The sequence below is a fragment of the Heteronotia binoei genome, chromosome 21 (genome assembly GCF_032191835.1).
Source record: "Heteronotia binoei isolate CCM8104 ecotype False Entrance Well chromosome 21, APGP_CSIRO_Hbin_v1, whole genome shotgun sequence".
In the NCBI taxonomy this organism is placed as follows: domain Eukaryota; kingdom Metazoa; phylum Chordata; class Lepidosauria; order Squamata; family Gekkonidae; genus Heteronotia; species Heteronotia binoei.
The window spans coordinates 196,905,219-197,049,397 of NC_083243.1; positions in this window are offsets into that span (position 1 = coordinate 196,905,219).

Consider the following 144,179-nt stretch of genomic DNA (forward strand, 5'->3'; position numbering starts at 1 on the left):
CAGTTGAGCTATTCAAAGTCCTAAAAGATGATGCTGTTAAAGTGATGCACACATTATGTCAACAAATTTGGAAAACACAACAGTAGCCACAGGACTGGAAAAGATCAGTTTATTTTCCAATCCCAAAGAAGGGTAATGCTAAGGAATGTTCAAACTATCGCACCATTGCACTCATTTCACATGCCAGCAAGGTCATGTTAAAGATTCTACAAGCTAGACTTAGCAGTATGTAGATCAGGAACAACCAGAAGTTCAAGCTAGGTTTCAGAGAGGTAGAGGAACTAGAGATCAAATTGCAAACTTTGATGGATTATGGAGAAAGCATGGAAGTATCAGAAAAACGTCTATTTCTGCTTCATTGACCTTGCTAAAGCCTTTGATTGTGTGGATCACAACGAAGTGCGGCAAGTCCTTAAAGAGATGGGAGGACCAGACCACCTAATATGTCTCTTGAGAAACCTATATAAGGGTCAAGAAGCAACTGTCAGAAGGGATGTGGAACAACTGATTGATTTAGAATAAGAAAAGGAGTTTGACAAGAATGTATATTGTCACCCTGCTTATTTAATTTATATGCAGAGTACATCATGCGGAATACTGACCTGGATGAAGCACAAACCAGAATTAAGATTGCCAGGAAAAACATCAACAACCTCAGATATGCAGATGACACTACTCTAATGGCAGAAAGTGAGGAGGACCTAAAGAACCTCTTGTTGAGGGTGAAAGAGGAGAGCACAAAAGAAGGCTTGAAACTCAACATCAGAAAAACTAATATCATGGCATCTGGCCCCAGCACTCCTTGGCAAATAGAAGGGGAAGACATGGAAATGGTGACAGACTTCACATTTCTGGGATCCAAGATCACTGCAGATGGTGACTATAACCATGAAATTAAAAGACGTTTGCTCCTTGAGAGGACAGCTATGGCGAACCTGGGCAGTATAATAAAAAGTAGAGACATCACCCTGCCAACAAAAGTCCATATAGTCAAAGTGATGTATTCCCAGTAGTAATGTATGGCTGTGAGTGCTGGACCATAAGGAAGGACGAGCGCAGAAGAATAGATGGTTTTGAGCTGTGGTGCTGGAGAAGACTCTTGAGAGTCCCTTGGATTGCAAGAAGATCAAATCAGTCAGTTCTATGGGAAATCAATCCACTGTTCACTGGAAGGTCACATGCTGAAGCTGAAGTTCAAATACTTTGCCCACCAAATGAGAAGGGAGCACTCCCTGGAGAAGATCCTGATGCTAGGAAAGACAGAAGGCAAAAGAAGAAAGGGACGGCAAAAGATTAAATGGCTGGACAGCATTACTGATGTAACAAACACTAATTTGAGCAGACTTCGGAGAATGGTGGAAGACAGGAAGGCCTGACATGACTTTGTCCATAAGGTCGCAAAGAGTTGGACTCGACTGTGCGACTGAACAACAACAATAATCATAGCAAGGGACAGCTTTTGAGCTGTTTTTCCATCTGTACAAAGACTTTCAAAGAGCTGCGTGACAGTATCTAGTGAAAATAATTTCATGTAAGGAATTCATTTCATTTCCTCAGTATTTTGGGTAGTCATCAGTTTCTTCATATATTTGCGGTGCTCTTTTTTCTCTTGTGAATATGTATATCTCCTAAAGCAATATCCTTCAGAAATGTGATTGCATATTTAAACAAGAGCCAGTAATTGCTACATCTCAATGTATTGAACCCCACCCTACCCCCCTTTACCTATCTAGATATGTGGTGTATATTCAGATGCAGGAATGACTCTGACGCCTGCAAAGCTACTCCATTCATTTCAGCAGAAAAAGTTTGCAAGCAAACAAATGTACTCAGGACTTATGTACATTGCTGACTATGTATTATACTAGCCCAGTCCAGTGGATGATCCAGCCCAGTATTATCTCTAATTTTTCTTGGCTCTCCAAGATTTTATGCAAAGGTCTTTCCCAACAGTCTGAGATTCTTTCATATCATGCAAGCTATGATAAAGAATGCATTCTGTCACTGAGTTATGGGATAATCTACTAAAATGGAGGGGGGAAGATTGGGTAGTCTGCTAAAATGGGGAGGAAAAGATACAAAGCAAAAGCAAATAAAGATGAATACTGTCATGGTTGTTTTTGTTTTTCCTTCCTTTGAATGAAAAGCAATTTCTAACATGTTCTCTCAGATTGGAGGCAGGGGGAGCCACATGCTGCGCTGGTTGCTTGTATAGTGGAGGGGGGAAAGCCTAAACCCAACATAGACTCAAACATGTCCACACCCACACATATGAATACTGTGCTGGGCTTATACATTCTAATGTGTTTCTGCCATTTGGTATCTAATCTAACCCAGTTCCCACTGAAGAACTGTTGTGCTTGCTTCACACAGTAAAATGTGGATTGGGAAGATGTATATATCAGTTCCCCTAGGACTACTTTTAGAAGAGGAGGGTGATTTGATGCTTCTAATATTTTGCTGTTCCATAAAAACTTAAAGAGCTGTTCCATAAAAACTTAAAGAGCCCTGGATCAGACACAGTGGTCCACCTAGTCCAGCATCCTGTCTCACGCAGCAGCCAACCAGTTCCTCTTCAGGGCACAGAGGCCAAGGCCTTCCCCTCATGTTGTCTCCCAGTTATGGAAGTCAGAGGTTTAGTGCCTTTGAATGTAAAGGTTCCCATTAATCACCACCATGGCTAGTAGCCATTGATAGGCCTATCCTTCATAAATCTATCTAATCTCGTTTTAAAGCTGTTTATTCCTGTGGCCATCATTATATACTCTGGCAGCAATGTCTACATTTTAATCACTGTCTGTGTAAAGAAGTTTTTGTCAGAACTTGTAACTTTCCTATATGCTGTTAGCCTATGTGACTCCATATTGTAACCAGGCACTAACCCATGCAACCTTGCTTCAGCAACTAACAAACATTTCTGTGCATTTCAAACAAACTGTGATCACTGAAGGGTGACAGATAGCCTCTGGTCAACATCTGCAGGTGGCTCTTTGAAGCCGAGCCGGTCAGGCTCTCTCAGCAGGACTCCATCCTCCCTTACTGATAACAGACCCTGGGAAACAGACAGTTGTCTCTGGCTATGTAAAAGATCGTTTTATTGTTGTCACTACAACCGCATCTAATGTAACCAATGCTAACTTTCGATATTAGTGTTATCCTGTACCTTCAGCTCTGTAGTTCTCAATAAACGCCTATACTTTTGCAACAAAGTCTTGGGCCTCGTTTGAAGTTCTTCCAGTTCTGACATTATAACACTAATCCCTTTATTCTGGGACTTATCCGAACTGGCAACCTGGCTGAATGGCAGCAAAGGCTCCAGACAATGGAGAGCCCAGCACACCGCCGGAGGACAGACCGTTAGAGTCTGGGGTGACGGCCGTGAGGCGCAAAGTCAAAGACCCGGCACATTTCTCCACGGATGTCTTCCCCTTGCAGGGCTGGAGCCCACGGAAGTCCACCACACTCATGGACGCGGTGGACGAAAGATACCGGGCGCTCACCACCGGCACGGGCGGAGACGACTGGGACGGAGACAGAGAAGAGGGCCGGATCCCCGGGAACGGAGATCCCGCGCACACCCTCCACAATGAACTGTTCCAGTGGGTGAGAGAGCTACACGACCAGGTCCACGAGACCCGGGTCCAGATCGCGGAAGAAATGCAGCTGCAGCTGGGCGCGATCTGCGATCAAATCAGCAACCTGCAGGCTGCTGCGCCGGCGGGGCCAGCCGGGCCCCCCGGGGGGGCCGCCCCCCCCAGTGCCGCCTATTGGGGGGCCCCGGCTGCTCCTGTTGATGGGGCGCCGGGGCAACCCGCCGCCCCGGCGGCACTGGCGGCCCCGGCCGCGCCAGCGGCTCCAGTGGCACCGGCAGCACCGGCCGTGCCGGCAGGACCAGTGGCCCCCCTCCCCCACCACCGGCGCCTCCCACGGCCCCAGGGGGGGAGCACGGCGGGAGACCCCCCGAGCTGCAAATCACGTTCGACGGGGACGAAGTGGAATACTTCACCATCCAGTGCAACAACTTTTTTACGCACTGGGGAGCAGGCTACCCGACGGAGGCCAGCCGGGTAGACCACGTCGCGTCCAGATTGAAGGGGGCCGCGAGGAAATGCTACGTGGGATTGTACACAGGGCAGAAGCCCGAACTGGCCACGGTGGCGGAATTCCTCCAGGCAATGCTGCGGATATACGGGGACCCGTTAAGAGAGGAGAAAGCCATCGAAGCCCTCCAGCGAATCGAGCAAGGGAACCGCACCACCCACGAGTACGCCACCGAATTCATGGCCCACTGCGCGGCGGTGCGTGGTTGGAGCGAGTTGATGAAGTACACCGCGTTCAAGAATGAGCTGAATGCGAATATCCTAGATTGGTGTTACCACCAAGGGAGACCTGATACCCTGGTGGGGTGGATCCAGCTGGCAGACAAGGTCGAAACGAACCTGCAGCATGTCAGAATGCGCCGACAGCAACAACTGGGTAAGAGAGGGGGGAAAGCAACCCCCGCAGCGCCGAAACCAGAGGGGAAGAAACCGTCGGCAACCTCTACCCCGATCGGGACTGGCCAGAGGTGCTTCAGGTGCGGAGATCCGGGGCACCTCGCTGCCAACTGCCCCGCGAAACCGCCTCCAACCACCCCGCCGCCCAAGCCATTCGTGGGCACCCCGAAGAAGGGAGGAGGCCGCGCCAAAGAGCCCAGCCGGGGCGCCATCGCCGCTTCCATGGCGATTGACGAGGAAACTATAACCATCGGCGAGTCGAGCGAGGAGTCGTGGGACCCCGAGTCGACGGGAAAAGACAGCGACCTGCTTTAATAGGTGCCGCAAAGCAGGTCCAAGAAACACCGGCACCGATGACGGTGAGAATTACCGGGGAACTTTTGTTTATGGCTGTGACTCTATTGAACCCCCGCCTAAAGCGCTTTATGCACACCCGGGCCCTAATTGACTCAGGGTGTACTAGAGACATCATGTCCCCCCGCCTAGTAGAAGCCCTCAGGCTAACCAAGTCCCCCCTGCCCCGCCCGATCCAGTTCGAGCAAATGGACGGGTCAGTAATGAAGGGGGAACCGTGCACCGAGGAGACCCAGGTGGTGCCGGTTGGGACGGAGGATCACTGGGAGATAGAGGTGTTCGTAGTCGCCCCCTCTTCCTCGTTCGACCTGGTAGTAGGGGTGGGCTGGTTAGCAAGGCACCAACCAGATCGTGCGCTTCCTGGACTGGCGGTGTGAGCACCACCACTGGCGGGGGGAATGGGGGCCCAAAGCCCCTCCGCAAAATGAGCGGCTGTGCCTAACCATAGAAGAAGTGAGATCTATCCCCAAGGAATACCGGGACTTTTACAAGGGCTTTTAGTGAACAGGAAGCGGATGAGCTACCCCCCCACCGCCCCACCGATTGCGCCATCGAGTTAATACCCGGGCAGGAGCTACCGAAGGCTAAGCTTTACTCGATGGGCTGGGCGGAGAAGGCGGAGCTAAAAAAGTTCATAGACAAAAACTTGAAGCGGGGCTTTATTCGGCCTGCCACAGCCTCCCATGCCGCCCCCGTGTTATTCCGCAAGAAGAAGGATGGAAGTTTGAGACTTTGCACAGATTTTCGCGGGATAAACGGGATTTCAATGTCAAATGCCTACCCGATCCCGCTGATAAAAGACTTACTAAGTACAGTAGCAGAGGGTAAAGTGTTCACGAAACTCGACCTCCGCGATGCGTATTTCCGTGTCCGAATTAAAGAGGGGGACAAGTGGAAGACGGCGTTTAATACGCTGATGGGACAGTTTGAGTATTTGGTGATGCCGTTCAGGCTGCAAGGCGCGCCGGGGGTGTTCATGAACTTTATCAATGAGGTGCTCCGAGAATACTTGTACAAGGGGGTGGTGGTTTACCTGGATGACATCATTATTTACTCGAAAGACATTGAGTCACATGTACTGCTGGTCAGAAAAGTGTTAACTACCCTGTAGCAGAACAAATAGTATGCTAAGATGACGAAATGTGAATTCCACAAGTCGGAACTAGACTACCTTGGGTTCAGAGTGTCGGGGGAGGGATTAGCGATGGACCCCGCGAAAATACAAGCCGTTCTAGATTGGGAACCGCCCCGAACCCGACGGCAGCTACAATCTTTCCTCGGGTTCGCAAATTTTTACTGCGGGTTCATCAAAGGGTTTGCCCAGGTCATGTTACCCCTCACTGAACTCCTCAAAACCAAAGGGAAAGGGGAAGAGGCGAAAAAACCGGGGGCACGCCTCGCCTGGTCCCCCGAGTGCCAGCGCGCCTTTGACGAGCTGAAAAGGCTGTTCACGAGTGAACCAGTACTGTCCCACCCTAATGAGCTAAAACCGTTCGTGGTGCAATGCGACGCCTCCGACGTCGCGGTGGGGGCGATATTGATGCAACGGGACGACGAGGGGGGGCTCTGGCCGTGTGCATACATTTCCCACAAGTTCTCAAACGAACAGAGGAACTGGTCAGTGTGGGACAAAGAGGCTTTTGCGGTCACGTTCGCCCTCAAAACCTGGCGGTCGTGGCTGGAGGGAGCCCGAGTCCCGTTCGAAATCTGGACGGATCACAAAAACCTAGAGGCGCTAACCGGGCAGCGCAAACTAACAGCCAAACAAATAAGATGGGCAGGGTTTTTCGCCAAATTTGACTTTGTGCTAAAGCACATCCCCGGCACCAAGAATTTTCTGGCCGACACGCTCTCGCGCATGCCCCAACATGACAGCCAGAGGGAAGAAGTAATAGACTCCCTTGTTCCACCCACCCAAGTGGCGGGAGGGGTCACCACCAGATCAGGGAAAACCACAGGGACCCCAGAACCGAAAGAAAAGGAACGCTTCGTGGCCGAAACAGAGGCGGAAGGCGGGGAACGGCCCGAAGGAGTGGAGAAGGGGGAAGGGGGGCTCTGGTACCACAACGGGAAAATCTACGTGCCCAAGAGCCTGCGAAAGGAGGTGCTAGAGCACTGCCACTCAGGCCGCCTAGCGGGGCACTTTGGCTACGTAAAGACGCTAAACCTGATCACCAGGCAGTTTTGGTGGCCCCAAATGAAAAAAGATGTGTCGGAGTTTGTAAGCGCCTGCCCGACATGTTTTATGGCCAAGCGAAGGGGGGGGGGGGAAACCGCCGGGCCACCTAGTCCCCTTGCCAACTGCAGCCCGACCGTGGGCGGTGGTTTTGATGGACTTTATAGTCGAACTACCCCCCTCGCAAGGGAAAACAGTGATACTGGTGGTGGTGGATACTTTTTCCAAACAAGCACACTTCATTCCGTGCAAACAACTTCCCACCGCCAAGAAACTAGCCCATCTATTCTTCAATCACGTGGTACGCCTCCACTCGTTCCCGGATAAGGTCATTAGCGACCGCGGGCCACAATTCATTGCCAACTTCTGGTGGGAGTTTTACAAGATCACGGGGATAGAGCAGGGACTCAGCTCAGCCTACCACCCACAGATGGACGGACAGACAGAGAGGGTGAACGGGTTTCTCGAACAATATCTCAGGTGCTACGTCAACTTTCAGCAGTCGAACTGGGTGGAGCTACTAGCTTTTGCTGAGTATGGGTATAACAACAGCCTGCATAGCTCCACAAAAACTTCCCCATTTCAGATAGTAAATGGCTATGAGGGCAAGCCGTTCCCCAACCTTCCCCTACCTGCAGGGGAGCCCAAACAAACTTCTTGTCAACAATGGTGGGAAGGGGTTCGGCAGGGGTGGGAAGTTATCCAAGAGAACCTGGAGAGGGCCAAGGAGGAATACAAATGGCAGTTTGACAAAAAACACTCCCCCCAGTGGGAGTTTAAAAAAGGGGAAAAGGTCTTTCTGTCAACCAAGAACCTCCCCCTGCTGCAGGCTTGCCGCAAGCTGGCCTACAAATACTTGGGTCCCTTTACAATAAAGCGAGTGATTAACAGCGTGACGGTGGAACTGGAACTACCAAAATTGTTGAGTAAGATCCACCCTGTTTTTCATTGCAGCCTTCTTCGCAAAGATCCTGGGGCTACATCCTGGCACCCTCGCCCTCCCGAGCCACCTCCTACGCGAGTGAAGGGCCAGAGCCACCATGAGGTCCAGGAGATTCTGAACTCAAGGGTCCAACAGGGGGTTCTGTACTACTTAATCCGCTGGAAGTACTTCCCCCCGAGCTGTGACGAGTGGGTCAAAGCTAGCGATGTGTCTGCGCCACAATTGCTCAAGAAATTCCACCTACTGTACCCGCACAAGCCCAGGGCGAGAGCTTAGGGGGGGCAGTATGTCAGAACCTGTAACTTTCCTATATGCTGTTAGCCTATGTGACTCCATAGTGACTCCAGGCACTAACCCATGCAACCTTGCTTCAGCAACTAACAAACATTTCTGTGCATTTCAAACAAACTGTGATCACTGAAGGGTGACAGATAGCCTCTGGTCAACATCTGCAGGTGGCTCTTTGAAGCCGAGCCGGTCAGGCTCTCTCAGCAGGACTCCATCCTTACTGATAACAGACCCTGGGAAACAGACAGTTGTCTCTGGCCGTGTGAAAGATCGTTTTATTGTTGTCACTACAACCGCATATAATGTAACCAATGCTAACTTTCGATATTAGTGTTATCCTGTACCTTCAGCTCTGTAGTTCTCAATAAACGCCTATACTTTTGCAACAAAGTCTTGGGCCTCGTTTGAAGTTCTTCCAGTTCTGACAGTTTTTTCTTTTGTCTGTCTTGAACCTACTGCTCATTAGCTTCATTGGGCGCCCTTGAGTTCTAGCTTTTTTGAAGAGGGAGAAATTTTCTCTGACAACTCTCTCCACCACATGCATAATTTTATTAACCTCTATCATGCTCCCCAATCATCTGTTTTCTAAACTGAAAAGTCCCAGACTCTTCAGGCTTTCCTCATAAGGAAGGTGCTCCAAGCCTCTAATCATCTCAGTTGCCCTTTGTTATACTTTTTTTTTTTTTTGCTCTGAAAATACCCCTTTGTTGTGTCTGTATTCTTTTTCACTTTTGGGTGAAAATCCAACACGTCTGCTTTGCAAACAAGTAAGATGCCTATCGTGGGGAGGGGGGCGGAAGCAAGTACTGCAAGTTCTTCACCAATCAACACACCTTAGTTCCATCAAAGGCGTTTATTGATAAGCAAGACCTGACAGTCTTGCTAAAACTAAAACCAGAGGGCTGTGCCCACCTACATATACCTGGAGTCCATCCATTACATAGTTCAAATACAAAAGCACCAAAACCCACCAATCACCTTCCCCCCACAATGGGTCATCCCAACCCCCGATTCTCTTGAAGCAAGCTGTTAGTGTCTCTGTGAACTAGATAATGTGACCTTGGGTGGCTAGTAGTGTCTAGCTCCAGGGTGGAAAGATACATGATGAGTTGGAAGCATAGTAATGCAGTTTGTGAGAACAAAGAGATAGCAGCTAAGCAGGACCCTTAAGGTTACTACAGGATAAAAGCAAGTACAACTCTCCCAGCCCCCAGTTCATGGCAGGAAGCACTCTTGACAGTTCTTCACCAAGTGGTTGGAGCACCCTTCTTGCAATGAGACCTTTTCCAGTCAAGCCTTGGTTGCCTTGATTGATTATCTTTGCTGGGATAGCGACACACAGGAGTCAATTGTAGACAAATAGGTGGTGGGGCTCATTAGCACAACTCATAAGCATATGCCGTCCCCCCTCACCAGTCAAAAGCAACCTGATGCAAGAAAAGAGAGCCCCAGGTAAGTGAGGCCTGCTTAGGCTGGCTAGAGATCTAAGGCTGGCTAGAGATCTTATTTGAATTATTGAGAGAGATGGAATTTGGGGAGAAATTTGGAGATATTGTGCAAGCGATCTGTTCTAATCAAAAAGCTAGGATAATTGTCAATGGAGAAACAGCAGCCTTTATTGATCTGTGGGAAGGGGCTAGACGGGGTTGTCCTCTGTCACCACTTTTATTTATATTGCATTTGGAAGTTTTAAATATTGTAATTCCAGAGAACAAGGATATCCAAGGTCTTAGAGTGAAAGGGGAGGAATTAAAAGTACAAGCATTTGCTGATGACCAAGTTTTTATATTGGAGAAACCGATAGAGCTGATCGTAGCTTTGAAATAAGAACTAAATAGGTTTGGGAAGGTCACAGGCATGAAAATAAATTTTGGGGAAACAAAAATGATAGTTAAAAATATACCTACCCAAATGCTAACAGAATTAGAGGGGAAATCAAACTTCCAAATTGTGAGAAAAGTACAGAATTTGGGGGTACAGCTAACAAATAAGTGTAGTTGTCAAGCAGACGGATTCAATGACAAGTTGAAGTTGCTACAAAGACTATGTTTATTGATAGACTGTTACTTTGGCTCAAGCCTTGGCTTGAGAAGAATGAAACCAATACATTGATACATAAGTTTTAAGGTAAACTTCAAAGAGATTCCTATGGGGAGGGGAAGCAGGGGAGCATTCACACATAAGCTACAAAACTACATACATTACTAGGGCGTTATCAGGCATTCGGCCTTGTATCACCCAGATGGCGCTTCCTCCCTGGCACCCTTGACTGACAGCTCCTCAGCCTATCCAGATTAAGAATCAGAGTCATCATGAGGTCCAGGAAATTCTGGACTCAAAAGTCAAACAAGGGACATTGTATTACTTAATCAAATGGAAACACTTTCCTGCTAGTGAAAATGAATGGGTAACAGAAAAAGATGTATTAGCTCCTGATTTAATCAATAACTTTCACAGAAAATTCCCTCAGAGACCAAGGGGGTCAGCTTGAGGGGGGCAGTATGTCAGGCTCGACTGATTCTGATCAATAACTGATGGGTTCCTGGCCTGCCACAAGCAGGCCTGGGTAAGATCATACTGAACAAAATGCTGCTAGTTTATTATCCTTTCCTGGCCCCTCTTTGTTTTATGACTGGTAATTACTGAGAGCAAAACAATCAGCACCTTCCCGTGAATCCTCTTGCGGGAGGAAACGCCATCTGGGTGATACAAGGCCTGATAACACCCTGGGAATGTATGTAGTTTTGTAGCTTATGTGTGAATGCTCCCCTGCTTCCCCTCTCCGTAGGAATCTCTTTGAAGTGTACCTTAAAACTTATGTATCAATGTATTGGTTTCATTTTTCTCAAGCCAAGGCTTGAGCCAAAGTAATGGTCTATCAATAAACATAATCTTTGTAGCAACTTCGACTCGTCATTGAATCTATCTGCTTGACAGAAGTACTATTTTTCATGACTATATTAAACTCTTGAAAGAAACTGAACAGAATCTGACAAGATGGGGAAGATTACAGCTCTCCTTTATGGGTAGGATTGCAGCTTTGAAAATGGCCATACTTCCCAAAATAATGTTTTTGTTCCAAGTAATCCTGATACAATTAAAAAAAAAAAATTTTCAGTCACTTAATAAAGTTATGAGCAAGTTTATTTGGCAGGGTAAGAAGGCCCGGATTAAATATAAACTTTTGCAAGATGCTAGGGAGAGAGTGTCAGACGTTGGAATTTCAAAGTAAACGAACCTCCATTTGTTGCAAAAGGCGTTTATTTGATATCTCAAAGTTCTGAATAGGCAGTTATTGGAACTGATACATTGGAACAGCCAGCACAAGGTTTTAAACTCTTACATCAAAGCAATTCTAAACAATAGGGTATTCTCACACTTCTATGCTACAAGTAACACTTTCCCTCCAGCTTATCACTTGCGGTTCCCCTTCTCACGGAGGAGCCCTGCTGGCTCTCCTTGAGGCCTGTTATCTTCAAAGGACTGTTGCTTTTGTTAGTGCTATGCAGAGTAATTCACAGTGGGGGTTAGTAACATCTCTAAAGCTGTTTGATATGCAAGGTCTCTGTCTCACGGTTAGTAACTAAGATTCAAAATGGAGTTAGTCATGTCAAGCAACAGGTTACAGAATACATTCAGTATGATATTATGACAATATTCTCCAATGTCTGACAGAGAGGAGGACTTGATTTACCAAATTGGGAGCTTTATTACAGAGCTGGCACCTTGGTATGGATTAAGGATTGGATTAAACTGTAAAATAAGAGATTATTAGCTATCGAGGGGCATGATCTGAAAATTGGATGGCATATGTTTGTTTGGTATGAAATTAGAGGACATAAATATTTTCAAAACCATTTAATAAGAAAATCTTTATTAATGGTGTGGGGAAAAGTGTGGAGAATTATATATAACAAAATACCAAACTGGGTAGCCCCATTAGAAGCTTGCACACAACCTAATTTGTTGAGAAAAGAGACTTTTATATGCTATAAATGTCAAGTCAGCTGATTCAATAACGAAGCCTTGTTGATACAAAGTTTCTAGTTTATTGATATCATTGTTCTCGACTACAAGGAGATTGAAAAACTGAGAATCATACAGTAAAGTGTAATCATATAAGGTATACTTCAAAGGGATTCTTTAGGGAGGGGGTACTATGCAGGGCACATTCACACATTGATGTTACAAATTCGTTCTCAGGCCTGTTGTGGCCTTGGGCGTATACTCCCCCGGAGCCCAGCCTGAGAAGGCACCATAATCTCTTTCACATATTCCCATTTCAAAGCAAGACTACATAACAAAGGATGGGAGGGGGGAAAGGAGAGTTCGAGTTAGCAGCATTGGTATACAGTGTGGCTTTTACCCAGAATGCTTCCTCCTGAACCAAAGATGGAATACAGACTTGACCAAAGTTACAGCAGACTTGACATACTGCCCCCCCCTAAGCCCCCGCCACCGCTTGTGGCCGTGGGAGAGGCGGATGGTTTTCAGAGTCCTGGACCTCGTGGCCTGAGAGGCCTTGATCCCCCTTCGAAACGGGAGGGGGTCCTGGGGGTGGAGGATGCCAGTCCGAAGAACCAGGGTCTCGACGCAGCAGGCTGCAATGAAATACAGGGTGTATTTTACCAAGGGCAGGAGGTAGATATAACTCCACTGGGTTAATGACACTTTTGATTTTGAAGGGCCCCAGGAATTTATACGCCAGTTTCCTGGAGGGTTGAGAGAGAGGTAGGTTCTTGGTTGATAGATACACAGAGTCCCCAGCTTTGAAATCCCAAGCAGGGACATGAGACTTGTCATACTGTCTTTTATAGGTCTCTTTGGCAGCCTCTAGGTTCTCTTGTATGGCTGGCCAACTCTGACTGGTGTTGGCGCAGCATCGCCACCTGTTTCAGGTTGGTCTCCACTTCCCCCGCTAGTTGGATCCACCCCACCAGGGTGTCTGGGCTCGCCTAGGTGAGGGCCTGATCCAGGATGCTGGCATTCAGCCCATTAGAAAAGTGTTCGATCTTCATTAGTTCGCTCCAACCCCGGACTCTAGCCACGTTGGCCTGGAAGTCTGCCGCATACTCGCGGATGGACCGGGCCCCCTGCTGCATGTTGCGGAGTGCCGCCAGTGCACGGGTCTCCTGCAGGGGATCTTCGTTCTGGGTCAGGAGGGCTTGTAGGAAGGTGTGTACGTAGTCCAGGTCAGGACTCATGGTTTCGCACAAGCTCACGTACCAACGTTTAGCCACCCCTCTCAGTTTTGAGCCCAGGTAGTCCACCCTGCTAAACTCATCCGGGAAGGAGTTCCCCCAATAGTACGTGAAGCTGTTCACTTGAATGGCGAAGTAGTTCACCTCCTCCGGATCCCCGTCGAAGGTCGCATCCAGCTCTCGCCCTCTGCCTGCGTCGCGGGGAGCTGCCGGCACCTGGGGGGCCACCGGTATCTGGGGAGCCATGCCTCTTGCAGGGGCTGCCACCTGGGCCAGTTGGCTTGGGCAGCCTCGGGTCACCGGTTGGGTGGGTTGCTGTCGCCGAGACCCGGTCACCCCCAGCACCCTCCCCAGTTGAGCCGTCAGGGTATGCATCTCATCTTTCAGGCTCCGTATCGCTCCGTTGACCTCCTGACGGACCATCGAGCGGAACATCTGATAGTCTTCATCGTGCAAGTCTTTCAAAATGTCAAGTCGGCAGATTCAATAACAAGGCTTTGTTGATACAAAGTTTCTAGTTTATTGATATCATTGTTCTCGACTACAAGGAGATTGAAAGACTGAGGATCATACAGTAAAGTGTAATCATATAAGGTATACTTCAAAGGGATTCTTTAGGGAGGGGGTACTATGCAGGGCACATTCATACATTGATGTTACAAATTCGTTCTCAGGCCTGTTGTGGCCTTGGGCGTATACTCTCCCGGAGCCCAGCCTGAGAAGGCACCATAATCTCTTTCACATATTCCCATTTCAAAGCAAGACTACATAACAAAGGATGGGAGGGGGGAAAGGAGAGTTTGAGCTAGCAGCGTTGGTATACAGTGTGGCTTTTACCCGGAATGCTTCCCCCTGAACCAAAGATGGAATACAGACTTGACCAAAGTTAACAGCAGACTTGACAATAAAGAAGTGTTGGATAAAGAAGGAGCATTGAAATCAAGTAGTGAATTAAGAGTTCAAAACATTATTTTGGACTGGTAGTCAATGACACAGTTGAAATCAAGATATAAAAAAGATAAGGAAATTGGTTATTTGATAAATTGCTATTAGAAAATGATGAAAAATTGATAAGTAAGGTTTATAAATATCTCCTCCAAATAGAAATGCATGATGAAGAAGTCAAGAATGTGATGGTTAAATGGGCAAGAAACATAGCATACAATATTAATTTAGAACAATGGACTCAGATTTGGAAAGCTATCAGAAAAATCACGAGGTCAACGGTATTTATAGAAAATTTTTATAAAATGATATATCATTGGCATATGACACCAAATAAGATTGCCAAAATGTATCCAGGTATATCCAACAAATGTTGGAAATGTGAAAATAATACTGGCACTTACTTTCATGTTTGGTGGTCCTGCAAAAAGATAAAAGGGTTTTGGATAGCAGTGCATGAACTACTTCAAAAATATTCAAAGTAGTTATTCTGTTTAAGCCAGAGCTTTTTTTACTAAATTTATTACCCTGTAAAATGGATAAATGTTTTAAATATATGATTTTACACATAGTTACTGTGGCAAGAATTTTATTGGCACAGTATTGGGGAAAAGGGAATTACCATCAATGGATGAACATTGTTAAAATAATGGAGATTGTAGAGATGGATACTCTAATATATTGTAGAGATGGATACTGGTCTAATATATTAAGACCAGTAGGGGAGAAGCAAGAGAGGTTGAAATGGAATTTGTTTTATGAATGGATTTACAAATGCAAATAATGATTTTGTTAAGAGAATTTAGCCAATTAAGAATTGATTTTGTCATTGCTTAAAGTGAAAATAGGGGTTATATGAGTGATAAGTAATATAGGAGTCATAAGTTGTATGAAACAGAAGTATCATTAGTAAATAGTCTTACCATATTTTAAATGTTACCATCCTTTTAAATGTTTGTTTATGTGTGTTGTGTGGATGCTTATGTTATATTGTATTCTTGGTGCACTGAATAAACAAAAATTATTATTTTAAAAAAAGAGGGGTTGGAGTTTCTTAAAAGAGAAATGTTGAAAGCACAGTCACAGACAATTCCTATGAGAAGAAAAAATGGAAGAAGTATAAAGAAGCTGAGGTGGCTCCATAAGCAGCTCTCTGAAGACTTGAGAAATAAAAAGAGACTTGTTTAGGAAATGGAAGGAGAACCTTAGAACCAAGGATGAATATAAACAAATAACCAGTTATTGTAGAGAAAGAGTTAGGAAAGCTAAAGTTCAGTATGAACTTAGGCTAGCGAAAGATGCTAAAAACAACAAAAAAAAGGGTTCTCTTTGTATTTATTTATTTATCTATTTATTTATTTAATTTGTATCCCGTCCACCCTGCCAAAGGCTTTATGTTCAAAGCAAGAAAAAGAGCAAAGACATGAGAGGGCAGGAAAGTGACATTGTAACAGATGTTGAAGAGAGGGCAGAACTGCTCAATTCCTACTTTTCCTCAGTCTTCTCTTCTGAGGGAAACAATGCTCAACATGGCAAAAACAAAACATATAATGAGGGTATGGAGTTGTAACCTAGGATCAGCATAGGGGTAGTACACATAAACCTAGTTTCTTTAAATAAAACAAAGTCTTCAGGGTCAGATGAACTGCATCTAAGGGTGCTAAAAAAGCTTGCGGATGTAATTTCTGAGCCCCCAGCCATTATTTTTTAGAATTCTTGGAGAACAAGGTGAAGTGCTGGAAGACTGACAGTGGGCAAATTTTGTCCTCATCTTCAAGAAAAAGCAAAAGGATGATCTGGGTAACTACCGACCCGTCAGCTTGACATCTATACCTTGAAAAATTTTAGAACAAATCAGGGAACATTTAGAAAAGATGGCTGTGATCACTGAGCATGAGTTTTTCAAGGACAAGTCATGTCAGGGTACAGTCCACTAAGACCCACAGATCCTTTTTGCACATGGTACTGCCAAGACAAGTCTCCCCCATCCTGTAATGATGCACTGGAATTTTTCCTACCAAAATGCAGAACTTTACATTTATCCCTGTTAAAATTCATTTTATTGATTTTTAGCCCAGTGTTCCAGCCTGTCAAGGTCATCCTGTATCCTGTTTCTGTCTTCTTCTGTGTTTGCAACCCCTCCCAATTTTCTATCATCTGCAAATTTAATAAGCATTTCCTCTATTCCTTCATCCAAATCATTGATAAAGATGTTGAACAAAACAGGTCCCAGGACAGATCCTTGAGGCACTCCACCTGTCACTCCTCTCCAAGAGGATGAGGAACCATCCATAAACATTCTTTGTGTGTGATCTGACAACCAGTTACAGATCCACCTAACAGTAACAGGATCCAAACGACATTTTACCAACTTGTCAACAAGTATAGTATATGGATCCTTATCAAAAGTCTTATTGAAATCAAGAGTCCTATGGCTCTTAACCACTCCATCGTGTTGATTCTCAACATGATGCAACATAATGGGGTGGATACTGTGATCCATCACTTGAAGGGACTGACAGTCACAAATGTTCCCAGCTTTCATCTCTTACCAGCAGCCAAAAATTTATTCCCAAAGTTGTGGGACCCACATGGAGTAAGAAGGGGGGGGAGGAGTGGTTTTGTCCCTTTCTTCCTCCTTACAGCAGGCTTCTGCTCCTGCTGAGGGGAAGTGAAAGCTGGGAAGATCAATGATGCTTTTGTGGTCCTTGCAAACTCCTTGCATTGGGTCCAATCTGGTATCTAGTAAATTTAGAAGGGGGAGGGGGGCTTAAATAAACATTGATCCTGCATGGGAAGTATCAGGCTCACTGTGATAACTCTTGATATTTGGAAAGTTGTAAAATATACTGGCACTTACTCAAGACACTGCAACATTAGTGTTATTTTAATCATTTCTCCTATTGAAGGGGAAAGTGCTGCATGTATAATTAAATGATTGTATTGTATTGCACAAATAACTATGTAATAACATCATTAGAAATTCTTGGTTTTTCATAGTGAAACCAAACTTAATTGCCATGTAATCTGAAGAAAGCAAGCAATGTTGTGATTATTCTGTAATCCAATTTAATTACAGGGTAACAGATTGAATAGCTGTTTCTGACACAAAATACACATTCAGGAGAGGAGTCAAGAGAGCAAAGATTAATTTACCCTTGGATAAATACATCTAATTTTTTTGGATGGTTGAATGGCACTAGTATTTTGAAGGGAGCAGGAAAAGCCATCCTGAAAGAGAAAGAAACTGATTTTCATCTGAGGAAATAAATCATATCACCAATCACCATTTAAGAAGCAAAGATTCTCCTTTGCCAGTAATTTCCAAATAGTGTTTCAGGGCACACCAGTGCAGTGCAGAGAATGGCTACCAGGTCACTTTCAATCAAGCAATCCAGAAAAAAAGAGTTCACAGAACCTCTACACAAATAGAAGTGTGGATTAGAATTCCCTGTATGTTGAAGAAGAGTAGACTTTTATATCCCAGTTTTCTCTGTCTTAAGGAGTCTCAGAGTGGTTTTCAATCACCTTTCCTTCCTATTCCCATAACAGTTACCTTGTGGGGTATGTGGGGCTGAGACAGTTCTGAGACAACCCAGCAGGCTTCATGTGGCGGGACTGAGAATTAAATCTGGTTCTCCAGTGAAGAATCCTGTGGCTCTTAACCACTACATCATGCTGATTCTCAACACGCTGCATTGCAGTAATTGGTAGCTGGACTAGAATCTGGAATAGCAGGGTTCAAATACCATCCTGCCATGAAGATCTTAGGGAGACCTTGGACCGGTCGCTGCCCGTAACCCTCACCAGTCTTACAGGATCATTGTGAGAACGAAATATGGAAAGAAGAACCATGTATGAGCTCCTTGTAGGAAGGATAGGATTTTTTAAAAAGTGCATGAGAGCTACACAGATAACTGGTCTGCTACTAAATTTTGTAAGTCAACTGTTTCAAGTAAAAAAAAATATTTCACTTCTCGCTTGTGTGAATCAGACCTTTGAGCTTTTATTTTCATTTTCTGTTTCTTTGTGCCAATTCCCCCCCCCCATTACATTTAGCATTATAAAAGAAACAAACTGATCAGGAATACAAAGGATGAAAATGTGTGAAACAAAAAGGATCGTCATGGCAACTAATCCCACCCACCAACCCATGTCAAAGTCTGTTTCAATGTGTCTGAAGAAGTGTGCATGCAAATGACAATTTATACCCAGAATTAAACTTTGTTGATCTTAAAGGTGCCACTGGACATGAACTTTGTTCCAGGACAACAGAGACAGTCAAAATGGAAAGCAAAAGGGCATACTTGGACGCTACTACTGCCCTGGCCTTGCTCCTTTTCAATCAGCCTTCACCGTGGGCAAGCAATTCTGACTCACCTCCATATCAGGTGGTGATTGCATGATTCGTCCAGTTCTGTTGCAGAGATTCAGTGTGAGGTCTGCCAAGTGACACTCAGACTTCGACTACATGAAGATAGGTGAAGGTTTATTAAGATGCTACAGGTTCAGAACTCCGCTCATTAAAGAGCCATTCCTAGGAATGAGAGAAATTGATACAAGCAGTTTTAAATCTTCAAATCCCAGCTCCCCTCTCCCTCTACACAAACATTCCAGCACAGCAGCTATTTTCTAGTTATAAATACAACCAGGGACAATTCAAGAGATCACAGGGCCTTATCTCATATGCCACTTCTCACTTTCCTCCTAGATGGCCTGTGTGGGAGCAGTAAAGGTTTCCCACCTCCTTTCGTGGAAATTCACAAGGAAATACTTACCGGCTGCTTCCCAACTTCCCAAAGGACTGTATGTAAAATACAATATAGAACAAAGGCAGTTAGAAAACATGAGAAGAGAACATGGCAGAAGATCCATGGCATGGATTCTGACACTCAGCAGAGTTTCTTGGCTACAGTGGAAGCTACATCCCTGCTCTGGTCACTGTTTTGGTTGTTGTTCTGGTCTTGCTAACGAGGGGCAGATACAGATAGGAATTCTCTGCCCTGTAAGGAGCTCAGCCTTTTTTGTTCGTTTATTTGCATGACCATGACAGAGTCATGCTGTTCGACTGTAAAAAAAACAAGCCCAGGGTGGGTTGCCAGTTCTGGGAAATACCTGAAAATTTTGGGGGTGGAGCCTGAGGAGGGGAAAGTTTGGGGAGTTAAGGGGCTTTGAAGCAGTATAATGCCATTCACTCCACCTTCCAGTCCAAAACAGCCATTTTCTCCAGGGGAATTTATCTCTGTCATCTGGAGATCAGTTATAATCCCAGGAGATCTCCAGTCACCACTTGCAGTTTGGCAGCCCTAACCCAGGGCATTGCAGATGCACAACAGGCAGTCACTGAGGGCAAGAAATTCTGTTGTGCTTCTCCATCTGGAATGACTGCACAGCAGAATTTCTTGCCTTGGAGACTGCTTGTTGTGTATTGCGCTGACTGCTTTGTCAAGTCTGCTTTAACTCTGATCAAGCCTGCACTCAATCTTTGGTTCAGGAGAGAAGCATCCTGGGTAAAGCCATACTGTATGCCAATGCTGCTAGCTTGAACTCTCCTCACCCCCCTCCTTTCCTTTGTTATGTAGCTGTGCTTTGAAATGGGAATATGTGAAAGAGATTATAGAGCCTTCTCAGGCTGGGCATCGGAGGAGGAGATGCTCAAGGCCAAAGCAGGCCTGAGAACGAAATTGTAACATCAATGTGTGAATGTGCCCTGCATAGTACCCCTCCCTCAAGAATCCCTTTGAAGTGGACCTTATATAATTGCATTCTACTGTATGATCTTTAGTCTTTCAATCTCCTTGTAGTCGAGAACTATGATATCAATAAACTAGCAACTTTGTTTCAACAAAGCCTCGTTATTGAATCTACCGACTTGACATGCTTGTTGTTGTGTATTGCCTTGAATGCTTGTTTTGGAGACTGCTTGTGTCTCTGCAGGAGTCCCTGCTCTGGGTTTATCATAGCCAGAGGGCGTGACCATATAATAGTAATGGTATCTTCCTATTTAATCTGCATTCCATTACAGAGGTTTCCCCATTCACTACATCCAATGGAAATTTAGCTCTTAATAGTTGTTAAGAGATTCCAGGGCAATGCAAACAGCCATCTTCCTTGGCTCATGTTAGCTTGGCCTGATGTGTTCTCCATTTGTTCCTTACTTGACTCCATTCTAATCCCTGCCCTTCTGTCTTTAATCCTTGAGAAAACCAGCTGAAAAGTGGGAGAGGAACAGACAATCTGGCCTCTGCTGCTCCTGGGAGCTGTTTAAAGGCCTTTAAGGGTAAAGAGGTTAAAGGTGCCACATCTTATGTCAGTATCTTAGCAGCAAATAATACATTGCCTGTAAAAAGATCACAGCATGCAGTTTTGTTTTGGCAATTGGCACATTCCATATTCAATAACGGTGTGGCTTTGATCAAGTCTAACAAAAAGGAATCTGTCTTTGAGCAGTGGAATGTGGGCCGTGTCAGAATATTACTTCCATTTTAACAGAAACACTATCTGAAGAAAGACAGATTTCTCCATTGCTGTTCCTTAGGATATAGAATATAAAACTTATATATACTGGCATACAGTAGGGGAGGAAGGTAAAGGAGATTGTGAGCCGCTCTGAGACTCTTCGGAGTGGAGGGCGGGATATAAATCCAATATCTTCTTCTTCTTCTTCTTCTTCTTCCCAGACTCCCACTGGATGTCACTAACTTCTGTGGTTTATGGGTCACAGCCCAAATTTGTGAGGAAAAGGAAAGGAAAGGTCCCCTGTGCAAGCACCAGTCGTTTCCAACTCTGGGGTGACGTTGCTTTCACATTTTCACAGCAGACTTTTTTACGGGGTGGTTTGCCATTGCCTTCCCCAGTCTTTTACACTTTCCCCCCAGCAAGCTGGGTACTCATTTTACTGACTCAGAAGGATGGAAGGCTGAGTCAACCTTGGGCCGGCTACCTGAATCCAGCTTCCACTGGAATCGAACTCAGATCGTGAGCAGAGAGTTCAGACCACATTACTGCAGTACTGCTGCTTACCACTCTGTGCCATGGAGCCGCTATAATTTGTGAGAGGGGATCATTAACTGAGACTCTGGGAAGATACCCTGCAGAGAAAAGAGCACATTAGACCCAAAGTCTTTAGATGCATGACAATTTATTTTAAGTATTGCTGATGCATAATTCAAAAATCAGAACTTAATTACAGTCCAAATTACAACGAACACATGGCCTTACTTGGTTGCAACCTTCTGTGCCTATACTGGCTACAGAACAGTGTCTACCTCACTATATCAGCAAAGCAAAGCTTCGTCCCATTGTAAAGCATTATAGCAGCATTTTGTATCTCACCTGTCTTCTGATGGATGTCTTCAATTATGAGGTGGAGGGGAAGACCTTTCTAGGCCTGTCCTGCTTCTACTGGCTTCTTCGCCCCCTTTTTATCCACCTCTCCAAAACGTCTGACCACCCAATTCAGCCAATCAGGAATGTGGGGTCAATCTTGGCTGGAATTTCCCCTTACTAATGCAGCACCAAAGTTCTTCCACATCAGATATAGCTCTTTTCAGACTTCTGAGTTTTGGCGACGCAGCGTTGAGAGCGGCTCGGACCATCGCGTCCTGAGCCGCCCTCAAATCGGCACTTCGGAGGGGTCGCCCACGAAGGACGACCCGACTCTGGGGGCCAGGAAGAATCCCAGAAGGTGAGAGGATCGAGCGGTAGATTGGGGAGACAAGCAGAGGCAGCTACTCCCACGATCCCACTTTTCCCAAGCCTCTCTGTACTGATCGCCATTTTTAAATGGCACAAGCGTCAGCCATCTGTTTCTTCCTTTAATTTCTTCCACTATACATTCTGGATCTTCAAGTTCTATAAAGGACAGAATACTTCTGACTACTGTAAATGTGGTTTTTTTTCTCCTCACATTTATATCATTTAGGACTGGGATTGGCAGGGAAAAAGAAAATCAGGAGCAGATTTTAAGTAAAGCAAGAGACTATGAAAGGGGGGGGGGGCGGAACCCTCCCTCTTTCTTTTGCAAGGCTTGAAAAAGTCTGCACAACCTGATATATGGAGAGTACCTGCATGTAAGAGATCTCATCAATCTATAATGGATGTTTGAAGTTGAATGGTTTCTTTTAAACCTTTGTGGGCAAGGAAAGTTTTTGGCTTCTGGGGAAAAGATCTCTGCTGACAGATCTGAGTGCTGGATGGTTTAGATGTGCTTTGAAGAATCAGTTATTTTGATGGAACTTAGAAGATTCTTTTAAATCAATAATTAGTTATTTGATTTCCTATGTGGATATAAACCACCGTATTTGGTATTTTACCCTTTTTCTTTTCTTTTTTGGTTTTTTGTATACCTGTGGTTGGATTATTTTTTGGATATTGTTGTAAAGACTTTTGGTTTAGCTTTTTATTTTTTGGGCATCTGTATGCCTTTATTGTTGGACTTGTGGGGTTTTCTTTTCTTTTCTTTTTCAGGGCATTTGTTTGGATTACAAATAGGGCACTCAGCCCTGGATTACAGCTTTAGGGTTTTTTTATCTGGATTATAGAATTTCCATTGGATATATCTGGTTTTTTTTTCTTTTTTTTCCTTTTTTTCTGGGTGTTGGTTCTTCTCTGATGTAGTTTGGCTTATTATAATTTAATTTGGGTCTCACCTTTGGATTACAAATAGGGTATTCAGCCCTTGGATTATAGATTTATGTCTTGTATTTTTTTATACATGAAACCTAGCTGGAAGATTGGTTGGTGTCTTGGATTACAATTGAACTAATCTAGCTGTTTACAATAGGCAATGGCTACATATGCAGAGAGCTGAACTGAACTGAATTGTTTTTCTTACTGACTATCTGTTGTTCTGAACTGAAAAGAGGCTTTTTTTAGTACTGTTTGACTGGCACAAACTGTTGATAGAGACCAGAAAATTGTTTTCATTTTTGAGCTATCTGATAGCAAGCATACTCTAGGACGTAGTTTCGTTTATCTGACATAAACAAGAACAAAGAGTTCCAAAATAAAAGTGGAAGAAGTGTTATTGGGGTTTTTTTGTTGGTGTGTGTTTTTACTTTCAACAAAAATGAGTGGAACTAAGGACTCTGTAAAAAAAAAGACAACAAAGAAGGAAAACAAATGTTTCCTTCACCTAATCCACCAGCTGGGCCAGGTAAATTTACGCCCATACAAGGAGCTATGAAAGAGATGCAAGCTGCTCTAATGACTGCTATAGTACAGCTAACTAGCAAAGTAGACAACATAGGTGAGCAGATGACAGAGATTAAAAAAGAGCCTGCAGAGAATACTAGACAGACAACTGAGACTAACAAGGCCGTAAAAACATTGGAGGGCCAAGTAACAGAGAATACCCAGAAGGCAGAGCACATGGGAAAAGTACAGAGTATACAAGATTCTAGACTTTTACAACTGGAAGTAGACAGAGCTTCTTATATGTTGAGGTTCCAAAATATACCAGAAGAAAAAAATGAAGATCTATAGAAAATTTTAAGTGAGGCTTTGGCTGAAATTTTACAGGTGACTCCTGAGAGGATGGAAGAGGAATTTGATCAAGTTAGACGGGTACCCTCGAGCTACACAAGGCAAAATAAGTGAAGTACATTTGAAGTACATTCACAAGGAAGAGGATCAAAGATGATATTTTAAAACAAGTAAGAGATAGATCAATGATGATAGCTGGAAATATGGTGAAAATCTTGAGAGAGGTTTCCTGGCCTGTGAGGCAAAAGAAGAGAGAGTATCAACAGATTTTTTTGAGAAGAAGAGAAATACCCTATATGTGGTTAATGCCAGAGGGCCTACCTTTTACATATCAGGAGACTACAATAACTCCATTTTTAAAGCCCAACAGTTTTTTGAAAGAATGGATGGAAAAGAAGGTAAGGAAAAGAAAGATGACAAAGAGGAAGAGGGTGAAGTCTCTGGGGAAGAAAACCGAAATGAACCACGGAGATACCATACAAGGCAACACCCCAAAAAGTGTAAAAAAGATAAGGATAACTCAAATCCATAATGGCCTCAATAGTCTCAATTAACGTAAATGGACTTAATTCTCCTGCAAAATGGAGGAAGACATTTAGATATTTGGCAAAATTGGAAATTGATATAATTTGTTTGCAAGAAACACATATTTTAACGAAAGATCAACACTTCTTGAAAAACAAAAAAACTAGGTAACCTATTTACAGCAACAGACAACAATAAGAAGAAAAGGGGAGCGGCAACATATATCAAAGATAAATTTAATCCACAATTGAAATTTGCTTCTGAAGATGGAAGAATCTTGTTAGTAGAAATTACTGTGGACAATAAAAATAAATAATATAATAATAATAATAATAAATTTTATTTCTATCCCGCCCTCCCCGCCTAGGCGGCTCAGGGCGGCTAACAACATTTCAAACAATTAACATAGATAGATAAAACTTTAAATTTAACAATTAAAATTTTTAAACATAAAAACTAGTCAATTAAATTAAAATACATAGTTTAAATTGTATTAAATGTATCTGGCAGCAATAAAATTGTTTGGCGCTGGTTCTGCCAGTTTAAGTGGTTCCATGATCGTATTATGGATGGCGGCTCTTTATTCCAAGCAACTCAGCAGTTGGTATCAGTATAAGCTTGTCTGAAAAGGGCGGTCTTGCAGGCCTTTTATTGGTAAATATTGGTAAATGTCTATGCTCCAAATGATAACCGAGAATTTTTTTCAAAATTTGCATTCCAAACTAGTAAACTTGAATTATACAGAATATTGTTTAATAGGAGACTTTAATGCAGTTCCAGATAGACAATTGGATAAAAAAAAGTCCAAACAGATGAAATGTAAAGGCTCTCAGTTGCCAGTAAGTTTTTGGAAATTAGCAGAAGAAATAGATCTGGTAGATACATGGAGAACAAGGTATCCTAATTCTAAAGACTATACCTATTACTCTGCTAGACACCATACCTGGTCAAGAATTGACATGTGTTGCTTTCGGCAAGCTTGATTAAAGATTTAGTTGACACAGAAATTCAAACAAGAGTTATTTCAGATCATAGTCCTGTAATGGTAAAGCTAAAAGGTCCATGGAAGAGAAAAGTATGGAATTTTAACATTTCTATTTTGAAAGATGAAAAATTTCTTAAAGAATCCAAGGCAGAAATGGAGTACTTCTTCAAGCAGAATATAACACAAGACGTGAAAATGCAGGTAGTTTGGAATACTGCTAAGGCTTATTATAGGGGTCTTGCAATTAGATATAGTAGCAAAGAAAAGAAAAGAGAGATCTGAAAATTTCAAAAACTTAATAACACAGGCTGGAGAAGCAGAAAGGAATCTTAAAAAACAACCAACAAAAGGTGAATTTCAAAAAAAAGTGAAAGAAATGCAACATAAATTAAATCTAGTCCTTATGGAAGAGATGGAGATTAAACTGAGATACGCTAGACAATTTTTTTTCAAATATGCTAACAAACCGAGAAGGTGGTTAGTTTATAAGATTAGAAAAGAGAAGGCCAAAAGAATAATTACATCATTGAAAGATGAGAATAATGACGAGAAAAGTCAAAAACAAAACGTATCTCAAATTGTGGAGCAGTTTTATAAAAACAATATGAAGAGAAGCAAGTTCAGAAAATAGCATTAGAAGAATACATCAAACAAAATAATCTTAATAAATTTACAGAAGAACAACAAAAAATTTTAAATGAACCAATAACAATAAGAGAAATTGGAGAGGCAATGACATCCCAAAAGAAAATCAAAGCTCCTGGTCCAGATGGCCTAGCTGCAGAATTTTATAAAGCTTATGAAGACTCTTTACTTTTACCATTTAAACATCTCATAGAAAAGATTCAAAAAGAAGGACAAATACCAGTCTCATGGCAAGAAGCTACAATATCCTTGATTCCAAAAGAAAACAATGATCTGAAAGATATTAAAAATTATCGTCCAATTTCCCTTTTAAATGTGGATTATAAAATTTTTGCTGCAGTATTGGCACAACGTTTGAAGAAAGTTCTACAATTTATAATAAACTATGATCAAGCAGGATTCCTCCCTAAAATATTTAAAAGACAATGTAAGGACAGTTTGTAACATTTTGGAATATTATGAGAGACATCCAGAGAAACAATTGGCACTAATTTGCTTGGACAATGCTTTTGACAATGTCGAGAAAGCTTTTCACAATGTTTCCTCTCATTTTATGTTACAACAACTGAAAGTTATGAAGTGTAGTGAAAATTTTTTGAGAGCAGTAAAAGCAATATATTCTTCACAAAATGCAAGGGTGACAGTGAATGGCAAACTAACAGATGTTATCAAAATTCAAAAAGGTACAAGACAAGGCTGTCCACTGTCACCTTTACTTTTAATTCTATTTCTAGAAATATTGAATAACCAAATAAGGAAAGATTCAAATGTAAAGGGAGCTGTTATAAAAAATGAACAATATAAACTCAGAGCTTTTGCAGATGATTTAATCTTCATATTAGAACCACCAATGGATTCAATTGACTGTCTTATAAGTAAGATTAATCAATTTGGCCAATATGCAGGATTAAAGATTAATTATCACAAAACAAAATTTTTGGCAAAGAATATGACAATGGAACAAATTCAACTCTTCCAGCAGAAATCTGGATTTTTATATAAAAAAAAATATTTAGGCATCATTATTTCAAATAAATAATGGGGAGAGACGGTGGCTCAGTGGTAGAGCATCTGCTTGGCAAGCAGAAGGTCCCAGGTTCAACCCCTGGCATCTCCAAAAAATGGTCCAGGCAAATAGGTGTGAAAAACCTCAGCTTGAGACCCTGGAGAGCCGCTGCCAGTCTGAGTAGACAATACTGACTTTGATGGACCAAGGGTCTGATTCAGTATAAGGCAGCTTCATAAGTTCAAATGAAGCAGTTTAAAAGCAGATAACTATTACAATTTACTTAAAGAAATCAAAAAAGACTTGGAAAAATGGTATGACAAACTTATCCTTACTGGGAAGAATAGCTCTAATAAAGATGAACATTTTACCAAGATTATTGTTCCTATTTCAAACTATTCCAATATTTTTAAATAATGGATTTTTTCAAGAACTGAATAGGATGATTGCCAAATACATCTGGCAAGGCAAAAAACCTAGGATTAAACTCAAAGCATTGCAGGATTCCAAATTAAGGGCAGGCTTGGGCCTACCAGACTGGCAGTTATACTATAAAGCATCTGCACTGTTATGGGTAAGAGACTGGATACTCCTGAGTGACAGGAGACAATTGCTATTAGAAGGACATGATTTGACTATGGGGTGGCATGCATATTTGTGGTACCAAAGACTTGAAGGTCATTTGTATTTTAAAAATCATTGGTGTAGAAAATCTTTGTATCATACTTGGTCATGGTTGAAGACAAGAATTTATCAAAAAATCCCAAGATGGGTCTCACCAGTGGAAGCATTTACTCACCCAAACCTTTTAAAAACAAACCAGAATTATAAGTATGATGATTTGTTGGGGAAAGACAATCAACTGAAAACCAAAGAAGAATTGGAAAATATGGATATCAAAATGAATTGGTGGTTGAGAATGCAAGTCGAATCGAGATATGCCAAAGACAAGACGATAGGTTTTAATACAGAACAATATGTATTTGATAAAATTTCGTTGGGCCCACAAGAAAAGCTAATTTCTAAACTATATGCATTTCTACTTCAAATGAAGATACAAGATGAAGTTGTAAACAAAACTTTTTGAAAACAGATATAGCTCTTTTCCTGTCAAAATGTCATTCTAACTTTCGTGGTATTTCCACATTTCTTTTCCCCATCTCTCTTAGCATCTCTACAGATTGTCAGAGGACTCCATTTTATATCAAAGAATCAATTTTGAATATGACCATTGAAAACACATTCTAAGCTTAAAACACATTTCCTTTCATTTTCCTATCATGTTCCACTAGAACAGGTGGACTGAATTCATACCATTAGAGGCTTAGAATTCTCTTCCTGGCTTGAACAGATAGTGTGTAATGAAAGAGCATGAATAAGTACTATCAATTAATGTAATAAATATATGTGAATATATATATTCTTTACTAATACCTAAAAATCTACCAGTGAAATCCTGAGATTCCCTTAAAAATCACTTTCTTAATACATTTCATGTAACAACAACATTTCATGTATCTTTGATCACTTCAGATCAATTCATAGGTTTCTAGAACATTCTATGATCACCTTTCTCTCAAGTACCTATGTATGATTTAAGCAACTCTTACATCAATTCTATATTGTTATAATAGGCAGCTATAATCAATCCTTATATAAATCTCTGTGTTCCTGTGTCTGTCTCAGCATGAGTCATGCTGTGACCTCTTACATGCTATAATCCAGACAGTCTGTGAAAAACAACTCTCTCTTTCCCCCCTCCTTCTTGGCTTGGTGTGCCGAGACCATGTTAGATCATTGCGCTCTTTAGATTTATCCTGATATATTTCAATTTAGAGTTTAAACTTGGTGCCATTCTTTTCCCACCTCCTTTTCCAAACAGCAACATTATTGGGGTATATAATTAAAAACTTTAAAAAGTTTAATTCCTTCATTATCCAAAACGTTTCTTTCTCCCCCCTCCCTTCATAAGAAGAATTTCTATTGTGTCTTGGCACAAAACTTCACCGTTTGAACATGACAGATCGATATTTCAGTTCTCTACTGAATATTTACTGAAGTCATGTTTATTCTGCCATGTTTGCTTTACAACAGAGTACAGTCTGACCCAAGAGCAGTGGGTCTTGGTGAAATCAGGTTGGACTGAGAAAACCTCTGCATCTGCAGAGAGGCCACGTTCGAGATCGCCAAGGGTCTCTCGGCCCCCGTGAGGATCACAGAAAAGACGTATGAAGAGATAGTCAGACTCCTCACCGGGCATGTCTTGCCCCAACCCTCACTCATCGCCCGCCAGTTCCTCTTCCACAAGAGGGACGAAGAGGCGGGAGAGACGGCAGCAGACTATCTGGCTGCTCTCCACCAAATCGCGGGCAACTGTAGCTTCGATAAGCTAGAGGAGACCCTGACGGACCGTTTCGCCTGGGGCCTGGGGGATGAAAGACTGCAACAAAAGCTCTTCACGAGGGAAGAGCTCACCCTCCAGAGTGCCTTCAATGAGGCCATTTCATTCGAGCGGACCACGAAAACCTTCGCCAACACGAGGGCCGAAGCCGTCCATCAGGAAGAGATGGGCCCAAGCCAACCAGATGAAGAGGAGGCACACCAGCTATGCCGTCAAACAGGGGTGGGCCTACGAGCAACCCAGCAACCCCAAGTGACCGAGAGACCAGCTGCCACCAAGTGCGCCAGCTGTGGAGACCAACACGAGCGACGGGACTGCCCCTACCGCAACGTGGTCTGTAGGAGCTGCGGCAAGATGGGCCACATTGCGAAGGCTTGCCGGGCCAAGGCCACCCGCTGCCACCAGTCTACCAACCAGGAATCGACCGGGGACTACTCGACTGCCTCGACCAGCGTGCAGGTAATGAACTTGCCCGACGATACCCCAAAAAAGGTCAAAGTCTCGATCAGGATCGAGGGCAAACCCAGCCTGATGGAACTGGACTCGGGTTCCTCCACCTCCATAATATCGGAGGAATCCTTGAGAAAGCTGTGCCCATGTGGCCGGCCCAGACTGTGACCGGCATGCTTTGTGCTACAGGACTTTAAAAAAAAACCCATTCAGATCCTGGGATGGGCAATGGTGGGGGTGGAGTATAACGGGTTTAGGGATAAACTCAACATACTAGTGGTTAAACAGCAGCTCACCACCTTGTTGGGCCTGGCCTGGTTCCAGCCACTGGGAATAAAGATCATGGGGGTGCGGGGATTTGAAAACGTGTGCAGGGAATTCCCAAAGGTGTTTGATGGGGCTCTGGGGTGCTACAAGGGCCCTCCCATATCCTTACCCCTCGATCCCCACGTGCGACCCTTAAGGCTGAAGGCCAGGTGGGTTCCATTCGCTCTGAAGCCTAAAATTGAAGCAGAGCTAGACCGCCTCACAGCCCAGGGAGTGCTGAAACCCGTTTCCTATGCCGCATGGGAAACCCCGATAGTTACCCCAGTGAAGCCGAACGGGGATGTGCGCATATGCGCCTATTATAAGTGCACCATTAACAAGGCACTACAGGATAATCCCTACCCCGTTCCAGTAATCAGCCACGTTCTGGCAGCATTAGCGGGGTTCAAAATCTTTGGAAAACTGGACTTGGCCCAGGCGTACCAGCAGCTGCCCATGGACGCCGCGACGGCAGAAGCACAGACCATAGTAACCCACAGGAGGGCGTTTAAGGTGCGGCGGTTGCAGTTTGGGGTGAGCATGGCCCCGGGGGTGTTTCAGAGCCTGATGGATTCTCTCCTCAAAGGGATCCCCGGGGTGCAACCATTTTTTGATGACATTTTGATCACCGCACCGGACGCGGAGGAATTTAGCAACCGGCCGCGAGAAGTACTCTGCCATTTCCAAGAGGCCAGTCTGAAAGTCAAGCAAGAAAAGTGTTCCCTTGGGGTACCAAGGGTAGAGTTCTTGGGGTTTGCGATAGATGCGGCGGGGATCCACCCGACACCAGACAAAACTAAGGCCATAGTGGAAGCCCCACCCCCACGGGCAAGGCGGAGCTACACGGGCCTTCTCCATCGCAGCTCCACACCTATGGAACCAGCTCCCAGAAGAAGTGCGAGCCCTGCGGTGCCTTGACCAGTTCCGCAGGGCCTGCAAGACTACTCTTTTCAGGATGGCCTTTGCTGACTGAGAGACTGCTGTGGGTGACTTCGCTATTATCATTTATAAATGGAATTAGCACCTGGAAATCTGTTAATTGGAATGTTTTAAAGTTAATGTGATTTTAAACCCTGTATAATTTTATGAAATGTTGTTAGCCGCCCTGAGCCCGCCTCAGCGTGGAGGCGGGATATAAATAAAATTTTATTATTATTATTATTATTATTATTATTATTATTATTATTATTATTATTATTATTATTATTATTATTATTATTATTATTATTATTATTATTATTCCTTCTGTAGAGGTCAGGATAATCCATAGAAATATCCAGATGGGGCAAGTAGTGGCCCAAACCACCCTCCAATGCCTTGCGAATCTCCTTATTCGCTCTATAACGAGCCCTCTCTATCCCAGCTGGATTCCAAGCACAGCGCCACACCAAGTGCGGAATCATGGCCGACCAAACTATAATGGTACCAGGCCATCTCTTCCTAATGTACTTGAAATCATCTCGAGCTTGCAAGATCAAGGCCTTGCCTTTAATCAGCCCGAGATCATTCCCACCCAGCTGAATAATTAAAACCTGAGGAGGAGGGCCCACACACCCATGAAACAAAAGCAGGAGCAAACCAGGCCACTGAAGACTCTGGCGACCCCACCATTCAACCGTAACATATTTGCTGAGCCCCAGCTGATAGCCAACAGCAGTTCTCTAAGCTTGCTGTGCTGCCCAAAACACATAACTGTGCCTGCAGATGAGAACTCAGCTCCTCCAGTCAGGAACAACAGCATCTAAAAAGAGAAACAGACAAGTTATAAAACCCAAACCTTAACCTACCCCAGCTCCCCATAACACAACTAAGAGTGGAGCAAAGGGCGAACATAACCTTTAAAAACCTGAGACCACCAACGGCCAAGTCACTGAATGGACGATGAAGAGTAACCCAAGGCCGCGGCCATAGAGGCCACTCCAATTCTAAAGGAGTGAGTACCAAACCTTACTCCAGACAACCCCAATAAAGCTAAGGCCCTAGACGTCACTGCCCAAAACTGATGTTTTGTCAGAGGGCTGCCTCCAAAATGACAAAACAACAACCCTTCGCAGCCTCCCCACACAGCTAAATAATCAGCCAATGTGGAAACTGGGCAAAGTTCCGCCTCTGAACATGGACCCAACTCCACCACAGTCCCAATGCCCCGTTGATCCGTCTTAGATCGGCGGATGGTAAGAGCCGCCTTACCCCCCTTTAACCTAATATCCCTTAGTGACAAGGCCCTGCCAGAAACATCATTCCTGGAGCTTGCCACCAATTCACGAATCTTCAGTGCCCCAAAGAAAGCCACCAAAGAGGCTGCATGAAACAAAACAGCCTCAAAATGAGACACACAGACTGTGCTCCACGCTCCCTTCAAACCCCTAAGAATCTCAGGAGACATAGGGGTCCTAGTATCAGGCTTAGGCCCAACCTCTCTGGACCACCCTTCCAGCATCTTTCGAATTCGGAAATCTGCTGTTGCCTCCTTATACCCAAACGACTTGCTAGCGAAGGCCAGCGCAGACATGCATCCCCTAATTGATCGCACGGCCAATCCCTTACCTCTTAATGAAACATAATAATGTGTTCCGGGAGGAGCCAAACAATGTGATACCCTACCTCAGCCCTAAAGTCTTCAAACTGCCGTACAGCACGTTCGTAAGACTTCCTGGTGCTAGGCGCAATGGCTAGGCCTATCGCTCTGCAGGCCTCGGCTCTCCAATCAGCCATAGCTCCTGGGGCATTGGCGCCGCATCCAGATCGGCATCTGGGGCCAGCTAACAAAACCTCTCCATCTGTTTATGAGAGAGAGCGTCAGCCACCCCGTTATTCACCCCAGGAACATGCTTGGCCAAAAACAAAATGTTAAGCCGCAGGCAACGCAGAGTGAAGGCCCTTACCAACCTCATAACCCGCTGCGATTTGGATGAAAGGGAATTAATAACATGAACAATAGCCATGTTGTCACACCAAAAATGAACAGTGTGATCGACCATATCGCTCCCCCACAGCCAAACCACAACCAAAATGGGAAAAAATTCCAAAAACGTGAGATCCCGGCTCAAACCGGCCTGCACCCATGACTCAGGCCACACCTCCATGCACCAGTGTCCACGGAAGTAGACCCCAAAACCTAATGACCCAGCAGCATCAGACATGACCTGAAGCTCCGCCTAAAGCATCATGTCCTCTCTCCAAAAAGAAATCCCATTAAAGGATTCCAAAAACTCCGGCCACACCCGCAGGTCTTTCCTCACGCTGCTAGTAACCCTGGTCCTGTGCTGGGGCAAGCGAAGGCCCACCATAGCGTCACAGAACCTGCGAAGAAAAGCCCTACCCAGGGCAACAACTTTAAAAGCAAAGTTAAGTTGCCCAACCAACTGCTGCAGCTCCAGAAGCATAACCTTCTTTTTGAGGAGGAAAGTACTAACCCTTTCCTTCAAATCCTCCAGCTTCTGGCAAGGAATCCTGGACGATTGCACTAAAGTATCCAACTCAATCCCCAAAAACACAAGGCAATGGGCCAGGCCCTCTGTTTTCTCTTCAGCCAATGGCACACCCAACTCAGTGGCCAACTCAATAAAGCCGGACAACAACTGAGCGCAGAGTCCAGAACCCGCAAGGCCCACCAACAGGTAGTCATCCAAATAATGAACGACATCTGTAAACCCACTTTCTCATGCACAGCCCATTCAAGAAAAGTGCTGAAACACTCGAAAGCAGCACATGATACAGAGCAGCCCATAGGCAACGCCCTGTCCATGTAAAATTGCCCTGGTAAAGAGAAACCCAGAAGCTCAAAATCATCCGGGTGGACAGGGAGGAGGTGAAATGCCGATTTGATATCACATTTAGCCAACTCAGCCCTCTGACCACAGCGTCGAATGACGCCCACAGCCTGATTGAAGGTGGTGTACCTAACGGATCATAGCTCCTCAGGTATGCCATCATTAACAGAAGAACCCCTGAGGTAAGAAAGGTGGTGAATCAAATGAAATTCACCAGGAGCCTTCTTTGGCACCACCCCTAACGGGGAAACCCTAAGATTAACCACTGGAGGACTAACAAATGGGCCCAAAATCCTGCCCTCCACCAGCTCCTTGGCAATCTTAGCCTCAACTACGTGCTCTAAACCCTTAATTGAACTGAGGTTCCGAGACCAAGTTGGTACCCTAGAACCTTGAAAAGGAATTCTAAAACCTAACATAAAACCGTTCAACAAATATAATCTGTCAGCCCTACGTGGATACCCACGAAGCCATTGCTCAAGAGGTCCCACCTTTATCGGGCTGGGGCCCTTTTCCAGTTTGGGAAGGACCCCCACCTGGTCTTGTCTGACCCTTGCGTGGCCGAACCCTTGGACAGTTGTTAAATCAGTGTGGGCCCGCACACAGGGGGCATTCATGCTTGAACTGGCAAGCTTTACGACTGCACGCCCCCTGCGACTCAAACTCCCAGCATAGCAAGCGGGATTGAACCACCTGCCCCGCAGAGCTGTGGGAAGATGATGATGAACTGGAAGGAGAAGAGGAACCCTTAGATACTAAATGACCGCTGTCAGAACGGTCCCCCAGGTTGGGCCGAGCAAGTGACATCACCTGCAGCCACAACTGCTGATGAATCTGATCCCAAGAGAGTGAAGGGTACAAAGTGGCCCTCATCCTAAACTCCTGGTCATATTGAATCCAGGCTGGGCCGCTGAACATCGTATACGCTTTGTATATGATGTCCATGTATTGGACCAATGCTGCAGCCCGCTAGGGCTGCGCACGCGCTATCACTCCCGCATATATAAAAAACCCTTGAAGCCAATTGGCCCAGGTCCGATCCACCTTCCTCTTCTTAAGCTTCTCCTTCTCTTTATCATCAAGTTCCTCCTTGTCCTTTTTTTCTAGTTCCCTAAACAAAAGGGAGAAAATGTCTACATATTCTCCCTTGAGGATCTTGTCCCTCGTAGCCGGCAACAGGTGGTCTCCTAAGGACAAGGCCACCTCACCGAAAGGCATGGCCCCAAACAGAACTGCCCCATACGGGGAGGGAAAACCCCAAGCCCAAGCTAGAGCAGGAGCCGCACCCTGCTGCCCAGCTCCTGACCAAGTCCCACAAGGACCATACTGACCCTGCTGCCAGGCCCAGCTAGCCTGGGACCCAGCCCCCAAAGAGGCAAGAGTGCTAGAACCCACAGCCACATTGCCCACAATATTAGGAGCCGCAGGGCCGAAAGGCCCCCATGGCCAAACCAGGCCAGAATATCCCAAGGAACCATCACCAGACTTACCTGGCAACCCAGCAGGTACCAACCCGGTACCTGCTCTGACAACAGGAGGAGACGGACCCACTCCAGGATCCACACCCACAGCTCCACCAGCACCAGCAGCAGACCTGTCCTCTAAAATGGATAATCTTGTTAAAATACTAGCTTGCAAAGTCCTCTTTGAAACTCCCTCCTTCTGAGGCACTAAAGAAAGTGGCAACCCTGCCGCCTGCTCCAAAGCCCGCAACCTCAAAAATATGGCCTCATTTACCTCATCCTCCCCCTCCTCATCCAAAGATGACGGCGGCGGAGGCCGCTTCTGTACGGGCTTAGGCACCCTAAGCGCCAGCTGCTTCCCCTTAGACTTCCCTGCTCCCTTTTCCCCAGACATTTTAAACGCACTGCAAACCCAGCTGGTACTGATTTCCTTAAAGGCAAATGAGCAAGGACCCAACAGCCCCACCTAAAATGGCTACTCTAATGTTAAACAAAATGTCGCCTGGATCCAGGCAGATTTGCTGTAACTGGGCAGAAATTCAACTAAAATGGCAGCCAAAGAACCTCAGGGCCACTGTATCCAGGCAGAAGATTTAATTCAAAATGGCCCCTGATGATAACAGACAACTGAGGAGAAGACCAACCACCCCAGCAATCCCAACCTGCTGGCCTGAATAGCTATGGAATCCCCCAATGCAAATGCCTGGGTGTCAGAACTGGAGAACTTCAAATGAGACGCGTTACTTTGTTTCAAAAGTTAAAGCGTTTATTGAGAACTACATTCAGCTAGGAAGCAAATTGACTCTGATAACCGGTGTGGCTATCGGCGCATTCTTTATACAGGGGTAACCGAAACAATAGAACTTATTCTCACACTTTGGGAGACAGTTGTCTGTTCCCAGGCCTCTTATCTGCAAGGCGGAGGAAGGAACCCTGCTGCTTTGCTCTGGCAATCCAGCTTCAAAGGACACCTGCAGATGTTTCCCAGAGCCTATCAGTAACCCTTCAGTGGTTTGGGTTTGTTTGAAATGCAAAGGCATTTGGTTAGTAAGCATAAAGGCAAAAGTACTTGGTTAGTAAACATTTCCAACATGGAGTCAGTCAGGCTAACATTACTAGGTTCAGCATACAGGAAAGTTACAAGTTCTGACATACTGCCCCCCCCTAAGCTTTCGCCCGGGGCTTGTGCGGGTACAGCAGGTGGAATTTCTTAAGCAATTGGGGCGCTGAAACATCACTGGCCTTAACCCATTCGTCACAGCTAGGGGGAAAATATTTCCACCTTATGAGATAGTACAATACCCCCCGTTGGACCCTAGAGTCCAAAATTTCCTGCACCTCCTGGTGGCTCTGGCCCTTCACTTGAATAGGTGGTGGCGTTGGAGGGCGAGGGTGCCAGGATGTAGCTCCAGGATCTTTGCGAAGAAGGCTGCAATGAAAAACAGGGTGGATCTTACTAAACATTGGTGGAATTGGTGGTAACTCCAATTCCACAGTAACCTCGTTGATTACTCTCTTTATTCTGAATGGGCCCAGGTATTTGTACGTCAACTTTCGGCAGGCTTGAGGGAGGGGGAGGTTCTTAGTTGACAGGAACACACTCTCCCCCTCCTTGAATGTCCACTGTGGAGAATGCTTCTGGTAAAAATGTCTTTTATAGTCCTCCTTGGCACTCTCCAAGTTTTCTTGTATCACCCTCCACCCCTCTCTAATCCCCTCCCACCACTGCTGACATGAGGTTGGTGCTGGCCCCCCTTGTGGGGTTGGCAATAGGGGAAAAGGTTTCCCTTTGTAACCATTGACAATTTGGAAGGGAGAGGCTTTGGTGGAGCTGTGCAGGCTGTTGTTGTATCCATATTCAGTGAAAGGTAATAGTTCCACCCAATTGGTCTGCTGGTAATTGACGTAGCACCTTAAATATTGCTCCAGCAGCCCGTTCATCCTCTCCGTCTGCCCGTCAGTCTGGGGGTGGTAGGCGGAGCTCAGTCCTTGTTCCATGCCAGTGACCTTACAAAACTCCCGCCAGAAGTTGGCAATGAACTGTGGCCCGCAGTCACTAATTACCTTGTTAGGGAACGAGTGAAGGCGGACCACGTGATGGAAGAACAAATGGGCCAGCTTCTTGGCCATGGGCAGTTTTTTGCACGGGATGAAATGGGTTTGCTTTGAAAAAGTGTCCACTACCACCAGAATCACGGTTTTCCCTTGAGAGGGTGGCAGTTCGACTATAAAGTCCATAGAAACTACCGCCCATGGCCTCGCGGCGGTGGGCAGCGGCTGTAACAAACCGGGAGGCTTCCCCCCCCTCCGCTTCGCCATGATACAGGTGGGGCAGGAGCTTACAAACTCTGAGATGTCTTTTTTCATTTGCGGCCACCAAAATTGGCGGGCTACTAAGTGCACCGTCTTCACGTACCCGAAGTGTCCGGCCAATCAGCTCGAGTGGTTCGGGGGGCTTCCCAGTCTAGTACCACTTGTATTTTGGCGGGGTCCATCGCCAGCCCTTCCCTGGACACCCGAAACCCGAGGTAATCTAGTTCTGTCTGATGGAACTCACATTTGCTCAGTTTTGCATACAGTTTGTTCTGGTATAGGGTGGTCAATACTCTCCTGACCAGGGGGACGTGCGACTTTAAGTCTTTGGAATAAATAATGATGTCATCCAGGTACACCACCACCCCTTTGCACAGGTACTCCCTCAGCACTTCGTTTATAAAGTTCATAAACACCCCTGGAGCCCCCTGCAGCCCAAATGGCATCACTAAATACTCAAATTGTCCCATAGGAGTGTTGAACGCCGTTTTCCACTCGTGCCCCTCCTTAATCCGCACCCTAAAGTACGCATCCCGAAGGTCGAGTTTTGTGAACACCTTCCCTTCGGCCACCGTGCTCAACAGGTCTTTTATCAGCGGGATCGGGTAGGCGTTGGACATAGAAATCCCGTTTATCCCGCGAAAATCGGTGCAAAGTCTCAGGCTTCCGTCCTTCTTCCGGAAGAGGACTGGGGCCGCGTGCGGCGCGGTGGCTGGGCAGATGAAGCCCCATTTCAAGTTTTTGTCTATAAACTTTCTCAACTCCTCCTTCTCTGCCCACCCCATAGAGTAAAGCTTGGCCTTCGGTAGCTCTTGCTCAGGTATGAGCTCGATTGCACAGTCAGTCGGGCGGTGGGGCGGCAGCTCGTTGGCCTCTTCCTCGCTAAACGCCCTTCTCAAATCACGGTACTCTTTAGGGATCGATCTGACCTCCTCTATCGTTAGGCACAGTCTCTCATTTTGCGGCGGCGGGTTGGGGCCCCACTCCCCTCGCCAGTGGTGGTGCTCACACCTCCAGTCTGGGAAATTAACAATCTGCGCTTCCCATTGTATGTCTGGTTGGTGCCTCGCCAGCCACCCCGCTCCCACCACCACATCGAACGAGGACGAGGGGGCCACCATGAATACTTCAACCCCCCCAGTGCTCTTTCGTAACCACTGGCACCGCCTGTGTTTCCTCCGTGCAGGGGTCCCCCTTCATCACCGATCCGTCCATCTGTTCGAATTGGATCGGGTGGGGTAGTGGGGATTTGGCTAGCCCTAGAGCCTCTACTAAGCGGGGGGTGATGATATCTCCGTTGCACCCCGAGTCTATTAAGGCCCGGACGTGCATGAATCTCTTTAACTTGGGGTTTAGCAGAGTCACGGCCATAAATAAAAGTTCCCCAGTTATTCTCACCGTCATTGGTGCCGTCGCTTCCTTGACCTGCCTCGCGGCACCCATCAGAGCAGGTCGCTGTCGTTTCCCATCAGCTCGGGGTCCCAGGACTCCTCGCTCGACTCCTCGATGGTTATAGTATCCTCGTCAATCGCCATGGAAGTGGCGACGGCGCCCCGACTGGGCTCCTTGGCTCTTCCCCCGGGCTTTTTCGGGGCCGTGGCCATGGGCTTGGGTGGTGGGGTGGCGATCTGTGGTTTTTCAGGGCAGTTGGCCGCCAGGTGCCCCGCATCTCCGCATCGGAAGCATCTCCTTCCCCCCGTTGCTCCCGGGGGCGCCACGGGTGCTGGGGCTCTCTTCCCTTCAGCTTTCATGGGGGTCGGGCTTGGTTCCCCCCCTTTCTTCGTCAGTTGTTGCTGGCGGCGCATCCCCACGTGCTGCAGGTTCATCTCCACCTCGCCTGCTAATTAAATTCAGCCCACCAGGGTATCGGGTCTTCCTTGGTGGTAACATCGGTCTAGAATGTTTGCGTTCAGCCCGTTCTTGAATGCAGAGTACTTCATCAGCTCGCTCCAACCCCGCACTCTTGAGCAGTGCGTCATGAATTCGGTGGCATACTCTCGGATGGTGCGGGTCCCTTGCTCGATGCTCCTGAGGGCCTCAACCGCTTTCACCTCTTGCAGGGGGTCGCCATACTGGTGTAGCATCGCCTGGAGGAACCCCGCCACGGTCGTCAGCTCTGGCCTCCTCCCAGCGTATAGGCCCACGAACCACTTTCGGGCGGCCCCTTTTAGTTTAGACGCGAGGTAGTCCATTCAGCTCGCCTCGAATGGGAACCCCGCTCCCCAGTGGGTCATGAAGCTGCTACACTGGATGGTGAAGTATTCCACCTCCTCCGAGTCCCCGTCGAAGGTGATCTGTAACTCCCTACTCTGGGCCCCCTCCCACTGGCCTGGGGCGGCCGGGGCAGGTGGACCTGCGGGTCCTCCGGGAGGGGCCACGGGAACAGGGCCCGGGACCAGCGGCGGCACGCCCGGTTGCCCGTCGGGGGGGCCCGCCGGTGGACCGGCCGGTTCTCCTCCTCCCCCGGGTGGTGCCACCGGCTGGACCGGTACGTCCCCGGGCGGCGGCGCCGGTTGGTCTGGCGCTCCGCCGGGGGGTCCGGCCGGCGCCCCCCCTCCGGGGCCCCCGGCCCCCTGTAGCGCCTGGATCTGCTCCCGAATGGCGCCCAGTTGACAGTGCAGCTCCCCAATGAGTTGCGTGTGACTCACCTGGACCTCATCGTGGATCTCTCTCGCCCACAGGAACATCTCATCTTGTAACATGCGGGCATCCTCCTCCCCTCTGGGGAACGGGGCGTCCTCCCTCTCGTGGTCTGGAGCCGTTGGGGTCGCTCCGGCCTCCGCTCCGGTGCCCGGTATCAGTGCCGCGTACCGGTCCGCTGCCTGGTCCATAAGCACGGTAGACTTACGCGGTGCGTAGCTCTTCGGGGTATGGAGGAGTGTGGAGAAGTGCGTCGGGTCTTTCACCTTGCGCCTCACCACCGTTACCCCCGGGTCGACCGGCTGCTCTTTAGGAGGGGTGTTGGGCTCTCCGTTATCTGGAGCCTTCTTTGCCATCCAGCTAAGTTGCCAGTTTGGATAAGCTCCAAGGGATCAGAGTCAAAATGTCAGAACTGGAGAACTTCAAATGAGATGCGTTACTTTGTTTCAAAAGTTAAAGCGTTTATTGAGAACTACATTCAGCTAGGAAGCAAATTGACTCTGATAACCGGTGTGGCTATCGGCGCATTCTTTTTACAGGGGTAACCGGAACAATAGAACTTATTCTCACACTTTGGGAGACAGTTGTCTGTTCCCAGGCCTCTTATCTGCAAGGCGGAGGAAGGAACCCTGCTGCTTTGCTCTGGCAATCCAGCTTCAAAGGGCACCTGCAGATGTTTCCCAGAGCCTATCAGTCACCCTTCAGTGGTTTGGGTTTGTTTGAAATGCAAAGGCATTTGGTTAGTAGGCATAAAGGCAAAAGTATTTGGTTAGTAAACATTTCCAACATGGAGTCAGTCAGGCTAACATTACTAGGTTCAGCATACAGGAAAGTTACAAGTTCTGACACTGGGCACCAGATGCCACACAACTGACAGGTTGAATTCTCTCTCTCTCTCTCTCTCTCTCTCTCTCTTTTAAATAAAACACTGGCCAAGCAGCATCAAAGCGGATCTGAGGGGGTCTACAGCGGCCAAAGCACCCAATTTCAAGCGCCCCCCAGCCCTAGCACCCAACCACACAGCACTAACAAACCCCCGACGCTCCTTTAATGAGCACTACAATGAATAACAAAGCCTGTGCTCCAATGCCATGTTCCTCAATCTGACACCAACGAAGCCGAAAAGAGACAGGGCCCATCCCTCGCCCTGGCCGAGAGCTGCACACACTGCTCTCGTGCCAACAATCATCGAGGGACTGAAGGAGAGCGGGCGGAAGCCTCTGGAGGCATGTTACAGCCTCGCCCACCTTCAGACACGCCTAAAAGCGCGCTCGGCAGTCCGTTCTCCCTCCAGGGAGGCAAACCATTCCAGCCAGCCTAGCCGCAAAGTGGCAGGCTGACGGAGACTCAAATGTGTGAATGGTAGTGCTTATTCTATGGCAAAAACAAAACGTAACTTGCTTGAACTCCTAGGAGATGGGAGTTATCTTTGTACCAAGGTCTCTGCTCACTCCATTGGACGTGTAGCTGAGAGCTTTGTAGTAAATGTGTGTGTGTGACCTGTAACCACTAAATTCAAATTCCAAAGCTGTCTTCGCACTCTGAGACCAGGCACACTTTTAACCATCATTGCAGGGTATATAATCTGAGGTTGTACCATTGTGTATCACTTTCAACACTGCTTGACATCAAGGCAGTTTCTATGTATCCAGATCCTTACAATAAACACTTATCCAGTTCCATGGAGAGTCATCATTAGTGAAGGAAATTTGGGGACTTGACATTTATTAAGGGACACACACACATAAACGCACAAAATAAACAATAAATCATTTCCGAAACACAAACAGCTTGCAAGCCCACATTTTTGTGATCTAACTGGACAATGATATAAATTGCTTTTCTCAGGCAAATATCTATTGAAGATCATGTCATATTTTTTGTGTAAAACATGAGGCTGAACGAAATAGGTTTTTGTACACCATTTTATCTCACCTTCTTGGAAGGTCGGACCAACAAAAATGAGTATTCCTATTGTCAGACTAACACAGCCTAAGCAGAGGATGCCTCTCCTCCATTTCAACCATATTGCCAGCAGTGTTCCCTCTAAGCTGAGTCAGTGTGAGCTAGCTCCAGTGCTAGCCTCCAGCTCACATATTTTGTCCTAGCTCAGGAAAAATGGCTGCAGAGCAAACTTAATTTATGCAGACGCTCACAACTTTAAGGTCAATAGCTCACAAAGGAGAATTTTTGCTCACAAGAATTCACAGCTTAGAGGGAGAACTGGTTGCTGGTGACATGGTGATGTGGATTCCATCACGCACCAGAAATGATATCACTGGATTGCCAGCAACACAGCAACACTCAGGTATTTGGGCAAAAACTCTGCGGTAGAATCCATTTTACCATTAAGTTTTTGCTCAGATACCAGAGGGTCATGAATGCTGGCAACATGATGGGATTATTTCCAGTGCATGGCAGAAGTAACATTGCTGTGTTGCTGGTGACACTGGCCTAGTGCTCTTTTTGCTGTATTTGCTGCTGGTGACATGTCTGGAATGCAGGGACAGGCCTCCCCCACTGCCAGAAATTCCTTCCACTGCCCAGTTGATTGAGTGGGCATGGCCTGGGGCAGGGGATGCCACACCACCAGTGAGGGCTGGGCAGCTCCACCTGTCCATCCCCAGGCTCCACCCTCAAATTTTCAGGAATTTCCTTACTGAATGGGGCTTGAGATTCAGGTCTCCTGGATCCTAGTCTGAAACTCTAACCACTGCATTGCCAATCAGGTACATTCAGTTCAGATTTTGATCATTTACTACATTGCACTACATCCTCAGAAGAGAATATAAAAACCTGAGCCAAAATTTCAGGAAAAGGATGTGATATACAAAACATAAAGATTTTTTTTTTGACAGTGAAGGATAAAATTGAAATGAAATACAGCTACAGTTTTCTTTTGTAATATCAACATTCTCCAGCTTAGGCAGGATTTTTAAATAGCACAGAAAAGGATACCCAAAGAGTGCAGCTTCTCTCTTCCAGTCTTCTGCAGTCAGATCCCAGGTGTTGCTGGAAAGAGATTTTCTGTCCTGCAGCCTCTTACATTTATAAGCTCCATTCAAACAAAAATGTTTGTTGCTGTTAGGAAATATTTCAGAAACAAATAGTTAAAACATGTCATAACACTAACTAAACCAAATCATGGAGGAAACGTTAGCTGAGTTTTATAGGTGTGTGGTATCTCAAGTACTGCAGAAGTAAAAGGTAAAGGTCAGTCCCCTGTTTCAACTCTAGGGTGACGTTGCTTTCACAACGTTTTCACGGCAAATTTTCTTTTTTAGAGTGGTTTGCCATTACCTTCCCCAGTCATCTACATTTTCCCCCCAGCAAGCTGGGTACTCATTTTACCGACCTCGGAAGGATGGAAGGCTGAATCAACCTGGAGCTGGCTACCTGAGCCAGCTTCCGCTGGGATAAAACTCAGGTCATGAGCAGACGACTCTGACTGCAGTACTGCAAGTTCTGTATTCCAAGTTCTGGCATTTCTTTTCTTAAAAAACATGAAAAATAAAAATTTATTTTTTTAATTCAACTATCTGGTGGAAAAGCTATCACTTTGTACACAATAAAGGCACTCTAATGAATCTATGAAATCTGATCTTCATAATCACGGTTATCTCTAAGGTAGAAAATTAACTGAAGTTAAATATCCCCTTTACATGTCAACAATACTGGTTTTTCTAGGGATTAAAGGATTAATGCAGTGTTAAATCCCTAAAGAGGTTAAAATGCTTTATTATTCATTATAATGCATACAGATTGGGCTGTTATTATGTCACCAATCTTCTTTATGGTAAAAATCTGAAGTTTTAAAAAATTAACATTTTAAAACAGTTGTTCAGTTGTACAGTTGAGTCCGACTCTTTGCGACCCTGTGGACAAAGTCATGCCAAGTCCTCCTGTCTTCCAACATCCTCTGAAGTGTACCCAGATTAGTGTTAGTTACATCAGTAATGCTGTCAAGCCATCTCATCTTTTGCCATCCCCTTCTTCTTTTGCCTTCTGTCTTTCCCAGCATCAGACTCTTCTCCAGTGAGTGCTCCCTTCTCATTTGATGGCCAAAGTATTTGAGCTTCAGCTTCAGCATCTGACCTTCCAGAAAACAGTCTGGGTTGATTTCCCTTAGGGCTGACTGGTTTGATCTTCTTGCAGTCCAAGGGACTCTCAAAATTCTTCCCCAGCACCACAGCTCGAAAGCTTCTATTCTTCTGCGCTCAGCCTTCCTTATGGTCCAACTCTCACAGCCATACATTACTACTGAGAATACCATCGTTTTGACTATATTATACTGCCTAGGTTTGCCATAGCTGTCCTCCCAAGGAGAAAATGGCTTTTAATTTCATGGCTACAATCACCATCTGCAGTGATCTTGAATCCCAGAAATGTGAAGTTTGTCACTACTTCCATGACTTCCCCTTCTACTTGCCAAGGAGTGATGGGGCCAGATGCCATGTTCTTAGTTTTTTTGATGTTGAGTTTCAATCCAACTTTTGTGCTCTCCTCTTTCACCTTCAACAAGAGGTTCTTTAGGTCCTCTTCACTTTCTGCCATTAGAGTGGTGTCATCTGCATATCTGAGGTTGTTGATGTCTTAATTCAAGTTTTTGCTTCATCCAGGTCGGTATTCCGCATGATGTACTCTGCATATAAATTAAATAAGCAGGGTGACAATATACATCCTTGTCGAACTCCTTTTTCCTATTCTAAACCAATCAGTTGTTCCATATCCTGTTCTGACGGTTAAGAACATAAGAGAAGCCATGTTGGATCAGGCCAATGGCCCATCCAGTCCAACACTCTGTCACGCAGTGGCCAAAAATTTTATACACACACACACACACACACACACACACACACACACATATATATATATATATATATATATACTCCAAAGAGTGTGCTCCATATATATATATGCTCCAAAGAGTGACGAGAAGAGCACAAAAGATTTGTGGATGTTCTCTCCCCTCATTGGTGGATCTGTATAATATGGCATGTAAAAGGAAGATACAAATGATCCTAAGGGACCATACACATCTGGGCCATTTGCTTTTTGAGATCTTACCGTCAGGTAGACGATATAGAGTGTTGAAGGCTAGGACAAACAGATTTAAGGACAGTTTCTATCCAAGTGCTGTGGTTAGGTTAAATGCAGGGTTATGAAGGATTATCTGTTTTAGATGTATTTAATGGTTTAAATGGTTTTAATGGTTTTATGAATGTTTAATGGTTTTATGAATGTTTATTTAATGGTTTAAATGGTTTTAATGGTTTTATGAATGTTTATCCGTTTTAGATGTATTTAAATGGTTTTAATGGTTTAAATGGTTTAATGGTTTTAGATGTATTTAAATGGTTTATGAATATGTGTGTTTGATGTGTTGGTATGTTTGTGGAAGAGCACCTCATTTCGTTGCTCTCTTTTTGTTGAGAACAATGACAATAAATTCATCTATCATCTATCATATACACACTGTGGCTAATAGCCACTGATGGACCTCTGCTCCATATTTTTATCTAACCCCCTCTTGAAACTGGCTATGCTTGTAGCTGCTACCACCTCCTGTGGCAGTGAATTCCACATGTTAATCACCCTTTGGGTGAAGAAGTACCTCCTTTTATCTGTTCTAACCCGACTGCTCAGCAATTTCATCGAATGCCCATGAGTTCTTGTATTGTGAGAAAGAGAGAAAAGGACTTCTTTCTCTACCTTCTCTGTTCCATGCATAATATTGTAAACCTCTATCATGTCACCCCACAGTCGATGTTTCTCCAAGCTAAAGAGCCCCAAGCGTTTTAACCTTTCTTCATAGGAAAAGTGTTCTTGACCCTTTATACAGGTTTGCTTCTTGACCCTTTATACAGGTTTCTCAGAAGACATGTGAGGTGGTCTGGTACTCCCATCTCTTTAAGAACTTGCCACAGTTTGTTGTGATCCACACAATCAAAGGCTTTAGCGTAGTCAATGAAGCAGAAATAGACATTTTTTTCTAGTATTCCCATGCTTTCTCCATAATCCAACAAATGTTGGCAATTTGATCTCTAGTTCCTCTACAAAACCCAGCTTGAACTTCTGGTAGTTCCCGATTGACATACTGCTGAAGCCAGCTTGTAGGATCTTTAACATGACCTTGCTGCCATGTGAAATGAGTGCAATGGTGCGATAGATTGAACATTCCTTGGCATTACCCTTCTTTGAGACTGGAATGTAAACTCATCTTTTCCAATCCTTTGGCCACTGTTGCATTTTCCAAATTTGCTGACACAATTTGTGCACCCCTTTAACAGCATCATCTTTTAGGACTTTGAATAGCTCAACTGAGATACTGTCATCTCCGCTCGCTTTGTTGTTAGTAATGCTTTCTAAGGCCCATTTGACTATGCACTCTAGGATGTCTGGCTTGAGATCAGTGATTTCACCATCATGGTTGTCAAGGACATTGAGATCCTTCTTGTGTAAATCTTCTGTGTATTCTTGCCACCTCTTCCTGATCTCTTCTGCTTCTGTTAGGTCCGTACCATTTTTGTCCTTTATCATGGCCATCTTTGCATGAAACATTCCCTTGATATCTCCAATTTTCTTGAATAGATCTCTTGTCCTTCCCATTCTATTATTTTCCTCTATTGCTTTGCATTCTTCCTTCAGGAAGGCCTCCTTATCTCTCCTTGCTGTTCTCTGGAAATCTGCATTCAGTTGGGTGAATCTTTCCTTTTCACCTTTGCCTTTCACTTTCCTTCTTTCCTCAGCTATTTGTAAAGCCTCATCAGACAGCCACTTTGCTTTCTTACATTACTTTTCCTTTGGGATGGTGCTGATTGCTGCCTTCTGTACAATGTCATGAACCTCCATCCATAGTTCTTCAGGCACTCTGTCTATCAACTCTAGTTCCTTAAACCTATTCTTCACCTCCACTATATATTCATAAGGGATGTGATCAAGGTCAAGCCTGTATGGCCTAATGGCTTCCCCAGTTTTCTTCAGTTTAAGCCTGAATTTTGCAATGAGTAGCTCATGATCTGAGCCGCTGTCAGCTCCAGTTCTTGTTTTTGCTGAGCAAAACCAGTAGTTATAGAATCCTTGTTCTCATTTTTAATAAAACAGTTGTATTGAGAGTATAGCATATTCTACATAATCAGCAAGTTGATTTTAATTTTATTATATATTATATTAATTTTTATGCAAATCCTCCTGCTTTCAATTTCACAAACGATAGAGTTCCCTGACTCAATTTCTCTCACCCCTCTTCTACATAAAAAATCATGTGAAAAAGGCACTTATGTATCTTTTCTTGTTGTACAGGATTTGATAGATTAGATACATAATTTCTTTTAAAATATGTGCTGCTGTTGATTATATAGTTGCAGACAAAAAAGACCTCATGAGTATATAGATTCAATCATCCAACTCTGCATTTGCAGCTATAGATCCACATTTTCTTCAAGCTGTGCCTGAAGTAAACAAACATTTTATTCATAAGATACTTCTGAAGCTGCTGGGCCATCTCTGCCAATTGAGGCCAAATGTGCTTTCTGTTCCAACTGAGGCAGATGTCTTTCAAAGTATCTGCTACCTGATAACCTTTAACTAGAGATACGAAGAACAGAATATAGGACATTCTGCATTCAAGACAAGTGCTTTACCACTGAACCACTCTAATGTTCTATTAACTAACTATACAGTCTTAAGCAGAGTTATACCTTTCAAAGTTTATTAAATTTAACGAGTTTTGAAGGATGTAACTTTGCTTAGGATAGTGTATTAAAAGACCGCCCCCACCCCATACAGAGACACGTCGCAGGCCAGGATGACGGGCAGCCACTCATCAAAATGTGCCAGCAAACTGTTGGACATGAGGAGGTCCTTCACTGCTTGGAAGGTGGCAGCTCCCAAACCCACGGAGCCCTTTTGTCCAGTAATTGGTGGAGGGACTCCGCTACCACTGCCTTGTGGGGCAGGAAGGTGTGGTAGAAGTTGAGGAGTCCCAAGAAAGCCTGTAATTCTGCCTTATTGGTGGGAGGCTGGGCATCGCATATGGCCTCAAATTTTTCCCTCGAGGGATGGATACTGTTCGCATCCACTGAGTACCCCAGGAAATCTATCTTTGGAACCCCCAGGAGGCATTTCTCCCTCTTCACCTTCAGCCCCATAGAGTCAAAATGCTGGAACATGGTACGGAGGCAGGAGACGAACTCCTCAGTGGCTGTGGCGATCAGCACACCATCAATAAACGACTGGACCCCTGGGGATCCCTTTCAAAAGAGAATCCATTATGATCTGGAAAATCCCCGGAGCCACACTGACCCTGAACTGGAGGCACTTGACCTTAAAAGCACCTCTCTGTGTTACAATCATTTGTGCCTCGGCCATGGCAGCATCTACTGGAAGCTGTTGGTTTGCCTGGGCCAAGTCCAATTTCCCAAAAATCTTCACCTCCCACTAAGGATGCCAATATGTGGCTGACCACCGGCACTGGGTAGGCATGGCCTTGTAGCACCTTGTTGATTGTACACTTATAGTCCGTGCAGAGGCAGACACAGCCATCTGGCTTGACTGGGGTAACAATGGGTGTTTCCCAGCAGATATTAGCGACCGGCTTTAACACTCCCTGGGCCACTAGGAGGTCTAGTTCCTCCTCGGTTTTGTGTTTGAGGGCAAAGGGTATGCACTGGGCCTTCAGCCTTATGAGCTGTATGTTTGGGTTTAGTTGCAAGGACATGAGGGATGTGGTCTATGTCCCAAGAGTGCCATCAAAGATGGCCAGAAACTCCCCACAGATTCTCTGGAAATCCCGTGGCCTTGCAGGAGTCTGGTGTATTTTGGTCACCTGAATCCCCAGGGGCCCAAACCATGCCTGGCCAAGTAAGCTACACAAATCCCCCTCTACTACAACTACGGGCAGCTTCCCTGAGAATTAGCCATACTTCACTTGCAAAACCCCAACTCCCAGTACTCCAATCTCCCATTTTTGGTAGTCCCACACAATAAACGGAGCTGGCTGCAGTTGGGGTTCCCCCCTGGCACAGCTGCCGAAGGGTCTGGGCTGAGATTATGGTATGTCCAGCCCCAGAGTCCACCTCCATTTTACAAGGCTTGTCCTCAATTAGCACAGTGATTTCTAGTTTTCCTGGGGAGGACAGAGGGAGTTGGCATACCTGTTCCACCACTGCCGTGATGGAGTGGAGCTCTTCGGCAAAGGTGGCCTCTTGGCGTCGGCCTTGTTTTTGCCGGGAGGTGCTTTCTGGGGTTGATCGCTTGGCTCTGGAGTGGCAGACCCTCGCCAGATGGCCCATCTTTCTGCACTGGTGGCAGATGGTGCCTCTAAATCTGCAGCTGTGATGCTCATGGGGCTCTCCGCAGCTGGCACACTCCTGGGCAAGCACAGTCTCTATCAGTTGTCTCAGCGGTTGTGTCAAATAAATGTGCCATGAAGAGTTAAATCATTGCTTGCGCTGAATACTGAAAGTATTGCTTACCCTGAAAGTTTTGGATAGTTGTTTCTTATCTCCCCAGTTTTAATGTATCCTTTCTGCTCCCTTAGTTCTCACCCTCTCGTTACTATGGCAAATCACCTGTTGTTTCGTCTATCGCCTATTTTTGTATAACATGCTAGCCTTGAGTGGTTTTACTCTCTGCTCAAAGTATGCTTGGGAAAATGCTTGGGAAAAATGCTTTTGTATCTTTCTTTGCTAGAGAGAGGGAAGTATGGTTTAGAATGTTACTCTATATACTGGAGGAAGGTCTGGGATGCCCCAAATCTGACTTTCCAAGATGTCTGTACCTATACCTCTGGATCTTACAATAAAAAGAACTTTATAAAGAACAAAATACTTTTTATTTTGGAGAACCGGGGTGACATAAAGTCAGATCTCCCCTTTTGGCAGCAACCCCTTGGCATGGACCTTAGCAAGAATGCTGGAAAAACTGGTACCCAAGGAAGAAGATGGAGCTGCCCCTAAAGCAATCGGTGCAACTGGTGCAACCAGTGACAGTTGGCCAGGGGGCCTCAGAGCCATACCAAAGACGGTAGTGGTCTGGAGGCAGGAGCCAGAACCGGACAAGAGGAGAGAGGAAAGGCTCTTCATTACCCTTTGAGCATGGCAGCCTCAAAGGTCTGCAACTGATCAAGAGAGCCAGGCACGGCAATTTATTGGAAGAGGGTGACCCACCCAACCCCGCCAATGGTGAGGAGGAAGAACCAGAGCTGTTAAATGGACCAGGAGGGCACAGCTGTTGGGTGAGAGCGGCTGACGTGCAACATGTCCAGTTCAAACGGAGAGATTTGATGGGGCAGATACAGGACGAGATATGCTTCACGAGCAACTTCTTCTTGCAACAGTTGCAGCTGTGGCCCCTGGCCGGGGGGGGGGGGGATTTGACAGGTTGCTTCTGAGTCATGTGCCAAAGTTTGAGCGCTTCATCTTCCCCTGAGTCCTCTGATTCGAATGAGGAGGTGACAGCTCAATGCTTGGAGGTCATGGCCCTCTCCTTCCTCAATTTTTCATACACTGTCACCTCCTTGATTGCCTTGGCAAGGTCTGTGTCATCCTTCCCAAGCAGCTTCCTCCACAGCTTCTTGTCCCACAGGCCAAAGACGAATCAATCTCTGAGGGCTTCATCCAGGATCAGGAAATTGCAGCGTAGTGACAACCAATGGAGGCTGGTGATGAAGTCGGCCACAGACTCATTTGGTTGCTGGCAGAGCTTGGAGAATTCGAAGTGGCAGGCCAGGACTGTTGGTTGTGGCGTGAAATGTGCCATGAGGGCTGTGATGATCTCATCATAGGTGGTTGCCTTGAGAGTCATAGGCACCATGAGGCCTTGCACCAGCTCCAGGGTGTTCATCCCTTAAGAGTTGAATAGGAGTGCCTTCTTCTTGTAGCCATCATTGTATTCAATGTGGTTCTCCAACTGCTCCAACCAGGTCTCCCATCTTTCCGGCCTGGCCACATTGAAGGCTTGAATCATTCCTGGCATACTGGCCATCTCATCAGTGGTGGTGGTGCCAGGCGTGGTGCTGGATGCAGAGGCAGCAATGTGCAATGCGATGCCAAATGCTGGGCCACTCACCAGGATCCCCTCCTTGTCATCACTATAATATAGTGAGTTCAATGCATGGGAGAGGCGAGGTGGTAGTGATAATCAGCTCTTTATTAAGTACAGCATAAGGTAGCCTGCACTCCAAGACTGGCAAAGGGACCAAATATATATATATTTGGTCCCTTTGCCAGTCTTGGAGTGCAGGCTACCTTATGCTGTACTTAATAAAGAGCTGATTATCACTACCACCTCGCCTCTCCCATGCATTGAACTCACTATATTATAGTGATGTGTGTGTGTGTGTGTGTGTGTGTGTGTGTGTGTATATATATATATATATATAAGGGTTTCTGCACAAGCACGCTATTGGACCATTCAAATCAGCAGGGGGCCCGTGATTGGAGCAGGGCAGCAGGGATTTGGATCCTGCTGCTCACTGTTCCCAAGTCCCCAAACTCCGTTCCTAAGGCTTCAATGAGCCAGGCAGGAACACCCAATTCAGTTCTCACTTGAGTCCACATACACAACACTATCCAATCCCTACTTTATGTTTTTAATTTCCTTTGTCTTTCAGTGGATATTGGTTCTGAGGCTTTTGCGACATATTTCGCAGATAAAATCTTGACTCTCCACCGGGACCTCCCACTCCCAGCCACAGTTGATACTCTATGTGAATTGGAAGCCCCCTGGCCATCGCATGGTCCAATACTGGACCACTTCAGTCAACTCACATTGGAGAATGTAGACAGGATCCTGGTTGCAGTGAAGCCGACTACCTGCCCCCTGGACCTCTGCCCATCCTGGTTTGTGAAAGCTTGCCAGGATAATATCAGGGATTCTCTGGGTGATATTGTTGACCTGTCCTTTAAAGCGGGACATTTCCAGAGAAATCACAGGCGGCAGTAATTCGGCCGCTTTTGAAGAAACCATTGCTGGACCCTACAGTTCTAGCTAACTACAGCTCAGTTTTGAATGTATCATTCCTGGGAAAGGTAGTTGAGAAAGCAGCAGTGGAGCCACAGGTCTTCCTGGATGAAACATCTGCCCTAGACCCATTCCAATCTGGTTTCTGCCTGGGCCACAGGACAGACAGTATTAGTTGCCCTCACAGATGACCTAAGAAGACATCTGGACCAAGGCAGGTTGGTGCTGCTGATTCTTCTCAACCTGTAAATAAATGGGCAGTCTTCGCAGTGGAGGACAGTAAGCAGTGGAATGCCGCAGGGCTCAGTACTGGGTCCCATGCTCTTTAACTTGTTCATAAATGATTTGGAGTTGAGAGTAAGCAGTGAAGTGGCCAAGTTTGCGGATGACACTAAATTGTTCAGGGTGGTAAGAACCAGAGAGGATTGTGAAGAACTCCAAAGAGATCTGTTGAGGCTGGGTGAGTGGGCGTCAACGTGGCAGATGAGGTTCAATGTGGCCAAGTGCAAAGTAATGCACATTGGGGCTAAGAATCCCAGCTGTAAATACAAGTTGATAGGTTGTGAACTGGCAGAGACTGACCAAGAGAGAGATCTTGGGATTGTGGTAGATAACTCACTGAAAATGTCAAGACAGTGTGTGCGATTGCAATAAAAAAGGCCAACACCATGCTGGGTATTATTAGGATGGGAATTGAAAACAAATCAGCCAGTATCATAATGCCCCTGTATAAATCGATGGTGCGGTCTCATTTGGAATACTGTGTGCAATTCTGGTCACCGCACCTCAAAAAGGATATTATAGCACTGGAAAAAGTACAGAAAAGGGCAACTAGAATGATTACAGGTTTGGAACACTTTCCCTATAAAGAAAGGTTGAAACGCTTGGGGCTCTTTAGCTTGGAGAAACATCGACTGTGGGGTGACATGTTAGAGGTTTACAAGATTATGCATGGGATGGAGAAGGTAGAGAAAGAAGTACTTTTCTCCCTTTCTCACAATACAAGAACTCGTGGGCATTCAATGAAATTGCTGAGCAGTCAGGTTAGAACGGATAAAAGGAGGTACTTCTTCACCCAAAGGGTGATTAACATGTGGAATTCACTGCCACAGGAGGTGGTGGCGGCTACAAGCATAGCCAACTTCAAGAGGGGATTAGATAAAAATATGGAGCAGAGGTCCATCAGTGGGTATTAGCCACAGTGTGTGTGTGTATATATATAAATATATATATAATTTTGGCCACTGTGTGATACAGAGTGTTGGACTGGATGGGCCATTGGCCTGATCCAACATGGCTTCTCTTATGTTCTTATGTCAGCAGCATTTGACATGGTCAACTATGACCTACTGACCCACTGCCTTGCTGTCACCAGAATATGGGGAGTAGCCGTGCAATGGTCCTCCTCCTTCCTCTGGGGATGAGGACAAAGGGTGAGGCTGGGTGAGCAGACCTCCCTGCAACACCCACTTATATGTGGAGTACCGCAGGGAGTTATCCTCTCGCCCATATTATTTAACATCTATATCTGCCGCCTTGCCCAGATTGCCTGAGATTTTGGACTGGGTTGTCACCAATATGCTGATGACACTAAGCTCTATCTGTTGATGGTTGGCAGACCATCTTCCACCCCTGATCGTCTGGCTGAGGTGTTAGGAGCTGTGGCAGGATGGCTGCAGCAGAGCCGATTGAAGTTAAATCCAACCAAGACGGAAGTCCTGTTCCTGAGTCAAGGGGGGGGGGGGGGTCATGCACCCAATGCCCAGCCTTGGGTGGTGCTGTTTTAGTGGTGACCCAACAGGTGAAGAGTTTGAGAGTCATCCTGGATGCCTCACTTTCTATGGAGACCCAGGTCACGGTAGCTGCCAGGTCTACCTTCTACCAACTATGGCAAATCAGGCAGCTAGCACCATATCTATCCCCCCCAAGACTTGGCCACAGTGACTCATGCAATGGTCACTTCCAGGCTAGATTACTGTAACTTGCTCTATCCTGATTTGACCTTGAAACTGATCCGGAAACTGCAGCGGGTGCAGAATGCAGCAGCTCACCTGCTGACTGCATCGCCTGTTTGGGTGAGCATTCAGCCGGTGCTCCACAGCCTGCAGTGGCTGCCTATAGAGTACCAGATCCATTTCAAGGTGTTAGTTTTGACTTTTAAAGCCTTACATGGCCTAGGACCAACATACCTGCAGGACCATCTCTTCCCATTTATGCCCCAGAACCATAGAAAGCACACTATTTCAGTTTCCATGGCTGGCTTTCCCCTCTGTCTGATACAACAGTAGTGAGAAGTGGGTTAAAGCAAAGGGACCAGGAATCTGATTCTTTGGTATTTACTGAAATGGCAGACTGAACAAGTAAGGTCTGAAATATCCAGAGTGAACATCTGTATCAAGAGGTCTGTAGATGATAAGAAAACTTTCAAAGTAGTTAAAAATCAATTATTCCTAATATTATTGGGACTCACCACGAAATATGGCAACAATTACATTATATATATATATATATATATATATATATATTTAAATAAGTAATTTTGATACGTAATATTGAAAGAAGAAAGGGGAAGGAGTCAAGAGTCTTGGATATTACATGAATTGAGAGAAGCCATTTGGGGCTTTTTGGTTGGGATCTGCAGGAGGCAATCAGCCTGTCAAGCATGCATATTTCTAAGCACAATGGTGGGTTCTTAAACAGAAAAAAGGCCGTTAGTATCCACCGCCTCCCTCCCTTTTTTCCAAAGGTTGGGCAAACAGTAATTCCATCTAGCCCAAGGATGTTCTCACTGCAGCCGGGCTGTGAGGTGCCTCCCCCCTACATTCACACAGACAACTCTTATCAGGTCTGGAAGAAGTGTGAGAAATGGAGATGTTTTTAATAATCTACATTCCTTAGTAGTAGAAAGGGTTGCGAGACGAAATGCAAACCAATGCTACTTTCATGGCCCAAGAGGTGAGGAGGCAGTTAGAACAAGCGCTGCAGCCACTGGGCCCGAGAGGGGGGCAGCTACCTCCACCCGCCCTCCAGTGTTACAACAACCCATACTACAGCAGCCACCACCACTGCCACAAGACTATGGGAGAGGCCGCGAGCTGGATGCCACCTTTGATGGGGATCCTGAAGAGGTGGAGTACTTCTCTATCCAAGCCAATAGTTTTATGTACTATTGGGGAAACACCTTCCCAGATGAATTCAGCAGAGTGGGTTATTTAGGCTCGAAACCGAAAGGAACGGCCAAACGGTGGTATGTGAGTCTGTACAAGACCAGAAGCCCTGAACTGGACAAAATACCAGCGTTTTTATGAGCCCTGCTAACCCAGTATGAAGATCTGCTACAGGTGACCCGAGCCCTTACCACCCTGTGGGACCTACAAGGGTCCAAGGCAGTTCGAGTTTATGCAGCCGAGTTTTGTTGGTGGGGTGGGTGCAACTGGCTGGTGAAGTAGAAACTAATATGAAGTGAGTGGCTCTCCAGCGCCAACAGCAGCAAGCGGGGAAGGGGGAACGTGAGTCTCGGCTGGGGGCAAAAGCAGAGCGACGAAAAGCAAAACAAGAGGGGGGGGGACTCACCAAACCGACTACCCCCAGAGGTTGCTAAACCATCTTGCCGCCAATTGCCCCGAACGGCCTCGAGGCCGCCCTTCTTCGAAGACCAGCGCACCCAAGGCGAAAAAAGCGGCGGGGCGAGTGAGGGAGTCGGTGAAAGGCAGCTCAGCAACAGCAACCCCTCTGGAGGAAGAAATTATCATAGTGGATGAGTTGGGAGAAGACGCCCGGGAAGATGAGCCAGCGGGAAATGGGGACGACCTGCACTGAGAGGTGTCGAGCAGCAGGTCGCGGAATTAATGGCACCATTGAGGGTGAGAATAACGGGGACTTTATTTTTCATCCCATTGACTTTATTGAACCCTAAACTAAAACAGTTTATGCATTCCCGGGCCTTACTAGACTCAGGGTGCACTAGAGATATAATCATGCCCAAATTAGTGGAAGCCCTGGGACTTACTTCAAGCTCCCTACCACACCCCATACAATTCAAACAAATGGATGGGACAGTGATGAGAGGGGAGCCTTGCACAGAACAAATCCACGAAGTGCCAATAGGAATAGATGACCATTGGGACACAGAATTTTTCATAGTGGCCCCCTCCCCATCCTTTGACATTGTTCTAAGGGTAGGATGGCTAGCCAAACACGAACTGGACATAAAGTGGGGTGACCAGATTATAGACTTCAAAGATAGCCATTGTGAGCACCACCACTGGGATGAGGGCTGGGGTCCGGAGCCACCTCCAGTAAATGAAAAGCTATGCCTCACCATAGAAGAGGTGAAATCGATCCCTAAGGAGTAAAGGGACTTAAAACAAGTGTTTAGTGAAGAGGAGGCCAATGAGCTCCCTCCTCATCGAGACGCTGACTGTGCGATAGAATTGATCCCGGGGCAAAGCCTCCCAAAAGCTAAATTGTACTCCATGGGGTGGGCCGAGAAAGCAGACCTGTGCAAATTTTTGGGTAAAAACTTAGAGCGGGGTTTCATAAGGCCGGCCACGGCACCACTTGCTGCCCCAGTACTCTTTAGGAAGAAGAAAAACGGGGGGGCTCAGGCTTTGCACAGATTTTAGGGGGATCAACACAATTTCAACCTTGAATGCATACCCCATTCCATTAATAAAAGATTTATTAAGCAGGGTGTCAAAGATTTTCACAAAGTTGGATTTGAGAGACGCCTATTTTTGGGTGCGCATAAAGAAGGGGGATGAATGGAAGATGGCGTTCAATATGCCGATGAGACAATTTGAATATTTAGTCATGCCATTCAGATTACAAGGGGCCCCCAGAGTTTTCATGAACTTTATCAACAAAGTGCTACTGAAATATTTGTACAAAGTGGTAGTGGTACCTGGATTATATAATTATTTATTCCAAAGACTTACCATCTCATGTGAAATTTGTCAGAGAGGTTTTAAAAACCCTTTACAAGCATCAGTTATATGCCAAAATATCCAAATGTGAATTTCATCAGAAGGAATTAGACTATTTAGGTTTCAGGGTGTCAGGAAAGGGACTGGCCATGGACCCCGCAAAAATACAAGATGTATTAAGCTTCCGGTTTTGGTTTCATGGAGGATTGACATGCTTCTCAGTGAGGAGGAGACCAGACCCTCTGTTCTGGGCAGAGAAGGTGTTTTAACGCCTGCTGTCCACATCTTCTAGGCAAGAAGGTGGCTAAGACATACTTATTAAATTCTGAGGAGATTTACTTTGGCTGACAAGGAATCCCAGCGGGGTTTTATTTTGGCTTTGAAGAGTCTCCAGAGAAGAATCGCATTACGACGTCTACAAAGGATATCTGGAATTGTTAAATCGACTTAAATTCATCATGAGCCAAAGCTTCTTTGGGACTGATTAATATCTAATGGAATCAGAACGATGCTTTCTGAAGGATCACGTTTTAAAAAGGTAAAGATCTTTATCTATTGCTCTGGGACTAAACTAAGATTTATTTGGAAGAAAAATAAAGGTCTGGATACTTATATAAGATACTAAAACAAAAGAAGGAAGAGGGGGAAAATTGGAACTGAGAAAATTAAAGTAACGGATAAAAAAGGGGGAAGTTAAAATTGTTTTGCATACCTGTGGTCAGCTACCCCCTCCGAAACTAGAAGAGAACTGCAGAACAACAAGATGTCACAGGAAGTGACATCATAGAAATATCGCAAGACTTCTTTACCACAGAGAACGAGACTTTGTGGCAAGAAAGGAAAGTGGTGGCCATTAAGGGAAGGGAAAAGATAAACCTCCTAAGCCTCTGTAGGATTACAATTATAGAGAAACATCATTGGCCATTATAAGAAGGTAATTTTTAAAAAAACGTTTAAAAAAAGAATGGGACAGTTAAAAAGAGTAGAGCCAACAAATATCAACGTTTGAAGGTCAAATGTACTGGACTATGTAATTTAAATCTATTTGGGAGCAATTTACAAGAAAAAGAAATTTTTTTGAAAAAACAAAGGAAAATCGCACGGCCGCCATTTTGGAAAATATAAAGCTGTAAAAATTAATATCTTGGCCCTGGAGCTGAGGAGGTCGGCAATTTTGGGCTTACCTGAAAGGGCATGCCCTAATCTATAAGACTGTACAGTTTTAAAGAATTTTGGTGACATCAACTTTAGTGCCTATATTTACAATAGGAAGGCAGTAATGTCAGCCCCAAAACCAGGGAAACAGATACAGACAAGAGCCAAGACACTGGAAGAAGTTTAAAAGTCTGAAAAAAAAGAACAAATGGATGCCATGGAAGCAAGACTGGTGAAGGTGATTAAAGAATCTGTGAGTGTAAGAAGGAATTAAAAAAAGATATAGAAGTCCTCACTAAAGAATTTAAAGCAGTATCAAAAAGAATTCAAGAGAAAGTGACAGACCATGATGCAAGAATTAATACAGTGGATTCCACTATAAAAAATGCAGGAAAAAGCAGTACTACAAGATTGTAAATTAATGGAAAATCAGATATGCCTTAGAGAGGTGCCTGAAAAAGAGGGAACTGATTTAAGAACATACATAATAAGGATTATTGCTGAATTTGTTGGTGATGACCCCAAGGAGACTAATTATTTTTATGACTATATTTACGGGGTCAATTCAAAATATGCAAGGAAGAACAAACTACCAAGGGATGTGGTAGTAAGATGTGTGACAAGAGACCTAGCGGGCAGAATTCTAAGTAAACAATATGAAGGTAATTTGGTTGCGGAGGGCAGTGATGTCAGAATCATGAAAGAACTACCAAGAAAATTTTTAAGTGACAGAAAACTATATAAAAAATTGACAGATCAGTTGAGAAAGAGTGAAATGAGATACAGATGGATTCTTCCAGAAGGTGTGGGTTTTGAATACAAAGGGAAGAGATGTACTATCACAAGTATTCAAGATATGGAGTTTTTGATGGAAAATAAAGAATTGGGGGTACAAATTAAAAATAGAAAATCATGATGGTTTACAAATTATTATCTTGGAATGTAAATGGATTTAACTCACCACAAAAAAGGACAACTTTTCATTGGATTGGGAAGCAAAAATGTAACATTATTTGTTTACAAAAAGTACATATCAAACAGCTGGATTACAAATTTTTATGGAATAAGCTATATATATGAAAGGGTTTTTGCTATATATGAAAGGTGGTTTTTTTCATTTAAACATGTTGGATTACAACGAGGGCAATTTTTTGTTGTTGTTAACGCTGTCTATTAAGGAAGTGGAGGTAGAAGAATTAGATCCAGTTTGCTTCAACTTATTTTTATTGTTACTTTTGCTTTTTTGCACTTAGTAGACTCGGGGTGGGAATGGGGTGTGTAGCACTCAAATTTGAACTGCTGAATATTGATTTGATGCAGGGCCGTTCAGATGAGCATCCAAGAATGCGACTCATTCTGTTGTTGAGTGATCAGACATCCAGTTCTATCATGCTCTTTTCTTGGAGCATGCGTGATCAGATGGTGATTTCTGGGAGGGGGGGTCCATAGAACATGCGCCCAACTGAAATCAAACGTTGCTTCAGAGGCGGGGCGGGGGGGAAGGGGGGAAAGTTTCCAGAATTAACGTTGGCGATTCAAACCAGGGAACTGCCAGGAATTACTTTCCTAGAAATTGGCAGTGACAACGATATCTGGAAATCCTCCCACATCAGTTACTGTAAGCCTGCTGGAAAAGGTCAGTTTTACAGGCCCTGCGGAATTGGGAGAGATCCCACAGGGCTCTCATGGCCTCTGGGAGTGCATTCCATAAAAAAGGTGCTGCCACAGAGAAGGCCCTTGCCCATGTAGAGCATAATCTGGCCCCCTTGGTCCAGGGATGGATAATAGATGTTGACTTCCTGAACACAGTGCTCTCTGGGGTATATATGGGGAGAGGCGGTCCCTTAGATAGATAGGTCCTATAGGGCTTTAAAGGTCAATGCCAACACTTTGAAGCGAATTCAGTACACAATAGACAGACAGCCAGTGCAGCTCTTTGAGCTCTTTCAGCATCAGTTGAATGTGCTCCCATCAAGGGAGCCCCATTAACAACCGTGCTGCAGCGTTCTGCATTAGCTGCAGTTTCCGAGTCAGAGTCAAAGGTAGTCTCATGTAGAAGGCATTACAGTAGTCTATCCTCGGGGTGACCATAGCATGGATCACCATTGCTAAGTAGTGGTGCTCCAGGAAAGGGACCAACTTCCATACCTGCCACAGATGAAAAAAGGCAGACTTCACAGTAGCTGCCACCTGGGCCTCCATAGTCAGAGACGGCCCCAGAAGCACTCCCAGGCTCCTGACCTTAGGGGCCGGTATCAACGGCACCCCGTCAAAGACCGGCAAGGGAATCTCCCTTCCTGGACCACCACGATTCAGATAAAGAACCTCCGTCTTCATCGGATTCAGCTTCAGTCGACTCAGCCTGAGCCAGGATGTCACGGCTTGTAATGCCAGGTCTAAGTTGTCTGAGGCGGAGTTGGACTGGCCACCCTTCAACAGATAGAGCTGGGTGTCATCTGCATATTGATGGTACCCAAGTTCATACCTCTTGACAATCTGGGCAAGGAGGCACATATAGATGTTAAATGACATCAGGGATAGAACCGCCAGTTGCAGCACACCACTTATAAGTGGGTGTCTCTGGGACGATTCCTCCTCTATCACCACCCTTTGTCCCCGACCTTGGAGGAAAGAGGCCAGTCATTGCAAGGTGGACCCCCAAATCCCCATGTCGGCGAGGTGGCTAGTATTGAATGTGGCTGACAGATCTAATAACAGCAGTACCACTGAGCTACCTCGATCCAGATGCCACAGGTAGTCCCCTATGCAAGCACCAGTCATTTCTGACTGTGATGATGTCACATCATGACGTTTTCAAGGCAGACTTTTTAACGGAGTGGTTTGCCATTGCCTTGTAAAAGGATTACTGAAGGAGGATGGGGAAATGGCTGAGAAGCTGAATGCATTTTTTGCCTCCATCTTCACCGTGGAAGATGAGAAGTGTTTGCCCGCCCCAGAACCACTAATATTGGAAGGGGTGTTGAAAGACCTGAGTCAGATTGAGGTGACAAAAGAGGAGGTCCTACAACTAATAGACAAATTAAAAATTAATAAGTCACCGGGTCCAGATGGCATACATTCGAGAGTTCTGAAAGAACTCAAAGTTGAACTTGTGGATCTTCTAACAAAAATCTGTAATCTTTCATTGAAATCTGCCTCTGTTCCTGAGGACTGGAAGGTAGCAAATGTCACCCACATCTTTAAAAAGGGTTCCAGAGGGGATCCAGGAAATTACAGGCCAGTCAGTCTGACTTCAATACCGGGAAAGTTGGTAGAAACCATTATCAAGGACAGAATGAGTAGGCACATTGATGAACATGGGTTATTGAGGAAGACTCAGCATGGGTTCTGTAAGGGAAGATCTTGCCTCACTAACCTGTTACATTTCTTTGAGGGGGTAAACAAACTTGTGGACAAAGGAGACCCGATAGATGTTGTTTACCTTGACTTCCAGAAAGCTTTTGATAAAGTTCCTCATCAAAGACTCCTTAGAAAGCTTGAGAGTCATGGAGTAAAAGGACAGGTCCTCTTGTGGATCAAAAACTGGCTGAGTAATAGGAAGCAGAGAGTGAGTATAAATGGGCAGTCTTCGGAGTGGAGGACGGTAAGCAGTGGGGTGCCGCAGGGCTCGGTACTGGGTCCCATGCTCTTTAACTTGTTCATAAATGATTTAGAGTTGGGAGTGAGCAGTGAAGTGGCCAAATTTGCGGATGACACTAAATTGTTCAGGGTGGTGAGAACCAGAGAGGATTGTGAGGAACTCCAAAGGGATCTGTTGAGGCTGGGTGAGTGGGCGTCAACATGGCAGATGCGGTTCAATGTGGCCAAGTGCAAAGTAATGCACATTGGGGCCAAGAATCCCAGCTACAAATACAAGTTGATGGGGTGTGAACTGGCAGAGACTGACCAAGAGAGAGATCTTGGGGTCGTGGTAGATAATTCACTGAAAATGTCAAGACAGTGTGCGTTTGCAATAAAAAAGGCCAATGCCATGCTGGGAATTATTAGGAAGGGAATTGAAAACAAATCAGCCAGTATCATAATGCCCCTGTATAAATCGATGGTGCGGTCTCATTTGGAGTACTGTGTGCAGTTCTGGTCGCCGCACCTCAAAAAGGATATTATAGCATTGGAGAAAGTTCAGAAAAGGGCAACTAGAATGATTAAAGGGCTGGAACACCTTCCCTATGAAGAAAGGTTGAAACGCTTAGGGCTCTTTAGCTTGGAGAAACGTCGACTGAGGGGTGACATGATAGAGGTTTACAAGATAATGCATGGGATGGAGAAAGTAGAGAAAGAAGTACTTTTCTCCCTTTCTCACAATACGAGAACTCGTGGGCATTCGATGAAATTGCTGAGCAGACAGGTTAAAACGGATAAAAGGAAGTACTTCTTCACCCAAAGGGTGATTAACATGTGGAATTCACTGCCACAGGAGGTGGTGGCGGCCACAAGCATGGCCACCTTCAAGAGGGGGTTAGATAAAAATATGGAGCAGAGGTCCATCAGTGGCTATTAGCCACAGTGTGTATGTGTGTGTGTGTGTGTGTGTGTGTGTATATATATATATATATATATATATATATATATATATATATATATATATATATATATATATATATATATATATATATATATATATATATATATTTGGCCGCTGTGTGACACAGAATGTTGGACTGGATGGGCCATTGGCCTGATCTAACATGGCTTCTCTTATGTTCTTATGTTCCCCAGTCATCTACACTTTCTGCAGCAAGCTGGGTACTCATTTTACTGACCTCGGAAGGATGGAAAGCTGAGCCAACCTTGAGCCGGCTACCTGAACCCAGCTTCCACCAAGATCGAACTCAGGCCGTGAGCAGAGCTTCCAGTGCAGTACTGCAGCTTTACCACTCTGTGCCATGGGGACCTTGTTGCTCAAAACTACCTACCACTAAAAAGTTTGCCAAGCTGTTTATGCAGCACATAATACATTGACATTCTTTCTCAGAGAAAATAATTTTGGACAGAGGCTCCCGGTATGTTGCCAAATTCTGGAAGGAGTTACTGAAGATGATGGGCACTGTGCAGGGGCTTAGTTCCTCCCACCATCCAGAAATGGATGGTCAGGTGGAACGGACAAATCAAATTTTCAAGCAATTTCTTAATGCCATATAAATCATCAGCAGGATGATTAGGTGGATTTTCTACCTTATGCTGAGGACTGTTACAGCAACAGCCTTCACAGTTCCAATGAAACTTCTCCTTTTAAAGTAGTCCAAAGCTTCGAAAGCAAACCACTGCTGGGAGTAGGCAAAACCCAGATAACGAAGGGAGGTGGAATCTACAAGAATGGTGGACACAGTATTTCAGTGGACGGTAGTGGAAGAGACTCTCAAAAAAGCCAATGAGAAGTTTACTGACAGAACTTAAGACGAGAGCAACTGAGTGAAAAGCTGGGATGGGAATTAGGGCCTCTCACAGTAACCTGATTGATCAATAATGTAACTGTTGAGTTCCATTTACCTAAGAACCTAAAACATATTCACCCTGTGTTCCATTTTAGCCTGCTCAAAAAGGACCCAGGGCCAGACAAACGGCACCCAGACCCAGCTGTTTCTCTCCCCCCCATTTTGGTGAATAATTAACCTCATCATGTACTGAAGCAAATCCTGGACTCTAAGATAAAGTGTGGAACTTTGTCTCTCTCTCTCTCTCTCTCGGCTTGGCTTCGCGAACGAAGATTTAAGAAGGGTGCAATAGTCCACGTTTGCTGCAGGCTCGCTGGTGGCTGACAAGACCAATGTGGGACAGGCAGGTCCGGCCACAGCGGCTGCAGGGAAAAGTCTGATTTAGGGTTGGTCCTGTAGCAGTGCGATTCTTCCTCAATCTCCTTTTGTCCTCAAGACCAGCTATGCGTGCGTTCTCAAAGGAAGAGACAGCCTGGTGGATGGTGTGCCTCCATGCTTTGCGATCTGAGGCTAGGTCAGACCACTGGTGATGGTTGATGTGACAGGTGCTAAGGGATTTCTTCAAGGAGTCCTTGTACCTCTTCTTTGGTGCCCCTCTATTTCGATGGCCGGTGGAGAGGAACTTTGTAATAATAATAATAATAATAATTTTTTATTTCTATCCCGCCCTCCCCGCCGAAGCAGGCTCAGGGCGGCTCACAACATAAAATACACTGTACATCAATTATACTTATAAAAACATGGTTAAAACAAAATTATAGATTATTAAAATTAACATTTAACAATTTGGCGTTATAAACATTAGATCTTCAGTGGAATTCAGTAACTAAAAGCATTTTTCAGCAGCATTTCCTAGCTTTGTCATTAGTTGAAGGCCATCTTGAAAAGGTGGGTCTTACAGGCCCTACGGAATTGATCTAAGCATCGTAGGGCCTGCACCTCCTCAGGGAGTTGATTCCACAGCAGTGGAGCTGCGACAGAGAAGGCCCGATCCCGGGTGGCCTTCAATCTGGCCTCCCTTGGCCCAGGGACATTCAGCTGGTTTTTTCCAGCTGACTTCAGCGCTCTCTGGGGCTCATATGGGGAGAGACGGTCCCTCACGTAGGTAGGTCCTCGGCCATATAGGGCTTTAAAGGTGATAACCAGCACTTTGTAGCGAACTCGGTATACCACTGGCAGCCAGTGCAGTCCGCATAGCCCCGGCTGTATATGCTCCCACCTTGGGAGCCCCAGCAACAGCCTAGCCGCCGCATTCTGCACCAGCTGCAGCCGCCGTGTTCGACACAAGGGCAGCCCCATGTAGAGGGCGTTGCAGTAATCCAGTCTCGAGGTGACCGTAGCATGGATCACCATTGCTAGGTCACGGCGCTCCAGGAAGGGGGCCAACTGCTTCGCCCGTCGAAGATGAAAGAACGCGGACTTGGCAGCGGCCGCTATCTGTGCCTCCATTGGTAATGAAGGCTCCAGAAGAACCCCCAAGCTCTTGACCTTATGGGCTGCTTTCAGCAGCACACTGTCAAAGACCGGCAAGGGGATTTCCCTTCCCAGAGCACCGCGACCCAAGCAAAGGACCTCTGTCTTCGTTGGATTCAACTTCAGCCCGCTCAGTCTGAGCCAACCTGCCACGGCTTGCAGTGCTAGGTCCAGGTTTTCTGGGACGGAGTCAGGCCGGCCGTCCATTAGTAGACAGAGCTGGGTGTCATCAGCATATTGATGGCACCCAAGCCCAAACCTCCAGGCAATCTGGGCAAGGGGGCGCATATAGATGTTAAACAGCATCGGGGAGAGAACTGCCCCTTGTGGCACCCCACACACTAGTGGATGCCTCCGGGATTACCTAATCCATTGTAAATATTTTGCTCTTGGCCATAATGAATGGGTTAAGGCATAAGATGTAAATCCGCAAATTCCATGCCTTGCAGGCTCAATATCTAGTGCCATCCATGGAGATGCTGGGACTCATCCAGTTTGTATCAGGCCCTATGCATCAGGCTGCTCACATGCTGGATTTGATTTTTTGGGGTGGGGATAAATGTAGATCTGGTGGCTGCAAATGCAGCCCCATGGTCAGATCACTTTGCCCTGAAAGTCCAGCTGGACCGGCAGCTCCTTCCCTGTTTAGGCGGCGAGCCATAAGGGCTTCAGAAAACTCTGCAGGATCCAATGCCCCCTGGCAGATCATCAGATGAGCTAGTAGGGGACTGGCATTCATGGCTCTCTGTGGCCATCAATGACATCACTCCCCGGTGCCATCTTTGCTGTCACACCAAGGCAGCTCCCTGGATCTGCAGAGGATGAAGCGGCAACTTAGACAGCTAGAGTGAGTGTGGCAGTGTACTCGTGACAAGGGGTCAAGAGCTTCTTATAGAACATTTATGAAGGTCTATGAGAAGGCAGTGAAGTCTGCTAAGAAGGAGTTCTATGCAGCCTCCATTGTGTCTGCGAAGTCATGCCCAGCCCAATTGTTTAAGATAATTTGTTTTTTAACTACAGTGCCATTGAGCAAACAAAATGTTAGGGAATTGGATATCGGCTGCGAGGCTTTTGTAACCTATTTCGCAGATAAATTCTTGTCCCTCCACCAGGACCTCCCAGCCACAATTGATACAGTACATGAATTAGAAGCCCCTTGACCATCTTTTGGCCCAATTTTGGACCACTTCAATTGTCTCTCTCAGGAGGATGTGAACAGGATCCTGACTAGGGATGTGCATTCGGCTTGGCCGAGCTGAAAATACAGCCGAATCAACGCTGATTCGGCTGTATTCGTAACTGGCCGCAGCCGAATGCCATTGCCGCCCATTATGCGGCTCCCGAACGCGGCCGCCGTATTCTCCCGAACTGCTATTCGGGAGAATACGGTACGGCTGTCAAAAGGCGGCTGTCAATGTAAAATCCCAATGTAAAATACGGTACGGCTGTCAAAAGGCGGGAAGTGGCTTTTGCAGCCTCAATGGAGCTGCTTGCTTAGCTTCCCGCCTCTCCTTAGTCTCCTATAGCCTGCCTCCCTGGGATCAGGGAGGGGGGGGAGGGGGAAGAGGAGCCCCAGCAGCCAATCCAAAGCATGCATTTGCAAAATGCATCGCAAATGCATGCTTTGCAGGGCTGTTGATGTGTACTGTGTAGCTGATGGCCCAGCCATCAGCTACATTGTTATTTTGATCTTTTGCTTACTTGGGTATCCAAGTAAGCAATGTTCTCTGGCCAATCAGAGAGAGCAGTGCTATTTTTTGAAATTGCTCTCTGTAGGGCCAGAGAACCTTTTTAAGGAGTCTTCCTGCTGGACTCCTCCATTGCTGTGTTGGTGTGTATGTGGTGTGGGTTGGTGTGAGAGAGATTGTGCTGCTGCTGGTGGCTGGCCCTTGGCTTCAGCTCCTGCCTGCTGCTCTCTCACTGCCTTACCAGAGACCCCCCTGGACTCAGAGAAGACAAGGTAAGACAGTTTTGGGGTTCTTGTTTTAGTTTTTGTTGGTAAAAGGACTAGAGTCCCTTTACTTGTTCAGATTTGGGTGGGTGAGTGCTGGGTGGGTAGGGTAGCCTATTTGGGGTTGAGGTTAGGTTCTGCTGGGGGTGGGGGGGCCTGGGGTGGGGTGGTTTTGCTAATTTGCCCGTATCTTAATTTAGTGAGAGGACTTTTTAAAGTGCAGTGTCCTTTTACTTCTCCTGATTTGGGTGGCTTGGATTTCTTGGGGTTAGGGTGAAGGGGGGGGGTTTTTTTGGGGGGGGAGTTCCTGTATTATTAAAAGTTGAGTTTTTTACTGTTTCATTGTTTGATTTGTTGCTGCTGTGTTGTGTTGCTGCTGTGTTACTTTTATCTTCAGGTTATGGGGGGGGTGCTGTTTGGCCTAATTTTCATTGTTTTGTCCCCCTTTTCTGGTTCTGGTTTTAGGGGTGGGGGTGTTGTTGTTGACTGATTTGGCCTGAGTTTTCTTATTGGTGAAAGGCCACTTTTTAAAATCTTGAGTTGGTTTGCTTGGCCTCTTGTGATTCTCTGGTTTTGTTTTGGTTTTTTAAAATCTTGAGTTGGTTTGCTTGGCCTCTTGTGATTCTCTGGTTTTGTTTAGATTGTGTTGTTTGGGGCAGGGAAGCTGGCACCTGGGTGAGAGACCCAGAGGCAGCAGGCTTTTTGTGGTTTCCCAGCTCTCCCCGTGTTGTTTGGGGCAGGGCTGGAGAGCTGGCACCTGTAGATTGTGTTGTTTGGGGCAGGGAAGCTGGCACCTGGGTGAGAGACCCAGAGGCAGCAGGCTTTTTGTGGTTTGCCAGCTCTCCCCGTGTTGTTTGGGGCAGGGCTGGAGAGCTGGCATCTGGGTTTGCTGCAGCCAGGTCTGCAGAGCAGACCTTGAGCAGATTGTGTTTTGTACTGCCACGACGTTGGCAACTGGGTTTTTATTGGTGCCAGGCCTGCAGGGTTCATAGATTAGATAGAGGGATGTAGTGCATTTGGGGCCTATAGAGATTCTCTGGTGTGAAGTTAGGTTTGGCTTTGGGTGCCCCAGGAATTGGACCCCCTGGCCCAATCTTTTTGGGACTTGGGGTGGTTGTAGGGGAGAGTCCCCTGCAGGTCCCCTGCAAATTTGGGGGCTCTCCCTCAAACCCCCTCCCCTCCAGGCGGCTTCAATTATACCCTATTTGCCATTGATTTCAATGGCCCATAGGGTATAATAGGGCCGTATATTCGGAAATAGCTGCGCATTACCGTATATGCGGCTATTCCGAATACGGCATTCAGAAGTACAGGGGGAATCCAAATTTTTTTTCCCCGTGTACTTCCGAATCCGTGTATTTCCGAATTTTTTTTTTTTTTGCACATCCCTTATCCTGACTGCAGTGAAGCATACCACCTGTCACCAGGACCCATGCCCATCCTGATTTATTAAAGCATGTGGGGATGGTATTTGGGACCCCCTGGGTGAAATTATTAATTTGTCCCTCTCTTTGGGAGCGTTCCCACAGGGGCTGAAGGAGGTGGTTGTTTGTCCGCTTTTAAAGAAACCAACTTTGTGTCAAGCATGGTAGAATTCCATTGGTAATTGATTGTTTTAGGATCCTCCATAAAGCTGGCCTGTGAAGTATCATGGAGGACCAAGGTCTATTAACTCTGTTATTCTTTCCCCCTCCCCCTTCTTACTTTATTGCTTGCAAAGTAGAAGTAGAGAGAAACGAAACTAACTTGAGAAGGAGTAATCAGCACCTTCCCATACATTCCTGTTAGGAAGTGTGGCACATCTGGGGAAAGCAAGGATGGAGTCCTGATAACGCCATGAGAATGTAGACATTTATGATAGTTTATGTGTGAGAGTGCATCCTTTGCCCCTGTCAGGCGATGGAAACTCAAGGCAGTATTCATTGAAACAATGCATACTTTATTGGAAACTCATAGTTGGATACAAAAGTTGAGACTAATACCAGGGAATGGGTGTCTCTTAGTCTTAAGGAATCTACATCAAAGCAATATCTAAACAAAGCCACTATTCTCAAAACAACAGGGAGTGAAGGTGCAAACTTTCACACGAGAACTTCCACTTATCTTTTTGCTTCTGGGAAGATGCTGGTCGACCACGGTATCTACTAATGGTCTCATTCCTTTGCTCCTTTTACAACCTAAACAAAGTTAACACTTCAAACGTCCCCCCTTTGATATTCATGCTAGCTACAATATAACAAAAGGCTTTGGGTTAGTATGAAGAGTCCATTTGGTTAGTATTCTATAATTTTAATATGATAGAGTTACAGAGCCTGACAGCCCCCACCTTTTGGAATCCTTTTGAAGTATGCCTTAAAACTATTGTATCAATGTATCTTTAGCATCACTCTCAAGAATCTGTTACACTGAAAGTATTGGTCTATCAATAAACGTAGTTTTGTATCAAACCTGACTCGTCATTGAAATCGCATGCTTGACACTTTGGACCCTATGATCCTGGCCAACTACTGCTGAGTTTCAAATCTTCCATACCTGGGTAAGATGGTTAAAAAAGCAGTGGCTGAGCAGCTTCAGGCTTTCCTGGAAGATGCATCTATCCTTATCCATTCCAGTCCAGCTTCCACCCTGGCCATGGGATGGAGATTGTATTAGTTGCTGTCATGATCCTGGGCCTAGTGAGGCCTATAGGCTCCAGAGAAGCTTGCCTAGGAGTATTATATGGGAATATTACAGAAAAACCTACATTTCCCAGGATCCCTTCTGTCCCTCTGATTGGGTGGCAAGGGTTTGTAGGGAAACTAGCCCAGAGAGGAGTGGGACCTGGGAAGAGAGCATAAAAAGGGCAAAGCACAGACAGGGTGTGTTCTTTCCTGGAAAGGCTGCAGGCAGAGAGGCTCTGTCTGAAAGGTTGCAGACAGAGAAGGAGTGCTCTCTGGAACAGGCAGTAGGAAGCGATCCCTCACCCAAGGGAGGTGGTGAGTTTTGGTATCAGAGCAGGGAATGTCTAGCTAAATGCATCAGGGCTTCTATTTATATGAACCTTTACTGTTTTCATATTCACTATAGCACTAAACCTTTGTTACCCGCTTATTGGTTTTGGAGCACTAATAATAAATTTCTTTTTGTTGTTATACTGCCTGGGTTCTCATGTCTCCTTGGTCATGGTTAAGAGGATTTACTCATAAGGAAGACAGGGGTGCTTGGGTGCTCTGGGCCCTCCCATGCAGACCCTTAGCAGAGTGGTGGCAGCCAGTAAAACCTAAGAATCAGAGAACTTCAAGTCCAGAGATCATGTCTGAAGATGAACCATTGTTCCAAACTTAGATTGCCCCCCCAGTCGGAAGAACGAGACAACACGGTATGTGGGTATAAAACAGGGCAACTTTATTGAACCAACAGCCTGGGGCAACCTAAACTAACCGGGGAGGCGAAGGGAACTCCAAAACCCTTCCCAGCACCGGTGGGGCGAGCCACCCTGCCCCCAGCAGCAGCCGAGCAAACTGGCTGTTGCCAGGCCGGCATGGTCGGGTATAACCTCCCTATGGCGCAGCCTCACTCCCAGGGACGGCTCGCCAAACGAGGTAACCCTGTAGCGAGAAAGACCGCAGAGGGCCGTTTAAACCCAGCTGCCGTCCCTCACCCGCTACTTCCCTTAAGGGGAAAAACCATGGGTGGTCACCAACAAAAACTGCCTTAAAGTCCCGCCCCATAAAGTCACCTAAAATTAAGCCCAACCTAAAGGCAACAGTACAAGGTAGGCGAAAAACATCCCGGCTCAGGCCAATCAGCTGGGACGAAAAAATTCCTACCTGGCCCCGAAAAACAACGGCGACCGGAAAAACCTGTACTATTGCAGGGAGGGAGGGTGGGCCGAAAACGGCCAGCGAAGTGCGCGGCCGGGGGCGTGGCTGGGCTAAAAAGCCCTAGCTACCACGCCCCTCCCAGATCCCCGGATGAAGGGGCCGTTTGCCTCGCTCCATCCGGGGAGGCAAACTCGGCCCCCGCCCTAATGCCAGCTGGAGCCGGCGCGGGCGGGAAAGGGCCGGATTGCCCCCCCAGTCGGAAGAACGAGACAACACGGTATGTGGGTATAAAACAGGGCAACTTTATTGAACCAACAGCCTGGGGCAACCTAAACTAACCGGGGAGGCGAAGGGAACTCCAAAACCCTTCCCAGCACCGGTGGGGCGAGCCACCCTGCCCCCAGCAGCAGCCGAGCAAACTGGCTGTTGCCAGGCCGGCATGGTCGGGTATAACCTCCCTATGGCGCAGCCTCACTCCCAGGGACGGCTCGCCAAACGAGGTAACCCTGTAGCGAGAAAGACCGCAGAGGGCCGTTTAAACCCAGCTGCCGTCCCTCACCCGCTACTTCCCTTAAGGGGAAAAACCATGGGTGGTCACCAACAAAAACTGCCTTAAAGTCCCGCCACCACAATGCCAAGCCTCAGCTTAGGCACTTGGGCCCACCGGCAGGCCTAAAGCCAGCCGAAGCCCCAGCTGTAGGTCCAACAAAAAGGCCCTGTTGCCGGCAGCGGACAGGTGGACACCGTCTGGTCGATACAGGTCCTCCTTATAAGATCTAATGACCGGGTGTGGAAGGTAAACGCCAAGGCCCCCAGCGAGCGCCCTCCGCATCGCCCTGTTAGCCTTGCGTCGAGCCCTCTCGACCCCGGCGGGGTTCAATGCCGACCTCCACACCCGTCGCGGAAGGATGGCGGACCATACTATCAACACATCGGGCCACCTGCTCCGCAGCACCCGGAGGTCTTCGATCGCCTGGTGTGACAGGGCCCTCCCCTGCACCAGGCCCAGATCGTTACCCCCGAGGTGAACCACCAGGATCCCGGGCGGAGGGCCGTCCCTCCCCCGTAACAGCAGTGGCAGGAGGCCGTCCCATCGCAGGCCCCGGCGCCCCTGCCATTCAACCACTGCCCGCTCGCTGAGGCCCAGCTGGGAACCGAAGGGCGATCGTCGAGCAAAGTGGGCAGCCCAAAATATCATGCTGTGGCCGGCGATCAAGATCCTCGTCCTCTCGCCCCGCGCCACAGCACCTGAAACAAAACAAAGTAAACGTGAGTAACCCCTCAATGGGTAATAGGGCGAACGTAGCCCTTATAAGCCGTGGACCTCCATCGTCCCACCTTCTGGATGGCAGGTCCAGGATACCCCATGGCTGCGGCCGTCGATGCAGCCCCAATACGGAAGGAATGAGTCCCGAAACGGACCCCGCCAAGGCCAAGCTTAACCAAAGCCCGGCTAGTTATGGACCAAAACTGAAACTTGGTCAACGGAGACCCATCGCCGTGACGAAATAAAGGCCCCACCTCATCACCTCGAAGGGCGATGTATGCCCTCAAGGCCGCCACCGGACAGATATCGATATCCTCACACCGACCCAAGGTGATGCACATACCTCGCTGTCTCTGGTCAGTCTTCGACTTGCGTAGCGCAATGACCACGCTGTCACCTTGTATCTTTACATCGCCCGACTGAAGGGCTCGGTGGGAACAGTCCTGCCGGGAGCTGACCACCAATTCACTAACTCGGAGTGCCCCAAAAAATGCAATCATTGACGCTGCCTGAAAGAGCGCCGCCTCAAAACTTGAGGAACAAACTGAAGGCCAAACTGCCCTAAGCCCCTTCAACACAACGGGGGAAATTGGCTGCCTAGAATCGGGTCGCGGACCCTGCTCCCGCGCCCAGCCCTCGAGCATTTTCCGAAGTCTGAAGTCATCAGTCCTGTCGGATAAACCCTTCATTTTTGCGTGAAAAGCGAGGGCTGCCAATTTGGCCCTAATCGTCTTGGCGACCAGACCCTTACCTTTTAGGTGCACACAAAAGTGCATGAGGTGGGCCACCGGAACGGGCCACCGATTGGGCAACCCCGCTTGCTCCCTAAAGGCCCGGAACTGGTGTACCGAGTGATCGTAGGCCTTCCGGGTGGAAGGCGCCAGCGCTAGCTTCATTGCTCGGTCGGCCTCGAGTCTCCAAGCCGCCACATCTCTGGAGGCATCCGCACCGGCAGGAGATCGGCCTCTGGTGCGAGGAGGCGGAAACGCTCCATCTGCCGACGAGACAGAGCATCCGCAACTCCATTGCATACCCCGGGCACATGTTTAGCGAGAAACAAAACATTTAACCGTAAACACCCTAACACAAAAACCCTCACTAGGCGCATAACTGGGACCGACTTGGAGGTCAAAGTGTTAATCACGTGGACCACCGACAAGTTGTCACACCAAAAGTGAACAACCCGGTTGGCCAAAGCCGGGCCCCATAACTGAAGTGCCACTACTATGGGGAAAAACTCCAGAAACGTTAAATTCCTGCAGAGGTCACTGGAAAGCCACTCCTCCGGCCATTCTTCAGCGCACCAATGCCCCCGGAAATAAACGCCGAAGCCGACAGACCCGGAGGCGTCAGATGTGACCTGGAGCTCTGCTTCGAGCTTCAGGTCCTCACGCCAAAAAGAAACCCCGTTAAAGCCAGCCAAGAAACTCTCCCAAACCTGTAAGTCCTGTCGCATGCCTTGGGTAATCCTAACTCGGTGGTGGGGGCGGCGCAAGCCAGTCATGGCGTCGCATAAACGCCGTAAAAAAGCCCTACCAGGGGCCACCACCTTACATGCGAAATTGAGGTGGCCCACAATTGACTGAAGCTCGAGGAGCGACAACTTGCGCTGGCCCAAAGCCGCAGATAACATCTGCGTCAACCGGTCAATTTTGTCCCTTGGCAACCTGGAAGCCTGCTGAACAGAATCCAACTCAATGCCTAAAAACGTCAACCTAGGCGTAGGGCCTTCAGTCTTCTCGTGGGCCAGCGGCACTCCCAATTCAGCCGCTAAACCCAGGAAGGACTGGAGCAAGTGGGCACATTGGCCCGTCCCCCGACGGCCTACAAACAAAAAATCGTCCAGGTAATGGACCGTAGAGGCGGAGCCGGACCGCTCACGCAGAGCCCACTCGAGGAAGGTGCTAAAACGCTCAAAGGCAGAGCATGAGATAGCACAACCCATCGGCAGGGCTCGGTCCATATAAAACTTCCCTTCGAAGGTGAAACCCAGGAGCTCGAAATCTTGCGGATGCACTGGCAACAGGCGAAATGCTGACTTAATGTCGCATTTCGCCATGTCCGCTCCCAAACCGCAGCTCCGGACAGTCCTGACAGCCTGGTCAAATGAGGTGTAGCGCACTGTGCAGAGAAAATCCGGAATGGCATCGTTCACTGACCCACCTTTCGGATAGGAAAGGTGGTGAATCAAGCGAAACTCCCCAGGGGCCTTCTTAGGCACTACCCCCAATGGGGATACCCGTAAATTGGGAACTGGGGGGGCATCAAAAGGGCCTAAAACTCGGCCCTCCCTGCACTCCTTCAAAATTTTCTCGCGAACAACCTCCTCCATTCCTCTAACGGAATGTAAGTTCCTGGCCATACAGGGGCCCCTGGGGCCTTGAAAGGGAATACGAAAACCGTGGGAAAAACCGTTCAACAAGTAAACTCGGTCACGGGGGCGCGGGTAGGACACTAACAAGTTCCTAAGAACCGTCACCTTGATGGGGCTGGGGCCCCTTTCCAACGCCATGGGCGTTCCCACTGTTCCCAGACTTCTTGGCCCCTGCCCGAGGCTTCGTTTTGCTGCATGAGGCGAGGGAATGGGAACCGCCGCACAGGGGGCACTCGTGCTTGTACTTGCACAGTTTCCTGCTACAACCCCCTTGGGACGAGAAATCCCAACACACCAGCCGGGGTTGAACCGACTGCCCCGCTGAGGCGCGGGGACCGGCAGTCACTGCGTGCCTATTGACGAGGTGGCCACTATCGGACCTGTCACCAGAGTTAGGCTTGGCCGGTGACATGAGCTGTAGCCACAGCTGCTGGTGAATGTGGTCCCATGGGATAGTGGGGTTCAGGGCCGCCCTCATCCTGAACTCCTCGTCATACTGCAACCATGCAGCGCCAGAGAAGTCCGTGTAGGCCTTATAGATGATATCTAGGTATTGGAAAAGGGGCGAGGCCCGCGCAGGTTGTGCGCGCGCAATAACCCCAGCATAGATTAAGAAACCGGGTAACCAATTGGCCCAGTTCCGTTCCACCTTACGGCGCTTAATCCTTTCCTTATCCTTTTCATCCAATTCGTCCTTGTCCTTCTTTTCCAACTCACGATAAAGAAGGCCAAAGACATCCACATATTCACCCCGTAGAATTTTCTCCCGGGTGGCAACAGTGAGGTGGTCACCTAACGGCATAGCAGTGTCGCCAAAAGGGCGGCTGTGGAAAGGCACAGAGCCCATCAAGCTAGGCGGGAAACCCCAGCCCACCCACTGGGGGGCCGACCAGCCCATCGGGGGCGAACTGCCCCATTGGTGACCCCAAGGCAAAGAACCCAAAGGGGGCTGTTGACCCGCGGAGCCCGAGGGGGCTGAAGGAGTCGTCGCAGAACCGGCTCCTGGTACGTGGGGCCAAGGCAAAATCCGCCCTTGGCCAAACGAGCCAGCTAACCCCCCCGCATCGGGTGCAAATGTCGGGCCAGCGGGAGACCCCAGGCCGAAATTGGCAGACGGGCCCGTATTCAGTGGGAACCAAGGGGTCCAACTCCCCCACGGCCAAGAACCTGGATAGCTCGGGTGTCCTTGCTTACCATCAGGCTCCACATCTGCAGGCGTCCCAGGTGGAACGGCACCGCCTGACCCACCCGGACAGGCGGGCGCCTCTGGAGGATTACCTTCTTCTACATCCGAACTGTCATCACCAGGGTCAGGTACTGCTCCGCCAGACGGTCCAGGCAAGGAAGCCATTTCCTGTAAAGAAGAGAGACGAGCCAGGACCTCCTGTTCGAAGGCTCTGGTGGATGTCCTGGCGGCCTTGCGCCCTCGCGCCGGTAGGGAAAACTGCGGATCGACCCCGTGGTGTCTTTCCAGCGCCTCGAGGCTGGACACGATGGCCTGCCTGGTTTGAGCCTCCTGCTCAGCTCCGGGGGGGCTGCCAGGCGTGGGTCTCTTCTGACCAGCCTTTAAGGGCTGTTTGCCCTTTGCTTTGCCCTGACCTTTAGGCATGGCAATCCAGGCTCCCTTACAAACAACAAGTAAAGGCAGCAACGGCCCTGTGACCCAAGGCCCCCTACAAGTAGTATTGGAAAGGAGGGGGAGGGGACACTAGCCGCTTAAGCAAACCCCACACCCTGAGAGGGGACAAGAAAAGGCCCGGGCCCAAGAAAAACCCCAGCAGCCCCTGCCTTGAGGCAACGCCAGCCACCAGACCCCTGCCCACGCAGAGCACCGCCCAAAGAGTGGGGGGGGGAGAAACCTGACGCGGCTACTAGCCGCGGTTGAAGAGCCGAGCTCGCGACCTCGAACCGCCGACAGCTGCGCAGAAACCCGCCGCGGCCGACAGCCGCGAACGTGGCGAAGCGCACCCGCCAATCAGGCCCGCGGGCCGGGCACGCGCCACCAGCCGCTCCCAGGCGAGGCCGCAACACGCTGCTCCCTGGCGGGGCCGAAGCCGCGCCGCCGAAAGAAAAGGCGGGGGAGGAGGGCCGCCTGACGCTCACAGGAGAAGCCGAAGACGCTGCCCCCGCCGCAGCCGAAAGCCGCGCCAACGAAAGGGTGGCTAACGGCGCTGAAGACGCTGCTCGCCGGACGCAGGCCCCTTCGCCTCGGAGCCGAACGGGAGGTAGGGAGAACGTGCTCCTTGTCCCGAAAACGGCCAGCGAAGTGCGCGGCCGGGGGCGTGGCTGGGCTAAAAAGCCCTAGCTACCACGCCCCTCCCAGATCCCCGGATGAAGGGGCCGTTTGCCTCGCTCCATCCGGGGAGGCAAACTCGGCCCCCGCCCTAATGCCAGCTGGAGCCGGCGCGGGCGGGAAAGGGCCGGATTCTGGCTGGGACTACCCATTTGCAGTGTACATTGGCATCCCAGAGTTGCTTTGTTATTGGTTTCAGTTTGTTGTGCTGGGAAATGGCCTCTTGAGGGGGATCTGGGAATATTTTGATCTTCTGGAATGTGCTTCTGTCAAAATCTTCTGTTTAGTGCACTGATCCTGAAGTATTATTATGATGTCATGTGGGTTTTTCCTCTTTGGATTGTTAATAGCCCCAATTCTGAATGCCTTAAGAATCATGGGAGCCACATTGTCAGTCAGACAAAGTTCTGTAGAAAGCCAGCAGGAAAGGAATGTTGTAAGATGCACATTTTCTTCAGTTTTGTCCCCAAAACCCCTTAGTTTAATATTAAATTGTTTAGAGTCTATTTCAGGTCTCAGGATTCTATTTTTTATATCAAATTCTTCTGATTGAATCAGCTATATATAATATTTCAGTACCCAGCTGGTTTCTAAAGCATTTTCTGCCTTCTTGTAAATTCAGTTTGATTTCTTCCATTTGGGATTGCAGAAGTTCGAATAGGGCTTTCATAGAATTCAATATTCTGTTTTCCATAAGATTCATAGCAGCGAGTATATCAGACATTGCTGTTTCTTTTTCCATCTGGGGGTTCTCTGGTTTATCAGCAGCCTTTCACTTCAGCTTTCACTTTAGTGTGTTCTATATAATGATCTTCACCAAAATCACGTAGAAGTCTTTGGTTTTTATAACTGAGGGTATAGGAAAGCAGAGCTCTGAATTATGCAGTCATCCTGTTTGGCATTTTGCCATGCCCCCCCCCCCAATCATGCATATTTCAATGCTGTGCTGAATTAGATGGCTTGACCTGATCCAGCACCTCTTACATTGCTATGTTCTGGCCAAAATTGGGGGGGGGGAGGGCTTTGTTTGCTGTGCAAGTACTTGCCTAACTACAAATAAATCCCCATATCCATATTCCTACTGTTCTGTGGGCATCTTACTGATGGGGACAATAGTTAACTTGGGGATGTGCTGAAGTTTTTTTACAAAAACCATTTGGTGCAAGTGATATAGAAATGAATAAAGTTGAATGCCAAGAATTTCCCTTATTTGATTCTTCTTTATTATTTATTAATGGGATTTATACCCCGCCCATCCCACTTGGGACTTTTGAATTCCTACCCCAAAATGCAGGCTGTGAAACAGACTATACAGCACTGTATTAAAGGAAGAAGCAGGTGAGTTCCACACCAGTCTTTGGTTTGGTTATACATGAGAACTGTGCAAAATATACAGCCTGGTACAAATCTAGGATATATGATATGCCTACTTCCTTCTTCATGGCTTTACAGCCTATAAATTTAATTGTGCTGAATTTTGGAGGACTGCAAAAGAATAATGGGGCTTTACCATCTGATGTATGCAGAATCAGTGTCCAGCCACCTGGACATTTGCTAGTGGATAAGGTTACACCCTCTGGTATGCAACAGGGTGTTTGGAGAAGAGGAAATGTGTGTGAACCTCCAAGATGAGACAGGGAATGCAAAAGATTGAAAGATGGGGATTGAGTTATTAAGTGGCATGAACTCAGGAACATTGTGCATAAGAAATTTAGAAATGAAAAAGAGATTTGGACCTTGTATAGTTTTAAATTGCATCACTGGCATTCTCCCAACAAATAACACCATACATCATGAGCTCTGCCAATGTCCCAATGTATAATTCCCCTTATGGGGTTTGTTATATATGACTACTTGGCATAAAATGGGGGGGGGGCTTTGAATTTGACTTGACAAAATTCATTAAGGGGCTCCAGTGCCTCAAACCAACAGGAAACTTAAATAGCTCACAAAAACAGTCTGTTCAGAAAATCTTTTCTAAATTTATCAGTGCTTTTTGTAGAACCTTCTTAGAATGTTAAACATTTAGCCTTTGCAAACACTGTGGATTTTTCTTCTGCAGCTACTGGCCTAGTTTTCACCACATTTATGAAAAAAATGCAAAACACTCATATAAACTATGTAACTGTTCTGCTTTTTTTCCTCTTCCCCTACCCCTTGACTCATGGCTAATTTACAAAGAAGCTGAATAGATTTCTTACCCTTGGCCAGACATACAATAAAGAATGCTGATTGGTCAATGAATGTTCCAGCCAAATTTTTGACAGTTGAGAAGGGATGGGACTTCGGGCATATAAGATGGCCAATAAATCCATAGCAATGACTTGTGTGTGTGCATATAAATTACCTATGAGCAATGTTCCCTCTAAGCTGTGGAGTCTTGTGAGCAAAAATTCTACTTTGTGAGTTACTGGCATTAAAGCTGTGAGCAACTGATTTGGCTACTGCATCAATTAGTTTGCTCTGGGGCCATCTTTCCTGAGCTAAGAGAAAAATGTGTGAGTCAGAAACTAAAAAACTGTGAGCTAGCTCACACTAACTCAGCTTAGAGGGAACACTGCATACGAGTAGTTTATAGTTACCACCTTGTCAGATTTTAAATAAATAACTGATTTTGTATTTGATAGAAATCTGCAAGACAAAAGTGAAGCATGGCTGAACAATATAGTGCAAAACACTGCAAGACAGATTATTGTTTTTAAAAAGCCACCAAGCTTCTTTGAGATGACATAATTTTTAAAAATGGGGTGGGGGTGCTTTTAATGGGAAAACCTTATGGATTCTATGGTCTTTGCATACATATGCTAAAATACAAGCACATCAAAAGTCATTGCCCCCCAAATTGGAATAAAGAGTCAGACACAAGGAAGTTGAAAATAACTAAGGGCCACTTTATTTAACTTTAGATAATAAATGGCAAGGGCTAACCAGAACTGTGGCCTGGTCTCAACAGACACTTCCCCTGCCATTCAATGGGCAAGAGACCCAGCCCCTGGCCAGAGCAGTACACAGCAGCTCCAACCAGGACAGCTCAGCAAGAAGGCAAAGCCCAGAAGGTCCAACCACAAGCCATACACCTCAATGGAAGGAACCTTCCAGGTAAGCCCCAAAGGACGGTCTGCATTCTCCCACCCCAGGTCATCCAACCCAAAGGTTGATCCTGTCAGACCTCTAACCCAACAAAGGGGATGCCCTAGCCATCCCTAGCCACATAAGATCATCAACCACAAAAAACGTACCATAACTAAGGCCAAGCCTCTGCTTAGGCCTTAGCATCCACCGGGAAACCCAAGGCCACCTGCAGTCCTTGCCGGAGGTCTCTCAAGAAGAGATTGTTACTAGGGGTGTGAACTGAATAAACCTCCGAATCCCCCTTGATTTGGAAGTATACAGTGCCATTGGAAGCCATCATACGGGAGAGTATACGGAAGTCCATAGAAAAGGCAGGAAAGGAGCTTCTGCAGCCTCAGGGGAGCTGCTTGCTTCCTTTCCCGCCTTTTCCCGCCACTCCCATAGCCTCCCTGGGATCAGGGAGGGAGGGGGAGAGGAGCCCCAGCAGCCAATCCAAAGCATGCATTTGCAAAACATGCATGCTTTGCAGGGCTGTTGTGTAGCTGATGGCAGGGCTAATCCTCCAGCCATCAGCAACATTGTTGTTCTTTTGTTTACTTGGGTATCCAAGTAAACAGTGTTGTCTGGCCAATCATAGAGCAGTGGTATTTTTTTGAAATTGCTCCGTGTAGGGCCCGAGAACCTTTTTAAGGAGTCTGCCTGACTAGACTCCATTCCATTGCTGCTGTGTTGGTGTCGGTGTGAGAGAGAGATTGTGCTGCGCTGGCCCTTGGCCTTAGCTGCTGCTGCTCTCTCTCAGACTTGCCTGACCTGCCTGGAGAAGAGAAGACATCTAAGGTAAGACAGTCTTGGGGTTCTTGTTTTTATTTTAGTTAGTAAAAGGACTTTTTTGCCAATTTGCCTATATCTTACCTTAGTGAGAGGACTTTTAAAAGTGCAGTGTCCTTTTACTTTTCCTGAGTTGGGTGGCTTGGATTTCTTGGGGTTAGGGTGAAGGTTTTTTTGTGGGGAGGGGTTGGTATTGTTAAAAGTCAAGTTTTTTACTGTTTTAAAAGGATTCTGTATTTGATTTGTTGCTGCTGCGTTGTGCTGCTGTTGTTCCTTTTCTCCTCTGGTTCTGGTTCGGGGGGGGGGGCTGTTTGGCCTAATTCTCATTGTTAAAACATCAGTTTTTTGAAAGTTGAATTTCTTGGCCTTTTCTCAGTGATCTGTTTGGATCTGTTGTTGTTGGCTTTGCATCCTGTTCTGTTGTCCCTTTTCCTGGGTCTGTTTTTTTTTGGGAGGGTGGGGTTAAAAGTTAAGTTTCTTTCTGTCACATTTTGGATTTTTTTAATTACCTCTGGTTGGTGTGTGGACTGTGTGGGTGTGCCACCGCAAGACACAATGTGTCTGCCCCGAGCACCACCCAGACAGGAGGTCCCATTGTGACTACCTCCAGAGCTCTCCAGGAGAGTTCCATGACAGGGCAGGGATGCCAGCCATCTCTGCCTGAGATGTTTGGTGGGGGTGGCACCTATGTGCCAAGAGGGGGAATCAGGTACAGCAGGAGGGTGATCGCCTGGAACCTTGCCAGGTCGGTCGCCCATGGGCTTCCATTTTCAGTGGTCGAGAATCCTGGGGTGCTAGGGTTGTTTGAGTACCTGGTGCCCTGGTACAAAGTTCCTGCTAGAACCCCCATTAGCAGGACATTGTGCCATCTGTTTTCAGGGCGACCAGATCTGTGGTGAAGGAGCATTTGTCCCGTGCTGTCGGAGGGACTGTTCATTTCACCTCAGATATCTGGAGCTCCCAACATGCGTTCGAGGGGTATCCATCCCTGACTGCGCATTGGTGGCAACCCAGTGAGCTGCAGGGTGGGGGTGGCAGTAGCAGCAGGCAGGGTCAGGGCTGCCAGGCCGGCTATTGCTGGGCCTTGTTGCACATCAAAGCAGTCGACATGCCCCACATGGCGGACACTCTCGGAGCCATCCTCTCACGGCAGTTAGAAGGCTGGGTAGGCAACAGGGATGTTGCCACGGGCTTCGTGGTGACTGACGGTGGCTCCAACATCAAGGTGGCTGTCCAGCATCAGGGCCTAAAATGCCTTTCTTGCATGGCCCACCTTCTCCACTTCATGGTTAAGGACACATTAGGCCAGACGGAAATCCAGGATCGTTGGTATCTAACTGCGATCCATGAGTACCAACTTCTGATCCAGAAGTGTCAGCACATCACTAGACTAGACTCATATCTGCTGCGTGAGAAACAGACACTGACAGGCATGCCAGGGTACCACCTGATCGGTGACATCAGCACATGCTGGAACTCCACCCATGCCATGATGGAGTGCATGGTGGAGCAGAGAGCAGCCCTGGATGCCTTTGTGTCTGAGATTAGGGTCTTTCGGGATGAGAACCGTCTCACCCAAGAAGATTGGGTGGTCATTTCTCAGACTTTGGAGGTTCTTGGGCCCTTCAAGACCCACACAGAAATGCTCTTGTCTGACACAATGAGCATCGCACTGGTTGTCACCATGGTCCACATGGCCTGGGAGGACCTGGCCTCATTTCTAGTGCCAGCTCAAGGCCGTGCAGATGTTCTTCCAGCAGTGCAAGCCCTGGTTATTAGGCTGCAGGAAGGGCTTGAGGCCCGCTTTCAGACTTTCAGCCAGGATAAGGTCTACATGATGGTGACCATGTTAGACCCACGCCTTAAGGGCATGATTGCTGATCAGGCCAACGAGCTCTCCCAGAATGTCGAGTGCTGCAGAGTCAGGGCGAGCCCAGTGCTAGTAGCTGAGAAGGAGGGGGGGTGGAAGCAGCTCATCTGCCACTTCCGCTGCTGTTCATCGCCAACTTCCCCAGCTAGGCAGTGTTTCCCACCAGACTCACGCCAAAAAGTGCTGAGATGTCACTCATTAGGTGGCTTGTTGGCCTCTTTGGGAGCGGTAGGCCCCTGAGAAGACGGGTGCTGTGATGGTGAGAGACTATCTTTCGGAGTCCAACGAGTCACAGGAAACATCTTTGGACTTCTGGGTCATGAAGACGAGGGTCTGGCTGGCCCTCTGTTCCGTGTCCAAGGTGTTCCTCTCATGCCCACTGACGAGCTTGCAGAGCGAGTGCATCTTTTCACATATGGGCGACATTGACTGCCCAAATCGCAATTGCCTGCAACCCTGTTCAGTTGAGCAGTTAGTCTTCCTGAAGGTCAACTTGCCTCTGTTTGGCTCCCGAAATGTAGACTTTGAGAGTGAATGAAGTAAGCACCTACTTGTGCCTGCATCCTCTCTTGGTCCACACTTGGAAGGTGGTTGTAAAATGCTCTCCCACTAAACATAGACTAGAGTCCAAAGACAGCCCAAAAATTTATTCACAAATTGATTGGCAGTGCACCCCCCCCACCCCTCATCCATCCCCAAACTAAAAGTGAATGCTGGTTTAAAATCTGCAAAGCAATCTAAATTTCCCCAGTCCCCATCCACACATGCCTAATAATACTGAAAAAGCCATTGCAGCCCCCAACTATAACCGACAGCACCCACAGGCCCAGCCAGGATAACCCAGTTTTTTTTTCAGGGGCAGGAGGAAGAAAGAGGGAGGTGCCAGTGATGATGACAGGCAGCCAGCAGCCATACCAATGCTGAGGTCCCTCTAACGGGACAGTGATAGCTGATGTGTTGTTTCTGAGCTGAGAGAGAAGGAATGGTTGCCTTCCTCTCACACAATCTGAGGACCTCCCAGTGATCTTCCTCATTTGGGGTGCAACTCTGGCTTGCCTCCTCGTAGTGCACCTTGGGTAACGCAAAAGAGCCTGGACCAGCCAACCATCCATCACTCAAGGTAAGTCTAAATGCTTCTTGTTTTGTGTCAGATACAGAATGATGTGGAGCTAGGTGTGGACCACTGCTTCTCTTGTTTGAGAGTTGTGTTGTTTGGGGAAGGGCTGGAGAGCTGGCATCTGGGTGAGAGACCCAGAACCAGCATGCTCGTTGTACTTGGCCAGCTCTCCCTGCGTTGTTTGGGGCAGGGCTGGAGAGCTGACATCTGTAGATTGTGTGTTCTATGGCAGGGAAGCTGGCATCTGGGTGAGAGACCCAGAACCAGCATGCTTGTTGTGCTTGGCCAGATCTCCCTGCGTTGTTTGGGGCAGGGCTGGAGAGCTGGCATCTGTAGATTGTGTGTTCTGTGGCAGGGAAGCTGGCATCTGGGTGAGAGACCCAGAACCAGCATGCTTGTTGTGCTTGGCCAGCTCTCCCCGCGTTGTTTGGGGCAGGGCTGGAGAGCTGGCATCTGGGTTTGCTGCAGCCAGGTCTGCAGAGCAGACCTTGAGCAGATTGTGTTTTGTGTGGCAGTGACGTTGGCAACTGGGTTTATATTGATTCCAGGCCAGCAGGGTTCATAGAGTAGATAGATGGATGCAGTGCATTTGGGTCCTATAGAGATTCTCCGGTGTGAAGTTAGGATTGGCTTTGGGTGCCCCAGGAATTGGACCCCCTGGTCCAATTTTTTTTGGCCTTGTGGGTTTTGTGTGGGACAGTGCCCTGAAGCTGAACAGCAGTTTGAGGGGCTTTCCTCAAAACCCCCTGCTCCCCAGAGCCACTTTTTTCACAATAATTACAGTGGGGGGAGTGGCTCTCATTGGTTTTTTCTCACCATTGGGAACAGTGTTCCTTTTGGGGTGCCCACAGATGGGTGAAGTCTTTTTGGGCCAGGGGGGTTTCATGCTGGGGAGTCCCCTGAAGCTGCCCTGTAGTTTTGGGGCATCTCCCTCAAACCCCTTCTGGCCAGAGCCACTTTCCCCACAGCAATTATAGTGGAGGAAGTGGCTAATTGGGCTTTCCCCAGCATTGGTGGCAATGGGCCTTTTGGGGAGCCCAAAGACAGGGACTCCCTGGCACAATCTTTTTGGGACTTGGAGGTTTTGTAGGGGAGAGTCCCCTGCGGGTTCTCTGCAATCTTCAGGGATCTCCCTCAAACCTTCTGCCCCCCAGGAGCCTTTGATTATGCTCTATGTTGCTATTGATTTCAATGGCCCATAGGGTATAATGGGATGGGGCACCCTCTTTAGGTGCCCCTGGAATGGGACCCCCTGGTCCAATCTTTTTGGGACTTGAGGGGGGTTTAGGGGAGAGTCCCCTGCAGGTCCCCTGCAGGAGGCTTCCAATATACCCTATTTTGCCATTGATTTCAATGGCCCATAGGATATTATGGGGCTGTATATTCGGAAATAGCCATATATCTCCAGTATTCAAAATAGGATGCACAAACTGTGCTCCAAATCATAGAATCATAGAGTTGGTAGGGACCTCCAGGGTCATCTAGTCCAACCCCTTGCATAATGCAGGAAACCCACAAATACCTACCCCAAATTCACAGGATCTTCATCGTTGTCAGATGGCCATCTAGCCTCTGTTTAAAAACCTCCAAGTGAGGAGAGCCCACTACCTCCTGGGGAAGCCTGTTCCGCTGTGGAATTGCTCTAAAGGTCAGGAAGTTCTTCCTAATGTTGAGCAGGAAACTCTTCAGATTTAATTTCAACACATTGGTTCTGGTCCTACCTTCCGGGGTCACAGAAAACAATTCCACACCATCCTCTAGATGACAGCCCTTCAAGTACTTGTAGATGGTGATCATATCACCTCTCAGCCACCTCCTCTCCAGGCTAAACATCCCCAGCTCCTTCAGCCTTTCCTCATAGGACTTGGTCTCCAGACCCCTCACCATCTTCGTCGCCCTCCTCTGGACCCGTTCCATCTTGTCTATATTCTTTTTAAAATGTGGTGCCCAAAACTGAACACAATACTCCAGGTGAGGTCTTACCAGAGCAGAGTACAGCGATACCATCACATCACATGATCTGGACACTATGCTATTGTTGATAAAGCCCAAAATTGGATTGGCCTTTTTAGCCACCGCATCACACTGTTGACTCATGTTCAGCGTATGATCCACTAAGACCCCTAGATCCTTTCCGCACATACTACTGCTAAGACAAGTCTCTCCCATCCTATAACTATGCATGGGATTTTTCCTACCGAAATGCAGAACTTTACATTTATCCCTGTTAACATTCATTTTATTGGTTTTAGCTCAGTTTTCCAGCCTGCCAAGGTCATCCCGTATCCTGTTCCTGTCTTCTACTGTATTTGCCACCCCTCCTAGTTTAGTATCATTGGCAAATTTAATAAGCATTCCCTCTATTCCTTCATCCAAATCATTTATAAAAATATTGAACAAAACAGATCCCAGGACAGTTTCTTGAGGCACTCCACTTGTCACTCCTATCCAAGAGGATGAGGAACCATTCACAAGCACTCTTTGGGTTACAGTTCCACCTAACAGTAACAGGATTCAAACCACATTTTACCAACTTGTCAACAAGGATAGTATGTGGAACCTTATTGAAAGCCTTACTGAAATCAAAATAAACGACATCTACAGCATTCCCCTGATCCAGCAAGGTAGTCACTTTCTCAAAAAAAGAGATCAGGTTAGTTTGACATGACTTGTTCTTGAGAAAACCATGCTGGCTCTTAGTAGTCACATCCGTTCCTTCTAAATGTTCCAGGACCAACTGTTTGATGATTTGTTCTAAAACCTTTCCAAGTATAGATGTCAAGCTGACGGGTCAGTAATTACCCGGATCCTCTTTTTTCCCTTCTTGAAGATGGAGATAACATTCGCCCACCTCCAATCTTCCGGCACCTCTCCTGTTCTCCAAGAATTCTCTAAAATAAAAACCAGAGGCTCAGAAATTATATCCGCAAATTCTTTTAGAACCCTTGGATGCAATTCATCTGGCCCAGAGGACTTAGTTTCATTTAAAGAAACTAGGTGTTTATGTACTACCCCTATGCTTATCCTAGGTTGGAACTTCATACCCTCTTTATATGTTCTGTTTTTGCCATGTTGAGCACCGTTTCCCTCAGAAGAGAAGACTGAGGAAAAGTAGGAATTGAGCCGTTCCGCCCTCTTTTCATTACCTGTTACAATTTTACTTTTCTGCCTTTGCAATGGGCCTACCACGTACTTGCTCTTTTTCTTACTTTGAACATAAGAAAAGAACCCTTTTTTTGTTGTTTTCAGCATCTTTGGCCAGTCTAAGCTCATACTGAGCTTTAGCTTTCCTAACTTTTTCGTAACAAATGCCTCTGAAGCCCTTAAGGATCACAGAGAAAATAGGCTTTCTAGCATCAGGGTTAGGCCGACCTCTCTTGCCCAGCCCTCAAGCATCTTCCGCAATTGGAAATCTGCAGTGTCCTCCTTTTACCCCAATGCCTTACTAGCGAAGGCCAGAGCAGAAAGGCTTCTTCTAATGGATCACACAGCCAGTCTCTTACCTCTTAATGTAATGGAATAATGGAGCAACTACGCCACCCGGAGGGGCCAAACTCACGATACCCTACCTCAGACCTAAAGTTCTCAAACTGCCACACAGCACACTTATGACTTCCCGGAGCTGAGCGCAATAGCTAGACCTATCGCTCTGCAGGTCTTGGTCCTCCAATCAGCCATAGCTCTGGGGGCATTTGCGCCAGCTCTTGATTGGCTTCTGGGGCCATCTCCATCTTTTCACAAGAGAAAGCGTCAGCCACCCCATTTTTCACCCCAGGAGCATGCTTGGCTAAAAACAATATGTTAAGCTGCAGACAATGCAGAGTGAAGGCTCTCACCAACTTCATCACCTGTGGAGATTTGGATGAAAGGGAATTAATGGCATGTACCACAGTAATATTATTGCACCCAAAACAAATTGTGTGATTAGCCATATAATTCCCCCACAGGCAAACAGCAACAACAATGGGAAAGAACTCAAGAAACGTGAGATCTCTGTTCAATCCCACCTGTACCCAGGAGTCCGGCTACTCATCCATGCACTAATTTCCATAGAAATAGACCCCAAAACCTAAGGACCCAGCAGCATCAGACATGACCTGAAGCTTTGCTTCAAGCTTCATGTCTTCCCTCCAAAAGGAAATCCCATTAAAGGACTCCAAAGTTCCTGTCATACCAAGGTCAGCACACATGCTGCTGGTAACACAAGTCCTATGCTGTGGAAGATGTAGGCCAGCCATAGCCTCGCTAAGCCTACGTAGAAAGGCATGTCTAGGAGCCACAACTTTGCAAGCAAAGTTGAGATGCCCTACCAGTTGCTGAAGCTTAACTAAAGTAACCTTCCACTTAAGAAGGAAACAAGCAACTGTCTCCCTCAAATCTGAAATGTTCTAATCTGGTATTTGGGACAATTGTGCAAGAGTATCCAGGTCAATCCCCAAAAAGGTAAGCTTTTTGGCTGAATCCTCCGTCTTTTCCTGTGCCAGTGGAACACCAAGCTCCACAGCCTGGTCAAGAAAGCTAGACATCAACTTTGCACAACGCCCAGCCCCTACAGCACCTACAAAAAGAAAGCTGTCGAAATAATGAACCACTTCCTGTAAGCCAGCTTTCTCACGCACAGCCCATTCAAGGAATGTGCCGAAGTGTTCAAAAGCTGCACATGATACAGAGCAACCCATAGGCAAAGCTCTGTCCATGTAAAATCACCCCTCAAAAGAAAAACCCAGGAGCTCAAAATCAGCAGGATGGACAGGGAGAAGGTGAAAGGCAGACTTAACGTCGCATTTAGCCATCTCTGCCTCCATGCTGCAGCGTTGTACAACACAAACGGCCTGATCAAAAATGGTTTACCTAACCAAACATAAATGCTTCAGAATGCCATCATTCACCGATGCACCCCTGGAATAGAAAAGGTGGTGAATCAGACAAAATTTCCCAGTAGCCTACTTTGGCACAACTTCCAAAGGGGAAACTTGAAGTTTAGGCACAGGAGGGTCTGAAAATTGGCCCCAAATCCTACCCTCTGCCAACTTCTTGGTAATCTTATCCCTAACTACTTTCTCCATAACCTTAACAGAACTAAAGTTTCCAGACCTGAAAGGAACTCGAGGACCCTGAAAAGGGATCCTTAAACCAAACATAAACCTTTTAACAAATAAACCCTATCCACATGATGCAAATACCTAGCAAGCTACTGCTGAAGAGGCACCACATTTATCAGACAGGGCCCCCTTTTCCAGGATGCTGATTGGTTCCATGTCCACCCTATTTCTTTTGACCCTTGTGCAGCCTAACTCTATAACAGTTACTGAAGGGGTGAGACCCGCCACACAAAGGACATTTGTGCTTGTTGTCACAGGACTTCCGATTACATACCCCTTGGTAGCCGAACTCCCAGCAGACCAAGTGGGGTTGAACCACCTGCCCCACAGAACAGCAGGAAGAAGAAACCCCAGGTGTTCTGTGCACTAAATAGCCTCTATCCGAGCAGTCACCTAAATTCAGTTGAGCAGGGGACATAATTTGGTGCCAAAGCTGCTGGTGGATGCAATCAAACTGAAGGGAAGGGTATAAAGCAGCCTGCATCCGGAACTCCTCACCATATTGGAGCCAAGCTGGCCCATTAAACATTGTATACCCCTTATAAATAATGTCCATATACTGGATCAACAAAGCACCCATCCAAGGCAGAGAGTGTGCTATCAAACCAGCATGTATAAAGAAACTAGGAAGCCAATTGACCCAAGTTCTGTCCACCTTCATTTTCTATGTTCATGCCATGAACACTTTTTAAACTCTTCTAATCATTTGATGTCATTTTAATTTTTTGAGGTTTAAATTTAGTTAATTGTATACCCCTCTTTTCTCCCAATGGGGAATTAAATTGTCTTACATCATTCTCCTTATCCCTTCAACAATCTCATGAGGTAGGTTTGGCTAAAGAGTGTGTGACGGGCACAAGGTCACTCAGCAAACTCCCATGGCAAAATGGGAATTCGAACCTGGGTCTCCCAAATCCTAGTCTGACACACTAGTCACTAAACCGCATTAGATTTTGAATGTTTGCTGTATTTCAAACCAGTATTTTTAATGAAGGTGCTTCTGAATCCTTACACTGAAAATGCAAGAAATTATAGGTTCAAGCATAACATTGAACACATGTAACTGCCTCATACCTGCTTCCTTGATGTACCTAGTCACATATCACTTCATTGACTGCAGCTTCAAGAACTCAGAGAAGAGTCCTTCCTAACCCTACTGTATGAAATCATGCTAAGTGGAGCTGCTACAGATGTAACCTGAAATTTTCTTCAAGGTTTTTTTTTTTTTGTATCTTCCATAGTCTTGCCTTTCAATAAAGCAGAAAGTGAGTCCAATTCTGCTGTTTCTAGTATTTTCACTATTAGTTCTTGCTTTTTAGGTATTTCTTGATGTTTCCAGTTTTGTGCAATTAAAATCCTTGCTGCCGTGGTGATATGTGCCATCAAATGTCTAGTTTCCTTTGGGTAGTCACTAGGGAAAATGTTCAATAAAAACAATTCTGACTTAAATTGAATTTTTTCTTGAGTATCTTTTGGAGTAATTCATGAACCATTTCCCAATATTTCTTCACAATATCACAAGATCACCACATATGATAAAATGTTCCCACCTGAGAAATACATTTCCAACATTTATTAGAAACATTAGTATAAATTTTGGATAATTTTTCAGGAGTCAAATACCATCTGTGGAGAAACGCCATTTTAGTCAATGTTGGAGCTTCATTGGGAGGGAAAACATGAAACTGCGAAGCAGGCTTGGGCCTAGCCTTCCCCTCACTCCCCCCTCCCTTCCAGAGCCAAACCAACAACGCTAGGGGGGAAGTCTCCTAGAGAGACAGGAAGTTCTTTTGTCCTCTGCATGTGAGTTAGGAGGAAGAGTTTTCAGTTCTCAGCTGCAGCTCGAAGGAAGAGGTTGCCAGTCTGGGGGCTCCTGCCTGTGCATGCGGCCTAGTCAGGAAAATGAGGCCTCCAGGCAGTAAGACCAAGTAAGTCATCCCAAAAGGCAGGGTGTGTTTAGATCAGGGACAGTAGGATGCGTTTATAACACATTTTCTTTGTCATGCTGTTTGCTGTGCGGGTGCTGTGCTGTGCTTACATGCAACTGTTTTTGTTTTGTTCTTCTGTTCTTTTCTTTTGCTCTTTTAATTAAATATTTTTACTGTTTTAAATGCTGGCAGTCCATCTCTGTACCACATAGATCCCCAAACCGCTTAGACCATGCTGTTTTAAGAAGGGGGCCCCGGGGAAGGGGGAAGGCATGCAGTTGGATAAGGTGCCAGTCCTCCAGGGGTGCCCCAAAGAAGTGCTGAGGTCCCTGTGGAACCCAAGTACAGGGTCGCAGAGGACCTTGAGGCCTGGCCTCATAGCTGGAGAGGGGGATTGGGAGTCCTGTTCCTCTCAATCTGAACCCCTAGACTGAGCAGGTGGTGGCAGCGAGCCCAAGGGGCAGGAGGAGAAATAGCTCCCTCCAGGAGTTGGCGACTCAAGAGGGAGCTGACGGGACCGGGCCTGAAGGCAGAATCGGGCCAGTTCCGTCACATTTGGTGGCAGCGGTGGGATAAGAACAAACAGAGAACTTGATTGGCCAGGCATTTTTGGTTTTTGATACGTGCAAGCACCCAGGGGAAGCAGCAGAGGTTTTGTTTTATTTTCGGGTCAACTGGAATAGGGAAAGTTTAGATAGTTAGGATGGAGCGTGCTAAGAGGCTGGAAATCCTGAAGATGGCAAATCCACAGCTCCAGGAAGAGTGCGCAAAGCAAAAGCTGGAGTGTGACAACATGATTGTAGTAGATATGAAAGACCTCCTGTTGGAGCATCTTAAGCATGCAGGGGCACCTGCAAAAGTGCCCCCTACCCAGTCAGAAGTATTTTGCGGCTACAGTTGGAACTGAAGAGAATACGTATCGAGGCGGACCAAGAGCGCAGACAGGAGGAAAGAGAGAAGGAGGAAAGACGAGCTGAGATCCGCAGACGGGAGGAAAGAGAGAGGGAGGAAAGACAAGCAGAGAGGGAGCTGAGACAAGCTGAGATCCGCAGACGGGAGCAGGAAGAGCAACGTCGCCATGAGCTTGAGGTGCTACGTCTGGAAGCTGAACAAAGCAAAAAGATCAAAGCCACCCCCAAAGACTTTGCAGTGTACAAAGAGGGAGAAGACCCCTCCATATACCTCTCCAACTTTGAGAAGGCAGCCAAACAGTGGGGGATTGCAGAGGAAGACTATATGTCTTACCTCTGTAGCAACCTGACTGAAGAGCTTTCAGCCATCTATTACAGCATGCCTATGGAAGATGGGGGGATAACTTTTGCGGCCTATAAAGCCACTGTATTTAAAAAGTTTAAACTGGGGCCAGACCACTCCCGAAAGCAGTTCAGGGGTTTAGCTCCACAAGAAGGTAAATCCTATTATGAATGTGGGGTAATGAAGGAACAGACAGTTCCAGTGTTATTGGGCCGGGATTTGGTGGTTGGCCAGTACTCGATCAAGGCTGTACCCCGCAGCCAAACCCTCAGAGGAAAGTGGGAGGAGGAAGGCAACGTTAGGGAAGCCACCTCACCACTAACCAGGGAGGGGGAAATAACCCAGGTTACTGAGGACGAAGAGAGGGCAGTCACCCAGGAGGGGGAGGACCAGCCTGTCTCAAGCCCTGTTCCCAAGGGGAAGAGGGGTGTAGCTTTCCCCAAGTGCAGCAAGAGGCTGTCGATGTTCCTAGCGAGGAAAGGAACCTGTCTAGCATAAAGGATGTGCATGCTGAAGAGACCGAGGTGGAGAGTGGAGATTTCACCGGAGGTTCTGAGAGCAGCAAGGCTAATGTGGGCTCAGAGGAGCACATAGCTGAAGGCTTGGGGGAACGGGAGCGGTTCCAGAAGGGGGTCCTGAGCGGCCTTAGGTTGGAACCGGTTCACCAAGTAGCTGTGGATCAGGAAGTGGGATCGTCCGAGACTCTCTCGGAACAGGTTGTCTTGAAGCAGGGCAGACAGGAGTCCTGGGAAGCTGTGGGACCTTCCAGGCAGGAGGGGGGTCAGTTTGGTAGTGCTGAAAAACCAACCGAGGGGACTGAGAACCCAAGCCAAACCCTCAGGGGAAGGTGGTGGGAGGAAGGCAACTTTAGGGAAGCCACCTCACCACCAACCAGGGAGGGGGAGGACCAGCCTGTCTCAAGCCCTGCAGCTGGGATAGCATGCATTCGTATGGTATCAAAAAGCAGAAAGTCATAGATATTTTAAGAATGATATCATATGAAGAACACTTCTAATGACTTGGGAGAAAATTAGGGCAGAGAACTACACGAAGATACCTACTTGGGTGTCACCCATAGAAGCATTTACTCAACTGAACTTTTTAGATTGGCTAAACATACCAACAGTTTGGTGTAGTGGTTAAGTGTGCGGACTCTTATCTGGGAGAACCGGGTTTGATTCCCCACTCCTCCACTTGCACCTGCTAGAATGGCCTTGGGTTAGCCATAGCTCTGGCAGAGGTTGTCCTTGAAAGGGCAGCTGCTGTGAAAGCCCTCTCCAGCCCCACCCACCTCACAGGGTGTCTGTTGTGGGGGAGGAAGGTAAAGGAGATTGTGAGCCGCTCTGAGACTCTTCGGAGTGTAGGGTGGGATATAAATCCAATATCTTCTTCATATAAAGATTTATTAAAGGAAGACACCAAATTGAAGAATAATAAGGAACTAAAAGCTCAAATGATAAATTTAGATTAGTGGTCGAAAGCACAACTAGAATCAAGATATACGAAATACAAGACTCAGGGGTTTGAAAGAGATCAGAAGATGCTTGATAAAATCCTCACTGGCTCGAATAATAGGATGATTAAAATTATTTATGCCACCCTGCTGCAGCAAAAAATGCAAGATGAGATAGCAAAGGAGAGCATAGTGAGGTCAACTCAGAACTTAGGTTACAGCTTGCAATTATAAAAATGGGAGCAAATTTGGTGAACAAATATCAAAATAACTAAATCGATCCCATTAAAGAAAACATCTATAAGATGTTTTATAGGTGGTATATCACACCAGACAAGTTAGCTAAAATGTACCCAGGCTTACCAAATATCTGTTGGAAATGTAATAGCAAGGTAACAAATTGGCTGTGGCAGATGAGATGTCCTAAGGATAAACTCATCTGGCCAAGCCTTTGTGAACTTAGCAAAAACATTTCTAGAGGCCTTGAAAACGAAGGTATGATTTTTACTTCTTCCTGTTCGTTAAACCAATTATTCCAAGATGACTGACTGAGATCCTCTTCATTGTCTTCAATTCCAAATACTTCTCTGTTATCGGATATTAAGATCATCTCGTGGAACGTGGCTGGTTGGTGGAATAAAACCAAAGATGCAGAATTCATTAGTTACCTTAAGAACTTTGATGTCATCTTACTTCAAGAGACTTGGTCCCAAAGTCCGATCTACCTTGAAGGCTATAAACCCTATTCGCTACCAGCCTTTAGAACCAACTCAAGAGGTCATTTTCAAATGGGTTTGTCTATATTTGTGTCTCTTTATAATTTTGTATGCATCCCCTTACAGGCTGGAAGCGCTATGGAACAAGCTATCAAGCTTGTTTATGGGAATCTTTCTGTGATTTTGGTAAACATATATATTCCTTCTGCCCTAGATAAATCGGCCCTTTTACATCATTGGGAACGTCTGAATATAATTATGAATGAACTGGAAACCAAATTTCCCTCCACTGAAATAATAATAGCAGGGGATTTTAATGCAAGAGTTGGCAATGATGAAAAAATCTTTTTTAAGGCCCTTAACCTCAATTTCGAAGCTACCTTACCACCTTTTTTTTCCTATAGGAGGCAAGCTAAAGATAGCTCTTCAAACTTGGCAGGCATTTGCTTTGCCAAATTCTGTATCCAACACAATAGGGTCTGGCTAAATGGCCTGGAAAGGTTTTCTCATTCTGGGGATTTTACATTCATTTCTAAGAAGGATTACAGCACAATTGATTACATTACTGTCCCTCACGCAATAGAAGCTTATATAAAAGATTTCTGCATAGGTGATCTCATTATCAGTGATCACCTTCAACTTATTTTGACCCTCCATGCAGAGTTTTCCCCTGAACTTTCCCTTAATCCCTTTCTACACTTGGTGGATTCTACGTTCTTACCAAAAATCTGCTGGAATAATCAGACAAAACGAGAAGCTTAGTTACTTTTAAACTCTCATTCCCTTTCGAATCTTAGAAGTGTTTTAACTAATGCAACTAATCCTTCAGTGCTAACAACAGCCTATGATTCCCTAGTATCTACCATTCTTAGTTCATTAAATGCTAGACCTAAAAAATGTAAAAAGAGAAAGAAACATGAAATCTCTGCAGCCCTGGTTTGATAAAGAATGTAGAGCTGTTAAAACTCTGTAACGCAATACCTATAGATGTTACCGTGACTCTGGGGCTTTGTCCTTACCACCAGAGTATTTTGATCTTCAAAATCAGTTGTCTCAGGTTATCATAAACAAAAAGAATGAATATGCTAAGCTTCAATGAGAGGAGCTATTCCAGGCCATAATAATAATAAACTTTTATTTATATCCCGCCCTTCCCGCCGGTGCAGGCTCAGGGCGGCTAACATGACATGGTATACCATGATTTATAAAACAATTTTAAAATACAGTTAATACATACAGTTAAAACAGTTACATTAAATTACAGCTAAAATTAAGTTAAGGTGCTATATTCAGTTGATGTATTTCGATGGCGAGATATCGCTTTCAGGGTTCCTCATATGCTTGCAGAAAGAGAGTGGTTTTGCAAGCCCTGCGGAATTGATTAAAGTCCCGCAGGGCTCGCACTTCCTCCGGCAATTGGTTCCACCAGTGGGGGGCCATTACAGAAAAGGCCTGCTCTCTTGTTACTCTTAGTTTGGCCTCTTTTGGTCCAGGGATCCTTAGAAGGCTTTGAGAACTAGATCTTAGTGCTCTCTGGGGAACGTGTGCGGAGAGGCGGTCCCTAAGGTAGGCAGGGCCTCGGCCATATAGGGCTTTAAAGGTGATAACCAGCACCTTATAGCGAACTCGGAATATAATTGGAAGCCAGTGCAGTTCCTTCAGCCCAGGTCACACATGCTCCCACCGAGGTAGTCCCAGTAGCAGCCTGGCCGCAGCATTCTGCACTACCTGCAACTTCTGAGTTCGGCACAAGGGCAGCCCCATGTAGAGGGCATTACAGTAGTCTAGTCTCGAGGTGACCGTTGCATGGATCACTGTTGCTAGGTCGCTACGTTTCAGGAAGGGGGCCAACTGTCTCGCCCTTCTAAGATGGAAGAAGGCGGATTTCGCAGTGGCAGCTATCTGTGCCTCCATTGTCAGGGAGGGCTCCAGTAGTCTTAAAGAACTCTAAAAAATCTTAAAGAACTCTAAAAATTCTGGTCTATTGTATCAGGTGCCCATAGAGTTGATTCCCCTTCTATGTCTGCTATCTCACCCAATGTCTGGTACCAATATTTCTTTTCTATGTTCTCCCAAAGTACTTTATACACTTCTGGACCTTCCGAACTATCTCAGGTAGATCTTCTGGAGTGGCCCTCTGTGCCTTCTGATGAAGTTAAAGAACTAATTTCGCAATTGAAGTTAGGTAAAGCAGCAGGCCCTGATGCTATTCCTTCTGAAATCCTAAAGTTAGATTCAGATTGGTGGGCTGCTCTGCTTGCATCCCTCTTTACAAGTATTGACAGAACAGGCATAATTCCTAAAGCCTGGCTCAACTCAATAGTGGTCCCAATTTATAAAAAAGGAGATCCTGCCACCCCAAATAATTACAGGCTTTGTTAGTTTAAATAGAGGGCATGGTTTCTCAAGAGATTATAACATCCATTATAGTTTGCCTTTAGAAAAAAAGGAAGACATTAAAGGTAAATAAAAGGTAATAAAGGTAGCCATAAAAGGTAATAAAAGTTGCCTGCCAATTGGTGTTGCTGCAAGTCTAGGTAAAACAAAAGGACGTGTATTTCCTTGTTGTCGTCCACCTAATTTACTTTTCAACACCATTCTATACATTATAAACATGATTGTAGTTTGCCATTAGAAAAAAAAGAATACATAAAATGAAAATGGATTAAGTATATGAAATGAGATAAACAGCCAATATCCCTTATTTGAGTATGTCAATATAAAAGTGTGCTGAAGAAGTGTGCTTTTAGCACACAAAAGCTTACGTTCTGAATAAAACTTTGTTGGTCTTAAAGATGCTACTTGACTCCTGCTTTGTTCTACTGCTTCAGACCAACACGGCTGCCCGCTTGGATCTAGATAAGACAATGTTAAGCAACATGGTCTCAAAGTTACTAGAAGCAGCAAAGTTAAAAAAACTCATGAGGTACACATGGAAACTCTCACTGAAAACCGACATCACGCTATGCCACAATCTATGAAGATAGATCCAGATGGACTGCTGTGTTGGTTGTTGTATCTGAGGAAGTGTGCATACATATGAAAACTTATACCTTGAATAAAACATTCTTGGTCTTAAAGGTACCACTGGCCTCTAACTTTGTTTTACAATGCTACAATGTTACATCAAGTTATGTACAGAGCAGCAGTGGGCATAAAGAGGCTGCACACAGCAGGTTACCCAGTGTAGTGGCAACCTGGTTTCCTATAAATAAATAAATGGGGTGGAAAATGAAGAGAATATTGACACATTCTTAGTAGTGAACCCTATTTGATATATTTGAGTAGAACTGTGAGTAAACTTGCTTAGGATGACACTGTGGGAGTTCCGAGTATTTTAAAGATCTCACAGGCCTCTACTATTGAACTCTGTAGACTGGAGCCATGGACAGACAAGACAGATCTTCCTGCAAACCTAAGAAAAGTCCCAGGTGTCAGGCTCTGTAACTCTATCATATTAAAATTATAGAATACTAACCAAATGGACTCTTCATACTAACCCAAAGCTTTTTGTTATACTGTAGCTAGCATGCATATCAAAGGGGGGACGTTTGAAGTGTTAACTTTGTTTAGGTTATAAAAGGAGCAAAGGAATGCGACCGTTAGTAGATACCGTGGTCGACCAGCATCTTCCCAGAGGCAAAAAGATAAGCGGAAGCTCTCGTGTGAAAGTTTGCACCTTCACTCCCTGTTGTTTTGAGAATAGTGGCTTTGTTTAGATATTGCTTTGATGTAGATTCCTTAAGACTAAGAGACACCCATTCCCTGGTATTAGTCTCAACTTTTGTATCCAACTATGAGTTTCCAATAAAGTATACATTGTTTCAATGAATACTGCCTTGAGTTTCCATTGCCTGACACCAGGTTTCCAGGGGAAAAAACACACTGAGGGATTAAAATCCCTCCAAAATGATAAAAGGAAAGCCTTTAGATCCCCCTCTCTGGCCATCGCTTGGCAACCAGTACATTTGGCAGCCTTCAAGTCTTGGTTTCTGTCAGGAAAAGGCAGTGTCAAGCATGCTATTTCTAAATGCTGATTTCTTTTCTTTTCTGCTCTTCCCCCACACTTCTCTCCCTTCCCCCCTGTGGTGTCATAATAAATCCCTTTGAGTCCAGGATGTTTAGTGTAACCTTGTATTAACGGTGTAAAGTGCCTCTCCCCCAGATTCACACAGCCATGTCTTATCAGCTAGCAGAGAATGTGTGAGAAATGGAGATGTTAACATTCCTTAGTCATAAAAGAGATAGTAGCGAGTAGCCTTTGAACCTTCAACTCAATTTGCATCTTTATGCTATTCTTTTGAAGTTATCTGTAACCCCGCCTTTTGAAGTAGTCTATAAAATACTATTCAGTATTGTATCAAGCATTACTTCCAAGAAATCCGTCCTTGGAGCAAGTCATGGAGTTTCAATAAAACAAGTCTTTGATTAAAAAACAAAAGCTTGATTATTGCAAAATATCGATGCTTGACAGGCAGGAGATGGGCCAGGGCCCTTTCCAGAGCTGTTTTGGCTGTTGAGGAAGGACTCATTGGGACTAGATCTGGCAGCAACCACCAGGCAAATGGCTGCCACTGGACTTGCATGACTCATCCAGGACTAGCTGCTTGTTTCTGTTCAACAGCAGCCCTCACTAAAGCCAATGTGGTATAGTGGTTAGAGTTTCAGACTAGAAACTGTGAGAACAAGGTTTGAAAAGAAAAGAAAGAGGAAGTAGTGGGGAAGGGGGAAATGAGGTGTTCTCCACAAGTCTATGATTATTCCCCCAGTTGTACCTATCTAATTTCCATCCAAATTCTAATAATATTTTCTCAGAAATACATTCATTGATTTCAATGAGACTTACTTCCCACTAAGTGTACTTAAAATTTAAGCCTTAAATTAGAAATAAATGTTTATTTATTTATTTGTTTGTTTGTTTAGATATGTAAGTGGCCCCGTGGTGCAGAGTGATAAAGCAGCAGTACTGCAGTACTGTGGTCTGCTCACGACCTGAGTTCAATTCCAGTGGAAGCTGGATTCAGGTAGACGGCCCATGGTTGACTCAGCCTTCCGTCCTTCGGAGGTCGGTAAAATGAATACCCAGCTTGCTGGGGGGAAAGTGTAAAAGACTGGGGAAGGCAATGGCAAACCACACTGTAAAAAGTCTGCCGTGAAAATGTTGTGAAAGCAACATCACCCCAGAGTTGGAAACAACTTGTGATTGCACAGGGGACCTTTCCTTTCCTTAGATATGTATCCCGCCATCCGTGCTGAAGCAGGCTCAGGGCAGCTCACAGGCCAATGGCAATGTAAAAACATACAACATGATAAAAACAATAAAACATATGCTAGATTATATCGATACAAGAAATAACTAGGCAGTATCCAGGATTATCTTCATTGTAACAGTTTACATCCGGTGGTCTAGGGGATGCTATATGCAGGTTGTTCCTTCAGTTACTCCATCCAGTTCCATATTCAACAACTGAATGCCAGGTGGAATAGCTTGGTTTTACAGGTCCTGCAAAACTGAGAGAGGTCCCGCAAGGCCTTAATCTCCTCAGCGACTTTGTTCCACCAATAGGAGTTTGGAAAGTATTCATATTTCAGCATAGCTTCTTTTTTTGGCCTCAGCTTCCTTCTCTGCAGGAACATAGGCCAGAGTTCTGACATTTCAAAAGTATTACACAATATTGTTCTCAGGACTACTGAAGTTAAACTTTGAATTCATGTTTTATTAATAGCTCCCAGGCCAAACATTTGCAACAGTACTTGGAATGCTCTAAGATCATTTTTTAAATAGAAGCTACTGAGTAATAAAACAACATACCAATAACAGAAGCTACTGAGTAATAAAACAAACTACCAATGTAGCCTTTAATGTGCACAGATGTTCTAAAATATTTTTCTTATTTCCTGCATATAAATATGCACTCTGCCAACCACAGGTTCTTACTGTACTAAAACTTACTTCAAATTGTGCGCAGGGTGAAGCCTGTAGAACAGTTAAAAGATGTTCAGAGCTCCGTCTACAGAATCTGTTTGTGATCAGGGCATATTGTCAAGAGTCGTCTCTGTATTCCTCTTGCCATGCTTTTTGTACTGTAACCAATTTGCCTGTGTGCATTCCTGCTTAGCTCATCTCCCTGCATGCTTATCTTGGAACGTATTAGTCAAGCTGTTTCCACTGGCCTCTTCAACGTCAGATGCTACAGAAGCATAAATTAGACACCTGGACTCTTAAACCTGGGGTGGGGAGGGACCCGCCAAAGCCCCAGTTCCCATTCTTCATTGTTGTGCTTGCATTTGAAATGTAACAGTTGGGGTAAGAAGTTAAAAGGAGAATCCCTGGGCTAAGAAGTTAGTCTTAGCAAAGATGGTGTACTGCCTTATGATGCTTATGGAATAAACTATTGAAAAATTGGACTGTGTTATTCCTTGACTCGAGTTCCTGACACATATTGTGCTATTGTATTTCATTAACCTCAAATGACCCAAACTTTTCAGGGGAGGTGCTGAAGGGGATCAACTAGAGGGACACAAATTTGGGGACCCAGCATGCTCTGAGGGCCCTAGAATCAACATTAGAGCAGGAAGCAACCATTTCATTTTTAAATTTGATTTATATCCCACCCTACCCCACCAAAGCGGGCTCAGAATGATGCTTACTGGCCTGGACAAATTGCTTCCATCCTTGAGCTTCTACAACTGGAATCCATGCCCGGAATCTAAAATAACTGATTTTATCCCTTTGATTGAGTTGAAAGTGCTTTCCTGAAGTAATACAGATTCTTACCCTTTGAACCCAGCTGTTAACAGGATAACATTGCAAGTTATCTCCTGCAGCAAGAAAAGCCAATGGAATAGTATGGAAGAGAGATAGTATCTGCTTTGCATACAGAAGATCCAGGTTCAGTCCCCACCATCTCCCAAGTTAAATCCCCAGCATCTACAGTTAAAAGGAGTAACTGGGAGATGATGTCCCAGTCCACAGCAGAAGAAAAATGGGGGGAAACTGGCAGCTGGGAATCTTTGTCTTGGGGCCTGTCAGCATTCCTGGTGAATGCACCCCAGAGGACAGAAATTGCTCCCTGGATGAAAAAGTGAGGAGAAAGACTAGGAGGGAAAATGAGGACTAGAGACCAAGTCCTACAAGGAAAGGCTGAAGGAGCTGGGGATGCTTAGCCTGGAGAGGAGGCGGCTGGAGGTGATATGATCACCATCTTCAAGTACTTGAAGGGCTGTCATCTAGAGGATGGTGTGGAATTGTTTTCTGTGGCCCCGGAAGGTAGGACCAAAACCAATGGGTTGAAATTAAATCAAAAGAGTTTCCAGCTCAACATTAGGAAGAACATACTGACTGTTAGAGCGATTCCTCAGTGGAACAGGCTTCCTCAGGAGGTGGTGAGCTCTCCTTCCTTGGAGGTTTTTAAACAGAGGCTAGATGGCCATCTGACAGCAATGAATACATATGAATACATATGAAGCTGCCTTATACTGAATCAGACCCTTGGTCCATCAAAGTCAGTATTGTCTTCTCAGACTGGCAGTGGCTCTCCAGGGTCTCAAGCTGAGGTTTTTCACGCCTTTTTGCCTGGACCGTTTTTTGGAGATGCCAGGGATTGAACCTGGGACCTTCTGCTTCTGAAGATCCTATGAATTTAGGGGAAGGTGTTTGTGAGTTTTCTGCATTTTGTAGGGGTTGGACTAGATGACCCTGGAGGTCCCTTCCAACTCTATGATTCTAAGTTTGGCACCTAATCTTTCCAAGACATAATGAAAAGAGTTTAGCAAGGGGACTTCATTTGCTCTAGGCTTTTGTGTGAGCCCTGGACCCCCTCTCCCTCTGTTATGGACTATAGTTCCCTGGCTCTTATGCCAGGCTCACATGGATATTCAGTTATGATGGACTATAATCACTTGAACTCTTATGCCAACTGCACTGTGGACACTTGGTTTCACTGGATTATAAGCATTTGGCCTCTCTGCCAGCCCCAATATGGACATTTTCATTTGTATGGACTATGAAATAGTGTTTTCAGTCAGGCTCCAGATAGCTCCCTGACTGTGCCTGTTATTGTGTGCCTGCTCATGCCTTCCAGCCAAGCCACTCAGCCCTGCAGACAGCAACTGTACCCCTGTCATCCAGAAGACAGTGCCAGAAACAGCCCTGATAGAAGCCATGTCCCTGAGATGTCCCCCAAAAAAACAACACTCACTCCTGCAAACCACCGTGCAGAGGAGATGTATCCATCACATATTGCATTCCAGAGACCAGTCACACTTTGGAAATGTAAATGCAGAGCAATAAGATACTGCACCAGCTTCTCACCTAACAAAAGAACCTTCCTGCTGCCCATCAAGGCAAGCATCTTACACAATAGAATATCTTCGGAAATGATCATCTGTCAACTACTTCATCCTGTCACTTAGATCTTCTTCATTGTTCTAGTCAAGGAATTACAATAGGGAACAATTTGGCTCTAGATTGACCATTCAGATTTCTTTGTTTTAAAGATGGTTTGCACTCGGTAAAAACATCATCACCCATTAATCCTTTTGTTCAAACTTCTGGAAGCCATCTCTGGGCTTATGTCATCTACCACATGACACGGCCTCAGGATATGAATTTGGCTATAAGAAGGTCAGGTTTTTGACCAGTCAGGTGTGTTTCTGACAGAACCTCTACCTTGCTGTCGGAGCCACTCCCAATCCCTGATCAGTATGGGGCCCAGGGCTCTTTTTGTAGTAGGAGCTCCTTTGCATATTAGGCCATGCCCTCTGATGTAGCCAATCCTCCTGAAGCTTACTGTAGGCCCTGTACGAAGAGCCCTCTAAGCTCTTGGAGGATTGGCTACAGCAGGGGGGCATGGCCTAATATGCAGAGGAGCTCCTGCTACAAAAAGAGCCCTGATTGGGCCCATTATTGTAAGTGATGCTGGTTGTCTGGTTTCCCCTTCCCTTATCATCTTCACTAGAGGATCATTCTTCTTCATCATTGACAAGTAAAGTATCACTCTCTATGTCTTCCCTTATGTTTCCCTATCAATTTCCCTACCTATTTTTCATGTGGAATTGTTGTTGATTTGCTTTTTCTTGTGTGCTTGAGAATTTTTCTAATAAAAGCCCATTTTTAGTACAACAAATCTCCTTGTTATTTGAGAGGGCTCCTGGGTAGACTGACTCCTGTATACACAGGTTATTGACCTTGCTTAGTCTGCCATCTTTGCCCACCTAAATAATTCTCCCACACCTCATTTAAGGGCAATTTGGCTAACATTTGCATTATGGTCAGGCCATGTGACTTCCTTAGGGAGAATCACACATGCCAACAAGGTACAGAGCAGAGCAGCGGCAGCATGGATGGCATGAAGCAGTGACCAGCTTGGTTTCAGCAAGGGCCTTGAGTGTGATCACATGAGCACTGTGGCCCAATATAGTATCCCCTCCTCTCCAGATTAAATGGGTGCAATCACATGTGCACATCTGGCTCCCATGTCCCACTCACCTCATGCTAAAATGTCTCCCATGTGAATTAAATAGCCACTGGTAAATTCCAGTGGCTTTCCCGGTGAAGCGCTTCCATGGTAGGTTTCTGGCTGTCTGATTGCCCTGGTGTGCCATGGAAATGCATGAGCAATGTGGCTGTTCCATTCTGTTTCTGGCATGTCCTTCTTTCCCCAACCCCACTCTGATGTGTACTTCAGCACCCCCATAGAACTGGCCAGGAGAGCACCACACAGCAGGACTTAGGGGGGAAAAACAGCTTCTTGTTGGAATAGCGATGACTTGAGCTTGCTTGTTTGAGCTTGCAAGAGTTCTCACTTGCTCCTTTCCTTTCCTTTCCATTCCCTTCCATTCTATTCTAGTCACAGGTCCATGGTCGCAGCACCTTAGCAATGCGGATAACCAACCATGGGCCCTTAGCACTATAATGCCAGTTTAGGAGCTGCAGTCTGAGTAACATAAATTGGGGCAAAATCCAGCAGCTTTTCAAAAGCCAAGGTGCTGCCCATCTGTAACGTGCCCATCTGATTGAACTATATTCTTTTTCCATGATGATGCATATTTGTCACTGTTCTGCTCTGTGTACTCAAGTACATTTGTTTGTCAGGAAATATTGCGTAGTCAAGTAGGTTTGTTTATCAGGAAATACTGGAGGAGGAGGGAGACAGCTCAGTGGAGAATACCTTGGTGAGGATAAGGGAAGGAAGGACAAACGGTATTGTGGTTGGAGTTTGGGGAATGTTCTAGACATAGTTTATCTAGATTCCTGTAAGGCTTTTGATAAGGTTCCACATATTATCCTTGTTAACAAGTTGGTAAAATGTGGTTTAGATCCTGCTGCCATTAGGTGGATCTGTAACTGGCTGACTGATTGTACCCAAAGAGTAGTTATGAATAGTTTCTCATCCTCCTGGAGAGGAGTGATGTGGAGTGCCTCAAGGATCTATCCTGGGACCTGTTTTGTTCAACTTCTTTAGAAATGAATTGGATACAGGAATAGAGGGGATGCTTATTAAATCTGCAGATGATACTATATTGGGAGGGATTGCAAATACAATAGAAGACAGAAATAGGATATAGAATGATCTTGACAAGCTAGAAAATTGGGTTGAAATCAATAAAATGAATTTTAACAGGGATAAATGTAAAGTTCTGCATTTAGGTCAGAAAAATCCCATGCATAGTTATAGGATAGGGGAAACTTGTCTTAGCAGTAGTATGTGCTAATTGTGTTCATTTTTGAGGAGTATTGTGTTAATTTTTGGGCACCACATTTTAAAGAAGGATATAGACAAGCTGGAACAGGTCCAGAGGAGGGCAATGAAGATGATGAAGGGACTGGAGACCAAGTCCTATGAAGAAAGGATGAAGGAGCTGGATATGTTTAGCCTGGAGAGGAGGCAGCTGAGAGGTGATATGATGACCATCTTCAACTACTTGAAGGGCTATCATATAGAGGATGGTGCAGAATTGTTTTCTGTGGCCCCAGAAGTTAGCACCAGAACCAATGGGTTGAAATTAAATTAGAAGAGTTTCCAGTTCAACATTAAGAACTTCCTGACAGTTTGAATTGTTTTCTGTGGCCTCGGAAGGTAGGACCCGAGCCAATGGGTTGAAATTAAATCAAAAAAAGTTTCCGGCTCAACATTAGGAAGAGCATACTGACTGTTAGAGCGATTCCTCAGTGGAACAGGCTTCCTCAGGAGGTGGTGGGCTCTCCTTCCTTAGAGGTTTTTAAACAAAGGCTAGATGGCCATCTGGCAGCAATTAAGATCCTGTGAATTTAGGGGGAGGTGTTTGTGAGTTTCCTGCATTGTGCAGGAGGTTGGACTAGATGACCTTAGTGGTCCCTTCCAACTCTAAGATTCTATTATTCTATGAGTTAAAGGAATTCCTCAATGGATCCTTGGGAGGTAGGGGGCTCTCTTTTTTAAACAGAGGCTATAAGCCATCTGACAGCTCTTAGCTGCCTCCTCTCCAGGGTAAACATACCCAGCTCCTTCAGCCTTTCTTCATAGGACTTGGTCATCTAGTCCAATCCCTTGTGAATTTAGGGTGAGATATTTGTTAATTTCCTGCATTGTGCAGGGGATTGGACTAGACGACCCTGGGGGTACCTTCCAACTTTGTTATTCTATTAAAACAACCAATATTGTTATGTCCCTGTATAAATCTATGGTGTGGCTTCTTTTGGAATACTGTGTAGAGTTCTCTTCACTGTATCTCAGAAAGGACATTGCAGAACTGGAAAAAGTACAGAGGAAGGTGACCAAGATTATGAGGGTTTGGAAAATCTTCCCAATGAGGATATCCAATGACATTGTCAAGCCCTGAGATTACAATAATGAGATCCTTTGTTATTTCAAATAGATGCAATTTTTAGAATAACAGGAGATGCTTCACTGACATTTGTCAGTGAAAAGACTAAGGCAGTACAGATTACACATTCAGTATAGAGGATAACATAGCTGTTATTAGTGGCGGCAATATTTAAACCTAAAGGTTGATAGGTTAATGTAAACACCATAACTTTCCACTACAAAGCATTCTAGCATAGACATGTGAATAGAATCATAGAGTCGGAAGGGACATCCAGGGTCATCTAGTCCAACCCCCTGCACGATGCAGGAAACTCACAAACACCTCCCCCTACATTCACAGGATCTTCATCGCTGTCAGATGGCCATGTAGCCTCTGTTTAAAAACCTCCAAGGAAGGTGATCCCACCACCTCCCGAGGAAGCCTGTTCCACTGAGGAATCGCTCTAATGGTCAGGAAGTTCTTCCTAATGTTGAGCCAAAAACTCTTTTGATTTAATTTCAACCCATTGGTTCTGGTCCTACCTTCCAGGGCCAGAGAAAACGATTCCACACCATCCTCTATATGACAGCCCTTCAAGTACTTGAATAGATAAAGTTCCAGAGAACCAGGGAAGGTGACATGTTGCATTCCGACCGGAGACACAACAGGACCTATCTTGAGTTATAAACAACAGCCTGCCAGATTGCTAGGCCAGCTAGGCAGTAAATAACAGGAAGAATTAGGAAGCCTTGAACAACAGTGGTAGGAAAAATAGAGGGGCTTGACATACTGCCCCCCCAAGAGGCCCCTCGGGGTTTTTCAGGATATTGCTTATAGAATTATTTAATTAACAACGGGGTGTCTAAGTTTTCTGATGACACCCATTCATCTTATGATGGTGGAAAATATTTCCATCTGATTAAGTAATACAATCCCTCATTTGATTTTAGCGTCCAAAATCTCCTTGACTTCATGATGATTCTGGTCCCCCTCTGGAATCGGGTCTGGAACTTCTGGGTGGGGGTGCTACCTTGTTCCACCAGGGTCCCTGCAGAGCAAACTGGAATGAAACACAGGGTGGATTTTACTAAACATTTTGGGTAGTTCCAATTCTGCAGTCACCTTATTTATTACTCTCTTAATCCAAAAACATCCCAAGTACTTATAGGCCAATTTCCGAGATGGTTGCTGTAACTGTAAGTTTTTTGTAGACAGAAACATGGTGTCTCCCACTTTAAAGTCCCAAGAGCGGGAGTGGTGTTTATCATAGTGTCTTTTATGTCTCTTTGACCACTTGCAGATTGTCTTGTATGGCAGACCAGGCTTTGCTCAGTTGAGACCACCATTGTTCGAAAGTTGAGGGAGTTCCCTCCTGGTCATCCCCCCCCCCCCCCCCGGCAGCAATGGAAAAGACTTTCCCTCATATCCATTAACCACTCTAAATGGAGTAGCTTTGGTAGAGCTATGTACACTGTTATTGTACCCATACTCAGCAAAAGGGAGTAATTCTACCCAGTTAGATTGTTGATAATTCATAAAACACTGTAAATACTGTTCTAGCAATGCATTGTTATGCTCCATTTGTCTGTCCGTCTGCGGGTGATAGGCTGATCTAAGCCCTTGCTTTATTTGTATTAGTTTGCAGAACTTCCACCAGAAGTTGGCAACAAATCGAACACCACAATTGCTAATTATTTTGTCGGGAAATGAGTGGACTTTCACCACGTGTTGGAAGAACAGTTGGGCTAATTATTTGGCAGTGGGTATGAACAAGGTATGAAATGAGCTTGTTTGGAGAATGTATCTACTATGACTAGGATTCCCCTGGGAAGGAGGTAATTCCACTATAAAGTCCATAGAGACTACCGACCAGGGTCGACTAGTTGTTTCTGGGGGTTGTAGCAGGCCTGGGGTCCCCCCACCTTCTTTGTGCCATTAGGCAGATAGGGGCAGGAGGCTATGTACTCCAAAATGGCTTTTTTCATAAAGGGACACCAAAATTGTTGGTTTACCAAATGCAGTATTTTGACATAGCCAAAGTGACCTGCCGCTTTGTTATCATGACAATGTTGTAATATTTCTTTACATAAACATTCTGGAACGTACAGTTTATTGTCTTTATACCAAAATCCATTTCCCCCTTTTTCTACCTCCTTGGGGCGGTTTTCATCCTCTGTCTTGATCTCTACTTTGAGTTTATCCCCCCACACTTCTGCCAGCTAGCAGAGATCCTGTGAACAAGTACTGACAGCCCCCGAGTTGAGAAGGGGGGATTAGTGAGTCTATTACTCCCTCCCGCTGCCTGTTGTGCTGCGGGAGGCACGGAAGGTCATCCGCCAAGAAGTTGCGCGAGCCCAGGATGTTTTAAAGTGAAGTCAAATTTGGAGAGGAATCCCGTCTACCAGATCTGCTTGCTGGTCAATTTTCGGCACCCAGTCAGCGCTTCTAATTTTTTGTGGTCTGTCCATATTTCAAAAGGTACTCAGTGTCAAGTAGATGGATTCAATGACGAGTCAGAGTTGCTACAAAGACTATGTTTATTGATAGACCGTTACTTTGGCGCAAGCCCTTAGCTTGAGAAGAATGAAACCAATACATTGATACAGGAGTTTTAAGATACACTTCAAAAGGATTCCTACGGGGAGGGGAAGTAGGGGAGCATTCACACATAACTACAAAGATACATTTCCAGGGTGTTTATCAAGCCTTTTGGCCTTGTATTCTCTAGAGACTCTACCTCTCTCATAAGGCTCTCTGGGAAGGTGCTGATTACATTGTTCTCAACAGTTCTCAGTCATAAAGTAGAAAGGGGCCAATAAAGGGTAATAAACTAGCAGCATTTGGTTCATCATGATTTTACCCAGGCCTGCTTGTGACAGGCCAAGAATCCATCAGTCTTTGGTCAGAATCAGTCGAGCTTGACACTCAGGCCCCCTCTAACCAAGACCTCCAAGTCTCAAAGGCGAATTTGACAGCAAACGCCTCTTTGTCCCACACAGACCAGTTGTACTGCTCCTGGGAGAATTCCCGGGAGATATATGTGCAGGGCCTCAGGTTCCCCCCTTCATCGGGTTGCATTAAAATGCCACCCACAGCCACATCGCTTGCATCACATTGCACCACAAAGGGCTTCAGCTCATGGGGTGGATTAGTATAGGTTCACTAGTGAATAGCCTTTTTAATTTCTCAAAAGCTTGCTGGCATTTACTTGTCCACACTAGCTTCGCCCTGGGCTTTTTCGCTTCAGGGCCTTTCCCTTTTGTTTTAAGTAAGTCTGTTGGGGGAGCATTGTGTGGACAAACCCCTGAATAAAATTACAATAAAAGTTCGCAAATCCGATAAAAGATTGTAATTACCTACAAGTTTTGGGGAGTTCCCAGTCTAGCACCACTTGTACTTTAGCTGGGTCTATTGCTAAACCTTTCCCAAAAACTCAGTAGCCCAGGTAATCCAGTTCCATCTTCTGGAACTTGCATTTTGATAGTTTAGCGTACAGTTTATGCTCATAGAGAGTCTTTAACACTTCTCTCATCAATTTCACATGAGATTGCAAGTCATTTGAATAAATAATGATGTCATCAGTAAACCACCACAAATATTTCCTAAGCACTTTGTTTATGAAGTTCATGAACACCCCAGGGGCACCTTGTAATGCAAACAGCATGACTAGGTATTCGAACTGTCCGAGTGGGGCGTTAAATGCTGTCTTCCACTCGTCTTCTTCCTTCATTCGCACTCAGAAGTAGGCATCTCTCAAATCAAGTTTCATGAATATTTTCCCTTGTGAAACCGTGTTAAGTAGGTCTTTTATGAGGGGGATGGGATAAGTGTTTGACGCTGAAATTGTGTTGACCCCCCCTAAAATCCATGCAAAGCTGCAGCCCACCATCCTTATTTTTTCCGGAACAGCACGGGTGCCGCATGGAGGGTCGTGGCCAGGCAGATGAACCCTCTTGAGAGGTTCTTGTCCAGGAACTTACGTAATTCAGCCTTCTCTACCCATCCCATTGAGTAAAGTTTGGCTTTGGGGAGAGTTTGCCCCGAGATCAGTTCTATAGCACAGTCTGTGTCCCTATGAGGGGGTAATTCGTTGACCTCCTCTTCGCTAAACAGTGCCTTGAGGTTTCAATACTCTCTTGGGATGAATCTTACTTCCCCTATAGTTCAACACAGTTTTTCTTTGACCGGTGGGGGTTTGGGGCCCCAGTCTCGTTTCCACTTTTGGAAACTGGGTCTTTGAAGTCTATAATTTGATCCCCCACCACCACCTGATGTGCAGTTCATGCTTTGCCAACCACCCTATGCCCAAGACCAAGTCGAAGGAGGATGAGGAGGCAATTATGAAAATTCCCAGTGCTCCTCTATTCCTACTGGCACCAACTGTGTCTGCTCTGTGCACGGCTCCCCCTTCATTATTGTCCCATCCATTTGCTCAAACTGTATAGGATGGTATAGGGGGTTCATAGCTAATCCTAGTACTTCCACCATTTTGGGGGTGATTACGTCCCTAGTGCACCCTGAGTCCAATAGTGCCCTCACACCCATGAAGCATTTGAGAATAGGGTTCAGTAAAGTCAATGGAATAAAGAAAAAAAGTTCCTGTGATTCTCACCCGTAGTAGCGCTGTTAGCTCCTTGACCTGCCGTTCGGCACCGCTCAGTGCAGGTCAGTTTTGTTTCCCGACAACTCTCCTTTCCAGGATTCCTCTCCTGACTCAACCATCAGTATGATGTCTTCATCCTGGGGTGCAACCGCAACGGTTTTGCCTCAAGCCGGTTCCTTTTGGCATCCTCTACTTTCTTCGGCTTGGGTGCACTGGACTTTGAAGTAAGGGGGGACCTCGAGGTCTCTCTGGGCAATCCGTCGCCAGGTGATTCATATCTCTGCAACAGAAACAACATCAGGGGCCTGGGGTTTTCGCCGGTGCTCCCCCTGTTTTCTTCCCTTCTGGTTTTACCCCTGACCAAGACTCATGTCCCCCCTTACCCCCTTGCTGCTGTTGGCGTTGGAGGGCGATGTGCCGCATGTGGGTTTCAACCTCCCCTGCTAGTTGGATCCATCCCACCAATGAAGTTGGTTGATTCAGGGCTCTATCCAGGATACTGGCATTTAGCCCCCTCTGGAACTGCTCCATCTTCATCTGTTCGCTCCATCCACGAACCTTGGTGGTGTTGGCTCTGAAATCCACCATGTAGTCCCACATGGATTGGACCCCTTGTTGCATGTCACAGTGGGTGGTGAGGGCCTGAGTCTCTTGTAGTGGATCTTCATACTGGCTTGTAAGAAAGCTGCTACCATGTCCAGCTCGGGACTGTGGTTCTTGTAGAGGCTCACGTACCATCTTTTAGCTGCTCCTTGCAGTTTTGATCCGAGGTAGTCCACTTGGCTGAATTCATCGGGGAAGGTGTGCCCCCAGTAATACATAAAACGATTAGCTTGTATAGTGAAATATTCCACTTCGTCTTGTCAAGTCGGCAGATTCAATAACGAGTCGTTGTTGAAACAAAATAATTAGTTTATTGATACTGTTGTTCTTGGCTAGATTAGTATTGAAAGACTAAAGATCATACAGTAGAATGCAATCATATAAGGTACACTTCAAAGGGATTGTTTAGGGAGGGGGACTATGCAGGGCACATTCACACATTGATGTTACCATTTTATTCTCAGGCCTACTTTGGCCTTGAGCATTGTCGGCTCCAGCCTCCCCCTGAGCTAGGCCTGAGAAGGCTCAGATAAAACGTTCACATATTCCCATTTCCAAGCATAACTACAAAACAAAGGAAAGGAGGGGGGAAAGGAGAGTTCAAGCTAGCAGCAATGGAATACAGTTTGGCTTTACACAGGGTGCCTTTCCCCTGAGCCAAAGTTAGATACAGACTTGACCAGAGTTTTATACAGACTTGACACATCTGGGTCTCCGACGAAGGTGGCTGTTAGCTCCCGGCCTCTTCTGTAGTCCACTGGGGGTGGAGGGGGTGGCGGTGGCACTTGGGCAGGTGGCTGCTGCCTTCCCTGTGGGTTGGGGGGTGGCAGGGGATTCAGAGCTCGGTCGAGCTGCCGCCTCAACTCTTGGGCCATGAACACGTTGTTCATCTCATGATTTGGAGGAAATCCCTCAGCTCAGGATTTTGTTCTTCCTCCTCTCTCTCATAAGGAATCAGATCGGTGCCATTTTCCTCTCTCTCCTCACCCCCACTCATCTCTGACTGGCCTCGCTCTTCCTCTTCCTTGCTCCTAATCCGGAGGGCAGGTAGCTCTAGGATCGCTTCTTGCCAAGCTGGACCCACGTCCATGAGGCTTGTAGACCTGAGGGGTCCCCAGTCTTTTGGGGTGATGAACAATCGCTGGATGTGCAGTGGGGAGCCTCTCGTTGCTGGTTTCCGGATGTCTAGGATGTGGCACGGAGCTCGCCTTGGGATGGTGCTGGTAGCTCCATCTTCTGACCCCAGTGATGCCAGAGTTCCCAGGTCTTCTCCATTATCAGGGACTTTTTCTGCCATAGCGTTAAAAAGTTTCTAAGTTCAGTTAAGTCCCCAAGTAGTGAGTCTTTTCACAATGTCAAGCCCCAAGATTCCAATAATGAGAACCTTTGTTATTTCAAATAGATGCGTTTATTTGAATAACAGGAGACATTTGTCAGTGAAAAGACTGAGGCAATACAGATTACACATTCACTATATAAGATAACATAGCCGTTATTAGTGGCAGCAATATTCAAACCTAAAGGTTAATAGGTTAATGTAAACACTGTAACTTCCCACTACAAAGCATTCTAGCATAGACATGTGAATAGATAAAGTTCCTGAGAACCAGGGAGGGTGACATGTTACATTCCGACTGGAGACACAACAGGACCTATCTTGAGTTATAAACAACAGCCTACCAGATTGCCAGGCCAGCTAGGCAGTAAATAACAGGAAGTCTTGAACAACAGTGGCAGGAAAAATAGAGGGGCTTGACAGAAACTGGTGGGCAGTAGGTTCAGGATGGACAAAAAGATATACTATTTTACACATCGAGTGATTTAAATTGGGAATTTGCTGTCAGAGGATGTAGTGATGGTTCCAGGAAGAAGGAGCTTTAAAGGGAGATTTGATGGGTTCATGGAGGGTAAGTCTACAATACCTACCAGCCATGGTGACTGATGATGATGATGATGATGATGATGATGATGATGATGATGATGATGATGATGATGATGATGATGATGATGATTATTATTATTATTATTATTATTATTATTATTATTATTATTATTATTATTATTATTATTATTATTATTATTATTATTTATATCCCGCCCTCCCCGCCGAAGCAGGCTCAGGGCGGCTTACATAGCATAAAATAGATATTACAATAATACAATAATAAAATACCCCAATTACATCATAATTATATTTCTTAATTAAATATACTATTACATTTAAAACCAACAGTGAAAACTAACAATTTAAACCAATTTAAACCAGTTTGGTGCTACGATCTTGATATAACAGTTTTTATATGATGACGGTAACATTCCACATTAAAAAGCCAGCTGGAAGAGGGTGGTCTTGCAGGCCCGGCAGAACTGGTTAAGGCTCCACGAGGCTTGTACCTCTTTTGGTAACTGATTCCACCAGTGGGGAGCTGTAATCGAGAAGGCCCTCTCTCTCGTAACTTTCAACTTGGCCTCCTTCGGCCCAGGGATTGTCAGCAGATTTTGCGAGCCAGATCTCAGTACTCTCTGGGGAACATATGGGGAAAGACGGTCCCTAAGGTAGGCAGGTCCTCGGCCATATAGGGCTTTAAAGGTAATAACCAGCACCTTGTAACGAATCCGGTACACAATAGGCAGTCAGTGCAGTTCCCGTAGCCTAGGCTGTATATGCTCCCACTTAGGGAGTCCTAACAACAGTCTGGCTGCTGTGTTCTGTATTAGCTGCAGTTTCCAGGTTCAGCACAGGGGCAACCCCATGCAGAGGGCATTACAGTAGTCTAACCTTGAGGTGACCGTTGCATGGATCACTGTTGCCAGGTCATCACGCTCCAGGAAGGGAGCCAACTGCCTCGCCCGCCTAAGATGAAAAAAGGCGGATTTAGCAGTGGCTAAATCCATTGATAAAGAAGGCTCCAGTAGTACCACTAGGCTCTTGACCCTGCGCGCTGTTTCCTGTGGCGCACCATCAAAAACCGGTAGGGGCATTTCCCTTCCCAGGCCGCCATGGCTTGGGCAAAGGACCTCTGTCTTCGCTGGATTCAACTTCAGCCTACTCAGCCTGAGCCAACCTGCCACGGCTTGTAGCGCCAGGTCCAGATTTTCTGGGACATCGTCAGGCTGGGTGTCATCAGCATACTGAGGGGAACCTCCACATTCAGAGGCACTAAACCTCTGAATTCCAAAGCCAGGAGGCAACATCATGGAAGGCTTCAGCCTCTGTGCCCTGTTGTTGACCATCCAGAGGAACTGGTTGGTCACTGCGTGAGACAGGATGCTTGACTCAATGGACTATTGGTCTGATCCAGCAGGATTCTTATGTTCTTATAAGTATTCCACAATAGGATACATTGTGTAAGATATATTTGATTTACTGGATGTATGCTTTTGGTTAAGTCTTGCATATTTCAGAGTCTGGACAAACTATGCTTGTTCAAACAATCCTACCTTTTATTTATTTTCATTGGATATCTTACATGCAGGCTCAGTGCAAGGGCCTCAGGCTTCCCAGGCCAGCACTTGCCCCTGTGTCCACCCACCTGTGCCTGCCCCGCTGCCACACCCCCACCCATGGGGAGGGCAGGTGCAATAGGGAAAGGCGGGCTCTGCACTCTTGAAAGTGCCTCCAAAAGTGCACTCACAGGCATTCTCCAAGCCCAGCTTCCCTTACAAGGGAAGCCAAGCTCAGAGAATATCTGCAAGTGTGCTCTTGGAGGCACTTCCGATGCCAACAATGCCCTTCAATTCTCTACACAGGGCAAACAGAAGAAACTGTACATCAAAGGATAAATGGACATAACTCTGACATCAGGAATTACAAAACTGAAAAACCTGCAGGAGAACACTTTAACCTTCGAAGATATTCAATGGGTGACCTAGAATAACTGTTTTACTGCAAAGGAACATCAAGAACAGAATGGAAAGGGAAATTGCTGAATTATAAATTATTATGAAACTTGGAACAAACTCCTCTCCAGGACTGAGCAGGGATATTGGTTTCTTATCTCATTTCATATGCTAAATCTATTTTCAACAAGTAGAGCTATACATTCACTGCATTCCAATGTATTTCTCTTTTAGAACAGTGTATCAGAATAATGTGTTTTTTGTAATGACAAACTGGAATAAGGGATTGTGACCAACTCAGGCAAATTAGCCTGAAAGTTGGGAACAGCCTTGCAACAATTGGCTGGGCCACAGTTATGGTAACAAAAATGTGGCAAATTGAGAGATACTTGGAGGGATGTAAACCACCTCTGGGTTTTTAGTTAAAACAATTTTTATTTAGTAACATATGGTAACAATATCTTATTCCTGCATCATTAATAACTTCTTTTTATCTATCCCATATATATTACTTTCTAACCATCCCTCCCCCCATTACTTGACCCCCACCGTTATTTACTTATAATACTAATATTAAAAGGTACCCTTAACAAATAAAAACAAAAGTTTGCATTACTCCTCCTTCTAAGACTTAATCATTATCAAACCACTCTTTTTCTACATATCTTCTGAACTTTTTCCACTCTATTTTAAAAACTTCTACGTCATAGTCTCTTAAAATTCTTGTTAATTTGTCCATTTCACTCCATGTCATAACTTTTGCAATCCAATCCCATTTCTCTGGTATTTTTTCTTGCTTCCACAACTGCGCATATAATGTCCTAGCAGCTGAAAGCAAGTAACAAATTATAGTTCTGTCTTCTTTTGGAAATTTTTCCATTTGTAATCCCAACAGAAAAGTTTCTGCAATTTTCTTAAATTCATATCCCAAGATCCTAGAAATTTCTTGTTGAATCATATGTCAATACTTTTTTGCTCTTTCACAAGTCCACCACATATGGTGGAAAGAACCTTCATGTTTTTTACATTTCCAACATCTGTCTGGCATCTTATTGTTCATCTTTGCCAACTTTTTAGGAGTCATATACCATCTATACATCATTTTAAAACAGTTCTCTTTAATACTATGACACGTCAAAAGCTTCATAGAGTTCTTCCACAAATATTCCCAAGTTTCCATCTGTATTTCTTTATTTACATTTATTGCCCACTTAATCATTTGAGATTTCACTACTTCATCTTCCGTAGACCATTTTAAAAGTAATTTATATAGTATTGAAATTAATTTTTCATTGTCTCCAAGCAGAACTCTTTCCATTTCTGTTTGCTCTTTTCTTGTTCCTTCTGTTTTAATATCATTATCCACAAGCTCTTTATTTGTTGCATTTGGAACCAATCATATTTATTATTCAGCTCTTCAGCAGTTTTAAATTCTATTTTGCCACTTTGTATTTTTAATAGTTGATTATATGACAACCACTTTTCTTCACCCGTCTCAGATGTTATTTTTATTACTTCTGCTGGCACTATCCATAACGGTTTTCTCTCATCTCCATATTTCTTATATTTCCTCTATGTATTTAGCAAATTATTTCTTATATAATGGTGAGAGAAAAAACCATACATCTTTTTTCCCCCATAATACATATAAGCATGCCAGTCAAATTTATTTCCATGACCTTCCAACGCTAAGAGTTTTTTTGTTTAACAGCATCATCCATTCTTTTATCCACACTAAACAAACTGCTTCATAATATAATTTTAAATCTGGTAATTGGAATCTGCCTCTCTCTTTTGCATCTGTTAAAATTTTCATTTTAATCCTTGGTTTCTTCCCAGCCCACACAAACTCTGAAATTTTTCTTTGCCATCTATTAAATTGTTTACTGTCTTTCACAATCGGGATAGTTTGAAACAAATACATTATTCTTCGTAGAATATTCATTTGAATTGCAGCTATTCTGCCCAACAATGACAAATTAAGTTTATTCCATTTTAACATATCTTCATCCATTTTACGCCATAGCTTCTCATAATTATTTTTGAACAAATCAATGTTCTTCATTGTTATCTCCACATCCAAATATTTTACCTTAGAGGTAACTTCACAACCCGTTAGCCTCTGCAATTCCTTTTGCTTATTTACTTGCATATTTTTACATAGAAGTTTTGATTTTTCTTTATCAATACAAAGTCCCGCCAAATCCCCATATTCTTGTATTTTAGCTAACAACAGAGGTGTGACTTGTATAGGATTTTCATTTATAAACATTATATCATCTGCAAATGCTCTATATTTGTAAATAAATCCTTTTACTTTTAATCCTTCTATTTCTTCTCGGATTTGCATCAGGAAGATTTCAAGGGTCATTATAAACAACAGTGGGGAAAGTGGACAGCCTTGTCTTGTACCTTTGCTAATTATCATGTCTTCTGTAAAATCTGCATTTATACATAGCCTTGCACGTTGTTCAGTATATATTGATTTTATCATCCTTATAAAGTTTTCCCCCAACTCCATTTTCTCCATTACTGCAAACATAAAGTCCCAATTTAAATTATCAAATGCTTTCTCTGCATCCACAAAGAATAATGCTACTTCCTTTTCTGGATGTCTTTCACAATATTCCACAATATTTACAACAATTCTAATATTGTCTCTTATTTGCCTTTTGGGGAGAAACCCCGCTTGATCTTCCTTTATAAAATTTGTCAAATGTTGTTTAAGCTGTTCTGCCAAGATTCTTGTGTATATTTTATAGTCATTATTTAATAGGGAGATTGGTCTATAATTTTTTACATTTATGACATCTCTATCTTCCTTTGGAATCAACAAAATAACAGCTTCCTGTCAGAACTTGTAACTTTATTATTGCTAGCTTAATGTAGAACCAGTATAATTGATGGTTGGCAAGTATGCGTAGAGGGGACCTGAGCGTTGAACCAGACCGACCCCATATTGTAACCTTTCTTAACCTGAAGTGCCTGAGTAGTAGTTAACCCTGCCCCGATGGTATCCAAAGTATTTGGGGGCTGTAGACTGAATAATGTTGTATCTCTGTACTTTCTCACACTGACACCCTTTGAAGCCGAATCGTGTGGCCTTCAGAGTAAGGAGGCAACGTCTTTGCTGATAGCACTGGTGGGAAGACAGATGTGCCTGTAACGGTGTGAATTAAAGCTTTGTGGGTTGTTTGTTTTACTATATAAAACTGGGCCAGTGCTGGCTCTCGCCATCACTGTTATCTTGTACCTTGTATCTAACAGTTCTTAGTTCTCTCTAATAAAATCCTAGCTTGGAAACTAAGTATGGGATCTGCCTGGAGTTCTTAAGTTCTGACACTTCCTTCCACGTATTTGGTACTTTCCCTTTTATTCTTATCATGTTCATAAATTTCTGAAGTTTTGGTATTAACTCCTCTTTGAAGGTTTTAAAAAATTTAGCTGTATATCCATCTGGCCCAGGTGCTTTTTCATTTTCCATTGCATTAATTGCTGCTTCAGTTTCTATTTTTTCAATTGGATCATTCAAAACTTTCCCCATATTTTCTGTTAAGGGTGCTATTTTAATCTTTTGTAAATATTCTTCCATCTTTTCTTTCTTTACTTTAACACCCTTAAATAATTTGGCATAATACTTAAAGAATTCTCTTTTTATTCCTTCTTGATCTACCACCTCTCTTCCCTCCACCACAATTTTATTAATAATTTCACATTCTCTCTTTTTCTTCAGTTGCCAGGCCAAATATTTTCCAGGTTTATTTGCTCCCTCAAAAGATTTCTGCTGCAATCTTTTCAGATTCCATTCCAGTTCTTTATTTAACAAATGTCTCATTTGTGTTTGTAATATTGTAATCTCCCTCATTATTTTCTTTTTCCCTGGCCTTTTTCTCAGTTCCCCTTCTTTTTTCTTTATTTCATTTTGAATGTCCAGCATCTGTTTTTCTTTTGCACTCTTGTCTTTATTATTCATTGTAATCAGTATTCCTCTTATTACCGCTTTATAAGCATCCCACACCATCTGAAATTCTATATCTTCTTTATAGTTTATTTGGAAGAAAGCTTTAGTTTCATTTTCTAGAAATGTCGCTATTTCTTTATTCTGTAGTAAATCTTCATTTAATCTCCATCTTCTTGACTTTTTAGACAATTTTGTAATCCAAATTATTGGGTTATGATCAGCCCCTATTTTAGGTAAAATCTCTATTTTCTTTGTTATGAGGCCTAAATTTTTAGTACCCCACAACATGTGAATTCTGGAAAAAGTTTTATGTCTTGCTGAAAAAAAGGTATAGTCCCGCACTTCAGGGTTAAATTTCCTCCATATATCCTCCAAATTTTCTCGTTTGACCAATTCAAAAAAAGACTTTGGCAATTTTCCATCCTTGTTATTTCCCCCCCCCCAAACCTATCCAGTGTTCCATTAAAGTCCCCCCATTATCAAAACTTGATCATATGTCACTTCATCAAATTGTTCTATGATGTCTTTAAAAAAAGCATCCTTTGCTCCATTTGGTGCATACAGTTCCAGTAACAATTGTTTTTTTGCATTTAATATCATTTCTACCGCTACAAATCTTCCATCTTTATCTTTAAACAATAATTTCAGATCCAATTCTTGTTTAATATAAAAAATTACTCCCCTTTTCTTCTGTTCAGCCAACGAATGAAATTCTAGTCCCAATTGCTTATTCCACAAAAATTTGTAATCCTTTTGTTTGATATGTACTTCTTTAAACAAACTATATTACAATTTTGCTTTTTAATCCAATGAAACATTGCCTTTCTTTTTTATGGTGAATTTAGTCCATTTACATTCCAAGATAATAATTTGTAATCCATCATGGTGCAAATTCTTTATATTCTTCATAAAATCCATGCAGTTCCTGTGTGCTTGTAATTGTAATCCTTTTTCCTTATAGCTCAAAGCTCAAACCTTCAGGTATTATCCATCTATACCTCATTTCATTGTCCCGTAATTTTTCTGTCAATTTCTTATATGCTCTTCTGTCATTTATCACTTGTCTTGGCAACTCCTTCATAATTCTTACTCTGCTGCCTCCCACTATCAATGTCTTTTCAAAGTTTTTATTCATGATTTTTCCCACCATTTATTTTGTCATATATCTTATAACTACATCTCTTGGTAGATTTTTTTTTTTTTTGGCATATAGTGAGTTCACTCTATACATATAGTCATACATGTTACTAGTCCCTTCAGGATCTTCCTCCAAAAATTCTGCAATTATTTTTATTATATATTCTTTCAAATCAGTTTCTTCATCCTCAGGTACTCCTCTCAGACATATCTGGGTCTCCATCAATTTGCAGTCATGAATTGCCACTTTTTCTTGTATTTTTAACAAGGTGAAATCATGTACTTTCACTCTCCCTTCCACCTCTTGCACTTTTTTGATGTTACCACAGTCTCATTTCTGAGATCCTTTATATCTTTTTTTAGCTCTTCAATATCTTTTCTAATTTATTTTTTGGAAGCAGTTATCATCTCTTTCATCCCTTTCATTATCCTGGCTTCCATTGCATCTAATTGGTCCTGCATTTTCTCCAGTGAAGCAGTCCTTGCACGGGTTTGCTTGTGGTCTGACATGTAAAAACACCGAAAATTTTGACCTCACCAAATTAAATTTCAACTATCAGATTTAAAAGAGTGAGGCTTGCTCTTTCCAAATAAGCCTAATTAGGCAGTCGCGACTTTCTGTTTCACTTTTTAAAAAAATTCCTTTTTCCTCTAGAGGCATCTAAAATGGTTATTAACAATAATGTCCAATAGTCTTTACCTTATAATCGTCACCTCTGTTGGCTCCACCAATTTTTAATGTCCCGAACACTTTAAAAATTTTATTTAAATTTTAGCCTCCTAGCAATGGCCGCCAATGTTTTTCTATGATATTATAGTCCTAGAGTAGGCTGGCTGCTTCAATGATTTCCCTTTTCCATCCGATACTTCCTGCTTTGCTTGGCACCAAATCCTGTTTTCGCTAGTAGGGAGATCTCATGATACTTGATGTATTTCCTGTGTTGGCTGTGGGAGCTGCAAATCTATGATGATGGGGCTTTTTCTCCAAAACTGCAAGTAGACAAAACAATAAATTCCTTTCCACTTTTTAGCACTGTCCTTTAAATTTACAAAGTCCAAATTTCGCCTCTTCTCCCCTTCTTCTTCCAAGCTTTCTAGATTTCAATTTCCCACCTTCTGATTTTATTTTGTTTAACTTTAATTAGTCCCGGAATGAAAGATAGCAATCTGTACCTTTTCTGTAGTTATCCAGATCAACACCGGTCTTGTATAGCTTTAGATGTTTAGCAGTATCAAAGATTAGGATCCTGTCGAGCTTATGTCAAATAAATGACTCTGGAAACTTCTGCAGATGATGAAAATGCAACTTGTCTCCGGAGACCCCTCAAAGCCTCAAAGGAGCCACCCCCCTTCCCCCCGGGACTCCCTTTTAGCCAAAGTAAATCTCCTCAAAGTTTCCTGTGCATATCTCTGACTGAGAAAAGTAGGCAGTAGGCATTAGATTGCCTTCCACTACCCCAAACAGAAGTTCCAGCCTGCTCCCCTTCTGAAAAGCAGTTCAGCTTGGCATTTTCCAACTCCAGAAGTCCCCACCTCTGGGTTTTTAGATTCAGTTCAGTTGGAGCTTGAGTACTGAACAATTAGGAGTGAAGACTGTGTACTTAAGTTGAATCAGTTGTTGTTGAAGCAACTGGACGGAGCTGAGAACAGTCAGTGGGGCTGAGTTCCTTGAGGAGACAGAACTGAAATAAGCTTCTGTCTGTGAGAGAGTTTGTAGTCAGAAGGAGATCAAAACCAAGCACCTTCTGTGAAGAGGAACTCTCAAAGGATCTGTCAGTACAATAGGGCAGACTCCTAGTAAACTGAGAACACTCAAACACTCAGAAGGAGGACTGGATTCTGGTGGCTAGAAGGGAATCCCAAGATTCAGACTAGGAATCTAGCTGGGTGGGTCACTGTCAAGCATGCATATTTCTGTATGCCATGATGATTCCTTAGACAAAGAGCAGGTCACCAGTCCCTACCGCCCCCCTCTCCTTTGCAACTTTTGGGCAAGTAATAAATCTATCTAGCCCAAGGATGTTTATGCTACAGCCTGGCTGGTAAAGCTGTGAGATGCCTCTCCCCCAGATTCATACAGACAGTTCCTATCAGTCCCAGAGAAGTGTTAGAAAGGGAGATGTTTTAAATAGCCTAAATTCCTTAGTAATAAAAGAGATACTATATAGTAACCTTTGAACCCGTGACTCAAGCTGCATCTGCATGATACCCTTTGAAGTTATTCTATACAGTAACTATGTAACCCTGTATACGTCATTACTTCCAAGGATTGTGTCCTTGGTAAAGCTGAGTTCCTACAATAAAGCAACTTTTGATTCAACAACAAAAGACTGTTTATTGAGAAATATCAATGCTTGACATTTTGGAAGTAATCTTACTTGGGGATGTAACCGAACTAGAAACTTTCTAACCCTATGGCGGAGAGAGCTCTAGATAACAGAGAAGCCCCTGACAACCCAGAACAACCAATTGGTGAAGAACAAAGACCCGGTACCGACCCTAAGCAACCTCCGTGACATGTACTCAATGCATGGAGAGTGGCAGGGTGAGGGTATATACAGCGACTGTTCATCACCCCCAAAGTGTAGGGGCCCAGAAGATCCACCAGCTTGATGGATGAAGCACCCGCTCAGAGAGAGGCGATCCTGGCATTGCCCTCCCTACGCTCAAGGATGGGAAATGACAGTGACCAGGGCACTTCGGAGGCGAGCGGTGGGAATGATTGGGATGAGAAAGAGGATCCATGCCCCGACCCGGATCCAGGAGGAGGACCAAAACCCAGATCCTTGAGATTTCCTCCAAACGATGAGATTGGAGATGGCAAAGATGGCCAAAGAGTTGAGAGACGAAATGCAAGCCAATGCTACATTCATGGCCCAAGAGGTGAGGAGGCAGTTAGAACAGGCACTGCAACCACAGGGGCTGAGAGGAGGGCAGCCACCTCCGTCTCCTCCTCCAGTGCTGCAACAAGCCCAGTTACCACAACCGCCACAGCCGTGCGACTATGGAAGGAGCCGCAAGCTAGATGCCACCTTTGATGGGGATCCCAAAGAGGTGGAGTACTTCTCTATACAAGCCAATAGCTTTATGTTCTATTGGGGGAACACCTCCCCCGATGAATTCAGCAGAGTGGATTACTTAGGATCGAAGCTGAAGGGGGTAGCTAAGAGGTGGCATTTCTAAGAGCCCTGCTGACCCAGTATGAAGATCCGCTACAGGAGACCCAAGCCCTCACCGCCCTACGAGACCTACAACAAGGATCCAAGGCCGTAAGAGAGTACGCTGATGAATTCCGTGCAAATGCAGCCAAGGTGGGTGGGTAGAACGAGCAAATTAAAATAGAGCAATTCCAGAGAGGCCTAAACGCGAGCATGCTGGATCGAGCCCTCCAACAGGCTTGCCCTACCACATTGGTGGGGTGGGTGCAGCTGGCCAGTGTAGTAGAAACTAACATGAAATGAGTGGCTCTCCAGTGCCAACAGCAGCAAGGGGATAAGGGGGGGACATGAATCTCGGCCGGGGGCAAAAGCAGAGGGACAGAAAGCAAGCCAGGTGGGCGGAACCACTAAACCCACTACCCCCAGACATTGCTTTTGGTGCAAACCATCTAGCCGCCAATTGCCCTGAACGGCCTCGAGGCCCCCCCCCCCTTACTCCAAAGACCAGCGCACCCAAGGGGGAAAAAGCAGAGGGACGAGCGAAGGAACCGGCAAAAGGCAGTAATAAGAGATACTACGTAGTAACCTTTGAACCCATGACTCAAGCTGCATCTGCATGATGATGATGATGATGATGATGATGATGATGATGATGATGATGATGATGATGATGATGATGATGATGATAATAATAATAATAATAATAATAATAATAATAATAATAATAATAATAATAATAATAATAATAATAATAAATTTTATTTATATCCTGCCCTCCCTGCCTAGGCAGGCTCAGGGCGGCTAACAACAGATTCAAACAAAGTTATACAATATATATAGTAAATTTAAAACAGTTATATAGTATATAATAAGTTTTTAAAACATCATTAAAATAATACAATAATTAAAATATTACAATATTTTATATTAATATTTTATAAAATATAAAATATTAATACAGCATTAAAATAATACAATACAGCATAAAAATAATAAAATAATACAATGATACCCTTTGAAGCTATCCTATATAGTAACTATGTAACCCTGTATACGTCATTACTTCCAAGGATTGTGTCCTTGGTAAAGCTGAGTTCCTACAATAAAGCAACTTTTGATTCAACAACAAAAGACTGTTTATTGAGAAATATAGATGCTTGACAGTCACACAGGAGTGAGGGGCTGGAAATAGCACTCAAAAGGTGTGGATCCTGTATGCTAGTGTGCATGTCTGTGAGGGAGAACTGATCTGGCACAAATGAGTCCTCAGTGTGAGTTTATTATTTGAGAAGCCTGAGCATGGGCTATACCAGCTTTCCTAGTGTCCAATAGACACTGCCTGCCTGTCCAAAGTTTTGAATAATTCTAAAGCCTGCCTCTTTGGTAATTTAAGAATCTTCTGCCAGGTTATATTTGTTCAGTCTGACAAATCTCTGGAGTTTAGAGATTGATTATTTTACCAACCACCTTCCTAACAACTGATTTGTTTTTATTACAACTAATTAATATTATTTTATCCCTTTCTCTTACCTCTTGTGAACCAATAAACATTCTTTTTGGTGTTTGAATTTAAAACTGCCTGGTGCCTATTTTTTATACTTCTGACAGGATTTCTGTGAGTGTGGCTGAGGGACTGGAGGGGGGGGAATCTTAGTGGTCACCCTCCCAAGCTGACCCTGACTGGTTCCACACAGAGATGTTGGTTGTTTATCTCGTTACATATGCTAAACCCATCTTCCATTGTATTCTAATGTATTCTTTCTTGTATAGGCAAACTGGAATTCTATTTATAATACTATGCTACATGTTAAAAAGTAAATTAGGTGGACAGAAACAGCTCTGAGAAAAAGATGTTTTCAGTTTAACCCATGCTTGAGGAGAAATACAGCAATTAACAGACTCCACATTTACTGCCTTCTAATGGTGGGTTCTCACCTTCATTCTCCAATTCTGACATATTTATTACCTTTGCTGTTTTTTCATACAACTCATACTATCCAAACCAAACTTGTTATTTTTTCAATTTGTTAATTTCACTATTTTGCCATTGGATTCTAACGTTGCACTATTTTGCATGCTTAACCACCACCCACAAGCTATATGTATCACTGCTAACGGTACCCCATTTCATTGTCTGATGAAGTGCACGTATGCACAAAAGCTTACTTTCTCAATAAAACTTTGTTGGTCTTAAAGGTGCTACTGAATTCCAACTTTGTTCTATTGCTTCAGATCAACATGGCTGCCCACTTGGATCCAGGGCTTTTTTTTTAACAGGAATGCACAGGAAAGCAGTTCCATCTGGCTTGACATCAGGGGTGTGGCCTAATATGCAAATGAGTTCCTGCTGGGCTTTTTCTATAAAAAAGTTCTTCCCAGATCTATTTACTGACTGATGTCCCTACTCATATGTAAAGCAGCACACACTTGCAAAGCGCCAGAAAATGTTACTTCAGCTACTGATTTTGTGAACTGGGAGAACAAGTGGCCATGTGAAGGAAGACGACATGTGTCCAAAAGGGTGTGCAGATTCAAAGAAAACACACAGGTATGCTCTATAGTCACGTGCTTTATGCATAGATGAGGAACACATACCCAATAACTTTCACTGCAGCCCCATCAGCTCCAAAATTTACCAGGCACCCCCAGGCACTTCTACAGATCTCCTAAGAACCCCGCTGCCTTCATGTCTCATTTGATGTATAAAATTCCACTCAACAAGAATTCCAAAAGCAAGTCGAAATTTATTTTCCAACTACTTCTCTGCCAGCTGTGACCCAAACACCACTCTTTTTTTCTTCAACAAAAAAGAAAAAAGAAAAATGGGCAAAGAGGTGGAGAACATGTAAGTTAATTTTTTCTTTCTTAACTGTAAAATCTGGACAGAGTGCCTGATCAGGAAGCTTATAAAGATCCATCATCCAAGGGGATAGCTTTGTTTTTCATTTGTCTCAGAGAGAGATGAACCTTTAGGAAGCATTTTTAAATATAAGGAAAAATGGTTTTTGCCTAAAATATAAGAGACTTGTCAGGAAAATTCTATCTTTCATTTTAAGTGAATAAATAGTAGCAGCATTTCTCTACTCTCATACAGTACAGCATTTTCCAACTCCCATCCTATATAACTGGAATGGTTACTTATAATTGACAGGTATTTATATCTGCTTTCCAGATCTCCATTGAACCTGGAGAAGGAAAATGTTTCATTGTCCTGTAAATCATATGATTTCTGCAAATAAGGCATTTGAAAACCTAACTTGCCTTTCTCACAATTTTTCTGAAAAAGGCTTTTTATGTGCAGAGCTGGTAATGTTCACTGTGGTGGCTGGCTGAAGAACTTATTTTGGAGGATTACCATAGTTGACCCAGATTGGTGTAGTGGTTAAGTGTGCAGACTCTTATCTGGGAGAACCAGATTCGATTCCCCACTCCTCCGCTTGCACCTGCTGGAATGGCCTTGGGTCAGCCGTAGCTCTGGCAGAGGTTGTCCTTGAAAGGGCAGCTGCTGTGAGAGCCCTCTCAGCCCCACCCACCTCACAGGGTGTCTGTTGTGGGGGAGGAAGGTAAAGGAGATTGTGAGCCACTCTGAGACTCTAAGATTTGGAGTGGAGGGTGGGATAAAAATCCAATGTCTTCTTCTTCTTGGATTACATATGACCCAAGATGCATCAATTAAAGTCAGCTATAATTTAAATAATGCTCTACTATTTGCTAGCACAATAAGCCACATTGACAGCATTCACTGTGCTGCAAATAATTGATGTCCAGTTTAGAACATTCAGCTAAAATGAACATACTAAACTTTGGAAATCATGTAAGCAAAATGGTCACGGCTTGAAAACTAGAGAGCTTCTACATGCACCCGCACAGTATGGGGAAGGGGATAGCAGAGAACATAAAATCATAGAATTCAAAGGTACCTCCAGAGCCATCCAATCCAACCCCGTGCCTAATGCAGGAAATTCACAAGTACCTCCTCCCACACACACCCCTATTGACACCTGCTCCACACCCAGAAGATGGAGAGAGAAGAAATGTCCAGGTTTCCTGGGAACTGGCCTGGAGAAAAATTGCTTCCTGGCCCCAAAGCAGCAAACAGCATTTACCTTACATGAAAGCAGGGGTGGAATTCTAGCAGGAGCTCCTTTGCATATTAGGCCCCACCCCCTGATGTAGCCAATCTTCCAAGAGCTGACAAGGCTCTTTTTTGTAAGCTCTTGGAGGATTAGCTACATCAAAGGTGTGTGGCCTAATATGCAAAGGAGCTCCTGCTAGAATGCCACCGTTGCATGAAAGGACTCTGAGAATCTGCCCTCTTTTTCATGATCTGCCTAAGCTCACAAATCAGCATTGCTGATTCTGATGCTGAAGTAGCAGTTGTGGAAGCTACCTTCCTATCTGCTAAACATTAGGAAGAACTTCCTGACAGAGCAGTTCCACAGTGGAACAGACTTCCTCGCGATTTCTTTGGAGATTTTTAAATGGAGGCTAGATGGCCATCTGACATCAATGCTGTTTATGTGAACTTAGGCAGATCATGAGAAGGAGGGCAGGGGGAGATACTTGTGGTTTTCCTGCATTGTGCAGGGGACTGGACTAGATGACCCTGGAGGTACCTTCCAACTCTATGATTCTATGATCTCTGCACAGTCCCAGCTCCTGATCTACCTTCAGTGCCAACTCCTAACCCTAGATGGGCAGTAGAATATCAGAAATTTAAAAAGGGGTACCCCTAGTCCTTGTGCAGAGGTGGCAGCCCCTTCTTTAAGAAAAGCTGATGTGATATATTGATGTGAGGTTTGGAAAAGGATCTGGGAGACCAAGTCTACTCTGCCATAGAAGCTTCCTGGGTGTCCTTGGGCTAATCACACCATGCCAACCTAACCTATATGACACAGTTGTTGTGAGGATGAAATGGAGACGGGGGAATGATGTAAGCAGCTTTGGATCCCCATTGCGCAGGTTACTAAATAAATATATAATGTGAGAGCCAGCTTAAAATTCCATCATGGGACTGTAAAAGAGCAGGAACAAGTAACGGATACAAATATATTCTATATATCCAGTATGCAAATATTTGATCCATGTTCACTCAGCTGGCTAATGGAAATGTTAAGTCTGGGCTTGTTTTGTTATACCTTGCTGAATAGTGACTGACTGGGGGGCATGTTTGCTCTTGTTCTCCAAAACACAGTGGGAGCTTGGAGTTTAGAACAATAGACCACTAGAATCGTAGAATGCGCAGGCTGATTGGATGAGCTGCAACAGACAGCCAATAGGGTGCCTGGCATCAGATTAAACCTTAAGAACATAAGAGAAGCCATGTTGGATCAGGTCAATGGCCCATCCAATCCAACACTCTGTATCACACAGCGGCCAAAAATATATATACATATACACACACACACACACACACACACTGTGGCTAATAGCCACTGATGGACCTCTGCTCCATATTTTTATCTAACCCCCTCTTGAAGCTGGCTATTCTTGTAGTCGCCACCACCTCCTGTGACAGTGAATTCCACATGTTAATCACCCTTTGGGTGAAGAAGTACCTCCTTTTATCCATTCTAACCCGACTGCTCAGCAATTTCATTGAATGCCCATGAGTTCTTGTATTGTGAGAAAGGAAGAAAAGGACTTCTTTCTCTACCTTCTCCGTCCCATGCATAATCTTGTAAACCTCTATCATGTCACCCCACAGTCGACGTTTCTCCAAGCTAAAGAGCCCCAAGCGTTTTAACCTTTCTTCATAGGGAAAGTGTTCCAAACCTGTAATCATTCTAGTTGCCCTTTTCTGCACTTTTTCCGGTGCTATAATATCCTTTTTAAGGTGTGGTGACCAGAATTGCACACAGAATCGATTTATACAGGGGCATTATGATACTGGCTGATTTATTTTCAATTCCCTTCCTAATACTTCCCAGCATGGCGTTGGCCTTTTTTATTGCAAATGCACACCGTCTTGACATTTTCAGTGAGTTATCTACCACGACCCCAAGTTCTCTCTCTTGGTCAGTCTCTGCCAGTTCACACCCCATCAACTTGTATCTGCTGCTGGGATTCTTGGCCCCAATGTGCACGTTGCACTTGGCCACATTGAACCTCATCTGCCACGTTGACGCCCACTCACCCAGCCTCAACAGATCCTTTTGGAGTTCCTCACAATCCTCTCTGGTTCTTACCACCCTGAACAATTTAGTGCCATCCGCAAACTTGGCCACTTCACTGCTTACTCTCAACTCCAAATCATTTATGAACAAGTTAAAGAGCATGGGACCCAGTATTGAGCCCTGTGGCACTCCACTGCTTACCATCCTCCACTGCGAAGACTGCCCATTTATACTCACTCTCTGCTTCCTATTAATTAGCCAGTTTTTGATCCACAAGAGGACCTGTCCTTTCACTCCATGACTCTCGAGCTTATTAAGGAGCCTTTGATGAGGAACTTTATCAAAAGCTTTCTGGAAGTCAAGTTAAACAATATCTATCGGGTCTCCTTTGTCTACATGTTTGTTCACCCCCTCAAAGAAATGTAACATGTTAGTGAGGCAAGATCTTCCCTTACAGAACCCATGCTGAGTCTTCCTCAATAACTTGTGTTCATCAATGTGCCTACTCATTCTGTCCTTGATAATGGTTTCTACCAACTTTCCCAGTATTGAAGTCAGACTGACTGGCCTGTAGTTACCCAGATCTCCTCTGGAACCCTTTTTAAAGATGGGGGTGACATTTGCTACCTTCCAGTCCTCCGGAACCGAGGCAGATGTCAATGAAAGATTACATATTTTTGTCAGAAGATCCACAAGTTCAACTTTGAGTTCTTTCAGAATTCTTGGATGTATGCCATCCGGACCTGGTGACTTATTAGTTTTTAATTCATCAATCAGTTGTAGGACCTCCTCTCTTGTCACCTCAATCTGGCTCAGGTCTTTCAACACCCCTTCCAATAGAAGTTGTTCCGGAGCAGGCAAACACTTCTCATCTTCCACAGTGAAGACGGAGGCAAAAAAAAATTCATTTAGCTTCTCAGTCATTTCCCTATCCTCCTTCAGAAATCCTTTGACCCCTTGGTCATCCAAGGGCCCCACTGCCTCCCTGACTGGTTTCCTGCTTCTAATATATTTGAAGAATTTTTTATTGTTGGTCTTTATGTTTTTTGCCATATGCTCCTCATAGTCCCTTTTTGCCTGCCTGATCACAGTCTTGCATTTGATTTGCCATTGCCTGTGTTCCCTTTTATTAATTTCACTTGGACTAGCTTTCCACCGCTTAAAGGAGTCCTTCTAACCTTTTACAGCTTCCATTACTTTGTTTGTTACCCATGCAGGCCTTTTCTTATACCTCTTTGTACCTATTTATTTATTTGTTTGTTTGTTTATTTAATTTTCTTTCCTAACTTGTGGTATATATTTTATCTGTGCTTCTAGGATTGTAGTTTTAAATAGCCTCCAAGCTTCCCCAAGGGTTTTGACTGTATTTACCTTTTCTTTCAGTTTCCTCTTCACATGTCTCCGCATCTCAGAGAATTTACCCCTTTTAAAGTTAAACGTGGTCGTGCTAGTCTTTTGGGGCAACTCCCTATTTATAGAAATGGTGAAATCAATAACGTTATGGTCACTGCTCCCAAGCGGTGTGATCACTTTTACATCTCTCACCAGGTCTTGGGCATTACTTAGGACCATATCCAGGATCGCCCTGCCCCTGGTAGGTTCTGTGACAATCTGCTCCATAGCACAGTCATTGAGAGCATCTAGAAACTCAGTCTCTTTCTCTTGACCAGAACACATATTGACCCAATCAATCTGCCGGTAGTTAAAATCACCTATGATGACACAGTTTCTTCATCTAGCCACCATCTTTAAGCCTTCCATCATATTATAGTCATCCTCTGTCTTTTGATTTGGTGGGCGATAACAAACTACTATAGTTAAATTGCCTTTTGGGCCCTCTATTTCAACCCAAAGCATTTCTATAAGGGAGTACAATTCTCTGACCTCAGTCTTACTGGACCATATGCCTTCTCTGACATACAGAGCCACCCCACCTCCAACCCTTCCCTCCCTATCTTCCGGTATAACTTATATCCAGGAATCACTGTGTCCCACTGATTCTCCTCATTCCACCAAGTTTCTGAAATTCCCACAATGTCTATGTTTTCTCTCAACACTAAGCATTCCAATTCACCAATTTTACTTCGAAGACTTCTAGCATTTGTGTACAAACATCTATAATTTCCTAGGCAAGCTAGGCTCGCCACCTTCCTCCTGCCGTCTCGAGACTCTGGCAGGCAGTCCATTCTGATTGTCACCGTCTCAGTGGACAACTCTGTTCCATTACCCAGTAGAAAAGTATCAGCTAACCCTTCATCTCTTTGAGATGAGTCTTCCCGAACCAGAGACATTTCATCTCCTGTCGGCTTTCCCACTAGATTTAGTTTAAAAACTGCTCTGCCACCTTTTTGATTTTAAGCTCCAGCAGCCTGGTTCCATCCGGGGACAAGTGGAGACCGTCTTTTTTGTATAGCTCCCACTTGTTCCAGAAAGCATCCCAGTGCCTAACAAACTTAAACCCTTCCTCCTTGCATCATCATCTCATCCACACATTGAGACTTCTAATTTGTGCCTATCTCTCCAGCCCTGCACGTGGAACAGGTAGCACTTCTGAGAAGGCTACCTTGGAGGTCCTGGCCTTAAGTCTCCCACCTAGCAGCCTAAATTTTTCCTCCAGGACCTCACGACTGCATTTCCCCACATCGTTGGTGCCAACATGCACCACAACCACCAACTTCACCCCAGCACTGTCTATCAGCCTATCTACTACACGCGTAATGTCCGCTACCTTCGCACCAGGCAGGCAAGTCACCGTATGGTCAGTATGCGGTTTTGCCACCCAGCTGTCTACTTGCCTAAGGATCGAATCACCAACTACCAAGACCCTCCCTCTCTCCCCGCCCAGGGATGGTTCCTTGGCGCGAAAGGGTTCCTGTTCACCAACCGAAGAAGAGGTCCCTTCTGAGGGCTCATTCCCCTTATCCTCAGCCCAGTGCCCTGTTCCCTCTCGACCCTCATGCTCCCTGGCAGCAACAGGGCTGCCACGTTCAGAGCAGGGCTCAACTAACACGTCCCCGAGAGTCTTCCGTGAGTGCCTAACTGACTGTCTCTGCTTCTCCAGGTCAGTCACCTCAGCCTCAAGGGTACGAACTTGTTCCCTGAAGACCAGGAGCTCCTTGCGTCGAGCACACACCCAAGACTTCTGTCCTGTGGGCAGATTGTCATACATGTGACACTCAGTGCAAAACACTGGAAAGCCTCCACCCCACTGCTGGCATTCTACCTTCTACCTGATAGCTTTTTTTATATATGCAGTCTCTTTTTAAACCCTGTTTATGTGGCTCCCCACCTGGAGAGTCTACTTACCTTATTGGGAACACAAAGAAATAGGGATCTGGGTTCCTTGTCTTTACACAGCCCCCAGGCTAAGAGCCACAGGCCAAGAGCCCTCTGGCAAGGCACAGCTTAATAATGCAAAGAGGGTGGGCAACACAGCCACTCTAATCAATCAGCCACAATCACCTTCAGCCCTTCACACGAACTCAAAAGTTTTCAGCAATTCCCCCAGCTGCCAAGTCCCCCAGCTGCCAACCTTCCAATAGTTTGCAGAGTGGGTGGAGTTTTAGTGTATATAACAAGGCTGAGGCCTGTGCATTGCATGTTAGTTTTTGCTGGAATCACAACAAAAGGAGCTGATCGCTATGCTGGGCATCCTCATCCTTACCATCAAACCCAGTATATAATAGGAAACAAAGCTTGTGAGGAGGGAAAGAGAAGGAAGAACATGTTTACAAACTAACACTTGAATTGGTTGAATGAGAAGACCTTCATTTAATCCCTAAAGTGATTATGGGTTTAATACATAATGTCAGTGAAGGTTCATTGAAGCTCCCAAAATAAGCAAGCTTGTGTCAGAACTGGAGAAACTTCAATCGAGGCCCAAACTCGTTACAAAAGTATAGGCTTTATTGAGAACTACAGAGGTAGAGGTACAAGATAACACTGATGCCAAGCCTGGCATTTGTTACAGTTTTATGCGGTTGTTGTAGCAATACTAGAAGCAATAATAAAACCATCTTTCACACGGTTTGGAGACGACTGTCTCCTTCCCAGGGATTGTTATCAGGAGGGAGGATAGCGTCCCGCTGTGAAGGCCTGTTCGGCTTGGCTTCAAAGGCCACCTGCAGATGTTGACCAGGGGTTATCTGCCATCCTTCAGTGATCACAGTTCGTTTGAAATGCACATGAGTCTGTGTTAGTGGCCTAGCGCGAAGCACCTCGGGTTAGTCTTTGGTTACAGCATGGAGTCAGTTATGCCAACAGGGCTTAGTGAAGTTACAAGTTCTGACAGCTTGATTATTTAAAACAAAGTTGCATTTATTGTATACTCCAAAGTTACTTCAGCATGATAGGCATTGGAACTGATGGGAAGCAGTTCGAGTCATTGGTATTTAACATTCTACATCAAAGCAATTACAACTACCCCCAATTCCCAAAACAAAGGCTGCTTTTGCATGTGAGACTTTTCACACGGCTCCCCCTTATCTTCTACATTTGGTGGTTACATTTCCCAGCGGCAATGTCCTTGCTGCTTCTAGGGAGGAGGTGAGAATCTGCTGGGCATTCTCCACTTCAAAGAATGCTTAACAACCTTTGATGTCCCTGGGAAGCTACTCTCTGGCTATCCCCTACTTGGCCCCCCTCTCCTATTCTACTAGCACATGTTAGTGAGCATATATGTGAGTTAATCAATCTGGTTAGTAATCAGCATTCAGCAATAGTATCAATGAACAGAGTCTGACACATAAGGCTTTGGGCCTCTGCAGCTGCCTGAGACTTTAAAAAAAATCACATAATTTTGTAATCAAAACTGTGCATTTATCAGCTATTGAAATAATCATGATGGTTTCACTTGCACTGACAAGGAAATAAGTAAATTGAGGCCAGTTAATGTCATGTTATGGAGGGTAAAAAAGCTAAAACATATTCAACAGTTCAAGGTAAGAAAACAACAGAAGGTCAAGAATCCAGGTGATTATAAAGTATTAAAAAGTGACACCAAAGTTCTTGAACAGGCCTTGGAATGTTACTGTAAATCAAGCCTCCCTTAAAGTCTCCTTGCTTGCCTTCTATTGAGATGTTGACATTCTACTAAGAATTACAATAACTGAGGCTCATTTCATTGATCACACACTGGCCTCATTTTGGGCAGGAGCTCACAGGAACAGAGCTCCGGAACCTCAAGTTTTTATTGTGCTCTTTCTTACCCCCTCTCCCCAAAAAATACTTGCTTCTGAGTGCCATTGTTGAAACCCCCTGAGATAATTTTGCTGGACTCTAAGATTTGTCAAACTTTCTAATATTTCCCCCCACATAATCAATAATCAAATATTTTTCCCCACATAAAATAACGAAAACATATAAAGCAGACAGATGAAAATCTTCATCATTCCACTGTGGCCACACAGGAGAAAGTAAAAGGTATGATGGGAGAAAGGTTTTATTATGACAATTATAATTCAAGAAGCATTTTAAGGTAGATGCTGAACTGATATAATGTAATGCACCTTCTGGTGATGTCAGTGGTGTGTGGAATATGTAAATGAGTTATGCAAATGAATTGTGCTAATGAGCTCCAGCACCTCTTTTTCTATGAAATGACCTCTGATCACACAGAAAATAGATGTTGACATGACTATTAGGAAAACATTGGTTGCACGTGACCAGTGTAAAAAAATTGGTAACGACTGTCCTCATTTAGTTATTTCTTGTTTGCCATCTCATTTTGTGCCAGGTGTTATCAGAGCTACTTGATGGATCCATTTTTAACACCAAGGGTGCGGTCACACTTACATTAAATCCATCAGCAACCCATCTTTAAAGCGCCGTTATTTCGTATGTCAGATAATCCGCCGCATCCTGTTTCCCGATCAGACATATGCTGTTCCTATGGCATGCCGTGTTGATCCCGTCCCCTGCTCGATCACACAGTGCCCTCCGGAACTTCTTTCAGATGGCGGCAATCCGCATTAGCGCAGGCGCAGTGCTGGGTGCTAACAGGAGGGTTTGCGTGCTGCAGAGGGTGTGTTTCTGCTGAGCGCATGCGCGTTTGCAGTAGCGGGGTTTCCGGCTATTTAAACCTTTTTTTTTTGTTTCCCCCGCTGCTCTATCGATATATCGATATATCGTTGTGTCGAAATGGAATCTGATAGCCTTGTCACATTAGCGTGGTTTCGCTTTGGTGCTTGAGGTCTTTGTGTGTGTGATTTGAGGGGGGGGGGGAGAGAAGAGGCTTTGTTTGTCTTTACCCCCCCCCCCCGCTCCATCCCGATCCGGTCCATAGGATGTCAACTTGAGGGGTTTTTTTGCCGTCGGGGATTCCACTTGTCTGGGGTTTTTTTTTAGGTGGCGCATTGGGGATGGCGAATCCTCGAGAAAGCGGGGAGGGAGAGAGTTCTGCGTGCGCCCCGTCCTTTCTCGTGGCGGCGGGGGGGGGGGTCACCCACGTCTGTGTGAGCGGCAGGACCCGATTCCGGAGAAGGAAGGGGAAGAAAGAAAAGAAAAGATTCAGGACTGACTGCCGGTTGGAGAAGGCAGCGTTCAGCGGAGTGGGGCGGTCGCTGTGGTGGAGTCGGGGGGGCGGATCGGGGCCACCAGGGCTACGGAGCAAGCGGGGGCAGGGGCGACCCCAGATCTCTCTTCAGAACGGACCCCCCCCCCCCGCCTGAGACTGTTTTCATTTGGTTGCCTTTCTTTCCTGTGTGATTATTGGGGGGGGGGGGGTTGGTTGGTTTGGGGCTCTGTGCCTTGGCTGTCTCGACCTGCCCCGATCTTTCCCTTCTGAATCCTGATCCTTCCCCACACATCTAGGTTCCCGCCCCCCCCCTCCCGGCTCCTTCCCACTAGATCTCTTCCATGCCGCTCATCTTCCAGGGTCCTTAGTTCTATCCTTTCGAATTCTTCCAGTGTTCTGTTTAGAGCGGCAAAATCGCTCTGAACTCCCTTTTTGCTCCATCGCGGCGACTGTGTCGTGACTACCGGCGGTCACGGGAGAGGCAGATCACTGGAGACAGAGCCCGCACTGTGCCCCCCCCCTCCCGCCTTTCTTCACCTCGGAGGGCAAGTCCTGTTAGCTGCTGCGCTGCTGCGATGGATCCGTTCCTCTCCTTCCCATCCGAGCTCCTTAAAGCCCAATTCTGTCACCTTACAAATGCAGCAGCGGAGACTAGAGATGTGTTTCTCCGTTTGCACTACTTTTCGGAAAAGATCGCCTCACATACTGGAAATCTCGATGCTCACATATCGAGATTTCGATATATCGCTATTACGCAATAAACTAAAATATTAAAAAAAAAAGGCAGGGCACACACGTTTCGGAAGGCCCCCCCCCCTTATTAAGTTTAGGAATACAGCCGCTAATAAGCAATTTTTTCGAGTTCCTTCCCTCGATGGCGCAGTGATATGCATTTTGTTTGTGGTGGGAAGCTGGAAGCGGGAAGCGCTGCTGCGACTCAGCAACGATTGCCCGTTCAGATGCTCCAGAGCGCTCAGGAAGCGCTCAGGAAGCGTCTTGTTCCGGATTAAATGCAATAGCAAATTAATCCGCGAGCAAGGCGCATCAGCGTGGAACGGGCACGGGCTAAGCACGCTTCACAGATGTGGATGTGTGAACGTCAGGGTAAAATCCGACATGCTTGCGGGCTCAACTCATGCCCGTAGCGGGGTTTTTTTTACGTCTGACCGCACCCCAAGAGTTAGCTGTAGGGATGGGTATAAACCAGGAAAATCAAGGTTCATTTCAGTTCATGGGACCAGACAAACAACAAACCTTCCCATTTACCAAACAGGTTTGTTTTGTGATGTTTGTGATGCAGTAGAATGGCCCCCCTGTGGGCTAGAGATACTAAACTTGCAGCACATCTCTAGCCAACTCTCCTCTACCCGCCCTCCAAGTTTGGTGAGGATTGGATTTAGGGGGGATGAACTACAACCCCGCCCCCCAAGCAAATGCTCCCAGGAAAGTGATCCTTGAGGAAATCACAGGAGTATGTAGAACAGAACCCCCACAAGCCAAAGGCATCAGAATTGCATCAGACCGCCTTGGGGTGCTCCTGTACATGCACCCTGTAGAGCAGAGTGGGGACTCTCCTATTGTTGGCCAGCTTGCCAAACTTTGGAGGACCACTATTGGTATTTCCAGGACTGCAGAAGTCCATCCCCCCCCCCCCCATTGCTTTGACTATGAAAACTGATCTGTGCCAGTGTGTCTGCCACAGACACCACCAACATGAACTACCATGAACCACCCAAACCTCCAAAAACCGCATGGAGGATCATGGGATGTTCAACTCACAAACCATGAACCAGGAAATTTCCATCATGAATTTAGGTTCCTGAGCTGGTTCGTACCCATGAGCTGAAGAATAGTTGGAGTAATACTTGCTTCTGAGACATTTGACTCTGAGCATTTGTGGAACGAAACAGGAAGTACATCAAGGGTTTCTTTGCAGAGGTCAAGAAAAGAAGAGTGGCTCTTCTCTGACCTGTTCCCCAGATAGCTCTTGAACTCCAGACCAACTTTGCGTATTGCTCAGAAGATTTCATGACCCTTTTGATCTGGCCTGCCTTCGGGTAAATGAAGCTATGGCATTCAAGGTTGGTTTTACTAGCTAGTATTTGTCTTGCATTAATATTTCTGTTTCATTTTTTTTAAAAAGATCAGAATATTTTCTCTCTCATCCTGAGACTCCACAATATGTAAATATTTCAATTAAATAATGAAGTTAAATGTATTTATGTGGCTTGCACTGTCACGATGTTATGTGCCATTTATTTACTTTATTTATCTTAAATGTTTGCTTTATTCCTCTTTACATACTCAAAGTGCCTTACAACTGAAATCACATATGTCACATTTGAATTAAAAATAAAAATTACCAACAAATAAAATACCCAAAACTGAAGCACTAATTCCTGAAATGCCTAAAAAAATGTATAGCTCCTCCAAGAGATAAGATGGACATATTTTGGCATAGGTGGGCAAGATGTGGCTAAGTCTGTATAGACTTGGACTATTAAAGGAGTCAGCTTGAACTGGAAGCAAAACAAATATGGCCATCATATAACGTGCTATTGGCTGGAGCTTCTTTAGTTAGCTGTCTTCCTCTATTTTTAAAAAAAAAAATAATCAGCTCTAGTTTACTTATATTGGACATTTGCCAGTAAGCCTCATTTTTAAATTTGATCTGAAATGAGGCTTGGTGGTGTTTTGAAGCTGATTCTTTTCCTGAAAGCGCATCGTGCATCTCTCTCTCCCCTTTTCCCTTTATTATGTTAAAGATTGTTTTGTGTTGAAATTATCAGTCCGTTTTGCATGAGTCGTTTGGCTATGATCTAGGCAGTGTGTGCTGTTGCTGCCACTGCCAGATTTCAGAAAGATGAGTAAACTTTGGAATCTGATAGTGTGTGCAGCAGAATACCAAAAAGGGTCTTCTTTGTTCTCGATAAACAGAGTATTTACTTTGATCTGGTCAAATGAATTAATGAAAGGAAATGACACGTTCACATTTTGCGTGTGTTTGGGCGCATGAGATAGGAATGTAGTTTATTGGTGCTAGGGTGCTTCCCTCCCCTCTTTTTTCTTCCAAAAGGAAGAGAGCAAGCATATATATATGCTTCATATGTCACAAGACAGAGCTTTTCTTTGGTTAAAAGCAACCCTGTCTCACTGTATATAACCATGTATATGCAAGCAGTCCAGAGTTATTACAAATCTCAGATAGAAAACTATTCCCCTGATCTTTGCCTCAATCCTATTAGGACCCCCCTGGAGTTCTAAATGGATACCAGCCTGTCACAGCACTGTTGCTGTGACTACCTATTCTTTATAGAACAAGAAAAAGGAATGATCGTGATTGGCAGACCTTCCTCACCCTACTATGTAACACAAAGGGGAACAAAATGAAGAGGAAGTGAGGCTGTTATTATAGGTTTGATGCTTCTTAACCTTACAGAATCTTACACCCGGTAAATGTCACCATTTAAATGCAAAAACCTCAGAAGACCAGCAGAACAGTCTAGCATCAGCTGTGTTAAGAAGGGGGGTAAGAGATATTCCAAGTCAGGAAATGGATTATTATCATTTATTTGGAATGTAAAAATGCCAACATATGCCAATGAGCGAGACTGGGAAAATGTTCTTAAGTTATCCTCCTCCCCGCCCACCCCCCAACTATTTTGCAAAAACTCCTGCTGAAGTTAGAAGCACTGATCTTTGGGTAAAACGAGAAGGGTTTGGCCCCTGGTGTAAGTGAAAGAGAGGCTAGTAAAGAAGGGAGTTGTAAGCGACCCTATTTGCTCTGCATGAGAAAGGAAAGAATTTGACAAATCCCACCATATGGTGCCATACTGTATCTTGATGGCTATAAATAATAGCTGTTCTGTTTCAGATTTGCTTTTGTTTTTCTTGGTAGCAGTGACAGATTTCTAGTGCTGGTGGTTCTGAGAATTACAAAATGCAGTTTGTGAGCTTTCCTCCTGCGTTATTTTGGTAAAACATATAAACATGTGATAGGCTGAGAGGGCAGGAGCAAACAAGATAGGGAACTTAGCATTTGTTGAACAGCAATGATTCTGAAATTCAAAGCACGTTGTGCTTCAAATTGTTCCAATCAAGAATGACCAAGATTAAACATGAGAGGAGAGAGAGAGAGAGAGCTGACTTCAGGATAGCTACAGGATAGCTAATTGTTGAGCACAACAGAAGATGTGTATTTCTCCTGGTATTGTCATAGATGTTGCTTCAATATAAAGCTAACCTGGGGATGCAAATTTATTTCACACTGGGTTATAAGAAAGGTGAAATTGAACTTCTTTTTTCCCTTAATATATTTTGTGCTGCACAGAAAGAGAGCAGCTTCAGAGCTTGTCTTTACAAAGACACTTACAAGGTGAATTTCTTTGGGCATTCATTTACTTACTTTTCAGATCTGGGTTTCAAAAATGTTTGATCAAATATTAATGCAGAATCAAATATTTCACGATGTTGATGTGAAGAATATTCGGAGTGTTGTTTTTTTATAAGGATGTGAAAAAGTTAGCAGCAAACAAAGAGCTCTTTTGCAATAAGGGAAGGCAAAGGCTAAATCCGTCTTTTCAAAGGTTAAACCTCAATTGTTAGAATGAGTTTGTCAATATTATTACTTCCTCTGTTGTATACAAAATTTTTAGTTTGTGTTTTAGTTTCCAATAGAATGTTAAAATAATGAGACAGATGAACATTCACCACGGTGCAGTTAGAAAGGATCTTTAATGAAATGTTTGTTTTTGTCAAGAGAAAGTCTGCTCCTATAAGTTCTTGGCAACTATTTAGATCATTTGTAGGAGATTTGTAATTTAAGATTGTCTTCACTCACCCCTTGCCCTCCCTCAAGTAGTATACAAAACTAATGTGTGTGTGTATAAAAGAAAAATGCAACCCGTGGTCTTAAAAAGAATTAATTAAGCTCTATATAATGTAATACTTTTTTGAGCTTAGAAACAAGAGAAGCACTGTGTGTTCTCTGGATTCTGTTACAATTGTGTTGCAACAAAAGACAAACGATTGTCTGGAAACATTCAGAAAATATGTAGGAGGGGCTTTGTTGGATAGGGGAGACAAAAATGTAAAGAAAAATGCATTGTTTGGTATCAGATATTGAATATTGGAATATTATTAGTCAGTGTTCTACTTTTCAGGAATTAAAGATACAAACCTTGAAATGTTATTAACATTAACATGAATCGATGTATTTAAGCCACTGATTGTTTTTCATTGTTTCTATTATATTTATTATTGTTTATAAACTTTTCAGCAATGGATCCTTAACCATTTTTTTCCTCAAAATTTTGTTCACCAGATTTTTTAAAAATATGCTCCCTGCATAGACATATAAAAGTTTTAAAGGAGAATCAAAACATCTTTCACCTAACTGAAGTAAGGCTAATTCAACAACTTCTTGCTAGATCTAAAATTCTTAATTTTAATTAACAAGTGAAGAGTTGATTCATTTGTATTTGCACAAATATTTCTCAGGCTGAAATACTTTACTACTCAGGAAGAGTTTCTTCTGTGTATGGAATATTTTTCACCATGTGAATTTTCTTGGTACAGTTTGATTTTAATTTCAAGCACTTCAGAGGAATTAATGTAATCTTTTTACAGATACAGCTCAACACTGAATTTCTTCCATGAAGCTCCTATTTATCACTTAACTCGATATTCACGGGGAACACCTGTTTTAGGTACTGCTTCTATTTTCCTTGCTATATGGTTAACAAGAAGCTTCATAATTCATATCATGTCCCTCACTGTTTATTCTCAGACAGCTGATCTTATTATTTCATTGAATTATTAAGAAAAAACTCTATGGTTTGGGGTGTGTCCCCTACCCCATTCCACTTTTCAGGATGAAGATAATGAAGCTTACTGGAAAGCCGCCTTGATGTCTGTGGAATGTGCAGTGAGTTTGCACCACCTACTGGCAGAACGAGATACAGCAGCAGCTGACTGCTGCTGTCTTCTTGACAGGAAGCAAATATCATTATGGCTTTAAGTGACATGAATGTCTGTCAGGTCAGAGCAAGTTATACTTTCCACTCCTATAGGTAATCATGGTGCCTAATTAAAATCTGTGAAAATATGACACAATGTTTTATGTAGATAGATGAGTTTCTTCTGAGCAACTTGCGGCATACCAAATCATAAGTGGAGGGAACATTAAATGAGAGTCAGTGACAGACATATAAACTGGTTGTATTTATTTATTGTTACAAGTATTTCAGTATGAAAATCATGCGGGCTTGCTAGAGGAACTTTAAGGATTCAATTGCTGTGTTGTTCTTTTCCTTATCTATTACTCTGTAGTAACCTTTGGTTCTGACTCTAAATGATCTTGTTTTTTCTAAAGGTGATTTCTTTTGGGTGGGCAACCATGGTTTACATATAAATCACCCCGAATTCAATCCCCAGCATTTCCAGGTGAATTGGTAGGAGGTAATTTGGAACCCTGGAGAAACGCTGCTAATCAGATAGACAATAGTTACCTTGATAGACTAATAGTCTGACTCAATATAAGGCAGATGTCATGTATTTATGGCTTTGATATTTAGTCAGGCTTCTTTGCAAGTTTATCAGCAGTTGATTTAAAAGAAATACATTTTGCAAGGACTGAATTGCTGGATCAAAAAGAAGCCCTCCCCTACAGTGTCCCAGCCATCTTGCCAACTCATTCATAGAAATAAAGTAGGAAAAACTGTTTGAGAAACTCATCAAAGCCAGTCTTTCAAACTATCGTAGTGCCTTGCAAGGTTGCAGTCAGTATCTGCCAAGGGTCAGAGGGCCGCTTCCCATACCATTAACACCATGTGGTTTCTGCTACATAGGAAAAAATCATTTTGCTTTTCACCATCTCACCACAGTTTGAGCTGCTGTATGTAGTACTTTTCCTTGCCATCACTGAATGTTACTTTGGGGTTAATCAAACTAGTGAAACTAGTTAATCAAACTAGTGAAAGGACAGTCCATGCAATGGCTTGATAGGCACCCTACAGATGTACCTGGGGAACCAATGCCTTCTAAACTGTGTATTAGAGGAGCTATACCCCTTTGTCTAACCCTACAGCCAGTCTTCGGGGACTTTCCCCTCCTGCATCTGACCTAGAAGTCAGCAGTGCTTGTTGAACTGGGGCTCTCAGCTGAAGCCCTGCAGACTGAGCTGCAGTACCAGCCCAACTACCAACTGAACAACAGTCCTCTCTAAGGTCTAATCCTTGTCTTTCTCTTCCCCTTGTTACTGCATTTTGGAACTCAATCTTCTGCCTGTCTTAGATTAAGTTTCATGACTCTGGCTCTTCTGCCCTCAATTGCTTATTCTGGAACTTAAACCTTGTCTACCTTGGACTACGCAACCCTCTTCTGGCCTGATGCAGCTGAAAGCTAATTTCCTGAAGCCTCTTTGTAAGTTGGAATATAAGAGTTTGGCATGTGTTTGAGTAACAGATAGTACAGGCTTGTTAGATTCCCAGTGGGCTCTCTTCACAACTTTACTTGGATAAATTAAGTCAAACTCAGATTGTTGAGTGAGCTTCTCCCTGAAAGGCACTGCTAATTCAACATATAGTGGTAAATGGTCACTTGTCAGTCAGTCAAAATTTTATTGTATATAGCCATTGGCCGTTACAAGACAAATGGTTACTGCCCATCAATTTGCTCACCCTAAACCAGAAGCAATAAGGTAAGAGATTTGAGGAAGGCATACAAAAATCAATTACACTGCCTCGCTTCTCACTAATTAATGTGAATTCTCCAAGATCCCCCAGGTCACTGATGCCATTTAGGATGTTCAATTCTAGCTTAAGGGTGGAATGAAAAAATCTTTCCTCTACTATTTATTTTGGGATCTTATAATATAGTGGGTTCTATGGATCAATAAGGTGAACTTCAGCTCTTGTTCGGTTAAGCATAAAACTGAAGCACTGGGCCAACGGGGCCAACTATATACACACCATTGTTCCCATGCAAGCATTTGATTGGTCCATTCAAATCAGTAGGGGGCTTGTGATTGGAGTAGGGCAGCAGAGTTTAGGATCCTACTGCCT